Source organism: Drosophila pseudoobscura, chromosome X, assembly GCF_009870125.1.
Source record: "Drosophila pseudoobscura strain MV-25-SWS-2005 chromosome X, UCI_Dpse_MV25, whole genome shotgun sequence".
NCBI classification, from domain to species: Eukaryota; Metazoa; Arthropoda; class Insecta; order Diptera; family Drosophilidae; genus Drosophila; species Drosophila pseudoobscura.
In genome coordinates this window covers 43,464,102-43,592,134 of record NC_046683.1, presented here as the reverse complement: position 1 = coordinate 43,592,134, position 128,033 = coordinate 43,464,102, and the positions used below count along the sequence as shown (strand labels likewise).

At 45.4% G+C, this 128,033-nt stretch overlaps 15 protein-coding genes, 2 long non-coding RNA genes and 2 other non-coding genes across 37 annotated transcripts; 8 read left to right on the top strand and 11 right to left on the bottom strand.

Annotated features, from left to right (window-relative positions):
* Window positions 1–14,848: 14,848 nt before the first annotated feature.
* ome (dipeptidyl peptidase 4 omega) lies at window positions 14,849–82,957 on the top strand. 5 transcript variants are annotated; one of them, XM_001353168.4, is made up of 12 exons: window positions 48,476–48,646; window positions 72,758–72,871; window positions 75,674–76,384; window positions 79,325–79,579; window positions 79,642–80,418; window positions 80,477–80,930; window positions 81,014–81,234; window positions 81,300–81,469; window positions 81,529–81,689; window positions 81,756–81,961; window positions 82,027–82,191; window positions 82,699–82,957. In XM_001353168.4, exons 2-11 carry the CDS (start codon window positions 72,824–72,826, stop codon window positions 82,141–82,143), a joined length of 3,120 nt encoding a protein of 1,039 aa, XP_001353204.3. In that variant the 5' UTR covers window positions 48,476–48,646; window positions 72,758–72,823; the 3' UTR covers window positions 82,144–82,191; window positions 82,699–82,957. The 5 variants fall into 5 exon arrangements, with proteins under 5 accessions (XP_015042619.2, XP_001353204.3, XP_033238233.1 ...); XM_033382342.1 differs by having other exon boundaries at window positions 82,027–82,955; XM_015187133.2 differs by lacking the exons at window positions 48,476–48,646; window positions 72,758–72,871; window positions 75,674–76,384; window positions 82,699–82,957 and adding exons at window positions 14,849–15,261; window positions 21,678–22,248 and having other exon boundaries at window positions 82,027–82,365.
* On the bottom strand, window positions 15,775–15,846 carry TRNAM-CAU (transfer RNA methionine (anticodon CAU)). Its single transcript has one exon. It is a non-coding gene; the product is annotated as a tRNA-Met (tRNA).
* TRNAM-CAU (transfer RNA methionine (anticodon CAU)) lies at window positions 16,208–16,279 on the top strand. The gene has a single exon. It is a non-coding gene; the product is annotated as a tRNA-Met (tRNA).
* LOC4813339 (venom protease) lies at window positions 16,352–19,912 on the bottom strand. The gene is made up of 2 exons (XM_001353172.4): window positions 19,041–19,912; window positions 16,352–17,279 (listed from the first exon to the last, which is right to left on the bottom strand). The coding sequence occupies exons 1-2, from the start codon at window positions 19,388–19,390 to the stop codon at window positions 16,508–16,510; spliced, it is 1,122 nt and encodes a 373-aa protein (XP_001353208.3). The 5' UTR covers window positions 19,391–19,912; the 3' UTR covers window positions 16,352–16,507.
* On the top strand, window positions 28,604–29,995 carry Dnaaf6 (Dynein axonemal assembly factor 6). Its single transcript, XM_002134733.3, has 3 exons — window positions 28,604–28,849; window positions 28,914–29,164; window positions 29,235–29,995. Exons 1-3 carry the CDS (start codon window positions 28,720–28,722, stop codon window positions 29,496–29,498), a joined length of 645 nt encoding a protein of 214 aa, XP_002134769.1. The 5' UTR covers window positions 28,604–28,719; the 3' UTR covers window positions 29,499–29,995.
* gdrd (goddard) lies at window positions 34,876–35,533 on the top strand. The gene has a single exon (XM_002134732.3). The coding sequence runs from the start codon at window positions 34,970–34,972 to the stop codon at window positions 35,384–35,386; it is 417 nt and encodes a 138-aa protein (XP_002134768.2). The 5' UTR covers window positions 34,876–34,969; the 3' UTR covers window positions 35,387–35,533.
* LOC117184490 (uncharacterized) lies at window positions 36,430–37,424 on the top strand. Its single transcript, XR_004469879.1, has 2 exons — window positions 36,430–36,960; window positions 37,014–37,424. It is a non-coding gene; the product is annotated as an uncharacterized lncRNA (long non-coding RNA).
* Window positions 40,047–40,687, bottom strand: LOC4813112 (uncharacterized). The gene has a single exon (XM_001353170.4). It carries the CDS (start codon window positions 40,650–40,652, stop codon window positions 40,203–40,205), a length of 450 nt encoding a protein of 149 aa, XP_001353206.2. The 5' UTR covers window positions 40,653–40,687; the 3' UTR covers window positions 40,047–40,202.
* On the bottom strand, window positions 40,703–42,889 carry LOC6900372 (myosin-7). The gene is made up of 2 exons (XM_033382343.1): window positions 42,818–42,889; window positions 40,703–42,712 (listed from the first exon to the last, which is right to left on the bottom strand). The coding sequence occupies exons 1-2, from the start codon at window positions 42,854–42,856 to the stop codon at window positions 40,787–40,789; spliced, it is 1,965 nt and encodes a 654-aa protein (XP_033238234.1). The 5' UTR covers window positions 42,857–42,889; the 3' UTR covers window positions 40,703–40,786.
* On the top strand, window positions 47,094–47,773 carry LOC6900371 (uncharacterized). The gene has a single exon (XM_002134730.3). It carries the CDS (start codon window positions 47,217–47,219, stop codon window positions 47,655–47,657), a length of 441 nt encoding a protein of 146 aa, XP_002134766.1. The 5' UTR covers window positions 47,094–47,216; the 3' UTR covers window positions 47,658–47,773.
* LOC4813900 (thioredoxin-2) lies at window positions 65,755–66,341 on the top strand. The gene has a single exon (XM_001353169.4). It carries the CDS (start codon window positions 65,875–65,877, stop codon window positions 66,298–66,300), a length of 426 nt encoding a protein of 141 aa, XP_001353205.2. The 5' UTR covers window positions 65,755–65,874; the 3' UTR covers window positions 66,301–66,341.
* Window positions 69,415–70,414, bottom strand: LOC6900370 (uncharacterized). Its single transcript, XM_002134729.3, has 2 exons — window positions 70,046–70,414; window positions 69,415–69,973 (listed from the first exon to the last, which is right to left on the bottom strand). The coding sequence occupies exons 1-2, from the start codon at window positions 70,298–70,300 to the stop codon at window positions 69,584–69,586; spliced, it is 645 nt and encodes a 214-aa protein (XP_002134765.1). The 5' UTR covers window positions 70,301–70,414; the 3' UTR covers window positions 69,415–69,583.
* A 464-nt stretch (window positions 82,958–83,421) lies between the features above and the next one.
* LOC6900369 (protein roadkill) lies at window positions 83,422–85,290 on the bottom strand. Its single transcript, XM_033382344.1, has one exon. The coding sequence runs from the start codon at window positions 85,257–85,259 to the stop codon at window positions 84,360–84,362; it is 900 nt and encodes a 299-aa protein (XP_033238235.1). The 5' UTR covers window positions 85,260–85,290; the 3' UTR covers window positions 83,422–84,359.
* Window positions 85,148–92,874, bottom strand: Trl (Trithorax-like). Of its 4 annotated transcripts, XM_015187131.2 has the most exons (7): window positions 92,663–92,874; window positions 90,115–90,580; window positions 89,705–90,049; window positions 89,408–89,631; window positions 89,150–89,179; window positions 87,340–87,888; window positions 85,148–85,337 (listed from the first exon to the last, which is right to left on the bottom strand). In XM_015187131.2, the coding sequence occupies exons 1-7, from the start codon at window positions 92,852–92,854 to the stop codon at window positions 85,275–85,277; spliced, it is 1,869 nt and encodes a 622-aa protein (XP_015042617.2). In that variant the 5' UTR covers window positions 92,855–92,874; the 3' UTR covers window positions 85,148–85,274. The 4 variants fall into 4 exon arrangements, with proteins under 4 accessions (XP_015042617.2, XP_002134763.2, XP_015042616.2 ...); XM_002134727.3 differs by lacking the exon at window positions 89,150–89,179 and having other exon boundaries at window positions 87,340–87,884; window positions 89,494–89,631; XM_015187130.2 differs by lacking the exon at window positions 85,148–85,337 and having other exon boundaries at window positions 86,538–87,888.
* Window positions 92,875–92,898: 24 nt separating this feature from the next.
* Window positions 92,899–97,350, bottom strand: Tsen34 (tRNA splicing endonuclease subunit 34). Its single transcript, XM_015187129.2, has 6 exons — window positions 97,093–97,350; window positions 96,948–97,034; window positions 96,625–96,885; window positions 96,453–96,560; window positions 96,353–96,398; window positions 92,899–93,046 (listed from the first exon to the last, which is right to left on the bottom strand). The coding sequence occupies exons 1-6, from the start codon at window positions 97,139–97,141 to the stop codon at window positions 93,028–93,030; spliced, it is 570 nt and encodes a 189-aa protein (XP_015042615.2). The 5' UTR covers window positions 97,142–97,350; the 3' UTR covers window positions 92,899–93,027.
* A 1,398-nt stretch (window positions 97,351–98,748) lies between these two features.
* On the top strand, window positions 98,749–103,594 carry Mgat4a (alpha-1,3-mannosyl-glycoprotein 4-beta-N-acetylglucosaminyltransferase a). 3 transcript variants are annotated; one of them, XM_033382339.1, is made up of 4 exons: window positions 98,749–99,207; window positions 99,590–99,649; window positions 99,727–99,785; window positions 99,928–103,594. In XM_033382339.1, the coding sequence occupies exon 4, from the start codon at window positions 100,128–100,130 to the stop codon at window positions 101,886–101,888; it is 1,761 nt and encodes a 586-aa protein (XP_033238230.1). In that variant the 5' UTR covers window positions 98,749–99,207; window positions 99,590–99,649; window positions 99,727–99,785; window positions 99,928–100,127; the 3' UTR covers window positions 101,889–103,594. The 3 variants fall into 3 exon arrangements, with proteins under 3 accessions (XP_033238230.1, XP_015042613.2, XP_033238231.1); XM_015187127.2 differs by having other exon boundaries at window positions 99,587–99,649; XM_033382340.1 differs by having other exon boundaries at window positions 98,749–99,043; window positions 99,587–99,649; window positions 99,727–103,594.
* A 1,826-nt stretch (window positions 103,595–105,420) lies between these two features.
* Window positions 105,421–107,018, bottom strand: LOC26533190 (uncharacterized). 7 transcript variants are annotated; one of them, XR_004469877.1, is made up of 6 exons: window positions 106,799–107,018; window positions 106,159–106,215; window positions 105,981–106,084; window positions 105,834–105,914; window positions 105,562–105,688; window positions 105,421–105,499 (listed from the first exon to the last, which is right to left on the bottom strand). It is a non-coding gene; the product is annotated as an uncharacterized lncRNA (long non-coding RNA). The 7 variants fall into 7 exon arrangements; XR_004469875.1 differs by having other exon boundaries at window positions 106,163–106,215; window positions 106,799–107,016; XR_004469876.1 differs by having other exon boundaries at window positions 105,834–105,911; window positions 106,050–106,084; window positions 106,163–106,215; window positions 106,799–107,010.
* Window positions 107,019–108,069: 1,051 nt separating this feature from the next.
* On the bottom strand, window positions 108,070–115,141 carry mop (tyrosine-protein phosphatase non-receptor type protein myopic). 2 transcript variants are annotated; one of them, XR_004469870.1, is made up of 11 exons: window positions 114,928–115,141; window positions 113,862–114,611; window positions 110,797–113,805; window positions 110,174–110,731; window positions 109,539–110,114; window positions 109,342–109,470; window positions 109,105–109,286; window positions 108,859–109,046; window positions 108,667–108,786; window positions 108,413–108,604; window positions 108,070–108,355 (listed from the first exon to the last, which is right to left on the bottom strand). XR_004469870.1 is itself a non-coding variant. In XM_033382338.1 (10 exons), exons 1-10 carry the CDS (start codon window positions 115,009–115,011, stop codon window positions 108,492–108,494), a joined length of 5,709 nt encoding a protein of 1,902 aa, XP_033238229.1. In that variant the 5' UTR covers window positions 115,012–115,141; the 3' UTR covers window positions 108,075–108,491. The 2 variants fall into 2 exon arrangements, 1 of the variants encoding a protein (XP_033238229.1); XM_033382338.1 differs by having other exon boundaries at window positions 108,075–108,604.
* Window positions 115,142–116,069: 928 nt separating this feature from the next.
* On the bottom strand, window positions 116,070–124,120 carry bmm (brummer). 3 transcript variants are annotated; one of them, XR_004469871.1, is made up of 8 exons: window positions 123,677–124,120; window positions 117,958–118,640; window positions 117,716–117,882; window positions 117,550–117,658; window positions 117,392–117,480; window positions 117,055–117,323; window positions 116,807–116,949; window positions 116,519–116,655 (listed from the first exon to the last, which is right to left on the bottom strand). XR_004469871.1 is itself a non-coding variant. In XM_015187125.2 (7 exons), exons 1-7 carry the CDS (start codon window positions 123,834–123,836, stop codon window positions 116,474–116,476), a joined length of 1,659 nt encoding a protein of 552 aa, XP_015042611.1. In that variant the 5' UTR covers window positions 123,837–124,119; the 3' UTR covers window positions 116,070–116,473. The 3 variants fall into 3 exon arrangements, 2 of the variants coding, with proteins under 2 accessions (XP_015042611.1, XP_033238232.1); XM_015187125.2 differs by lacking the exon at window positions 116,807–116,949 and having other exon boundaries at window positions 116,070–116,655; window positions 123,677–124,119; XM_033382341.1 differs by lacking the exons at window positions 116,807–116,949; window positions 123,677–124,120 and adding an exon at window positions 118,742–118,823 and having other exon boundaries at window positions 116,070–116,655.
* Window positions 124,121–128,033: the final 3,913 nt, after the last annotated feature.

Sequence of the window (128,033 nt, the reverse complement as noted above, 5' to 3'; positions counted from 1 at the left end):
GGAGCACCGTACCGGTTATCAAAGTCAAGTCGCAGCCCTTGCCGCGGCTAACAGCGTACCGCCTTGTCTTCTTTTAGATTAACATGCTACATGGTAACTACATGTTAACAGTGGCGCTTTGGCATGTGAAATGCCGTATGTACTGTTAAGCGCAAAAACAGACGCACTTAACGGTCCACTAGATAGTCCGGTTGAACTGGGGATTTCCTGAATCTGTGCGCCAGTTTAAAAGTATAAAACGGTACGAATCTTGGAGTTTTTTAAAGATTATTTTTAATGGCTGCTACACATTTCTTGGTGAGGTTTGCATGTTTTTTGCAAGACTGTCCGAATATCAGGTGTTCTGATGTTGGGTTAATGTGGATTGTTTGGTCCAAAAGTGTCTTTGGTCGATTAATAGTGTGATATTTAAAGGTTACATTTTCCGCTTTTCGAGTGTTTTTATGTGTCAAATTGAGAAGAGTTTCTTGATTTAGTTACTGTGAAGATCTAAGTCTTCAGTCTCCGAAGGTTTTTCATGCTCCTCAATAAGTGCATCGTAAACCTTGTCCACCTTGAAGTTCTCCTTAAAGTCGAAGTCATCGTCATCTGTTTCATCTGTTTCATCAGCTTCATCAGCTTTCTTAGCTTCATCAGCTTCATCAGCTTCATCAGCTACATCAGCTTCATCAGCTTCATCAGCTTCATCAGCTTCATCAGCTTCATCAGCTTCATCAGCTTCATCAGCTTCATCAGCTTCATCAGCTTCATCAGCTTCATCAGCTTCATCAGCTTCATCAGCTTCATCAGCTTCATCAGCTTCATCAGCTTCATCAGCTTCATCAGCTTCATCAGCTTCATCAGCTTCATCAGCTTCATCAGCTTCATCAGCTTCATCAGCTTCATCAGCTTCATCAGCTTCATCAGCTTCATCAGCTTCATCAGCTTCATCAGCTTCATCAGCTTCATCAGCTTCATCAGCTTCATCAGCTTCATCAGCTTCATCAGCTTCATCAGCGTCATCAGCTTCATCAGCTTCATCTGCTTCAGCTTCTTCATCTTCTTCATCAGCTTCATCTTCTTCATATTCTTCATCTTCTTCGATTTCTTTTCTATCGAAAGTTTGGTTCAATTGTTGTAACGAAGTCCTCAAAGAAATGACGCGATTCAGGAGATTATCCAAGCGTTGACCCATTGATTCCATCCCCTGAAAGCTAGCATTGGGTTCGGCTGCACCTTTTTCCTCTACTTCCTGCCCGGCAGAGCTGGTGCATGGCTGCTTCTCACTCGATTCTGATGAAGACATTTTAATATTTTCGAAAAAATGTATTTGGATTTTCAGTTGATGTGTCTCGACTTTATCGGAACTTTATGTTTTTCTCAGGTTTTTGTAGTCAGCTAGTAAGAGAGCATAAAACTCCAAGCCACCCGAGACCGAGACCAAAAAGAATCTCGATATCAGACGAGGCTCTTTTGAAAAATAATCAAGTTGTCCCTATTGCGAACAGCTAAACCAAACACTATATAAAATATATGGTATAAATTACATAAAACATAAGCTCACATATGTACTGACTGAGTTCCGTACCGGTTATAAAAGTAATGTCGCAGCCCTTGCCGCGGCTAACAGCGTACCCGCTGGTTGTATATTACATCACATACTACATGGTGACACCATGTTGACAGTGGTACAGAGGCTCTGTGGCAGAATTAAGTAGTGTTAGGCGCGCAATCAGCGGCACTTAACAGTACCATAACATAGTTCGGTTCAACTCGGCTTAGTGGTTCCAGAAAACTAATGAACTAGAAGTTGTGAGGCGCGGGAAATTCAAACACTGCTTTGCTTATTTATCCTTCATTTTGATCACTATTTATGATTATTTTATAATGATAATTATTTCATTAGCTGAAACTTGCATTTTAAGCTCTTGGAGTTTCTATCTAATAGGTTAGGTTAGGTTAACCGGGACGGCCCTCAGCGGGGCCACGCATAGGCCAATCTGGCCCTTAGTTATCCGGATAGGGGGGGTGTATGAACCGTCGCGGGAGTGTTTATGTGGTTTTAAAGTCCCCGAGAATCGAGGTGTTTTTAGTCCTTTTGGTCCTTTTGGAGGCATCTTCCAGTGATGCCAGCACTGGGGCGCCCAGGTATCTCCTCCTTGCCCTTGAGAGAGCCGGACAGTAGCAGATGAGATGTTCCAGGGTTTCGATAGCCCCAGGTTCATCACATTTCCTACAACTGTCTCTGTTGCTGATGCCTAGCTTTGCTGCATGTGCAGCAGCCAGACAGTGACCTGTAAGTATTCCCACTAGCAATCTACAGTCCTTTCGTGGTAGGTGCAGTAGGTAGTGGCTAAGTTTCTCGTTGCGTTCCTTGCACATTATCTTCGAGGTTCTGCAGGTGGTGGTACTGCTCCACCTGCTATCAGTCTGTGTTCTAGCCTGCTTCTCTAGATCGCATTGCAGCGTTCTACGACGCCTTCCTTGGCTAGTACGTCCGCCGCTTCGTTTCCTTCGATGCCCTGGTGGCTGGGAACCCAATAGATCCGCACTGTCTTTGTCGTGCTTAGGATGTCTAATGCCTCCCTGCTCGCCAAGACACTTCTGGAACTGACCGCGGACGACTGCATGGATCTTATCGCCGCTTGGCTGTCGACCGCATCATGTGCTCGTTCGGTGAGGAGAGCGACCTCCGCTGCTTTCCCGATGGCAAAAACATCTGCCTGGAATATGCTGCATTGGTCCGGTAGCTTATACGACAGCCTTATCTCAGGGTCTGTACAGTATAGGCGCGCTCCTACTCCTGCGTCCATCTTGGAGCCGTCTGTGTATATATTGAGGTGCTCAGTTTGGTCCCCTCCAAATTTCCAGTCTTCAGGTCCCAAAGATGTGGTTGTTTTGACGTCAAGGCAGGTTTGGGGGGTCATGTAATCAGTTGATCTGGTCATGTCCCTGCCAATTGAACTGTGCCCGTATCCTTGTATCAATAGATTGACTGATGCTATAAGTCGTTGTGCTGCCTTTCCCGCAATCAGGCGAGCGTGAATGTCCAGGGGGTCGATTCCGAGTACAGTTTCGAGTGCTTTTGTTGGGGTTGACCTCAGCGCCACTGTAATACAGAGCAGAGCCTGTCGCTGAGTCTTTTCCAGAAGCTTATGGTATGTCTTCTTTTCAGTAGCCTGCCACCACACTAAGGCACCATACAGCAGAGTTGGTCGCACCACCGAGATGTAGATCCAGTGCATTAGAGCAGGTGACAGGCCCCATGTGCTGCTGAGCATCTTCTTGGATGCATAAAGCGCAATGGTAGCCTTCTTCACCCTTTCCACTACATTGGGCCTCCATGCCAGCTTGCTGTCCAGTACTGTGCCTAGGTATTTCACCTGTGATTTTGGAGTCAGCCTAGTTTGGTCAATTTTCGGGGGGGTCCATATCGGTACCTTGTACCTCTTGGTAAAGAGGATGAGGTCCGTCTTGTCCGCGTTGATACTGAGTCCTACCTCTTCCGCCCACTCACGTATCTCCCTGAGTGTACGTTCCATTATGGAGCTGAGAGTCGATGGACATACACCCGTAATAAGTGTGCTTATGTCGTCTGCATAAGCTGTTATTTTTGGGGCCTTCCTTTCAAATCTCTTAATGAGGTCGTCGACCACCAAATTCCACAGTAGTGGCGACAAGACTCCACATTGAGGTGTGCCTCTGTGTGCCCCCTTTACCATGGAAGCAGTGCCCCACTCCGATTGCACCCGTCTACAACTTAGGTTTGAATGAATGCAAGTGAATGAATGTGAGTACGAGTGCGAGTGCAAGTGAGTGCCTGTTCAATGTGATCGTTTAGCAAAAATTAACTATAAACTGTGTAGCCCCTAGACACCTAATCGATAAACACACACACCTACAATTATAATTTGTATTATATTTATGCATATATGTAGGAAACAGCACAGCAAAGCACCAAAAGTGTATTTATGTGTTACATTGAGAAAAGTTTCTTGATTTAGTTACTGTGAAGATCTAAATCTTCAGTCTCGTCCACCTTGTCCACCTTGAAGTTCTCCTTAAAGTCGAAGTCATCGTCATCTGCTTCATCTGCTTCATCAGCTTCATCAGCTTCATCAGCTTCATCAGCTTCATCAGCTTCATCACCTTCATCAGCTTCATCAGCTTCATCAGCTTCATCAGCTTCATCAGCTTCATCAGCTTCATCAGCTTCATCAGCTTCATCAGCTTCATCAGCTTCATCAGCTTCATCAGCTTCATCAGCTTCATCAGCTTCATCAGCTTCATCAGCTTCATCAGCTTCATCAGCTTCATCAGCTTCATCTGCTTCAGCTTCTTCATCTTCTTCATCAGCTTCATCTTCTTCATATTCTTCATCTTCTTCGATTTCTTTTCTATCGAAAGTTTGTTTCAATTGTTGTAACGAAGTCCTCAAAGAAATGACGCGATTCAGGAGATTATCCAAGCGTTGACCCATTGATTCCATCCCCTGAAAGCTAGCATTGGGTTCGGCTGCACCTTTTTCCTCTACTTCCTGCCCGGCAGAGCTGGTGCATGGCTGCTTCTCACTCGATTCTGATGAAGACATTTTAATATTTTCGAAAAAATGTATTTGGATTTTCAGTTGATGTGTCTCGACTTTATCGGAACTTTATGTTTTTCTCAGGTTTTTGTAGTCAGCTAGTAAGAGAGCATAAAACTCCAAGCCACCCGAGACCGAGACCAAAAAGAATCTCGATATCAGACGAGGCTCTTTTGAAAAATAATCAAGTTGTCCCTATTGCGAACAGCTAAACCAAACACTATATAAAATATATGGTATAAATTACATAAAACATAAGCTCACATATGTACTGACTGAGTTCCGTACCGGTTATAAAAGTAATGTCGCAGCCCTTGCCGCGGCTAACAGCGTACCCGCTGGTTGTATATTACATCACATACTACATGGTGACACCATGTTGACAGTGCACTGTACCACTGCAGTGGTACAAACCACTGCAGGTTTGGGGGGTCATGTAATCAGTTGATCTGGTCATGTCCCTGCCAATTGAACTTTGCCCGTATCCTTGTATCGATAGATTGCCTGATGCTATAAGGCGTTGTGCTGCCTTTCCCGCAATCAGGCGAGCGTGAATGTCCAGGAGGTCGATTCCGAGTACAGTTTCGAGTGCTTTTGTTGTGGTTGACCTCAGCGCCACTGTAATACAGAGCAGAGCCTGTCGCTGAGTCTTTTCCATAAGCTTATGGTATGTCTTCTTTTCAGTAGCCTGCCACCACACTAAGGCACCATACAGCAGAGCTGGTCGCACCACCGAGATGTAGATCCAGTGCATTAGAGCAGGTGACAGGCCCCATGTGCTGCTGAGCATCTTCTTGGATGCATAAAGCGCAATGGTAGCCTTCTTCACCCTTTCCACTACATTGGGCCTCCATGCCAGCTTGCTGTCCAGTACTGTGCCTAGGTATTTCACCTGTGATTTTGGAGTCAGCCTAGTTTGGTCAATTTTCGGGGGGGTCCATATCGGTACCTTGTACCTCTTGGTAAAGAGGATGAGGTCCGTCTTGTCCGCGTTGATACTGAGTCCTACCTCTTCCGCCCACTCACGTATCTCCCTGAGTGTACGTTCCATTATGGAGCTGAGAGTCGATGGACATACACCCGTAATAAGTGTGCTTATGTCGTCTGCATAAGCTGTTATTTTTGGGGCCTTCCTTTCAAATCTCTTAATGAGGTCGTCGACCACCAAATTCCACAGTAGTGGCGACAAGACTCCACATTGAGGTGTGCCTCTGTGTGCCCCCTTTACCATGGAAGCAGTGCCCCACTCCGATTGCACCCGTCTACAACTTAGGTTTGAATGAATGCAAGTGAATGAATGTGAGTACGAGTGCGAGTGCAAGTGAGTGCCTGTTCAATGTGATCGTTTAGCAAAAATTAACTATAAACTGTGTAGCCCCTAGAGACCTAATCGATAAACACACACACCTACAATTATAATTTGTATTATATTTATGCATATATGTAGGAAACAGCACAGCAAAGCACCAAAAGTGTATTTATGTGTTACATTGAGAAAAGTTTCTTGATTTAGTTACTGTGAAGATCTAAATCTTCAGTCTCGTCCACCTTGTCCACCTTGAAGTTCTCCTTAAAGTCGAAGTCATCGTCATCTGCTTCATCTGCTTCATCAGCTTCATCAGCTTCATCAGCTTCATCAGCTTCATCAGCTTCATTAGCTTCATCAGCTTCATCAGCTTCATCAGCTTCATCAGCTTCATCAGCTTCATCATCTTCATCAGCTTCATCAGCTTCATCAGCTTCATCAGCTTCATCAGCTTCATCAGCTTCATCAGCTTCATCAGCTTCATCAGCTTCATCAGCTTCATCTGCTTCAGCTTCTTCATCTTCTTCATCAGCTTCATCTTCTTCATATTCTTCATCTTCTTCGATTTCTTTTCTATCGAAAGTTTGTTTCAATTGTTGTAACGAAGTCCTCAAAGAAATGACGCGATTCAGGAGATTATCCAAGCGTTGACCCATTGATTCCATCCCCTGAAAGCTAGCATTGGGTTCGGCTGCACCTTTTTCCTCTACTTCCTGCCCGGCAGAGCTGGTGCATGGCTGCTTCTCACTCGATTCTGATGAAGACATTTTAATATTTTCGAAAAAATGTATTTGGATTTTCAGTTGATGTGTCTCGACTTTATCGGAACTTTATGTTTTTCTCAGGTTTTTGTAGTCAGCTAGTAAGAGAGCATAAAACTCCAAGCCACCCGAGACCGAGACCAAAAAGAATCTCGATATCAGACGAGGCTCTTTTGAAAAATAATCAAGTTGTCCCTATTGCGAACAGCTAAACCAAACACTATATAAAATATATGGTATAAATTACATAAAACATAAGCTCACATATGTACTGACTGAGTTCCGTACCGGTTATAAAAGTAATGTCGCAGCCCTTGCCGCGGCTAACAGCGTACCCGCTGGTTGTATATTACATCACATACTACATGGTGACACCATGTTGACAGTGCACTGTACCACTGCAGTGGTACAAACCACTGCAGGTTTGGGGGGTCATGTAATCAGTTGATCTGGTCATGTCCCTGCCAATTGAACTTTGCCCGTATCCTTGTATCGATAGATTGCCTGATGCTATAAGGCGTTGTGCTGCCTTTCCCGCAATCAGGCGAGCGTGAATGTCCAGGAGGTCGATTCCGAGTACAGTTTCGAGTGCTTTTGTTGTGGTTGACCTCAGCGCCACTGTAATACAGAGCAGAGCCTGTCGCTGAGTCTTTTCCATAAGCTTATGGTATGTCTTCTTTTCAGTAGCCTGCCACCACACTAAGGCACCATACAGCAGAGCTGGTCGCACCACCGAGATGTAGATCCAGTGCATTAGAGAAGGTGACAGGCCCCATGTGCTGCTGAGCATCTTCTTGGATGCATAAAGCGCAATGGTAGCCTTCTTCACCCTTTCCACTACATTGGGCCTCCATGCCAGCTTGCTGTCCAGTACTGTGCCTAGGTATTTCACCTGTGATTTTGGAGTCAGCCTAGTTTGGTCAATTTTCGGGGGGGTCCATATCGGTACCTTGTACCTCTTGGTAAAGAGGATGAGGTCCGTCTTGTCCGCGTTGATACTGAGTCCTACCTCTTCCGCCCACTCACGTATCTCCCTGAGTGTACGTTCCATTATGGAGCTGAGAGTCGATGGACATACACCCGTAATAAGTGTGCTTATGTCGTCTGCATAAGCTGTTATTTTTGGGGCCTTCCTTTCAAATCTCTTAATGAGGTCGTCGACCACCAAATTCCACAGTAGTGGCGACAAGACTCCACATTGAGGTGTGCCTCTGTGTGCCCCCTTTACCATGGAAGCAGTGCCCCACTCCGATTGCACCCGTCTACAACTTAGGTTTGAATGAATGCAAGTGAATGAATGTGAGTACGAGTGCGAGTGCAAGTGAGTGCCTGTTCAATGTGATCGTTTAGCAAAAATTAACTATAAACTGTGTAGCCCCTAGAGACCTAATCGATAAACACACACACCTACAATTATAATTTGTATTATATTTATGCATATATGTAGGAAACAGCACAGCAAAGCACCAAAAGTGTATTTATGTGTTACATTGAGAAAAGTTTCTTGATTTAGTTACTGTGAAGATCTAAATCTTCAGTCTCGTCCACCTTGTCCACCTTGAAGTTCTCCTTAAAGTCGAAGTCATCGTCATCTGCTTCATCTGCTTCATCAGCTTCATCAGCTTCATCAGCTTCATCAGCTTCATTAGCTTCATCAGCTTCATCAGCTTCATCAGCTTCATCAGCTTCATCAGCTTCATCATCTTCATCAGCTTCATCAGCTTCATCAGCTTCATCAGCTTCATCAGCTTCATCAGCTTCATCAGCTTCATCAGCTTCATCAGCTTCATCAGCTTCATCAGCTTCATCTGCTTCAGCTTCTTCATCTTCTTCATCAGCTTCATCTTCTTCATATTCTTCATCTTCTTCGATTTCTTTTCTATCGAAAGTTTGTTTCAATTGTTGTAACGAAGTCCTCAAAGAAATGACGCGATTCAGGAGATTATCCAAGCGTTGACCCATTGATTCCATCCCCTGAAAGCTAGCATTGGGTTCGGCTGCACCTTTTTCCTCTACTTCCTGCCCGGCAGAGCTGGTGCATGGCTGCTTCTCACTCGATTCTGATGAAGACATTTTAATATTTTCGAAAAAATGTATTTGGATTTTCAGTTGATGTGTCTCGACTTTATCGGAACTTTATGTTTTTCTCAGGTTTTTGTAGTCAGCTAGTAAGAGAGCATAAAACTCCAAGCCACCCGAGACCGAGACCAAAAAGAATCTCGATATCAGACGAGGCTCTTTTGAAAAATAATCAAGTTGTCCCTATTGCGAACAGCTAAACCAAACACTATATAAAATATATGGTATAAATTACATAAAACATAAGCTCACATATGTACTGACTGAGTTCCGTACCGGTTATAAAAGTAATGTCGCAGCCCTTGCCGCGGCTAACAGCGTACCCGCTGGTTGTATATTACATCACATACTACATGGTGACACCATGTTGACAGTGCACTGTACCACTGCAGTGGTACAAACCACTGCAGGTTTGGGGGGTCATGTAATCAGTTGATCTGGTCATGTCCCTGCCAATTGAACTGTGCCCGTATCCTTGTATCGAAAGATTGCCTGATGCTATAAGGCGTTGTGCTGCCTTTCCCGCAATCAGGCGAGCGTGAATGTCCAGGGGGTCGATTCCGAGTACAGTTTCGAGTGCTTTTGTTGGGGTTGACCTCAGCGCCACTGTAATACAGAGCAGAGCCTGTCGCTGAGTCTTTTCCATAAGCTTATGGTATGTCTTCTTTTCAGTAGCCTGCCACCACACTAAGGCACCATACAGCAGAGCTGGTCGCACCACCGAGATGTAGATCCAGTGCATTAGAGAAGGTGACAGGCCCCATGTGCTGCTGAGCATCTTCTTGGATGCATAAAGCGCAATGGTAGCCTTCTTCACCCTTTCCACTACATTGGGCCTCCATGCCAGCTTGCTGTCCAGTACTGTGCCTAGGTATTTCACCTGTGATTTTGGAGTCAGCCTAGTTTGGTCAATTTTCGGGGGGGTCCATATCGGTACCTTGTACCTCTTGGTAAAGAGGATGAGGTCCGTCTTGTCCGCGTTGATACTGAGTCCTACCTCTTCCGCCCACTCACGTATCTCCCTGAGTGTACGTTCCATTATGGAGCTGAGAGTCGATGGACATACACCCGTAATAAGTGTGCTTATGTCGTCTGCATAAGCTGTTATTTTTGGGGCCTTCCTTTCAAATCTCTTAATGAGGTCGTCGACCACCAAATTCCACAGTAGTGGCGACAAGACTCCACATTGAGGTGTGCCTCTGTGTGCCCCCTTTACCATGGAAGCAGTGCCCCACTCCGATTGCACCCGTCTACAACTTAGGTTTGAATGAATGCAAGTGAATGAATGTGAGTACGAGTGCGAGTGCAAGTGAGTGCCTGTTCAATGTGATCGTTTAGCAAAAATTAACTATAAACTGTGTAGCCCCTAGACACCTAATCGATAAACACACACACCTACAATTATAATTTGTATTATATTTATGCATATATGTAGGAAACAGCACAGCAAAGCACCAAAAGTGTATTTATGTGTTACATTGAGAAAAGTTTCTTGATTTAGTTACTGTGAAGATCTAAATCTTCAGTCTCGTCCACCTTGTCCACCTTGAAGTTCTCCTTAAAGTCGAAGTCATCGTCATCTGCTTCATCTGCTTCATCAGCTTCATCAGCTTCATCAGCTTCATCAGCTTCATCAGCTTCATCAGCTTCATCACCTTCATCAGCTTCATCAGCTTCATCAGCTTCATCAGCTTCATCAGCTTCATCAGCTTCATCAGCTTCATCAGCTTCATCAGCTTCATCAGCTTCATCAGCTTCATCAGCTTCATCAGCTTCATCAGCTTCATCAGCTTCATCAGCTTCATCAGCTTCATCAGCTTCATCAGCTTCATCTGCTTCAGCTTCTTCATCTTCTTCATCAGCTTCATCTTCTTCATATTCTTCATCTTCTTCGATTTCTTTTCTATCGAAAGTTTGTTTCAATTGTTGTAACGAAGTCCTCAAAGAAATGACGCGATTCAGGAGATTATCCAAGCGTTGACCCATTGATTCCATCCCCTGAAAGCTAGCATTGGGTTCGGCTGCACCTTTTTCCTCTACTTCCTGCCCGGCAGAGCTGGTGCATGGCTGCTTCTCACTCGATTCTGATGAAGACATTTTAATATTTTCGAAAAAATGTATTTGGATTTTCAGTTGATGTGTCTCGACTTTATCGGAACTTTATGTTTTTCTCAGGTTTTTGTAGTCAGCTAGTAAGAGAGCATAAAACTCCAAGCCACCCGAGACCGAGACCAAAAAGAATCTCGATATCAGACGAGGCTCTTTTGAAAAATAATCAAGTTGTCCCTATTGCGAACAGCTAAACCAAACACTATATAAAATATATGGTATAAATTACATAAAACATAAGCTCACATATGTACTGACTGAGTTCCGTACCGGTTATAAAAGTAATGTCGCAGCCCTTGCCGCGGCTAACAGCGTACCCGCTGGTTGTATATTACATCACATACTACATGGTGACACCATGTTGACAGTGCACTGTACCACTGCAGTGGTACAAACCACTGCAGGTTTGGGGGGTCATGTAATCAGTTGATCTGGTCATGTCCCTGCCAATTGAACTGTGCCCGTATCCTTGTATCGAAAGATTGCCTGATGCTATAAGGCGTTGTGCTGCCTTTCCCGCAATCAGGCGAGCGTGAATGTCCAGGGGGTCGATTCCGAGTACAGTTTCGAGTGCTTTTGTTGTGGTTGACCTCAGCGCCACTGTAATACAGAGCAGAGCCTGTCGCTGAGTCTTTTCCATAAGCTTATGGTATGTCTTCTTTTCAGTAGCCTGCCACCACACTAAGGCACCATACAGCAGAGCTGGTCGCACCACCGAGATGTAGATCCAGTGCATTAGAGCAGGTGACAGGCCCCATGTGCTGCTGAGCATCTTCTTGGATGCATAAAGCGCAATGGTAGCCTTCTTCACCCTTTCCACTACATTGGGCCTCCATGCCAGCTTGCTGTCCAGTACTGTGCCTAGGTATTTCACCTGTGATTTTGGAGTCAGCCTAGTTTGGTCAATTTTCGGGGGGGTCCATATCGGTACCTTGTACCTCTTGGTAAAGAGGATGAGGTCCGTCTTGTCCGCGTTGATACTGAGTCCTACCTCTTCCGCCCACTCACGTATCTCCCTGAGTGTACGTTCCATTATGGAGCTGAGAGTCGATGGACATACACCCGTAATAAGTGTGCTTATGTCGTCTGCATAAGCTGTTATTTTTGGGGCCTTCCTTTCAAATCTCTTAATGAGGTCGTCGACCACCAAATTCCACAGTAGTGGCGACAAGACTCCACATTGAGGTGTGCCTCTGTGTGCCCCCTTTACCATGGAAGCAGTGCCCCACTCCGATTGCACCCGTCTACAACTTAGGTTTGAATGAATGCAAGTGAATGAATGTGAGTACGAGTGCGAGTGCAAGTGAGTGCCTGTTCAATGTGATCGTTTAGCAAAAATTAACTATAAACTGTGTAGCCCCTAGACACCTAATCGATAAACACACACACCTACAATTATAATTTGTATTATATTTATGCATATATGTAGGAAACAGCACAGCAAAGCACCAAAAGTGTATTTATGTGTTACATTGAGAAAAGTTTCTTGATTTAGTTACTGTGAAGATCTAAATCTTCAGTCTCGTCCACCTTGTCCACCTTGAAGTTCTCCTTAAAGTCGAAGTCATCGTCATCTGCTTCATCTGCTTCATCAGCTTCATCAGCTTCATCAGCTTCATCAGCTTCATCAGCTTCATCAGCTTCATCAGCTTCATCAGCTTCATCAGCTTCATCAGCTTCATCAGCTTCATCACCTTCATCAGCTTCATCAGCTTCATCAGCTTCATCAGCTTCATCAGCTTCATTAGCTTCATCAGCTTCATCAGCTTCATCAGCTTCATCAGCTTCATCACCTTCATCAGCTTCATCAGCTTCATCAGCTTCATCAGCTTCATCTGCTTCAGCTTCTTCATCTTCTTCATCAGCTTCATCTTCTTCATATTCTTCATCTTCTTCGATTTCTTTTCTATCGAAAGTTTGTTTCAATTGTTGTAACGAAGTCCTCAAAGAAATGACGCGATTCAGGAGATTATCCAAGCGTTGACCCATTGATTCCATCCCCTGAAAGCTAGCATTGGGTTCGGCTGCACCTTTTTCCTCTACTTCCTGCCCGGCAGAGCTGGTGCATGGCTGCTTCTCACTCGATTCTGATGAAGACATTTTAATATTTTCGAAAAAATGTATTTGGATTTTCAGTTGATGTGTCTCGACTTTATCGGAACTTTATGTTTTTCTCAGGTTTTTGTAGTCAGCTAGTAAGAGAGCATAAAACTCCAAGCCACCCGAGACCGAGACCAAAAAGAATCTCGATATCAGACGAGGCTCTTTTGAAAAATAATCAAGTTGTCCCTATTGCGAACAGCTAAACCAAACACTATATAAAATATATGGTATAAATTACATAAAACATAAGCTCACATATGTACTGACTGAGTTCCGTACCGGTTATAAAAGTAATGTCGCAGCCCTTGCCGCGGCTAACAGCGTACCCGCTGGTTGTATATTACATCACATACTACATGGTGACACCATGTTGACAGTGGTACAGAGGCTCTGTGGCAGAATTAAGTAGTGTTAGGCGCGCAATCAGCGGCACTTAACAGTACCATAACATAGTTCGGTTCAACTTGGCTTAGTGGTTCCAGAAAACTAATGAACTAGAAGTTGTGAGGCGCGGGAAATTCAAACACTGCTTTGCTTATTTATCCTTCATTTTGATCACTATTTATGATTATTTTATAATGATAATTATTTCATTAGCTGAAACTTGCATTTTAAGCTCTTGGAGTTTCTATCTAATAAACGATAATGTAATGTTTTGTTACAGCCTTAGCCCTCAAGTATGGCGCACTTGCTTAAGAGGAGTCAGTGCCTTGTACCCCTTCCGCTTTTTCCGCACACATGGAATTGGATGCTCATCGAGGCCTAGGCCCAGCAATGCTAACACCCCCAGCACAGGAGCCTGCTCCTCGGCGTCGGAGTCAGCGTTAGCTAGGGTTTTTCCAGCCAGACAAGCTCCATTTACACTCAATGTTAATGTCGAAATAACATCCATATAGGAAGCATTCAATAAAGGCCGCACTGGCAGACAGAATTCGCAGTCCCAGACGGCTGGGTATCGTTCTCAGCAGCAGAAATATAAACGCGAAAATCGCCTCATCAGAATCAGGATTTCCTGAATCTGTGCGGCAGTTTAAATGTATAAAACGAAAAAATGATTTTTATTATTATTTATTTATTATCTTTACTGGCTGCTACACATTTCTTGGTGATGACGCATGTTCTTTATAATACGTTTTGTGCCCGACTGACATTAATTTTAAGGTGTTAGTGTTCCTAGTTTGGCCCAATAGTGTCTTTGTTCGACTAATAGTATAACATTTGGTGGTACTTTTGTGTGTTACATTGAGCAGATTTTCTCGATTTAGTTACTGTCAAGATCCAAATCTTCAGGCTTCGCAGTGGTTTCCTGCACTTCAAAAAGTGTATCGTTCTCAGATAACTGGTCCTCCTTAAAGTCCCAATCATCGTCATCTGCTTCATCTTCTCCGATATCATTGCTATCGAAAGTTTTGGTCAATTCTATACACGAATTCTCCAAAGTAATGACGCGATTCAGCAGATGATCCAAGCGTTGACCCATTGATTCCATCGCCTGAAAGCTAGCATTGGGTTTGGCTGCACCTTTTGCCTCTACTTCCTGCACGGCAGAGCTGGTGCATGGCTTCTTCTCACTGGATTTCAATGAAGACATCTTACTATTTTCGAAAATATTTATTTTGATTTTTGTTGATGTTTCTCAGACTTTCGTTGAACTGAATATGAGTGCGATAAATGTATATCTCGGACTGCTCGGATCTCCGATCTCTCGATCTCCCAAATAAAGATTCATTCACAGCAGCTAGTAAGAGAGCGTAAAACTCCACGCCACCCGAGGCCGATACCGAGACGCAGACGGAGACCGAAAAGAATCTCGATCTCTGACGACGCAGACCTCCATCGGCATCGGCATGCGTGCACGGTACGTTCATGTGTATTTCTTTGGGTGCGGGGAACTTGTATCTTTTTATCTCGTGGAGCTTTCAGTGAGCGAGCGAGCGGCGAACGGTAAACAACAGCTGGCGAGGCAGTAGCCGCGGGACCGCGACAAAACAGGGAACAAACAAGAGATTGAGAAGAAAATTTCGAAGCGTCAACCTGAACAACAGGCCCACGAAAATGTGTCTGTGAGATGCGCAAATTTCGATCCAGTGCAAAATTTCCATTTGAATAATTACGCAAGGCGCCGCCGACACGTGAGTGCAGGAAGACTGATGTCTTGAGATGAAAAGTGGGCAAAAGCGAAAGTGGAAATTGAAGTCAATGCTCATACAGAGTACAGATCTGCATATATCTCTGTGAATATTTTAATATTTAGCCAATCTCTTGAAGTGTGAGGCAGATACAGTATTCCACAGCTTCGTCTGAAACAACAGCAGTTCCAATTGCGATTCCAGTTCCCCGTAAGTTTCATTAGGCAATGTATTAAAATTTCATAAGCAAACAGTTGGGATCGGCTCCTCTCTTCTCTTCACTTCACTTCTCCATTCCTTTCCACTCCACTAGAGAAGTACGAGTATACATATGTACGTTTGACTTTTGCAGCCATCGCCGTCGCTTGAGAGCCGTTCATCTTTTATTTGGCCCCTTGTATTTACAGCTGTTTGATGGTAACCGGTTTGGTAGCCAGCTAGTCAGTGCTTCTAACGATATTTCCTTTTTGGGTATCAGGCCGCCGAAAGCTATACAAAAGCCAAATTAACCTGCCTGCAATTCGGTTTCGAGCTGCAACGAGTTGTTGAAGGTTGTCGTGGCACATTATCTGGGCTTCCAAACTGTGTTCTTTGCGCCTCGTTAGGCAACTGTAATTTAAAATAATGCTATGCACATTACCCATCTTGTAAAGAGTTTTTTCTGATAAAAGAAACAAGAAAAAGAGAAAAAAGAAACGCGACGGGCGATACTTACAACAACATTAGCAGAGCAAGGTTTCGATCCTCGGACCTCTGGGTTATGGGCCCAGCACGCTTCCACTGCGCCACTCTGCTTGTTGCCGTTGGGCTGCCAGAAACTAGTTACGGCTTCTGTGCTGCCGTCAGCAGAGCAGCCCGTTCCACCCCGCAATGCTAACACGAAACATACCCTCTTTTGCAGGAAATTGTTGACAGTGGAACTTAGTAAACCTTTTGTTTTTGTATTTAAGCAGATAAGATATGGGTTTTGTTAATTATCCATAAATAAATCAGATAGCATTGTTTTCCTCTCAAATAAAACGAAATAAAATGCGTAGAATAAATAAATCGTAGTCGAGTACTGTGGATAATAAATACTTTAGCCAAACGGAAAAAGAATTTTGCACTGCTTGCCAGCCGTAGGGTGTATAGCGCTTTAGACACAACGGTATCAACGAGCAGAGTGGCGCAGTGGAAGCGTGCTGGGCCCATAACCCAGAGGTCCGAGGATCGAAACCTTGCTCTGCTAACGTGTAATTTCGTTGTAGCGATTCTTTTTGTTCTCTTTTTCTCAATTTAAATAATTTTGAAAACATAAGTGTATGTTTTTTGGATATCTAACCTACTGCATTGTTTAACTTTATTCAGTTGTTTTAATATGAGAATGCAAAAAAAAATAGAAAAAAATATATGGACTACAAAACTAAGAGATAAACTAAAACTAGGGCGATGAATCGTTCACTGCCGTGACTAACAGTCAGTAATCCTCGTCGCAGAAGCAGCCATCCCGCGAGTTCTCCACAATCCAGTCGAGATACTTAGTCACTCGAGTGTAGACCCCCGGATAGTTGGGTCGCGCACATCCATTTCCCCAGGAGACGATACCGATCTGCTCGAACCGTTTGTCGTCCGGACGCAGCCGAACCAAGGGCCCGCCGGAGTCGCCCTGACAGCTGTCGCGTCCACCCACTCCCGGATAGCCGGAGCACATCATGTTCTTGGTGATCATCTTCTGGGTGTAGTTGGTTTGGGCCACGCACTCCTCGTTGTCCAGCACCGGGACCTCGACCTCCTGCAACAGGCACGAGGGCTTCCCGTCCTCCTTGAGGGTGCCCCAGCCGGTTGCGATAGCACGGGTGCCCACGAACAGCTCGTTGCGCTGCTCCACGCGTGGCAGGCAGATGGGGCGAATGAAGCTGGTGATGGGCACCCTGTCGTTCAGTCGGAGCAGGGCGATGTCGTTGTCGAAGTTGGAGAAGCTGAACTTCTGGCTGAAAGCGCGCAGTACGAAGCGCGTTTCGGGCCGCTCCTTGTCGTTGCAGCGGTCGTGCTCTCCGAAGGTCACCTTGATCATGAACCACATGAACCCCTTGACGCAGTGCGCCGCCGTCAGCACGTAGCGGTCGTTAATCAGTGTCCCGCCACAGTAGAACCTATTGAAGTAGCTCAGCCGAGCCATCCAGGGGTACTCGCTGACCCCAGCCGTGGTGCCTCCCACTATCCTGGACTCATCGTTCCGCTCGCCACATCTGCAAGGGAGGAAGGGAAAGATAACGATCAGATTGATTGGGTGTTGAAAACCAGTTCAAATGGGCGCTCGGCTCAGAGTTCAGAGTTCAGCAACCTCGCCATAAAGAAAGTGTCAAAGTCTTTATGACCGGCCATAAAACAAATGAGCGATTTTTGCAGATTTTATTGCTGTCATCTTTGGAAAGACGACGCGTTCCATTAAACAGGTTTTTAATTGCCGAAACCATGGACAAAAACAGAGAAAGAGAACTGCATTCAGAAAAAAACCGAAAACTCCACGCCAAGGAAGCGTAACAAGTTCGTTCTCGTCTTCTTAGTATGTATTTTTTGGCCACACAATCAATCGACAAGCCCCAAAGCCCCAAAACCCCAGTGTGTGTGTCTGCTTAATCGTGTCATTGCCCCAAAATGGTGGCCCCGGCAGGCGAGAGGCGTCCCGAAACAAAGAAGTAAAATGTGCGACGGCGACCCACTTAGGAGACGGCGCAGAAGAAGGCGAAGACGCGGCATTCCCCGTGCCTCCCTCGCAGACAATAATGTGACGCATTCGGATTGGATTGGGCTTACGCCTTATAAAGCCAGGCCTGTGCCTGGGCCTGGGCCTGTATAAATTACAAGTATTCATGTATCTGTGGGCAGTACAAACATTCGTTCTTAAAGCCCAAAACAGAGCCTGTTATCAAATCGTATGCAAATAAGTCTTGTTTATTCTTTTAAACGCAAAAACGAAGAAATATTACGAGTATATATATGAAATAAAACAGGTTTTATGCTTTTAACAGAACAGAACACAACAGAACAGAAGATTGAATGGTTAAGAATGGATTAACATTAAACTTATTGATTGTTATTAATGATTGAGGGGAAATTTTCAGAAATATATGAGTATAAGAGGCGTCACAGCCAAAGAGTTTTGATTCAACCGATTGCCCACTTTTCCCACAAGTAATCCTTGGGATTCCTTTTATCCAACCTCGTCAAACCGAGGCTGCATAGCCTTATTAGATTCTGTGGCCAATTGTTCAGCTATTTTTGGCTCAACAGCTTCTCCCTGAGGAGTACGTTTCCTGTCCATCTCGTGCCTTCCAATGACTTCTTAAGTACCCTGGGGTACTTCCTTATGCCAAAAGCCACAGCTGAATTCCCAATTGGCAATGCAATTTGTTTAATAGTCTCTGGAAGAATGCATTCCAAATACAATTCTTCAGTGAGAGAGACAGAGACTGACTTGGGGGTCAACAAAATTCTTGGCATTGAAAGCGGTTACCAGATAGGGGGAAGAACCTTTTGCTGTAAGTTTGTTGCGCACCGAGTAGGATATAGTGGAGTTAAGAGCGTGTACCTGTGGAATCTGTGTGGGTCTTGCTGACTAGAATATCTATTATAGTGCATGGTATTCTTTTATGAGTGAAGGTTTGGTTGAAAAAGTCTAGAATCAAGAGATTGTCTTTTGCTAAATATTGATTCCACGCAGACTAACAATATTTTAAAGCCTCAGTCATGTTCTGAGTATGTTCCAAGAGATGGGATTCAAGGAGAGATGGAGAGATTATCTCTTCCAAAGAATATCGACGCGATTGCGTGATCTCCTCCTCGCAGGCACTCAAATATATCAGTGACTTTAACTGTTTGTGCCATTTGTGTGCCGGGACAATGACAGCCCCAAAGTTGTTTGTCACTTGGCTGTTTGTGTTGTTGGTGCTGTTGCTGTTGGCTAACTGGAAGTTGTCATCATGACCATGACAGCTTTTGTGGCTCACCTGCAGGAACATGTCGGAGATGTTTGGTTCTGAGCTGCCGGCGAATTATTGCGATTGAAGGAACCAAGCCAATTCTTGATCGGATTTTGCCGGAATACAGGTTTACGGCCGCCACCGCCGGCTGCTGCACCCAATGAGGAAGCGTTGACTGCCGCTCCAGCTCCAGCACCAGCTCCTATTTTCAGTTTCTTGGGCTGGTGTTGAGCTGCTGCACCCAAGGCCTGATATTTGCCTGGTATGGAGGATAAAGATGATGTCGTTGTGGATGTGGATGTGGCTGTTGTTGAGGCCGGGCCAATGCAGGAAGCGATGGCCAGCATTAATGGCCAGTGACGTAAGTGGAGCATCATCTTCTACTCGTTCTGATTCTTCTTCAGCTGGTACTGGTACTGCCACTGCTGCTGCTGCTGCCGCTGGGTTATGCAATTTAATGCATGTAAGGCTAATGAGCCTCTGCTTGAAACAATCCTCTTCGCTCCTCTCTCACCCGGAAAGCGGGGTTCCGTTACGAATATATTTCGATTCTAGTTCTTCTTGTTTGATGGGACTTTTTGGAATTTCTTTCACACTCCACTTGATAATTATGTAAATCAAACACAGCTTATTCTGCTACAGCTACAGTTTCCGCTGCTGCGAGTTGTTCTCGACAATAATTGAACTATTTCCCACTCGCTTTGCACTTGATTCAAACTGTCAACAAATCTCGCCCTAATCCGAGATTCCTCGATCTACACATATGTACATATGTATGTTCGTTCTCTTTCTCACTGTTTCTCTGTCTCTGTCGCTGTCTTTGGCGGCGTTTGTTGCTTTTTGCTTATTTGTTAGCACCGCACACGCGAAAGTCTGCAAACCGACTGATTTGATACCAACGGCCGCGCCTGCTCCAGACCCCAAGGCCCCCGAAACAGCGCAGTCGACGCTGAAGCTGGCTCCGCCGCAAAGAAAGTTGCGCATGCGCACGGGATGCGTTGGCGCTGAGAAGCGAGCAGAGGAAACGCAGGCAGGCAGAAGAACCCACAGAGAGAGACAGTAGAGGCCGACACACAGATAGACAGAGAGAGGGAGACAGTTGGAGTTCGTTGCGTTCTCAATATGCTAATATGACAGTTTGGTTTGCAGTGTGTGCGTGTGTGTGTGTGTTCTTGATTCTTGTCGGTCCCGGTCCGTCTCTATCTCTGGGTCTGGGTCTGGGTCTGGGCCCTGTCGTCAACATCGTCTGTTTAACGTTTGTTTATTATGCACGAAGCGTCCATACACCGTAAACATTTCAACCGATAGCTGGATAGATTAATACATCTGAATGAGCGATAGCCAGTTTAAAATCATTAATACTATACATAATTATCCAACAAAAGGGAAGCAAACATACAAACACATTTAGAACCGAATCAATCATTTTTCCGAGTGTAGAGGCAGGCTATACAAATTTTCTAATGGCGCATAAACACTTACAAAGTGAAAATGGAAACAAGTATCCACTTCTCAGCCAAGACAAACATCCTTAAAGTTGGGCAAATACAGTTAATGCTCTCTGGGTTGGACAGCCGCTGGTCTATTACTCATTTGTGTCCACCCTAAGAACCTGGACTAAGAGATGTTTCAGTTGAGTCCATAACCGATATACCTATTGAGGAAGGGTGGCAAGGTTCACATATGGCTTACGATCTGGGTCTTGGATCGATTGGTACACTTCTTTCACCACACACACACACACAGCAGGGCGCCAACTGCGGTATTTCCTTCAACTTGTTCATCATTTCTTCCCTTTCATCTTTCCGACACCTTTTCACTTGTGCAGATGCAGCGAGGGAGAGGGGAAAATCCGACTGTTTCTTTTTATTTTTTCGCATTTTCATGTTCATTTGCCGCTGCATGAATTAACACAAAAAAAAAACAACAAATAAATAAAGGAAAACGGCTGGATAATTTACGAGTAACTTTTCGCATTTGTGCAGCGAGTGGGGCTTAATTTGAATTACTTTAAATGACTGTTGACCCAATTAAGTTAAATGGAAATTGGAAATTGGAAACTGCAAACTGGTTAAACGTGTCCCTCGTCAAATCATTTAAAAACATCATTATAATGTATCGAGTGCCTGCTGTCATACTATGAAATTTTTAATTGTCATTAAATTACATTAACTTCTGTCCGCAGCTTGGGCATAATGGATGATGATGCTCGCAAACAATTGAAACAAGAGCATTATTTATCTCCAGTAGAGTGGAAAGCCCATACTCAGATTTGTTCAGAATCGACATTTAAGTTATTCAAGCTATCTCAATACAAAAATGTTTATTGTAAGTTCATTGATTTGTAGGGACTCTTTAGCAAGCACTTAAAACATATTCTCCGAGTTTCACCACAATCCTCTTAATGGCACTTACTTCCTCATTCCCAGTTTTCTGTGGCATGTTCTTCACCTGTTGCAAGTGCAACTGAATCGCTGAATTTCCATATACGCCCAGGGCAAACATAATCATCGACGCTTTTCTTGTGGAAAACTCAACAATCCATGCCGAAAATCAGAGAAAAGAGATTTCAATAGGTTCCTTATTAATTGAAAGCATGCATGCAAATTTTCCCCTAACTGAATTTCTTTTTTACATACATACATATGTACTCGTATTTTGCAGCACTCGTAATTGTTAATTGGAGAGAAACGAAGTGAGACACCCCGGATCCGTGAGCAAAAGGTTAGAAACCCAAGAGAGCAGAAAGCGATTCCCTGACATGCGAGGCAATCATTGCATCACACGTTTCTAAGAAACGGAGATTGGAGCAGATTAGGAGGAGTAGCCAAGCAGGATGGATATGAGGGGGGCCAAGAAGTCGCCCGACGAGGCAGTGCCCAATCCCAGGCCCAAGCGGCGGAGCAGCTATGCCGGACGCACCGCCCCGGTGGCGGCCATCCATGGGCGTGGCAGCATAGGCAGCATAGGCAGCGTGAGTGCCGGGATCTACAAGGCATTCCGAGAACGCTTCCTGAGCAGCGACGATTCAGGGGACTACCGCAAGTTGAGGCAGCGCGATGCGGAGGCCGGCCAGCAGGGATTGGATCCATATCAGTCCAGTGGCAGCTCTGGCGAGGAGGGGGAGCCCAGCAGCAGTAGCAGCGTGGAGGATCTCTTTGCCAGCGAGACGGAGCGCCGCCAGTGGCGACTCAGGTCTGCGGGGCACCGTCGCAGAGGACCAGGCCGAAAAAAGGTAAGTGTCTCGACCAGTGTCTTCCCAGCTAAGCCTCTTGGCTGGCTGCTTTCCATTTTGATATCTGATTCAGCCAATTAGGGATTCTCCTCAGGTATATCGCTCGATTACAGTTACATACTTGTACATACATACATACCGTATGTATGTATAAGTAGTACGTACGTGCCTTCAGACGTAGAGAGGGAACCGAAATCGGTCGACTCTCGTTTGAAATGATACATAGTGTATTCCCTTTACAGTTTCGCTTTCGTTCACTGACTCTCTCAATTTGCATCTGATTTTATTCATTTCCATTACTCGATTTGATAATTGTCATAATCGGAGTGTGTGGTGTGGCCAGCGTGTAATGAGGTGTAATTTGGTAATGGGGTTAGTGGACGCCATGCTCTGTTTCAGGGGCATGGGATTTATTTTCGTTTTCTGCTGGCGGCGGGCTATTATAGTGATAGTTATACGAGTAGTGATAGTATCCATGAAGTGAATTTCGTTTCATTCATTTTAATGATTCCAGCTGGCTTGAAGCCGCCGCCTGCGGGTCCCACCCTTTCCATTGGGTTAATATTATTATTTTAATTATTATTTTATTATCTTTCTGTGTACCATTTTCATCGTTTGTTTTATATTTAATTTCAATGTTAAAACGTCACCCACTACAAATCTACATCTCATACGAGTGGGAACGTTGTGATGTATGATGTACATATGTAACTTATACAATATATTTTACCTATAATTATACGTAAACACCGGGATTGGTATCGGAGTCGATGACTGCCGAATGCTATCTCTTTCTTTCGGTATCGCTGTTCGCAGAAGGAACAATTGGATTTAATGGTTAATGCGGGGAGGGCAGGTCTCTCCGCCATCTCCCTGAATGGGAAGAGATGGGAAAAACAGAGAAAAGGATAGGAACCACGACCGGCGCGCCGGTTATGCTCTGATTTTATTTCTTGCACTTTTCTGATTAAAATTTAAGAATATTTTATCTGTTTCGATTTTCCTCGGCTGTTTTGTATTCCGCTACATCTTTCTCTCCCTCTCACTTCTCAACATACTCCAGTCGTTATATCTCGCTCCTCCCCTCCAGGGGGTGGCAAGAGGGATGCCAAAGATTTCCGGCCTTTATATTCCATGAGTCTGCACAGAAAATTTGATTGCTCTGGAACTTATGGTCTCTGAGAACTAGGCATCAAACAATTCAGACGCATGGACAGACGGACAGACAGACATGGTTATAAAAATTCGGATGTTGATGCTGATCAAGAATATTTATACTTTGTGGGGTTGGAAACGCTTCCTTCTGGCTGTTACATATGTACATTCACCACAAAACTAATGTATCCGCAAACTCCTTGAGTACCGGTATTATGAATTTATGGAATATTTCACTTCGCTGTAGTGTACTGTACTAATACTTGTAATTAATTTTCAAAGTTTGGTTTTAGGGAGGATTTGTTTGTGACTACCATCATGGCTCTTTTTGAGGGAATTCCAGAGCATTTAATTGCGAGTATTTCTTTTAATGTATTTTATTGATCACAGACGAAACATCAAGCCAAAAATATTTGTAGTTAATTTTATTTATTTTATATATTTATATATGTATATCCATTAACCAGCCAAAAATAATCAAAATACTCCCCTCTAACTCTTTTTAGCCACTGCCTTAGCCCGTTCCACTTTTCAAGTTCCTCTTTCAAGCCAGCTGTTTTCAAAAGCTCTCACTTTGTTTACAAACAAAAGCTTCGTTCGGCGTAAATACTCCATTTGGAATCTATTTTCTCTTTCCAATGTTTTTCTCTCTTATTCTTCGAGAGCGTCTCTACTCTTTTCTTTTCTCTTCTTTCTTCTCTCAAATAATCTGGTCGGCTGTTGGTGTTGTTGGTAGTGATACCCTTTTAGCATATTTCAAGCTATGTTAAAGCCACGTTCCGGTTGTTGAAAATCCTAAGATTATTACGATTTAAGAGCGGTTGCTAATGAATTCTAAATCGCACATAAACACCAAATCTTATGAGCGGGGAAAAATATAAATATATTTGCAAAAATCTGCGAAACGGAGCGGAATATTCTTAAGCGATTAATTTATTTTACAAGAAGATTAAGCTAGGTTTCTATCGAGTATTTACGCAATAAAGTACGCGTCGCGAACGTACCATACGTTCCATATGTTTGCTTTACTTTATCACCTCACATTTTCTCATAAATCACTTAATCTTTCCTTAACAAAAATTTAGTCGCTTTTTTACAGAGACTTTGGGGAAAAACTTTTATCATGAATCATCTTTTTTATAGGAGAAAATAGTTAACGAAGTTTACTATGTATAAATATAAAATAAGAAGAAAAAAAACGAACAAGATCTTTTACTTATTTGAATAGATTTTCAAATCAAAGTTCATTGAATGGTTAAATAACTTAAGTTTAATTAAATTTAAAAAATATTATCGGAACAAACGTATATGGAAATAAACCCATTAGCTTTTAGCTTTTATGTATATATTTCGTGTCATTGGACTTTTCCATGGAAATGCCATATTTAAAACTTAAAAAAAAAAATGTGAATACTAGATAGCAATAGTTGGAATGAGTAATAGCTGTAGGAAAAGTCTTGTGGGAAAAGCATGCAGTGAAAGCGAGAGATACTATTATATATGTGTCCAGTTGGCTTTCCAGTTGATCTGGGAGAAACGCTACGGCAGTCGATTTTTAAAATTTTCAGAGCCAATTGTGCTAGCTGGCTGTAAGTGTTGGAAAACATAATTTTGTGACTACTTTAGAGACGGCTACGAACACCTATTTTACGTGTTGTCTATCACGCTATCTTTCTCTTCGAAGCTAAGTTTGCAAATGTCTAATGTCATACAGCTATTACAGATTTCGAAGGCATATTTAATTAAAATATTTCAATTTCCGAAAGAAAAACAACTTTTTTTTGCAAAACAATTTGGGAATGAAATACTTTCGCTAGCAGAAATGTGTAAAACCTGTAGAAACCGGCTGCTAAGAAATTTAGCATTTCTTTGACAAATATTCCACGAGTTTTTTGTGAAAATCGTGACGAGAAATTTGTTCAGAGTCTACATTTCTGCCCACAAATGAGCTGTGTGCAAAATACAGCCGATGATACTGCGGAAATGTTGAAAAATTGTAGGTTCACCGACGAAGCGAAAAATAAAATAATAAAACAGCAGGATAGTATGTATTTGCTGTATCGTTAATCTTTTATATTCAGGTTTCGTTTAGCCTTGGCCCAATTTTTAGCTTATTTCTTCTCGGTTTCAGCCGATTTTGGCAATTCCGGCAGCACTGGTTGTTGGCTTGGTGTTGGGTGATTGTTGGCGGCTATTTCGTGGTACTTTAAAGTCCACTCCGCTGGAAGTTGCGCGCCTTTTTGGCTTGTGTTTTGTTGCTATTGCTTAGCAATTTCTTTTTTGTTCTTCTGTATAAACATTCGACACGGATAAAGACACTGAGCGAGGGAGAGAGAGTGAAAGCGGAGAAAGAAGAATTTAACGTTTATAGTTTTATTTTTATGCCGCTACTTTTTCTAGCTGCTTGCTCCTGTCCTGCTCCTGGTCCTGCTCGCTTGACTGCACATCCTGTTCATCGTGTTTTTTCCATTTCGGAATTGTGGCCGGGTGCCTCTACTTGTTTTTTCTGTTGTTCTGGCCAAATGGCTGCTGCTGTGTCTGCTCGGGGAATCATTTGACTTGGCGCATTCATTTCACACACACGCACACCGATACCATTCTTACACTACAAAAAACCAGAAGAAATACATATTTAGATCACATTTCAAGAATCACCTAACTTGAAACAAAATGTTACTCTTGCGGGATATTATAACTTCATTTAGGGAAGCCTCTCTGATCCCACAAGTTGTCTATTTACTTGTTCTACATATTTATATGTTCTGTATACTTAATGGGCAAATTTTGTCTCTCCGAAAGGGCCTCGGAAAAAGGACTATGCCAAATGCCAAAGTTATAATATATAAAGCATATTTTTCGAGTGTATAAAAGAGCAGATTGTTCACAGAAAAAAAAAAAAAAATGAATGTATAAATAAACAGCCGAAAAATTGTGCGCCAGTGTGTCACCAAAGAAAAATGCAATCAACAGACCCAGATCTTTGACGGTACCCCACCCCGTCGTAAGCCCCATAGCCAGTTCTAGCTTCAGTCCCAGCCCCAGCCCCAGCGTATGCTATGTATATTTTCCGCCTTCTATTCAAATCTATCTCGTGCTCGCTCCCCCTATTCCCGCCCAGCAGGAGAAATATCACGTAACTGCCCCGCCAGGTGCCCCTCCTCACACACACACACACACACACACACACACACACACACACACACACACACAGACACAGACACATGTGCCCGCTGGTGCTGCTTTCCATGATTTATGCACGCTACTTAATGCCTTCTTAATTACATTTTATGTAACAACCAAAAATAATAATATCTTGCTGAAAAACAGCAGACAAGAATTCAGAGGTGGAGAAGGACCCACACAAATCGCATTCCTCGGGCGGGGGGCGGAGGTGTACGGTGTAAGGGTGTAAGGGTGTAAGGGTGTGGGCAGCACGTCACGTCCCAGCTGCCAACAAAATGCGGAGACCGATTTCACTTTCACCCTACTAACTGCAGCTGCTGCTACTGCTGCTGTCGCCCAGCCCGCCCAGTGTTCTATCTTCTGAAACAAAAATCTATTTGGCAATGGCCTTGTGGGTGCGGGCAAATGGATGCTCTCGGAGAGGTCCCGCCAGCGGGTTAGCCGGGACAGACGGCCGTGTGTATTCAGTCAACACAAATTTCCCTTGCCTTTTTCCCTGCTCTGCAGTTCATTGAAATGTGTGCGACAACCAAAATACAATTACACCATGGATTCATGTTGATTGTCTGGATGCGTTGCGGCATCTGGGTATCTGGCTGCCCTGGGGGCCCTGGGGACTCTGCGGATGTGATGGCACTGGCGCGCATTCCACAGAAAAGATACCCTGTGCCGACAGTCGATAGTTGTTGGAATACTCGTAGAATGGCTGGAAGTTGTATGTGTGCGCGGAACAAGGTTAAAATTCAGTTACGTGATGTTTGCAATGCTGTTGAAGGGCAGCTTCGAAAAAGAGGGTTTTGTTTGGGTTCCTTTCAACAGCAGGAGGCTCTATGGGGGGCTCTATGCGGTAGAAGGCACAAAGGGCCGAACCTTTAGGCTCAAAACTTGTCCATACAGTAATCTTTGGAGGGGAATAAATGTGCTAAGAACACATCGAAAATTCGAAATCAAAGCACACCCAGTTGTAAATTGATATACATAGTTTGCTAGCAAAAAATGTAATATGCATGTACTCTCCATCATTGGTATTCAGCTCTGGTTCAGTAGGGAACCAAATACCTCTGGAATCGCTCAAATTTGGAGACAGGATAATGTCAGCTGCAAATGACAGACCCTTGGGCGGTGGTCAGGTCGAGTGTCGCTAAATAGCGCTGTCAAGTGCCAGCGGCTCTCCGTCCTTGAGCAGGGATGAGAATCCCTTTCGTTTTCGCTTTCACCGACAGCTCGTGTTAAACAAATTAAACACGTAGCTGGCTAGAGGACAACAACGCGAACTCTGAAAATCTGTGTTCTTTTTGTCCAATGTCGAATTCAGACCCCACTGCGCTATGGCTATGGCTTTGGCTGTGGCTATGGCTTTTGCTGTGGCTCTGGCTGTGGCTATTGTATCTGAGCCTTGTTGTTAACGGGGCCACGTTTTCATGTTGTTCACTGTTCGCCTCCCACTCCGGCAGACGGAAAGTCAAATTAGCGTTGACCCAGTAGGGGGCGCGTGAAAAATGCAAATTTCTGTTTGGCTGTTTATAGTCGTAATTTCTGCGGCCCCTGGCCGCCACAAGGTCAAACCTAGAACAATAATTACACAATTTATAATTCGCAAAACAATTGTTTCTGACAAGTGAAATATTTTGTTCGAGTGCAGTTGGCCCTCGGGCGAAAAGTTTCCCACTAAAATGGGAGCCCAAGTTTATAATTGAAATAGCCCCAGTGGTGCCATAGCTTCGGAAGCCGTTGAAGCCGGAACTGCGCCGGAGGGTAGGAAACTGGGAAACTGGGAAACTGGGAAACAGGTCCGACTCTACAATTTTCCCGTTGGCATAGTAACCTTTTCTATTTATCTCATCAAAATAAACAACGACTGAACCGAGTTGGCCGTGGAAATCCCTCTCCGTATTTTCATGTGTAGGATTTGGGGATCCAACCGATTTTCCTCAGTTGAAGTCGACAAGCCGAGCCGAAAACTTAAAAACAAAAACTGTATAAATATTTCGAGTTTTATTTTACAAGTGCGAAAAAATAAAGTGACAAGTGCTAAGAAAAAAAAAAAAAAAAAGAAAAAAAAAATTTAGAAAAAAAGAATTTGAAATACTTCAATACTTTCAATACTTTTACTCGCGTGCGGGTCTCACAGTAATGTCGGTCTTCGACAATCCCGACCAGCTGCGTCAGCTGCAGAACCTTCTGAATCCCCGGCAGACTCGTGCCGGCATCGACTGCAGCAGCAGCGAGGATGAGGAAGAGTCCTTGGTGGTCCACAAGCTAAGTGAGTAACCGCGGAAAGGGCCTATGAAAGAAGTGTTTATAACAGAGATCCCTTCATGGTCCAGCACCTGGCAGCATTGGTCCTCAGGCGCCAACGGCAGCAGGATCGTCCGCGCAGGCCAAGGCCAAGAAAAAGAAAAAGCCCAATCCATTGGCCACTCCCCTGGTGGAGGAGCAAAAGAAGCAGCCCGATACCCTCGAGGAGTGGCAAGAGCAGCAGGAACGTGAGGACACTGATATTCTGGAGACGAGAAGGTGTCCAGAATACACCATGACTTACAGCCAGGCCGTGGGCACTGAAGATGTCTTCCTGCAGGTTTGCCTACCTATCACTGTTCGCTGGCGAAAGGCCGCTTAGTAATCACTCGCACTCGCACGCATTTTAGATGGGCAATCGCACCGGCTCGTCCGCCAGCTGCGAAGACCTTATTCTGGACATTCATCTGCCCGATGAGGAGACGACAGTCGACAAGATCAAGCTGACTCTGCAGGAAACGGATCTGGATCTGGCCACCGCCCTCTATCGGCTCCACCTGCCTCTGCCCCATCCTGTGGACGTGGATCGATGCCAGGCCAAGTACAGCACGGAGCTTCGGAAGCTGCGCCTGACGCTTCGCTTGCGTCGGGAGCTCGATTATGTCAACTTTTAGACATAGAACACAGTACACACGATACACAACACAACACATGACACACGCTACATGTTACCCGCTACATGTTACCCGCTACATGTTACCCGCTACATGTTACCCGCTACATGTTACCCGCTACATGTTACCCGCTACATGTTACCCGCTACCCGCTATCCGCTACACGCTATCCGCTACACGCTACACGCTACACGATACACGCTACACGATATATGTACGTTGCTCGATTAACAACGACAGAAATTCCATTTCAATCAACATTTTCTACACTGCCACATGTTGTCTCTTTTCTGCCCCTTCTGCACCCCTCTGCTGTTGGTACACAACTTCGAATACAATCGCAGCACTCTATCACCCGGCAGCGACGATTCCTTTTCAAACGCGACCTTTGAATTAATTTAACCTTTCGCAACCCAACCAGATCGAACAAAATTTGATGTGCTCGTTGAGCAAACGTGAAAGCCAAAATTAAAATTGTGAAATAAAAATTACTAAAATGTGAGTACACCACTGCAGTGGTTTGTGTCTAGTGCAATTCATTGGTCTTGGAAAAATGTGCCGCAAGTGGATTTGTCGCATTTGCAATTCAATTGGCGGTACGTTTCGAAAATAGCGTATACGCCGCATGGGCCGCATGGGCCGCTGTCGCACTCGCTGTCGGGTCAAATGACGAATTACGCTCAAACGGGGCATGAAGTACGGGTATTCCTCGGCCTCTCCGGTGCCTCCGATCCTTTATGACGCTGTCAGAAATCACTTTGGCTAAATATTTGTCATACACAGGCAGCCAACGGCATACGAAAGTACATATACAAATACAAAAAAGTATGCAAAGAAAAGCGAAAAAGTTGAAAATGGAGATTTCATTTTACTACGGCAAAGACTTTGTCAGGCAGAGCAGTGGCTCGGGAGGTTGGGGCCCACAATTACTTCCCGCTGGGTCTGTGGCTGCGTCTTGCCTCATTTACTCTGACTGACGCTGGCAGATTTCAATTTGTGCGCTCCGGGCAAGCTGAGCCCACAATCTCCTAACGCCGGCCTCCCGCAACCTCCCGTCGCCCTCGGAGACATGATAAAGTGTCGACTAACCTCCCTTTTTTCAAACCAAACAAAACCAAACAAAAACCAAAAAAGTTCACACAAGAAAAATAAGAAAATTCACAAGTTTTCGGCCAATGGAAATGGAAGTGCGTGCATTGCCTGGCGAAATAGTTCGGACAGGGCCAGAGGACCGTGAACCTAGGACGGAGGACGGAGGACGGAGGACGTAGAGACGGGACCTTTGACCTTCGCTTCTTCATTCTTATTTTCCTAATGAAAGTTTGGCCCGGAACTATGATGATAAATCATCAGACAGGGCCTGGACTGCACTCCTGTCAACGTGGAACTTTCAATTCACTTTAAATGCCACAGCCATGGGGGCAGGTGGGGCCAGTGGGGGCAGTGGGGCAGGAGGTGGAAAAGGAAAGTGAATTATTACACAATTATTTATATTTCCTTTTCGAGCGCATCCAATTATTATTAGTAATGACAGCTCAAAATTGATGTCTCAAATTATATCCTTTGATTTAATTACTCTCAAAATCCCAAACAAAAATGAAAAGCAAACGGCACTGGAAAAGTTTGTGGCAAGTATTTTAAACGGTATTGAAATTTTACCAGCATTTCCCAAAGACGACCGACGCGTCGGTCTTGGGGTTTTCCTGGCGTTTTCTTGGGGTTTCCTTCCGTTCAATGAAATTCAACAGGGAAAACAAACAAATCAACGAACCACCAACAAATTTTCCATGTGTTGATGCTAAATTTCAACGAGCAAACAAAAGGAAAACTACCCCTCAAAAACAGAAAACTACACAAAACTAACAGAAGGGAAACGACAAAAAACACATTTTTTTGTCGGCTCATTTAAACAAACGCACGTTCCAGCATCATCATGATCATTCGGGCAGAGCCGCACCCTTCCTATCATCTGTCAGAAGGGGGTCCGGTCCGGTCCGGTCCATTCACGCAAATACAAATAGAACTTCAAATGCAAATAGAGAACACAGATTTCAAATGCAAATTGTGCTCACTATTCCGATGTGCTATGTGTGGAGAGCCGGAGCCGGCAGTCCGGGACGGAAAAATTGCCAAAAATGTTTAAATTGTAATAAAGTTTGTGTGCAGCACTTAAAGCCGCAGCATATTTATCCTTGAATGGAGGCATGTCCTTGGCTGTGCTTCTGCTTTTCAATAAATAATTGTTGCACTCGGCCACACTTGAAAAATGTAATAAGCAAAGGCCGCAATATCCTCAGTGGCAATCAGTTCCGCTGAGTATTGACGAGTGGTTAGCCAGGTGGAAACCTCTAGTGTGTCAGAAGCGGATGATTGGAATGCAAAGCCAAGGCACATCGTGGAACAGTCGGCGGTCGGTGGTCGGTGGTCGGCCCATGGTTTTTCCTTTAAATTTCCATTTTAACTCGGCCACACTTTCGGCCCTCCCTTCTTTGCTAATTGCCTTCAGATTATTGTTAACTCGGATTACAGCTTAAAGCCCGTTTGGCAACAAGTCACCAAACTGAAACCGAATCTTTCCTGGGACGTTCCTGTCCTGTCCTGTCCTGGCGTGTTGGTCACTGGAAACTTTTCTCTTTTTAACTTTTTGTTTCTTTTTTTGGTCCGTTGCTCGGTTCCACATAAATCCTGAGGTTTTTTTTTTAATGACCTGTAAAACCATTTCCATGTCGCCACAGTTAAGAGGAAAAATCTGAATAAATTTCGGAGAACAGGAATAATAAATACAACGTGCAATATTTTGGCCTAAGGGATTTTAAATTTGGGGTAAATCTGTGAGAAGAAGAGAGACAAGTGAGAAGAGAGCTAATTGAAAATAATCTGGCGATAATTTATTAAATATATTTACAGCCATTCTCTGCTCAATAGGCTGTAATGTAAGGATTGGTCGAGTCTGCGTGTTTTTTAAAGAGGCAGAAAATATTTGTAAGAAAAATACATCATTTCACTCCTTAAGTAACCATTCATACAGTGTGTATGTCTTTATGAGTATAGAGTTCACTCTTTAGAGAGATTTTGTTTCGTCATCCCATTATACACAAGCTGCATACACAGGGCATCGCAATTTTCTCACGCAGTTTCTTCGACATCCGCAATTTACCAATTTTCGTAGAGAATACTTTTCACAGCTCATTAGTACTAACAAATTAGAGGGAAAAACAGAGAAAAGAAGGAGGCAGAAGGCAGGCACAAAGCCGCAAGAAGGAAGAACGTGCAGGCGGCGAAGGCGGCTTACAAATATCACACATACGCCATGTACGCCATGTGGTGCGCTATGTTTTGCCGTCTCCTGTAATTGTAGCTACATCTGCAGCTGGAGAAGCTGCCGTGCCTTGTTGCTACATGGCGAAATAACAAAATCATTGTGGAATTTAATTAAGTTGCTTGGTCGGATTCGCAGTTGGTTTAGGGCAGCGCAGAACGACCCCATTAACACATTTTTCAAGTTTAATTCAACGTAATAACAAATTTTGCTAGAAGGAGCTAGCGGAAACAACCGGGAGAGTGGGCCGAGTGGACCGGGTGGGAGCTGGCACTCAAGCAGCCATATAAATTACAGACAGACATGAGCGGCATACGAGAGCCGTAAGGATACGAAAGTGTTGCCATTAAGTCGCACACGTGTTGGCCCACGCCCACGCCAGAGCAGGGGGCAGGCGGCAGGGTAGGGTCTATGGCCAGACCAGGCAGTGCAGAAGTGCCAGCGGCAGATGATGGCTCTTCTCTTTCGGCATACTTCCTCAAGTGGCTTCTATTTCCCCCCCAACCCCTAATTAAGACAAATGTAAAAACTACAACAAAAGCCAGCAAAGGCCACCGAAAGTTGATAAAAAGACATTTTCACTTTACTTCTCAGCGACCTGGATGTTGACACACGGCATTTACGAGTATGTTTGCTCCGACATTGTCACGTGTCTCGCCCAGAAGACAAAAAGTGAAAGAGCGCCAACAAAAACAAAGGAAAAGACGAGGGCGAAGGCGAAGGCGACGGCAATGGCAACGGCAACGGCAACGGTGAAGGCAAATGTCAAAGTCTAGCTAAAGTGAATGGCTTTTCCTTCGTTGGGAAGGGGCTGGGCTGGGCTGGGCGTGACCTTTTCACATTAATCTCAAGCATGATGGGATTTTAATGTAGGAAACACTCCTTATAACTATATGGTTATTTATTGTGATGGATCTGACAGATGTTGCAGGGACAAAACGAATGAGAAATGGTTGGACAGCATTCAATTAGATCATCAATTAGTTATGTGTCTGCGTGGAAGCCACATGTTGCAATGTGATTTGGGCAACAGATTAGCCAACAGCTTGTCCGTGGTCTGAATGGGAATTTAATGGCGAATTAAAGAGCGGCATGAACTGGTAATATCAGTGCCCAAGCTCGGAAAAGAATGAGAGGAATCTAGTTTCCATGAAGCCCACGATGGACCTTTTCTAGTTCGATTTCTGTTCATCTGTCATTGATAGTTGATAGAGTCACAGAGTACCTGAGTCCCATATCAAGGGGGATCTGTTCATACCTGGCCACAGCCATAAACATGCCTTTAAGCCCATTCATGGGATAGATATATGTGTACATAGAGACATGGCATTTATTTCCCTGAAGAGAGGCTCATTTGTAAGTGTTTTTATGCGTAAAGGAATTTATTATAAGAGGACTATGGACTGTGGAAAACCATTGCAAAATACTTAAGCAGATTTATTGGTTTATTGCGCTGGGGGAGAAGATCGGAGCGAACGGCGACAAAGGCCAGCCCAGAACGAGTATGAAGAAATGGCGGGCCAATATTTAGCACATGAAGGCGAAAGCAGACTGAAAGAGTAATGGCACCGAAGGAGGAAGCGGCAGTGCCAGTCCCCCCAGCGAGGCGAGAGAATGAATGCTGCATTTCCGTCTTTTGGGCTTTGTCTTCTTTTTTACGCTTTTTGGTTTTTCGTTTTTCGTTTGGGTTTCAGTGGGGTTCGAGCTGTGTGTGTGTCTGTGTGTGAACCTCGAGGACATCGTCATCAGCATCACTCTCATTGCAGTCGTTAAGTTATAGACTTTGATTTCGTTCCCTCCATTCAACTGTGGCGCAACTTTTATCCCCAACAGACCCCACCCTTCGCCAAGTCGTTTCCGAGATTTATTTGCCTGGCGCCCTGGCAACGACGACATCGACAAAGACGGCAACGAGGGCAGTCGACATCCATATCCTTTGGTCGTTTTTCTCTTAAATGGCTTTAATTGATTTCAGCTTTCATATCTCAGCTGGACACATTTTACACTTGATTTCGCTTCAAGGAGGCGACGACTGGATGGATAGCTCTCTGTGACATTTCCCCCTTTCGTTCCAATTCCAATTACTATTCCCATTTATAATTCTCAATTTCTGAATAACTAAGCTCAAATATATATATATTTTTTTTCTAAAATGTCCGATAAACCATCAGAGGAATCTCTGAGCAAGGTCCTTTTTAAAGACGTGCAATTCGAGGAGGGCTCCGACAGTGATGTCGACTTGGCCTTGGGAGCTCCAGGTACTCGAAAGCGTACTGAACAGGCCAGAGAGTTCGATCAGATTATGACTGGAATTCAGGAGCGAATGGCGCGGGTCATGAGTCGCGTGAGTTTGAGCTGTACTATGATTAATCAGCTACACCGGGACCTGAAGGCCAAGCTCCCCGGCAAGTTGGGGGATGAGGACGAGGCCAAGGAAGCGGGTGGTGACGGTGAATTCCAGAACACCGATTTCGACAATGTTGCCCTGGAGAAGATAACTGAAGGTCCTTTACCCCTTCAAATAACCGAGGAGATCCTTACAGAAGAGGGGGAAGACATGCAACTTTAATGCCAATTCAAAAATGCCCAAGAAAACCGGTCCACTTCTGAAACAATTTACGGATTGACTAAATAACAATACCTATCATAATACTACACACAAAATAAATGGTTTTCCCTTCTTTATTGCCATTAAAGTGGTAATTCTCAAACTAAAGCGGCGCCCAAAACAGAATATCATTCATATGAATGTGAACCCTTCCACAATAATCTGGGCCCCTTTGCCTGACATTCAAAATTTATTTGAGACTTTCTTTCCGCACACAACTCCCCAGCGAGACCTTCCTGCTCTGCTCAAGTTCTGGCTTTGTTCTTTCGGCAACAAATAAAGTTTTCATTGACCGCCCTTCAAAAATTGTACCCGAAGCACTTCCGAGCAGCTGCACTTGGTCAAGGGCTTTTTGTTTTCCCAAAAACTTTGCCGAACCTCAAATGAAAACCAGAGTCGGAAAATTTGAGACTGAGAATTTGCATTTTGGCCCACACAAAGACAGATTGCCTGGGGCCCGACAAATATGCTAAAAGCAATAAATATGAGAGAGAGAGCATTCTCCAAGTTTCTCAGCTTCTGGCCCGGCTATTGGCAGAATCTGTGACAGGGTCGAACCCGAACCCGAGTCCGGGCCAAAGCCAAAGCCAAAGCTGAAGATAATTCGCCATAAATTGTTGACACAGCAGCGTTAAATTATATGAAATATTTTTATTGTTAACTTGCGAAAATGTCAAAAGCATTTTGTCAGATGGCAAATCTCGACGGCAACAGCAACAAAAGGCAACAATTGCGCAGCGCGTTTATCACTTCAACTGCTGCAACTGTGGCACGTTGCAGCTGCTCCCCCCACGGGGAGCTTCCACTGCTGCTGCTCCTCGTTCTCTGACATTTTGTCATAGTCGGGGAATGCAACTGTTATGGGTATGGGTATGGGTCGTAGTCGTAGTCTCGGAGTCCTGTACTCCTTCACAGTCGTTCATTTTGCAACAACTTCAGCTTCACGCTTAAGTTAACTCTGCCTCAATGTTGTGTGTGTCTCTTCTGTGCGTGTGATAACCGACTTGGCGGAGGCCAACTCGCTCGGATGAGTCAGTGAGAGTGGTTCTGGGTTCTGGGAGTGCTCAGATGCTCAGAGCACTGCAAGGAAAGTGCTGCACTGTGCTCCGAGGCGAAGATAAATTGTAAGACTTTATGCTGACTTTTGGCGGAGAGGAACCCAAAAGACTGCCTACAAAAACAAGGCAGGGCAAGACTCCAGAAATCATTCAGTGACTGAACGAAAGAAGGCAAACGGAAAGATTGAAGATACTTATTGGTTACAATCAATCACTTGAACTGAACTGAAAGACACTGTTTTCCATATCTGGTCTGCCAGATGAGAGGTGAGAGAATCATTTAACGCCTCGTGGTATTGTTTAATCGCAGGAACCAATGAACTATGTGTAAAGATTCAAAGCCTTTCATCTAAGGCCGCGTTCATTCAGGCGACATCTAGCCTGGGTGTTTCTGATGATGGACCAAGTGGATCGCGTTGAAGTTCTGTCCCAAGCAACTGTCCCGACAACCCCAAAACCAAGGGCTAACCATAGTAAGTTCGTTCAGACTGTAAATCATGCTGAAAAAATCATCATGAACTCACGCACAGGTGAACAGCACTTGGAATATGTAGCCCACATTGAATAAAAGAGACAGAGCCAAAGCCAGTCCCATTCAATCCCCAAGTTCAATGTTACCTGTCACAGGCAGCGGACAAACTAATAACGATTCGATAATCGCTGCTGAGAAAGTGAGTGGGAAATGAGCATTCGTAGAAAATCAATCGCATTGAAAATGAAACCGAAATTGAAACTGAAACTGAAGCTAAACAGGGCTGCGGTTGATGGGCTTCGACAGAGAAGTGTCCTGTCATGCCATGGCTTTGAAGCTCCTCCTGATGATGATGATGACTAAGTCCAAATGGAGCTGTCCATCTACCAAGGACTCGAATTCTTTTCCTGAGTGAAAAACTCTTGGTTGTAATCTGTGGAAATTAGCATTTCAATCAAATCTTCTTTTATGTGTCTGACTTGTTTTATGCCTCAACGACAGCGACAAGGGCATCCCATCCTCCAAAACCTCCTGCCCATTCCTTTGCTCATTCCCATTCCCATCCCCATCCCCATTCTCAATCTCAATCTCATCAACCTCATCATTCCTATCACCATCATCATCATGGGTAGATGAAAATGTATCCGTTCAGTTTATGCATTTGACGAGCCTCGAAAAAGGAAAATTGTCGAAATTGATTGATTAAATATTTATTCATACGGAAGTGCTTAGCGTGTTTGCCTCTGCCCCTTTGGGGATTCCTACATATTTATGAGCTGTGCTGTGTGGTCTTTCCAAGGAACTTGTTCGGTTTTTTCTGGGTCTCTATTTTCGGTATTTACCCCCCGACTGTGCCATTAATTTAGTTAGCTTGGAATCTCTTTTGGGCCCGACTCAGCTGCACGGTTGAATGAGTAGTTGAGCTTCATAAACACACAAATAAAGTGCTGATCCAAACAGGTTCTATTAACCAATTTTAACATACTGATAAAATATTAAAGTAATTACCTATATTACCTATGTATATCTAGAAACTTAGAGCGATTGATCAGGGCACATCCCAAAATCTCTAAGCATTGAAAGCATTCCCACTGAAGGGTTTCTTGGGTGTGGATTTTGCCAGACACCCTCATCTGCTCATCTCTTCTTATCCTGCGGCGTTTCCTGGGGCTTCCCTCATTAATTCGGTTAGTTTTCGGCACTTAAAGTCAATCAACTGACCCGCAGGAAATCTTAATTAAACAAACTTGTTTGCGAAATCTCTCACAAATGCCCTCAGTAACGCACACAAAGGGGCCGAACCCACGGAGAAGTTTGCTGCGGTTTCCGTCGGTATTGAACCAATTCCGGATACACTTAGCCAGAGCATGAGGTTGAAAGCATACAGGATACAGGCTCACAGATACCCACAGACTCCCGTTCTGTGGGGTGGGGAGACGTGAACAACGGTTTGGTGATGTTTTGACTTTGATTTTTGGCTTTTGTTTTGACTCAAGCTTGGCCAGACCCCGACCCAGACCCAGACACATCTGGTCGAAAGGAAACTGTTGTTGTCTGTGAATAGGTCTCAACAACTAAGAGGTGTGGCTGCACCTCTTACACCACTTTCGGTTTGCTTTCGGGAACGGCAGAGTCAGAGCCAGAGCCAGCACTTTTCATTATTCCAAGTTGGTTTTGTTCTGTGCCCCGGCCTGGTCCGACTTGGTCCGACCTCTGTAGGCCATTAAAGAGCTAATAAATTTTCGTTCTCCTATCAATCGATGGCCGAGCAGAGACGTAGGCCCCATAAAGCGGATTTTAATGGCAATGTTAGCCGTGGCAGCCACATTGGGGCACCAGGAGGAGCGAACAACTACGGGTAGCATGCATCTAAGTAAAAACGGAAACTCAAGCAGGTCCTCCTATCATTTATGGGGGAAAGAAAGTGCCATGAAGTTTGCCATTTTATGGGCTTACAATGAGTGCAGAAAATGCATCAGAATGACGATCCGATTGAGGTGAATGAGCTCTGTTCAGCTTGAACAAGCTTAAAGAAAACTAAACTTCATTTTCATTCAATACGCAAGCTACCTGCTCTTCTGGCTTATGGCTTCTGGCTTCTGGCCGCCCTCCACTCCATCTGAAAGTCTTCTCTACTCTGTCCTCTGGGTACTCTGGACCCCATCATAATGAATGACCGCAGCACTCACTCAATGAACACCTTTTGAACCCAATTGAGGACCCCTGCTTGTGTGTCCTTATTCAATGGAACAGAGCTCACTGCCTGCCCGCATTTCTACCCCTTGGGGTAATAACGCAAAAAATAACAGAAAACAAGAATAATAATGAAAAAGAAAAGTTTCGTTTTCCCCTTGATATTACTTTAAATATGCAAAACTTCACTGTTTTATGTCCCTTCCCAGTCCCGCCGTCCCGCCGTCCAGCCGTCCAGCTGGCCAGCTCCCGGCTACTTGTTCCTCTAACGAAGTGCGGGGATTCCCCTTTCGAGGCAAGCTAGCAGGCAACACAAAAAATAATGTTCAACTTGGGCCCGCACAAATACCCTCGGCAGGGCAGAGGGAAAACGCAAAGTTGGAAAAGCGTTGGGAAAAACTTGCGTCTGTGTCTGGTCCCGGTCCTGGCCCTGGTCCTGGTCCTGGTCCAGGGCCACTTTTGCATTACATTATCTCAAGTTTTGCGCTGGCAATTTCTCATATTTTCCCATATTCTTTCGCCTGTCCCGAGTATTTGTATTTACCCATTGTCGTGCACATAAACATGCATCTGACTTGTTCCTGTTCTACGAGCATCATCGTCCGCCCGTCGTGGGGCCCAGCAAAGGACATGTAGTCGACATTCCGTCTGCCAAATACCCGTTAGTTAAGAACGAATCGCCAACGCGTGCGATCACTGCCAATGGGAACATCATTTACCCGCCTGGAATCCACGACAGAGAATGAAACAATGTTGGAAGCAGCTTGGATCATCGGTATGGGAAGGAAAGTGTGGTCCGTTGCACACATTTCGCGAATAACATATATACCCCTGTGCTCTAAGACTACCGGGTATGGAAACAGTGAAAAACTTTGCCTTATTTTCATGTCAAGCCAAATTAGTTTTGAAAGTTGCTCAACTTCTCTGTCTCGTCTTATGGTGACAGTAATTTTTAATAAAAGCTGCCAAATGTCGAGAAAATTTGCAATTTGTGCGTCCCGATCACCGGCAGCCAAAACTTTGATTGTTGCACCATTGTTCCGAAGGTTTCTTCTTAGATTCTCCAGGTAGTCGGCGGTTTCTCCTCTGGAATGCTATAGTCCCTATTCCGTTGACGATGGGCCAATCCGCTTATGTGTTTGGCGAGCGACACTGTGCCTTCCAGCTCGCGCTTGAGCTTAATGCATTTGGTGCGTATGTCGACGTAGGAGCTGCGCAGCTTCTGGCCGCTCCTGGCTTCCGCTGGAGTGTTCATCTGGTTCCCCTCCGAGTCCTGCAGCAACAAGGAACTGCTACTCAAGTCAGGGCAGCTGCTTGTCTCTAGAGTGGAGACTGAGCCCAGGCAGTCCACGGAAAGGCGACCCTCGACTGGATCACTATTTTTGCGGCTTAGGCGCTCAACGATATTCAGGCAGTCTCCGAGGTCGTCCTTCAACTTCTGGCACTCCTGCAGGCCAGCATCGAGACCCGTCTCCTCACATCGCAGTGCTTTTGATTTAAACATTTCGATTGAACATTTTTGACTGTAAAATCTGAGCACCAAGTCAAAGTAGCTAAATACTCAAAGTGGGGTTCAGTTTCGATTTCTAAAAGTATAAAAACACCGCCGGATTAGCTGTCAAAGTTTAATACGAACATTTAATTTGGCTGAACGAATGGGGTCACCACGTCGATCCCGCCCACCCAGGCCTCTACCCTCGTTGTGGCTCGCGTCGTACTCCGTGGCTGCTTCTCTGTGGTTGTTTCTTGGGGCTTGATCTCCCTCTCCAGATCCTCAATGCGATCAATGAGATCATCTATCGAGTCCATGGCCTTGCACTTGGTAAGGCAACTCTTCACCTGGATCTCCAGTTTTTTTTGCCTTTCCAACGCATCATCGAGGAGTTTCTCCAGGTCCTTAATGCGCTGGACTACCTTCAGCGTCTTATCAATATCCTTCCTCAGGTCTTCGACAGCTTCCTCCAAGCGAAGCAGCCGGCTGTTGAGATCTTCTGTCATGGCGAACCTATCCTTGATGGTTTTCGTTAGCACCGCAATGTGAGCCATCATATTATCCAGCTGAGTCTGAAGATTTTCGATATCTTTCGTGGAGTTGTCCAGATTCTGTTGGAGTCTGTCCAGATCCGTGAGCAGGTCATCATTGCCACTGCCATTGTCAGAGACTTTTTGGGATCCAAGCGCCTTTATCTTTTCCAGAGCTTCATCCACCCTTTTTTTGAGGTCCCCCGTTTGCTTTTCCAAATCGCTAATGTGATCGGTATATGTTTTATTTGTTTTTTTGACATTACTGCTTAGGTTATCCGCATCATTCCCGATACCATCGAGGAACTTACAGCAGTGCCTGGACCTGTCTACTTGTATCTGCAGGTCTTTCACCTGCTTTTCGAGATTGTTTCCCTTTTTTAGCCCATTTTTACTGCTATCGGCTGATTCTCCCGCTGGATTCTGTCCTTTAATAGCCTGCTGAAGCATAGTTTCTATGGTGGCTAGCAGTTTTCCAATCTCTTGACAAGATTTGATTTTCTCTTTAATGCCGGAAGACCCTTCCGAAGGACTCAGATCAGCAATCCTTTTGGAAAGATCCTCGACTAATTTCCTTAGGGCTTCAACTCTCGTTTCCAAGTCGGAAGTGCCAGCGTTTGATCCATTGCCGCAGTTCTCTTTGCACATGTCAATGGCGCTCGCTATATCCTTCAGTCTGTCGTCCATTTTCTTCTGGATGTCCTTCAGTCTGTCGTCCTGATCCTTTTGTCCTTCTGTGAGATCCTCTAGCTTTTTGTCAATCTCCTTGGCCTTGTCGATAGCTTCAGTCTTGTCCTTCTTCGCTTGGCCCTCTAAATCCTGGAGCTTCTCACCGAGTTCCGCGCAACATTTGTTGCTGACACCTTCTCCGCTCTTTCTTAATTTCTCCTCAATCTTTTCCATCTGCTCCCGTAAACCCGCCAGTTGCTCCTCCAGGTCTGCTTGCTTTTTCTTCAGCTCCTCCGCCGCCTTGCCTTGCTCTCCATTAGCTTTGTCCAGCTTCCTCCGAAGCTCCTCAAAGTTTTTCCCCAGATCCGCTTTCTGTTTCTTGAGGCCCTCAGCCAGCTGGTCACAACAGCTCTTTATGTCCTGGTTAATGAGCTTTCCCATCTGGCCCAGAATGTTGTCCAGGTCCTGGCCCAACTCCCCGACCAGCTTGAGGGGGTTTACCTTCACCTCCGTCGAGCTAGCTTGGTCTTTGGCCACGCTGTTCAAATAGTCCACGATCTTCTTCATCGTGGTCTTCTCGTAGAAGCAGCAGTGCTCCACCGGGGCCGTGTTGTTGAGGCCGACTAGCAGTTTGCCCAGACGCTGATTGAACCGCGTTACCTTCCCGTTCAGCACCACCTGGAGGTTGATCCATCTCGCTATCTGGTTGAAGTCATGGCACTCCTTGTCCACCGCACTTGTGATGTTTCCCGGCATGAGGCTGGAACTGTTGGCATAGTCATAGATTATTCCTCTATCATCGTTGTTGCGGTACTTGCCAGAGCTCGCCTCCGTAATTGCTGATAAGAGAAGCAGCAGCGACTTCAACGATATCTGTGCATGACATTGGCAGTTTTTAGTGAGGCTCTCGCTCTCTCTCTCTCTCTCTCCCTCTCCCCCTCCGTCAATGTAGACATCTGCCCGATTCATTGAACTCACCTTTGGTTTCATTTTTGTCACGTTTGTTGCGGTCCACATTGCTGTGCCACCGGTCGGCCAAGTTGTACTAACGGGCCCCCACCTACAGCAGAAAGGTCTGGGTTCTCTTGGAGTAGAGACCACCAATCGATTTGCATGGTGCGTTCATTAAAAGAAAGGGTAGGCTGAACAGTTCCAGCCCTAGCAAGAGAGAGTGTCTTTCCGCAGAACACATCCACAGAAAATTAAGATCTAAAAGGATATTTAAAATACCAGTTCCTACAACGAAAGTTCGTATGGTAGGACATTTTTAGAGAGCACTCGCAGAACACTTGAGCCTCCCCGATTCTACAGTCGCGGGCTTATCCTAAACAGCGAATACCCCTAGTAAATAGAAGGATGAATTATGCGGACAACCCAATGCAATTCCCAATGCCCAGAGCAGCATTTACTCGTTATCATCGCACAGGTTGTGGGCCCGGTGCCACTTGAAACAGATACCCAACAGGGAACCCCAAATTGCAACTCTAAACCGTCCCCAGCCCTATATCTCTTGTGCTTCCTTCTGGCATCCCGACTTTCGACTCCCCGAGGGCGGGGGCGGAGCGAGGCGAGGCGGACAACCTCAAATGGAAAACAATTTCAGCTACGCAAACATGGCGAGTAAGCTGGAAAAAAGAAAAGTATAAAAATTAAATTGCAAAGCGGGAAAGCCCCTGAAAAATGGGGAAAGCGAAACTGAAATCACAGCAAATGTTGGAAATAAAAGTGAAATATACTTTTGTGCTGCGCTCTGGGAAACAGACGAGTAGCGCAGCACAGCACAGCAAGGGAGGCAATCCGGAATAATTTTAGCTCAAGGTGTTTGCTCAGCCATCGAGGCAGGCGGAGAGATTAGTTTAATTAGTCAACGATTCGCGCAACGTGGCGTATGCGTCTTTCCGCAGACACGTGCCGTGCCACACACAAGTGAAGAGGCGGAAAGCAAAGCCTCCCAACCACCCAACCACCAAACCACCTAACCACCAAAAATGCAATCGAACTTTTCGTGTTTGACTTGCGATGGCTGCCAAGTGACACGCACACGGACACGGCCACGGACACGGCCACAGACACGGACACAGACACGGATATGGATGCCTCTGACACCCAAGAGGAAGTGTCCGTGAGACAGCGGCGAAAGACAGATGCAAATGATAGGTGTTGCGAGTGTGCCCTGGGGGAGCCAGGGGAAACTTTTGTAAGTAGTTGGCATAGTTGAGTCGAGCTCCAGCTTCCAGCTCTGCTAGCGAGTATTGCGACACGGCTGTAGAGCGACAGTTAATAGTAGGGATAATGAGTAAAGTTCAAGGCAATCTCCGCGATGCCAGGCAACTTTTTATTCCAACACAACTACACAACTTTAAGGCAAACATTTTTCAACATCTTCAATCACTTTATCCACTCATGGTCCCGAAAAATTAATAGAAAATGCTCGGTCGAGTGTAAAATTTTCATAAAAGATTGTTTGGCATTTCGTGCTTCTCTTTTATAGCTGGCATTTTTATATTGATTTGGGTCGAAAGCTATTTAGACTGTCAAATGACTTACGAGCATTCCATCAAGTTTCATTGGAGTGAAGTGAGGCGGAAAACTTTATATACTCCTTGGTTTTTATTGTATTATATTATTATTTTATCGCTGCGGAGGCCAACGAACAAGAAGAAGCATCTCCGATCCCAAGTTATTTGGAGGAAAACTGTTTTGTTGCCAGGGATAATCTAACCAAAGGATCGCGGTTTCTCCAAAGTTTTTGCATAACTCATAGCTTCCTCAGTTACGAAATATACATATTTAGAGGGCATTTAAACTGAGGCGAACCGAAGTTGGATTCCTTACTGGTTTTCCGTTTTGGCGGGCTTATTCGATTCGAACTCCTACACGTACCCACAGTATGCATGTAGCCGATATTATGCTATAAATTATTGACCTATCTGAACCTCTCTCTTTCGTGACATTTAGCCTTTAGTATTCGGTGTTCATCATCAATAATGCTGGAAGTGCTGAAATAGCTGAAAAAGGTTTGCTTGATTGAATTACAAAATAAAATAAAATAAAATATAATGAAAACCTAACCGAAACTTGTTGGACGAAATACAAAGCCAGACAGACAGACAGATAGACAGAGAAAGTCAGAGAGAGAGAGAGAGAGAGAGAGGGAGAGTCCTTTCCTTCATTGGTCGCAATAAATCACCTTTCAACCGCACATCAATTTCAAACTGGGCTGGCAGGACAGCTGGATGGCTGGAATAGAGAATGGTTAACTGCAATTCTGGAGCCAATTTCGGCCTGCTGTCAATTCCGTTCTACGTTTGGCTTAAAGAGAAAACGTGTACAGGCTATGGTATTTTGTCGGAATTGAACTACTACCCTTGGCAATGGCATTGGCAAGGTCCACAAGGGGCGGCTTAAATTTGTCAATTAAAAGCTTGGAGATGTCGGAAGGTGATTGCCATTCACATTTTCTGCAGACAAAATAAAAATGAATGAAAAGAAATGATAAGAACGAATATGAGCTGATAGTATGTGGAATTTTAAGCACAGCTCTCCTCACTGAATCGTTGAGCAGTTTAGTCTATCGAAACCAGAACGATTCGTGTCCTTTAAACGATTATAGTGTGTACTCATGTCATGCTTCCCAGCAAGGCGAAAATACTTTAGGCATTGCTGCATGATGTCAGCTTCCAGTTAAAGCCAAAGTGTACTACTTTGAAACAGTGTTTCCAAAAAGATGGTTTATCTGATATGTGTGTGCATGTATGCACATGAGTTCGACACCAGCTAGAAAATGTGGAGAGAACTGTGGAAAATTCGCAAAGCTTTTTCCTTTGCGATACCAGATTATGGGTCTGTGTGAGTGTCTGCAGTCATGCATAGGAATAAGCCGATAAAGCCCTGACAATTGTGTCATCGAGTAGCATTTTAGTTTCGGGATTCGACTTAATGCCTCTTGACTTCAATTTGCATAGTCGGCTTAGGAGCGCCGGTGGAAGAAATGATTGAATGGAAAATTGATAGAATTTCCCATTTACATCATGGCTGCTGGGGCAACTAACTAGATGGCAACCAAAATAATGATGATTTGAGCATATTGAAATTAAAGTGTGTGCTTTCTCGCTCTTTGGAGAGGCTTAAAGTAAATTATTTATTAACTGTTGCCACTCCACTTGATGACTTTTCGATGTGCCGAGCTCCCTTTTAAAGTTGATCCCTTTCTGGCGTTCAGTTAAGGCCAAATCTTAAGCTTCGCATTGTGACTCCTCTCAGCTTAGCTTCCTTCTGCCTTCTTAGACCAGCTGACAGGGCAGAAAAGGCAGTTCCCAACCCCACGACACCCTTATCATATTGACACTGACCTAGACCGCAAGGCGGCCGGGCAGTCGGGCCAGTATTATTTGCCTATTAATCTAATTAGAAACCATTAGGGAATATAATTTCGTCGCACCGATGTTCATATACTCTTGAACGTCTACTCTTAGACGATAAATAAAACATATCACCACGCAACATTCCAAGCATCTTTTCTGGCTACTTCTTGACCTATCATCAATCCCATGGCTAAATGATATAGTGACACCTCAGCTATAGAGCCGAGTATGCACACTGCTTTCATTATACTCTCTTCTTGGGCCCCCATCTTCAAGTCCCCCCTCTTGAGGGAAAATCAAGGACTTTGACCAATTAACAAAGGATTTTTTCCACCATTCTAGCACATTTAAAATTGAATGAAATAAAAGGGCTACGGATAAAGAGATTTAGGTAATGTGGCAAAGGAATCCCTTTGGTTCGGGCACCAAGCGAAATGATACTAAAGCTCTTAGTCTTCACTTTGCTTAAACGCCTATCCCGTACCAAAGGACACGCTGGTGCCCACAGGACGATCAATTATGAATGCACCACCAAGCAGAATCAGAATCAGAAGCAGAGGCAGTGGCGGAGGCGGAAGCTGAAGCCAACGATGCCATCATAAAAGTGTCCTTCCTCTGGTGTACTGTGGTGTACTGTGGTGTCCCTCGGCCTCTTGAGCAGCATTAAATAGGATAATGACGATTATGTTTATTGCGACATTGATTTTTCGCCTGCCGGCGGAGGAGGCGAGGTGTGGCCTGTGGGAAACTCTCATAATGTTTAATTGATAAGCCAACTAATCGGCTTACTCAGTTAATTATTATAATTGATGACAATCATCTAATTGAGCAACAAACACAGCAGGCTACAGTTTCTCCTTCGCCCTTCCCCTAGGCATCCAACATTTGAAACTATCAGTATAAGCCCCAGCTCGTACGGAATAACAAGTTAAAGTCCTACATTTAAATAAAAAAAAAAAAATATTATTTTTTGTGTGTATTCTGTGTTTTCTGTGAATTCACAAGTACGCAAGATGCCTATGAATATCAGCAACCGGTTCATGATGCTGGAATGTCTTCGGGAGAATGCGGCCAACAGACGTATCGAGGATCAGGCCCTGTTGGACCGCATCAGTGCTGCCCTAGTGAAATCCCGCGAGAGTCTCCGGAAAATACAGGATATGAACAATCAGCTGAAGGTGATAAATATTTCTGTTAAAAATGCCCTGGCCTCGATCCGTGACCCAGCGCCAGCCGATGTGGCGTATGTTGTCAAGGATATTTACAATATATTGGTGGACAATGTCGTTGCGTCTCTATCCAATCCAGTATTTGCATCAGTGGCTCAACGTCTGGAACCTGAAATGATCATCCCATTGGACTCTGCTCCAGCTCCAGAGGAAGTTGCCCATCCAGACTCGGACCCTCAGCCTGTTGCAGAGCCTTCTGCTTCTCCTGAGTTTTCTTCTGAATAGACGCTGCTACACCGTTGACGACAGACACGCTGACAATCCTATACACACCTACTATGTTTTCAAATTTGTGTTATTTTTTTCGTATTAATTTGTATTAAAATTTGGGTTTGAATGCAGCAATTAATAGAAAGGACTTTGGCCACTCCAGTTTTTATACTCGCTTCGCTCATGGCTCGAGCGACCAGCAAGTTTCCTTGACTTTCCCATTGTTAGCACAAACTAGTCCTTAGACGTTGAAAATCCTTAATTATATAATCGGTATATATTATACAAGAGCCGGAGACCGGACTACAAATCCCATACTTACGAGTATTTAGATCTATGCCCAGTTCTGCGCTGGTCTCTCCACTGTACAATTATTGTTTGTGTAGGAACTTTGACAGGCCACAGCTGGACGAGACGGCCAAGGCAGGAGCTGGAGCTTGAGCAGGAGCTGGAGGCTAAGACAAACCCATTTCGTAATCCGAGTCATGTGCACTTTCTGAACAATTTGTCGGCGATTTGCCGGCACGCACACACACGCACACCAGCACACCGATACCCATACGTACATATGTACATATGTATGCACATCGCCCATACGCAGAGTGTGACCCAAAGAGGAGCATGGTCGCGCACTCTTAACGAGGCTAAATGACCAGAAGAGCAACCTGTTGCGCGAGCCCACTCTCTCTGGGCCCTCGCTGTTCTGTTTTGCTATGCTCTTTCGCCGGCTTTCCACTCACGGCAGGTTTCGCTCTGAGCCGATTCCGCTCTGCTCCGCCAGCTCTGGCTGAACGCTCTGCTTCTGTCTCTGCCTCTGCCGTTCTCCAGCTGAGGCTGAATTCAGTTGCTGCTTGACTGTCGCCACGTGCGGTTCGCTTCGTTTCGTTTCGGTTCGCTTCGGTTTCGGTTCGGACTTCGAGAAAATCTCCTCCGCGGAAGTCAGTTTTCGTGTGGTTTGTGCCTCCGTGTGCCCTGTGCCGTGTGGCGTGTGGGAGTATCCATCTGTAAGTTCGACCTCGCGTGTCTCAACCAGCCTCAGATACTCAGATAATTGCATCGAGCGCTCTATTGGGCTCGATCTATTGGAATTTTGAGAGGAATTCCTCTGCAATTGCCGCCGAGCAATCATCCATCTGTCTATCCATCTGCCTGGGTGTCTGGGTGTCTGGTTCTGTTCCCCTATCTGTGTCTGTGTCTGTGTTTCCCTTCAGTTTCCATTCAAATTAACAAGTTCTGCAATTCCCATACCCATTCCGACTCTCTGACATCCACCGTAATCAAATTTCGCCTAGTTATAATTCCGATTCCGTTCTCAACCGGAAGACGTGCCCGCCGCCGTTTTGTCTGCGGAACGAAAATAGGAAAAGCCAACTAAAGAGCCAAAAACGAAATAAACTTTTCCAACGGCACTACCAAGCCGTAATATATATTTTTTGTTTTGTTGTAGCCGCATTTCTTGTTTATATAAAAACAACATCAGCAACAGAGAAACCAAAAAGCAAAATGCCAAAAAGCACGAATGCAAGCGAAGACATTTGCCGTCGAGTGTTATGAAGTGGTTACAAACTTGGCTTGTGCCTGTCTAAACAAAATACATAGTATATACTTATGCATATATGCACTATATAGACGTGCAGTATGTGTATGAAAGAGTTTTCCTTGGCTTCCTGCCGAAAAGACAAAATGATGCATTAAACTAATTGGAAAAGCTCTGCGGTTCTGCCAGCCAGAATCGAGAAGAGCCCGTAAGAAGTGATCAAAGGAATGTGTCAAGTGGAAGAGCATTACAGAGCCTGAAAGAAAATCAAATTAATATCAATAAAATACATATAGAAAAGGAAAATTGTACACTGATTAGAAAACAATATTTTCTTTAAATTAGTATTTTTTTTTTAATATGAGGAATATGTATGTTTATAAAAGATATTGGATATACATTTTTTTTTTTTTTTTAATGCAAAAAAAAAAGTGAAAATACAGCCAAACTTGAATATTCCTAGTAATTAATAAGAATACCAAAGTTTAGAAAATAAATATAATAAGTATATAGTAAATTTCATTCGCCACGCAGCTTGTTTTTCCATTTAACTCCCCTTCGAAATGCTGCATATTAATTCATCCATGCATTGCCCCAAGATTTTGCATATCCACACGAACTGCACAGAAAGCAGAATACTAAAAGCATTATTTAAATAATGATTGGCTTTCCCAGAAAAGAGCTTAGTGATGTTTTGGGCCAAAAGGTCAAAACCCAACAGCTTCAGAGCGAATTAGGGAGGGAGATAAGGCAACTGATAAGGTGCTATAATGGGGGAATTCCTCGGAAAGACCTGTGTGCGAGGAGGAGGAGGAGGATGGGAGACCTCAAAATTTTCACAAATAATTGAAAAATAGAACTCGTGATGCTTTCAGCGTACGAGTACGAGTATGAGTATGAGTGTGAGTATGAGTATTTCTGTGAGTGCGGGATTGCGAGCGAGCATTCAACCAGCTGTCCACGAAATCTAGGCCGTTTAAATTGCTCCACGCTCTCAGCATATACACACATTCACAATATTCAAACTATTTTTAGCAGTGTTCTATAGATACAAGCCACTCGGCGTATGAGTAATATTCCAAAAACTGATTGATGAAAGCCCAACATCGAATTTATGGCCACATTCAGTGAAGAAAACTCACCTTAGCAACCGCTTAGCGCCACTGTGCGGATTCCAGATTTGCTATCTCATTCGGCAAATAATCTACGCTAGCTTAAACAAAAAAATCCCATTAAAGAAAGAGTTCCCCTGCCAAAACAGAAATAAAAAGAGTAATCATGCAAAATTTTCCCGATTCAACAAAAAGCCAACTGCAAACACACAAGCTCGTACTATATGGACCTGGAGCTGTGATACATACATATATGGCGCTCCAGTCAGAGCTTATCAAAACAAAAGCCGACAAAATCTTGTATTTTTTGGTCTTAGTTTTATTTTTTGCATTCATTTGTTCTCTCGTTTGTTCTGGTTTTGGCCCGCAAAAAGTTCGTTTTAATGAAATTAAATTAAATTAAAGCGAGCTTTTAAAAGTTTTCAATCGAAACAAGTCTACAAAAACCTTTGGGCAAAATTGAATTGAGTCATGATATATTTATATTTATATTTATGTGTTGGCAATACAAAAAGAAAAAATGTAATGGGGCGTGGCTAATTAAAGCTAAAATGTCATTCGTTTTAACAATTTATTTCCAATTACATATACATATTTGGGAGGCATGCAAACTAAACACCGGTTCATCGGTGCATCGGCTCATCAAATTTAAATAAAATCAAATTAGTTTCGGCAAATTTCGATTGAAAAAAGGATTCCCAAACCGACTGCAATCTTGCACAATGAAATCTGAAATATGCAAATAATCTCAGTGGCCAGCCATTTAGCATTTCAGTGACAAGCTCGACAATAATAAAACATAAATGCAGAGTAAAAAACGGGGGGAAATTAATTGATTTAATTTAATGAAATGACCACAAACAACCAAAAACACTCGACAAAAGCAAAAGCGGACGGAAAATGTGAACGTAAAACTGTAAATGGAAAAATCATGAAAATAATTAAGCTGCCGCCAGCTAAAACAACAGCGGACAGGCCCAGGGCAGGACAGAAACTTAACAGCTTTATGCCGCAGCCGCAGCCGCTGCCCCTGCCGTTGCCCCTGCCGCTGCCTGTCCCGTTGCCTGTGCCGTTTCTGGTCCTCGTTCTGTAAGCTTAATTAACACTAGGATTGTGTCTGGGATGGGGATTCTCTGTGGGGTGGGGGTGGATGCTGGGTGGTGGGGGCAGATCAGCCTGGCGGCGCTTAATGTCAACAATAAGCTCGAGTGGGGCTGTTGCACTTTTCATTCCCTCCCAGGCCTCTCTTTGGGCCTTTCTCCTACTCGTACTCGTACTCGTCGTCGTTCTCGTTCTATGAATTTTGAGCATCGGATTTCCAGTGCAGATTCTGTGGCAACAAATCTCCAGCGATAGTCACGGAAATTGCTTAAATGTTGCAACGAAAATAACCGAATAGCGCGTTTAATTTATGCAAAAATTCAAAATTTGTTCGACTGGAGCTCTCTTGCTCCCCTGAAACTTGTTGTTTTTTGGTGGCTGCTGGCTCCAGCTCCAGCTCCGACTCTGACTGTCTCTGGGTGGCAGCTTCATTGCGCATTCAAGTGGCCCCGTTTGGCAAATGAAAATGAAAATAAAACCAGAACTTGGCCATCGCCATGCCCAATTGAGTTCGGTTGAGCTGACGGAGATTGGCCCCGTTTCCGTCTGCCCCAACTGCCCCGGCTGCCCCAACTGCCCCGACTGCCCCGGCTGATTTGACAAAAGTACTGCATTGGTTTTCTGATCCCTGCTTGACTGGCATAGTTTTCATTACCGTCGACCAAATTCCACAGCCTCATTTGAGGCGGGAAAATTGCGTATGCGTCGCGTGTTGCCAGTGCGATATAAAAAAACACGCCGCCTGAAATACAGGCCCCTATTAAAAGGCAAATAAACAAGGCAGGGACACATTGACACTACGATACACGCAAGTATCCGAGCGCGTAGAGGGTAAGGGGCCAAAAGGTCCGTCTTCTTGGGGTTCTTCACACGAAAACTCGTAGAAGGGAGGGCGTCTAAGGGGCAATGGAATACCCTAGATAGTGAAGAAGAAAGTGTCTCCTTTATGTGATTCGATGCACAGCATACACGATCTTATTCGGATACTCCAAGTTCTACAAAGGCCAGGCCAAAACAAGAGGGCGGTTCCAACATGATCCTTTGGCACAGCTGAAAGGGGTATCTGAGTGGTAATCAACCATCACATTCCGCTTGAAACGGGCTAATTAAAGGACCATTCCGAATGGTGAACACATTTTCGTTGACCGAAACCGAGTCCGAGTCCGGGTCCTGCTCTTTCCCTGGCTCCCTTCCCCCCGTCTTAGCTGAGTGATTAATTTTAATATTTATAATAAAATGCTGAAATGTTGGACACGCGAAAGGAGCAAAGCGCGAGGTGAGAAGCTGAAAAAATACTAAAACGGCCCACGCAAATGGCTTTACAAGCGTGTGCCGTGGCGTGGCGTGGCATGGCGTGACGAGGACGGAAGGATAAGGGTGGAAAATCTGCTGAAAACATGCTCACTTTTATATGGTTTATATGCTCCATGGATCCCATATGAACTGCATAATGAGTGGCATTGGGAGGGGGTGCGGCGGATGGGTGTGTCCAACAAGTATAATTAACATTGAAAGCCGAGCGAGTGCGTCAAATGAGAAATGTGCAAACAAGTGAGGCAACAGGAGGCGTATGGGTATTATGGGTATTATGGGTTTTATGGGTGTGGGTGTGGGTGTGGGTGTGGATGTACGCGTGGACGTGGACGTGTTAGCCCTCTAATACTTGAACACTCCTGCTCAATGGCCTTTCATGCAAACCTCACACATAGGCACACAAGCAAACACAAAGACCTTTTCATATTTAGATGAAAATGGCAAAGAGTCCTGTCCTTCTGTCCATCTGTCCTTCCGTCCTTCCGTCCCCCCGTCCTTCGTGTGAGCGAATAGCTTTCGAGGCTGATTAAAGTACAAATGTAATAGATTCGTTTTTGGTAAAAACCACCAGTAAATCAGTGTTGACGCCTTGACGCTTTGAAAATTGTAAATTTAAACCAAAAATTAAATCACACTCATTTCAAAGGGACTGGCCATGACGGTAGTAATTACATTGCACATTGCTGCAACTGTGGCAGTCCAATGAGGCATTTCCAATTGCGGCTTTGCGGCAAGGCCTGTGGTCGGTGGCATTGTTTATGGACCCTTTGCCAGAGAGTTTGCCGGATTGTGTCTAATACAAAGTTAATAACATTTACCTCATTGCGGTATTTTCGCTGGACAATTCAATTAAATTCGATTGGGCATCTACACGCTCATTTGACTAGATTGTTAATAACCAGAATATAATATATACATGGCCGTGGAACGCAGCAGATGAACATCGAATTTAATTATAAATATTGGCTCTGTTTGTCCTATCGATTGGGATGGAGCTTTGCCTTCTGTAATGAGTAACATGATCCGAAAGGACGAGCCTGTAGCCGAGCAATGCAGATGTCTGCCGCTCGATTTTAATAGGGAATGCAATTCAATACCAATTAAAACCCGACAGAGATCCATATGTGGGTAGGTACTTATTTTGCAAGTTATTTGAACTTATCATTTCGCACTCCAATCGTGGCAGTGCTCTGTCCAAACAGCCCAGTAAATCAAATAAAATCTACTTAACTCTCGAGTATTGGACGGCTAAGCCTCAGAGTAAATACCAGAAGAAATAGTAAAACTAAAAACAACATCTGAAGCGATAGCAGCCAAAAACTTTTTATTAAGCGTTTAGTGGCACATCCGACATCCATTGACTGACAGAGACAGACAATGAGACAGAGCCAGAGAGAGAGAGAGCGAGAGCGGGAGAGAGGGAGCCGGAGCATTCTCGTTGGGATTTCCTTTTTTGGATAGCTTGTACTGTGCGCGCAAGTGGCACTCCAATTAAAATGATTGTCTTAATGCTGGGCCCAGCGTCAGTGGCTATTACAGCCCGACGAGTTGATTCATTCAGTCTAGTTTTTGGAGAGTGCTCCATCCGGCAAGCCCCCCGCCAGCGCCCCCCATTGTCCACTCACTCATTCGCCCAGTCGGTCCGTCATTGCGCTCGGGGCAACAAAAACAATATCATCACTTAATGTGCTGAAAATAACGCACTTGCACGTACTTGTCTAATTTATTTGATTACCCCAACAATTTCTGCAAATTTTTATTTTCGCACTTCTTTTCTGCGAGTAACTGAAGTTTCAGAGAGAAAGAACAAAGGCTGCAGCCTTTGTCTAATTTAAAGTTTTCTGTCGGGGCGGGGAATGTCGCGGGGGGAACGCTCGTTCGCATTAGTCTAATCGGATTCTCGAGTTTATGGCTAAGAACGGGGCAATCTAATCGGTGAATTATGCCAGTATTACGGCATGCTCTGTTTTGGAAGGATGGCAGAAGTGTGCAGCTCATAATTCAGAAACTGGCGATAATGTAGTTATGGGCGACGTTTAGACTGAAAATATAACAAAGCTAAGAAAAGACTTTCCTGTTCGAATCCAGTGGGTAAACAAAATATTCTTTATTTTTAAATTTTAACGAATTTGAGATAATACCAGGCTTACGAATTAACCATATTTTTAGTGTCATCACTCTCTTAACTTTGCCATTAGGCATCACTGAAATGCACATTAACATTGTGCAGCACTTGTATGCCTCAACTTTTATCTACTGGCACACAATTAATTTACTACGTTTTTAGTGTCATTATTCTCTACATACCATTATTATTGCCATTATGCATCACCAGATGGCATAATATCAATGTGCAACACTGTTATGCCTATACTTTTATCTACTGGCATTCATTTGATTTGATTTTATTCATCTTCTTTCACGAAACAATTAGGTTTTTAGTATTATTATTCTCTACATTCCATTATTGTTGCTATTTTACAACACTAGATGGCACAATATCATTGTGCAACGCTGTAATGCCTCTACTTTTATCTACTACATTATCTACATATGATTTCTTTTAACTTTTTCACAAATCAACTATGTTTTTCGTGTGATCACTCCCTTAATGCAAAAAATCACTGTGCAACACTGTTATGCCTTTACTTCTATATACTGACATTCATTCCATTGGATTCCTTTCATTTTCTTTCACCAATGAACTATTTATTTAGTGTCACTATTCTCTACATTACATTATCATTGCCATTATGCAACACTAGATGGCACAATATAATTGTGCAACACTGTTATGGCTCTATCTCTCTCCACTGACACTCATTATGCAGCTCTTGTCTGCCAAAGTTGGCAGCTTCTCGTCAGGACTTGGAAACTAATTATCTCTTTCCTCCCTCACTGTTTACCAGCCCCCCCATCGACGGCCCTTATCGGCACTCTTTTTCCGCCCCTTACCAAAACACTTCTGGACTTTGAATTTGAATAATGCGGCTAATTTTGGCATGCAAAACGAATTAGCAAATGCAATGACCAAAGTTGGTCGGCAGTTTTTTGTTTATCAAATGTGTATAATTTCATCAGCAATCAGCAGCAAAAAGTACTCCACATCACACCGGCCATATAAATCACATGTCTGCCCGCTTAAGCAGTCATCGATAGCAGGAATACCAACTTGAGCCCGTCAACGATATGATTATCAGGGACCGTTTGCGGTTGCTAAAGGGGTGCTTGTGGCTGGATTATCTAATCAAGTACCCGCCATCCTATAAATTAGCAGACATCAGAATTAAGTGTGACTTTCATTCCGTGATGCACAAGTTTCAAAGGTTCTCCCCCGAGCCAAGGCCCAGGCCCAGACCCAGCCAAACTAGGAGTACCAGCGTAGACCGAGTTCAGCTAATTCCGGACAAATACTCGTAGATTCTGTATCTATTTGCAATTGAAATTTGCGTTGAAATTTTCATTAGGCACGCAAATTATGCCTAAGAGGAGGCCTTTGATGGTGCGGCTCCGAGTCCCAGCAAACAAAAGTATTTGCAACATGTTTGCGAATGCCCAAAAGACAAAAGCAAGGACCAAGACTCCGATATTATTTGCAGCTCTCCCACTACCGCCAGATGCCCATTCCAGGGGCTCCTCTTGCTCCAGCTCCATCTCCAGCTCCAGCTCGAATTGCAAATATTTGCTGTAGAAGGGAGCGGGCTCAAAATCAATATTTAAATTTTCGAGCAACTATTTTTGGAGGCTTTCTTGGTAAACACACATAGAGAGAGATTGGATGGGTCCTGCTTCTGCCTCACAGCGCCCATTATGGATATGTGTGTGTGTTGGTGTTTCTGTTTGTGTTTGCTTAGAACAAAAGGAACTTTGTGGCCAAAACCTTGTAACAGTTTATACATAGAGCAAAAGAGACGCTAAAAAACAATGGCAAAGAGAGGAAGACAGGAACGACTGTTGCTAATTTGTTGCTTCTTTCCCTCCATGGTTTGCTTTGATTTGGTTCTTTTCTCCATGTTTCCCCCTTTCCATAATAATTTATAGTGTTTTGGGTAGACCATGGCAATTTTTTTGTAATCAGCTGCAGGCCCCTCTCCCCTGATTAGCCGGAAAATCAAAGAACTTGAGGCAGACAGTTTCCCTTTGCCCCGTTTTTGAAGGTGTTTTCAATTAATCTTTCAATTTAATGTGATCAAAATTGTGCAACTTTATAATCCTAGCGCACAAGTTTATAATCATCCAAGTTGAAGTCAACTTTTGCCACTCGAACCCGGAAAAGTGTGCTAGAAAAATTTGTAGCCCATGCAAAACGAACTCAGTGAAATTTTCGATAAAGTTTTGTGAAGGACAAAAAAATGGATTCAAAAGTACGAAAGTTTGGAGCCCGCCATCAGGCCAATTGGGGGTCCCCGAGTCGGGGCTGCAGACTCATTTGATTAAAATTTGTGCGTGATCTTCGGTCAAGTTGCCTTGTTATTCATTCGCGTATTATCATAATAATCAACTCGTCAGTTCACTGGACCTTGTGTCTGGCCAGAAACTTTTACTTTTGCTTTTGTTTCATTGATAATTCGTTGACAGCCCTCGAGAAAGTTCCCTTATTCGGGGAAGTGGATGGAAAAGCCATAAATTGGCCCAGTGGCGGCTTGGCAAACATAATTAGTGTTACATCGGTCTATTATAAATCAAAATGATCCGCCCTGAATTGTGGGGGGGGGGATAAAAACCATTTATTACCGAATTAAGGCACAATAAAAATAGGGAATATACATATCACACTTTTAGGAATGTATTTGGCTCACACTTTTCATTTGAATTTTCAGCCAGATTTCACTGCTATTGTTCTTTAATTGCAGGCTTGATATCCTGCAATTTGCTTCCCCTCCACTGCCCTTTAATCTCCTGATCCTGCTTCTGCTCCTGGCCCCGCTCCCACTCAATCCCCCCAAACAGCTCCCGACAGACATCTAACCCGGGGTGGTGCTCATCCGGGCTTTTGTTTTCCATTCTGTTGATTCCCTATCTCAGCAGAGACACTGGCACATTTTCAGCTTTTTGTCTTGAATTATAATAATATTGTAAATATTGGATTTTATTGGGGGAGTTTCTGCTGACGGAGGCTTAAAGGTTTACCTGTATAGTAGGTTGTTTGCATTTCCTGTTTCCTTATCATTTTTATTGAGGCCATATTGGGCTTCTTTTCGGCCTTCGCTGGGGCTCAACGTGTCCGTTCTTAGGCTGCGGGCACGCAGAGTAAATTCTTTAACTGGTAGTTTGTCAGGGTCCTGTAAGTTTATTATTATTATTATTAAAACTATTTTTACTGCCAGTCCAGGGCGTGGGGGGGATTTATTTTGCCATTTCGTTCAGCTAAACTTGACCCAAAGTGTCCGTATTTTTATTACTCTCGGGTTGCTTATTAAATGCAATCTCCCTCCTTTGTGCGGGAGCGACATTAATATGCTCAAAATGTATGAGCGTCTGTGCATGTGGGCTGCAAGGACACTTTCGGTGCCTAGGTCCGCAGGCCTAGAGCCTTTTTGCCTTACATTAAATTAAATTTATATGCTTATTTATGAACTTGCAACAATAAAATATTTTTGCGACAAATAAAACTTGAGCCCAACGAGGTGGAAGACGAACGGAAAGAGACAGGGAGAGGGAGAGGCAGAAGGAGAAGGGGAAGCAGCGCTGCGCCAGCTGTGACGCAGAACTATGGAAAAAGAGCGAGAGACAAGTAGAAAGCGAGAGAAAAGAAACAAAAACTGGAGGAAAATAGAGTGAGAATGGAACATGAGGTGCGGCCATTTGTAGTTTGATGGGTTTTCTGAATGGCGACAGGAAGAAAGGACCTGCAGGCTGCAGAAGTGGGCAAAAGTAGGCAGAAGTAGGCGCATGGAGGAAAGTTGGGTCGAAAATAAATTGCTTCGTTGGCTTACCGTTACCTTGAGGGGTGGGGGCGAGATGAGTGGCAACCAACCCACTGTTGCCAGTGCCAGCATTTAAGGCCAGCCAACTGGCTCAGAATTGTATTATTAAGCACTGGCTAGAGGTTTTTACTCCCTTGATGCGTCATAATCCATTTTATGTGAGAGAAGCAAGTACTCATCCCAATGCATAGATTCCTTTAAGTGTTAAAGCACACCCTAAAAACTCTCTCGAATCTCAACCGATCGTCAAGTACACTTCAAGCCACTTCAGTATCGATTTCGTTCAATATACCCAGGATACGTTTTCAAAACTAATTACATTTCACACTTTAAGCCCTTCTTTCACCCATTTTCCAACCAACCAAACACACACACACACACACATACATATATATGTATATGTATGTATGTATAGCTCAGTGCCACAAATGCCGAAGTGAATCCTAATTGAGCCATTTAATTGTCATATAAATCTTAAATTGTATCGCCTAGAGGCAGTCTCGAGCCCACAGCCACCGCAGAGACAGCGGTGGTTACGTTCTCCAGATGAGAGAGGGGGAGCGAAGGGGAAGCAGTCATCTTTAATTTGACGCGACTGTACTTGAATCTGTACGATGCGAAGGGAGTGACTTCTTGTATATCGTAACCATTTACGATATTCAATAAACTTTTATTCCCAACTTCTGGATGGACATTTTAAAGTATTTTTCTGTATTTCTCTCTGGTTAGGGACACACTGGCTCTGGTAAAACAGTTAATTGAAGTACGTACTTGAGAGCAGTGCAGAATTGTGAAAGCGGGAGAATGAAGAGCGAGTGAGAGACAGATACGGATACGGAGAGAGTGAAAGCTTATAAACTCTCAGCCAGTAGTTGGCTTCCAATTTGTTCCACTAAGTCGTTTTTAGTGCAGCAGCAGCCCTCTGTTTTTCCGCTTTTCCCACCACACCTAAGCCGCAGCTCATGAGCGGACCATCGGGGCGGCGAACGTGGAGCTGTTTTCCACATTTAAAAAATATTTGTTTTGTTAGTTTTAGTTTTGCCCTACTAATTTCGAGAGCTGTAAATGGAATCCGTTTTTTCCGCTCTGCCCGACACCCGAAATGATGTGTTCCCTAAATAGAAGCTGACTTTCAGTTTCCGACCAACTCTGGCCATGATTCCATTCACTGGACCAAAAACTCCCAAGGAGTGTGCCTGTAATTGCTGCACGTTTTTGCATTAGCCCCATTTCAATGGGCCGCATATGAAACGTGTTCCAGCGCCTGGGGACCAAACTAGAATTTCCAAATTTCTTTGCAGCTTCTGTTTGATATGTTCGGTCTCGGTCCCCTTTACTCGGCTCCCTGCACCCAGCTCCCTCCCAGAGCTGGAGCTGCAATGGGCTGGCAAACATTTTAAGCTCTTGGCAGGCAAACAAGGAGCTCCTCTGCTTCATGGGAGGAGGTCTGGCTGGCAAACCAATTCCAATGCTCATTTGGGGGGCCGGGCTGTTGACATTTTAATAAAAATTATTCGTCGCATTGCAGTCGAGGAGGGAGGAGATTGGATTGCACGGATCCAAGGGAGAGTGAGCAGATAAATGGATCCAAAATGCATTCATTGCATCCCAATCATTGGGGCAACAGAGCCCAGCAGAGAGCTGGGGGAAATTTATTTGAAACGAGTGTCCCATGGGATCGTTTAGTTCTCTTCACCGCCATGTTAACCGAGTTTTTAATTGGTTTTTAATTTATTTACTAAAAATGATGCATGCCCTTAATTGGTATTTCTTTCCGAACTCTATACGAATTTATGACATAATTAAAATTCAACACTCTCAGCCATCGCCAACCCATATTTAACTGTGCAAATATTGACAGCCGCCGACAGGACGGGACAGAGAGTGAGAGAGAGAGAGAAAAGTCACACTCTGAAAATATTTTTACAAAAAATTGAACACAGAGACTCGTAAATTTTGCCCACAAACATCGGGCTCCCATAAAGTGCACATTTTTTCAATTTAATGGGGCCAACGAAGACCAAAAACGACATTGGCAAAACGGAAAATAATCCCAATGCAAATGGGGTAAAAAAGGAAAGAAAGAAAGAGCGAGAGGGCTAGAGGGCGAGAGAGAGAACAAGAAGATGCTGGCAGATAAATTGCATTATCGTTGATTTGCAAAGAATTTATTGCATATAAACAAATTGCTGACGCAACAAATCTATTGTTTGGATATTTCTCTCCCTGGGGAAAATTGCAAAGCGAACGGAATGAGAATCAAATAGCAATCAAATCGTTGAATATCCACAAAAGAAGGCATTTCGGACAAAATAATTCTTAATAGAGTGTGGGTGAACAGAGCATAAAAATGCCATGAAAAACCCAGGGAAAGGGTCACAAAGGCATGACTGAACATTGCCTGGGACGTGTCCACGAAGGGCGAGAGCACTCCGAATGCTCCGCTATGCTCGAGATCCTTCAACCACTTTCGATACATTTCGTAATGGTTTCATAACCACCAATGACTTTGAGTTCCAGCTATAAACTGAAATGAACTTTTACAACTGATAAGAAAAGCATGCGAGAAAGGCACATTGCAACTATAAAGATTGTAAGATTGATAGAGCCGGACGATAGCTCCCCGTCCCGTCAAGAACACAGCCCCTACTATGAACTAATCTAATTGATTCCATTATACAATACCATACCATAGGCTAGATTGTGTCGGTTGTTCGTTATGGGCGACGCCTCCAATTATACCAATAAACTCTGGCAATCCATTAGAAAACGTAGCCCCGAAAGCACTTCAGTCCTTAAATATTTCCGCACAGTTTGCTTTTGCTGTACTTGCACTTTCCGGGCCCCAAGCCTCTAACTAATTTTGCTCTCACTCGGGGAAAACCCATCCAAACATAAATTCTGTAGGGTCAGTTTTCGGTCGTACAAAAATTCTAAAAAAAAAACCAAACAAAAAATAATCAAAAAAAAAAAGGGGAAAGCGAAAAAAGTTGAAAAATTGTTTTGGTCTGGCTGGCAGAAGGAAATGTCGGAACGGAATTAAACGGGCTGGCAGACTCGAAGGGTTCTTAAGGGTTTTCGTTTTCGTTTCCTTAACCTTGGCGGGTAACTAATGGGTTAAGGCAACTTAGAAACAGATTCGGATCCAAGGAGCAGCAGTGGCAGCCACGGCAGCAGCCACGCAAGTCTCTCGTTAGGCGGCGGGAGAGACCAATTGACACTAAATTTAATTCCGCATGAAGTGTTATGCCATAGCCTGACATTTGAATTGGTAATTTCAGTGCCAGTGCCAGTGGTGGATGGCACCTCCCCAGCACCAGCACCAGCACCAGCGCCAGCACCATCCCATCTCCTCCCATCCCCGTTTGCCATATCCTCTGTTGCTTAGACCACACAACGGAAATTGCCTTTTTTGCGCGACTTCCGTTTTTGTGCGATTTCTGCACGCAGCATCAAGCGATACTTTAGTAAGTGACAGCTTGCCATGCTCCCATCCCAACCCATCCCATCCCAACCCATCATCCCGTTCCAGCTGGATCTGGCTGCTTCTCTGTAGGCTCCAGGATCCAGGCTACCGGCTCCTGGCTCCCGGCTCCAGTTCCAGTCCTACTTACCGCGACACTTGGCATGCCACGCATAAAGCTGTCAATGTCAATGTAACGTGTTAATTTCAAAGTGGTTTAGTTTGTTGACGCAGCTTGTTAGGCGTCCGCCTCCACTCCCTGCGGATGGCTCCCGTCTGCCGTCTGGGGCACAAAATGTTGGAGCACATGTGCTTATTATGCCACTCGCTCTTTTGCGTTAAGGGGGTTACTCAGAGGCTGCCTCCCTTATCCCTTTTTGCCGGCTGTCTGTGTTGTCTGATGCCTGCTGCAGATGATTTCTATCGTGGAATTTGATTGATTGAAACCTGGTTCACGTGGGGCACGCTACGGGGGCCAGCACGAAAGCGGCTGGGGGCAGAAAAAAGCAGCTGCTTGTGGCATTTAACTTAGTTGGAGCTGTTAAAGCCTGCGGTCCAAATATTTGCATTTTAAAGTGATTAATTATTTAGGAACTCCAGGCGGGAAAGAAACGATTTGTTATGTACAGTCACCGCAAAAGTTTATCGTCAGAGATGCGGTTCTACATATATGTATAAACTACATGTGTACACAAGTTGATGGCGTAGGAAATAGGCTTAAACGGATACAAGAGAAGCAGACTCAAAAGCCAACAAATACCGTTTAGGTTAATCGAAAGCTTTGAGGTATTAGAAAGTGAAATGGGCCAGGACAGGGAACTACACACACATTTCACCCCACGGCAACGGTACTCGCTTCCATAGGGTCGATAATAGATTGTGGATTCGTTGCAAAGCCCAAACATAATGGGACTTCAGGGTCCTGCCAAATCCACAAACCGAATGCAAATCCCATTCCCTACACTCGGAACAGAGCCACAACAGCCACGCCCACATTAGCAGCTTGTAAAAACTGTAAATGCTCCGAAGACCCGGCCTTGTTCGTAGTCCTGTTTATGCGCCAACGCCTCCTGGCAGTCCTGCCCAACCTCATTACAAGGCTCAGGCCCGCCAAATGCCAACTGTCATGTGGTTAAGGGTGAGGGTGCTGCTGGTGTGACTGGTGCCGTTAGGCACCATAAAAGCAGTCGGAAAATGGGGAAAATCTCCAGCTTTGGTTCCAGCGTCAACATTTTTGGCAGCAAATAAAATTTGCTTGTGTTTTTCGAGAGATTTTCGCACGTTGACAAGAGGCACGCGCGCCTGGAGATGGGGGAAGCAGCTCCATTGAACCTTATTGTACGTTCTCCCACCTCCACTCGCAGGCAAATGAGTGTGCAACGGAGGCCAGGCAGTGTCGGTGGCGGTGGCAGTAGGCAGTAGGCAGACTGTAGGGCTGTAGGTCTGTGGGAAGCAGCAGCACTGCGACGCACTCAAAATCTAAATGCATGAGACTTTCATTGTCGCCTGGAAGAGCTCATAAACTTGTTAAATGAAATTGCCGTTTGGTGTTGGTGATGGTGTTGGTGTTGGTGTTGCTGCTGGAGCTGTTGTTGTGGTTGTGCTTGTCTTTTGTGTTTGGATTGTTCATCATTTTGTCAGCCAACATCTGGCATTGACATGCTTAAACGTGTCTCCATAATGCTGTTCATGTTGTTCCTCCTCCGAATGGCCGACAAACAAAAGCCAATTACGTGTATGTGGCATGGCAGCCAGAAACATCTGCCAACCTGCAAAACAGAGCGCTGAAGAAAAGTTTTCTAACCCAACCGCACCCGCACTGAAGGGGCTGAAGGTGATAGAGCCTGGAACATGCCCGTTTATCTGGTCATGGCTTTGGCTTTGGCCGATGCCGATGCCAATGCAGCTGCACACTGAGGGCTGTGCAGCTATGCGGCAGGAATTTCTGGGATTTCTAAACAAATTTTGTGGTCTTTGGAGCGGAGAGGAAGACAGGAATAAGATTTACCACATGTAACCATCAACATGAAACTGTCTGAACTAAGACCAGAGTAAATCCATCACATACTCGCACATAACACACACGAAAACCATTCAAACATAATTTAGAATGCTGATCTCCTCAGCGACAAAAACTGCTAGCCAAATATGATTTGTGGCACGCGACCGAAGGCGACAAGAGCGACAATAATCTAGGGCCCATTGCATTGCAGACCCCATTTTGGAGCTGACCGCAAAAGGAATACTCGTACATATCTTTATTCCACATGCGGACCACATGGCGTATGCGCAATAAAAATAACTGAATAACTGACTAGCCTGAAAGGAGAGACAAAAGAGGACTGAGGGCTGAGGGCAGAGGGCCGGGGACTGAGGACTCGAACGGAGGACCGAGAGTGACTGAATGACTGAGTGAAAGTACACTTGAAGCAATTTGTCTTGCCAGATACGTGACTTATTCCACTCGCCTAGTAAGTACTTCAAGAGCAATATTTTCGCTAGATGGTTATTCCTATGGCTGTGACTGTTGCTGTTCCTATTCCCGCATTTTTATAGCATTCCATTCCTTGTTGGCTGGGTTGTGTGTCAAGGTGCGACGAGGTCAGCACTTTCGCTGCCAGAACAAAAAATCCCACTCACAAAGCGGATGTAAAACTGATTGCACAACGTGTCACTGCGATTCCCGTACTATTCCATTCCATTTGTTTCCGCCGCTTTTGGCCGCTAAGCGCTGCCGCACCGTACTCATTAGGTTATGCAAGATGAAAACATAGACAGATTCAACGACAGGGCGACATGAACAGTGGGATTGAGAGGACTATTAACGAGAATCTCAATGTCAAGAGCTAAGAGCCTTAACTCCCACCCACACACTCACACAGCCACACACACAAAACACAGTAAATTCAGCCAAAAGATACACTTGAAACGGGCTTAGAGCGACGCCAGCAGCGAGAGCAGAACAGAACAGAATACCACACAAGAATACACAAAAAATCGAGCAAAGCAAAAGAAAGGCTTTAAGCAAACACACTCACCAGATAGCAGACACCCGCATTGTGGCGAGCAAACACATGCCACAACATGCCACAAGGAGTCTTTTAGGGGCTGGGAGCCTTATACACACTCAAGATGTTGCGGTGCATTTGTCTTAATTTGTGACAAATGCATGACAGAGCAAACAAGCGGCCAACACCAAGAACAATGGTAGTAATAGCCCTTGCCAGCCGCATCATAGATGCCCTCACCTAGAACCCCTACTAATACTTTCTAAAAAAAAACAGCTCTTTTGTGGGGGAATTCATCATCATGAAAAATATACTTGAGTGCAGAATTGTCTGAATTTGAAACAAATGAACATGATGTGATATTGGATACTCTATTGAGGTTTCCCCACCAATTTGGTAACCTTTTCTCTATCCTTTGATAGATGGCAGAGTATACAAAATACACGTACCAGTACCAAGCTGTTTAGCAGAAAAGTTCAACCAAAGCCTGGTGGAAAGAAAATAAATCTAACCCGCAAAAGAGCAGAGTGTAAAGTGCTGGCCCGTGCAAAAAAGTGCATCAAGAGATGGAAAACCTCCCAGGCCCAAACCCAAGCCCAGGCTCCAGAAACAACAAAAAGATATAAGCATTGCACAGATAAATCCCGAGCTCACCCAGCTGGGAACTCATTGTCACAGAAACATACACAAAAGATCTCACAGAAAATTGTAAACTTTTGGACAAAAATCATTCCATTTTAGGCCTAAATTCAATTCAGAATATCAGATCCATGGCTAACGCTAACAAGAAGGTAATCGTGGTGGAGTCGAAGACCAATTTCGAAAACATTATCGGCGAGGCGGGCAACAAGCACGTCCTGGTGGAGTTCTTTGCCACCTGGTGCGGCCCCTGTGCCCTGATCGGGCCCCGGCTCGAGCAGATGGCCAACGAGTATGCTGGCCGCATGATCATCCTCAAGATCGACGTAGACGACCACGAGGAGCTGGCCGTCGAGTACGAGATCACCAGCATGCCCACCTTCCTGATCATCAAAAACAAGGTGACCCTAACCCAGTTTGTGGGCAGCAACGCGGAGAAGGTCGAGAGCAACGTCGTGAAGTTTGTCGGCAAGCCGGAAGGCGTTAAGACGGCCAGCCCCGAGGCTGCTGGGACCTCGCGGGCCGTGACCGAGACTACCAAGATGGATAAGAACTGAACACTTAATGCTTAATGCTCTAAATTAAATATTAGCCACCATTCCTTGAGCCTACTATTGGGGGTCTCAACGACTTTTGGGGTAGACTCAATTGCACATATACATATGTAGGCTTGAGACTAACCAAGTTTGATAATTGGTTAGAGATGCCACAGATGCAAATGGACCTGTGTATAAGGTTGGTGGTGGAATCAACTGAACAGTTGTAGTATTTTTGTCACCATTTTCAAACATACGAGTAGGTAGAACCAAAGAATCCCAACTAAGTTGAGTCCCACTGGGTGCTTTCCCTGAATATGCTTTCTAATTGAAGGACTCTCGTATCATCTGCCCACCTGCCACCTGCCATCTGCCATCTACCATCTGCCACCTTCTGCACGGAAAACAATGAACCCTTTTGTTTGCCCGAATTCAGTGTAAATCTGCGATCTATTTTATACCCAAGCAGCCATTGTCTCCATCCATTGTTGGTTCTGTAAGCCGGCCGGCCATACATGTGCGAGCACACACATATGTGGAACACTCGTCTCATCTGTTGTTCGCATTACGCGTATTTCAATTAGATTAATTAAGCAAAAGCCAAAGCCAAAGTTAAAGTCAAGCGGCTGGACGACCCTATGCTAGGGGAAGCGGCATCTGGCATCTGGCGGGCGGCACCAGCTTTGAGCGTGAATCGGCGATAAGTTGTGGAAGAGAGACAGCGAAAGAGAGGCTGGGACTGAGGCAGAGGCAGAGGCAGAGAGACGAAGACAGCTTATGTCCCTCGGGGCCTGACAGCTGTAAACTGACACTTTGTTTTACTTAACCTCCAGCTGAGTGATGCACCCAGAGGCGGGAGGCGGTGTTAGAAGAGGAGAGGGCCAATGCTCACTTGCCAGACACCCCCCCGCCCACAGAACTTTCATTCCTTTTAACATTCTTAAGGACCTTATTGAAAACTTATTTGTGTCTCTCGCTCTTTTTTCCCGTTCGCCTCGCATTGCTGCCTGCAGTTATACCCGATACTCAAAATGAGTATAGGGGTATATTAGATTGGTGGTGATGTGTGTAACGTCCAGAAGGAAGCGTCTCCGAACCCATAAAGTATATATATTCCTCATCAGCCATGTTGTGCCGTTTGAGCCATGTCTGTCGGTCCGTCTGTCCGTCCAGACTTCTGTTATACATACATACATACATATGTACATATGTATTTCACTGTTACAAGTGTATTTCAAAATACAACTTTTAAACTTTGAAGATACGAGAAAATTAAAAACCCATAATCTTGGAGAATGACTATATCTACCAGATTGCCGAATCCGGATCAGATCGCATCATTTTTACAGCCACAAGGAACAAATCAATTTGCAGTGGCTACGCAGCGCCCGACGACATGTTCAGACACGTTTTCTGTCTCTCTCGCACGCACTCTTTGTCGCTCAATGTAGCCGTACTGACTATGTGTGTATGCATCGGGTATAAATGTAGAGTTGCGGTCGCCGCAGCAGCCCACAACGCTCCCTCTCGTTTTTGTTTTTGTTTGTGTTTGTGTCTTTTTTTTCGTGCTTCTGCTTGTGTTTTCGTTTCACCGTAAAATCGAAAAGCTTCGCTGCATTTAATATAGCGAGGGAGAGAGAGAGCGAGAGAGCGAGAGTGGAGAGTGGAGAGCGGAGCATGGAGAGTGGAGAGCAGGGAGACAGCGTGATGCTTCCTTGACTTTCTTCAGCCAGAGACATTTGCATTTTTATTAAAATGAAAAATTGCAGCAGTTGCAGTTGACTGAAATGCTCTCCGGCTCTTCCTCCTGGAGCCAGAAGAGTGGCAGCAGGGTCTGGGCGGCGGCTCCGGATGCCAGAGGCCAAAGCAGTTCAATTCCATTTAAAGGTGGTTAAATTCCCTTGCCAGCGAAAAGCACTTCTGTCAATGATCTCCACATTATCGCAAACTTCGGCGGGGAATCCTTAAATTCAGATCCATCCCGGCATATGTGAATGCAGCGGTTAATCATACAGACAGATAGCCCGCAATGTCCCGCAAACTGCCATAAAAATCTTCAATTTTAAATAGCTGCTTCCTCAGAGACCCGCCTACCAACCTCAGAGATAAACAACGCAGAGCAAATCTCTATCCATATGCCACACTGGGCATATGGGAGGTGCCATTGTGTGGAGGACATGTGCGCGTGGCAGCTGGCGAGTGTGAGCTATAAATTTGGAACTCGACCAATACCGAGTCTGGTGGAAATTTATACATATTCTAAGCTCTGTCTTGCCCACGCCCCCTCCTCCGCACTGCATCTCTTTTGTTATGCAAGTTAATCCTTTTTATGGCTATTGTTCAGCGCATCAACACGCCCCCTTCAGGAGAGCAAACGCAGAAGCAGCCGCCCACACCCATGCCCACGCCCACGCCCACGCACATTTGCTACGTATGAAAGGAGGCAGGGACATGGACATGAGCGGGGTAAGGGTGAGCAGCAGCAGCTGTGGCACATGTCAGTGCATTTTTCAACGGCTCCAAGAGGCGACACTGCCAGCCAACATATTAGCTGCCACACATGCCACACTGTAGGGTATATGGTGGGTGGCGTAGAAAAGGTGGGAGGGGAATTGGGATTGGGATTGGGACTGGGATTGGACTCCAGCTTGGGTTGATGCATGTGCATCTACTGCTGATAGTCGGAGCTCAAATCTGGCGCATGTTGCGGGCGGCACCAAGTGTTGTGTGGCATGCCGCAAATTCATTATTTTTTCCCTCCACAGACTCCTCCTCCCCCCTTCCGTCGGGCTCTGCACTGTATAAACACTTCCACACATATAAAGTGCTGCTAAGAGTGTGGGAAACCAAGGAGAAGAAGGCGCCACTGGATAAGGGAACTTTAAGTCTTTCAACTTCCAACAAGTGGCAAGTGCCAGTGCCGAGCAGCGGCAGGATCGAACAGAGCACAGAACTTTCAAGGCAGCCGTCCACTTGGGTCCATAAAGGTCCCGCCAACCACCTGGGCCACGAAAATCGTTTAAGTGAGGTTACGTGTCACAGAATAGGGGGACAGGTTGTCATCCAATAAGGTTATGTGACCATAATAGTGCACATCCTTCTGTTCTTAAACATATACATAAGCATAAGCATAAATCGTACAAAAGCAAAACATTTGCCCAACAAAAAACTCTATTTTTTTGCAAATTCCTTAAACATATTCGCACCATCAAAGCTTAAAGCAACATAATTTCAGTCATACGATCCAAGTTTGGCGTGTTAGGACTACGTTGGGTGTTAGGGTACGTCTTCTCCTCAATCCGCCTCAGGCGAGCCATTCGTCAAGGTCCTGATGGCCTTCATCTTCATCATTCGGATCGCTGCTGCACTGGCTGCAGTCGCTCACGCTGTTGCCGCGTGTCGGGACACGAGCCAGCACCGTTTCAGGAATGCGGTTCCACTCGTTCTCATCGTCCTCTGAAGAGGCGGCGCTACTGGCTCGAATGTCCGGAAAACCCAGAAAAACCTGATTATCCCAAGCCAACCGGTTCTCCCGATGCTCCCGATGCTCCCGAGTCGCCTGGATATGTCTCCGTATAATGAGCCGACGTCGTTCAGAATGGTTCCAAGTATAGTTCCTCCTCAGGTCGGACATGTTCCGTCTCATGGCCAAGGGGAAGCGAGCATGGCGCGATAGCGACGAAGACGAGCGTGTCTGCAAGTTTGACAGAGAGGTCGAGCGGCTCAAAGGGGCCAGTAGGCGTGGCCGAGATGGCCGCACACTCACATTTTCCGACACCGATGGCTCCGAACTGGTCCAGCCCCTTTCTGCCCCGGTGCTGACGGCCCGTTCATTGAAGTTCAGCAACACAGAGCTGGTCATCGAGCTCGATCCGCCGCTGACAGCCACGGAACTAGAAGACGGCGACGGCGAGACTGCCACGGATGCTGAATTGGTGTCACTGGGATTCAGCATGGGCTCGAGTTCCATCGGTGCGCGTGCGGCCTCCTCTGAGGTGTACTCTGTGTTGTTTTCGGACATAATTGCTTGAGAAGAATTAATTAATGTTGCTGCAGTGTTCTGAATTTGACCGAATTTCAATATGGAGTTTTATTTGGCTTGTCATATAGACATCGACAAAATGTGAAGACAGAGTTATCGATACGAGGGTGATCGATAGGTGTAAAATATTCATATACGTAAAGCCAGTGTGGCAGTGTTATCCGTTCTAATTCCAAAAGCCCATTTGGCAAATTTCAAAATGGGTTGCAGGCACTCGGCCCTTAAAGAATTAAAGATTTTGCTGTCTTTCTTGATCGCATTTCCATTTATTTTCAATCCTTTTCGTATCTATCGACCACAATTAGCTGCCAGTGCTGCCCATACCCGGCCTTGCCATCTTTTACCACAAAAGAAATTCAAATGAAGTGAGGGGGTCTCAGAACTCTCTCCTTGTTGCCCTGACTGACTGCCTGCCCTGCGGTCTTTCAAGTTAAGTGGATTGTACAAAATTGATGAAACCTTTTCCGAGAGCACCCTCGCTGTATCCCTGTCCCTTGCTCTTCGATGGCCTGCTGCTTGCCCATCAGCTGCCTGTCGGCTGCCACTTGCAATTTCTTGTTCTCGCACTTGACAAATGCACAAATGAAAAATCAAACAGTCTGCCAGCGAGCACATTGGAGATGCTGGATTAGCAGACACCCAGGCATCCGGACCGGGCACATGCCGCCCAGTACCAGTCCCAGTCCCAGTCCCTGTCCCACTCCCACATCAGAGGCAGGGCGATTTGTCAGTTGAGGGCGGCTTATACTCAAATTGTTGTAATTCCTCATTCCGAGCCAACAAATTACTTTCCGCTTTTAAAGTCATTAATACTTAATGCATCTAGGCAGCACCACAGCTGGGACCAGCACGCTGCGACATCAAATTCCTGGCGAACCGCAAGTTAATGAACTTAAATGGTTCATTTTTGGGTAAACATACAGTTTACCCAGTTGCCTAATGGACAGAGACTCGGATTTATTCGGGTCTCATAAAACAAACATGTGGCAGTGCGTTTTCTCTTGCTGTAGTCTGCCAAAGGGAGCTCTTTCTTTGGGGTCAAGCCAATACTTTTAAGGCGATTGCAGATGTTGCAAAAAGCGGAGAGTCCTAAGCGCAAGCTTTTAACTTATTTGTCCAATCAAACACAGTCTGATCAAATCTCTTAGCCAGATAATCGAAACACAATCACATCTTTGCCTGTTTGAACTCTTTCGGCGGCTTCGAGAGTACTGAAAGAGGTTGTACCTCCCTTCTCTCTGCTCTGTCCTCTCTTCTTTGACAATTTAGACCATTTATCACAATTGTTCTTTCTGTACTTGGGTTCCACTCCCCTTGGGGCAGGTCCTCTTTCGCTGGTATCTCTCGTATCGTTCCAGTTCGCTTTGCCCCCACTCACCTACGCCGGCTGTCTCTTTATAGCCTGCTACGCAATTCAATTTATTTGGTATTTCTTATTTCTTATTTATTTTACTTTTTCCTTTTTTCGGTTCTTGGGTTCCCAGGCTCCCAGGTTCCCGGGTTCCCGGCTTCCCGGGCTCTCGGGCGGTTCTCATCGCTTTGTTGTTTGTTGCCGGTTGGCACTGACAATTGAAAACCGCAGCCAAGCAGCCGGGAGGACAAGCAACCAGGCAGCCAGGCAGGCAACCGAACAAACAAATAAGCAAACAAACATTTCCGAGTATAAACGTGGCCATTCCCATTCCCATTCCCGTTCCCAGCGCCGTACAACGGGGCGTATGAGTTACGAGTTATGTGCAATGCGACGGGAAACAAACGAAGCGAAGCGAAGCGAGGCGCACTCTGGCTGTCTGTGGCTGTGTGTCCCTTAAAATATCCTACTACTATCTCCGCCTCGTGGCTCCGTCTTCATTTCAGCCCCAATTGGATTTTCTGGCTTTGTTTATTTGCTCGTTTAAATTGTTTAATTTGCATTATGTGACAGGCGGGGGCGCGGGCGTGGGCATGGGCGTTACTTTTTTATTCTTATAAATGCTGGGCTGGGCTGGGCTTGGCACTCGGGATGCCAATTCGGATCAAAGGAATGTAAAATATATTTGAATAAATGTAATTAAAAAACAGCTACAAAGGTTCGGTTGTGCTGTGCACAAAGAGTCATAAAAGAGCAAACATTTGATTGCCTAAAAAACCAAAATAACATCGCCGAAAAGTGATTCCAGCAAATCCATGCTGCAGTTAGAATACACAAAATACATCATATACATATAAATAAATATCACTTTTGAAACAGATGGCATTTTTTGAAAGTATGTGCGAAGTGGAAATACAATTTTGTGCTTTTGGGCAATAAATCAAGACAGACTGGTATAATGTCAGGGCAAATGCGGAAGCGGAAAAATGTCAAATGGGAATTTCAGAACGGGAAACTGCAAAAAACGTTATAAAATAATTGATTTTTAAATGCATCTACAACAATGGTCTTTTGTCCCAATACAGCTGCGAGCATAAAACACTCTTGATGCAAATAAAACGCACAAATTCAAGTAATTAAAATCCAATAAAATGTCCGGCAATGATGTTTCGGTGACTGAGACAGCACAAAGCGATCAGGTAAGAAACCCTCAAACCCCAAAACCGTCTAGCAACCATTTGAATCCCCAACCTGCCTAAAGGAATGAATAAATCCTTCCTTCCTCTGTCGCTGTTTTTCGCCAAAAAAAAACCAACTGCATGCCAACAAAAACTACAAATAAATAACACTATTCCTAGTAGTTGTGATACGTATCCTTTGATCCCACGCAATTTAAGTACCAAAGTTTATTTACATGTTCGCCGTTTGATTGCCGGCATGATGCATAGTAATGCACGAGCCGAGTATTTTCTATGATTTGCGCAGACAGATTTTCGGTTGAGTTTTGATCCCCGCATATTTACGAAAACAATTGTTTGCGTTGCATATTTTATGGTTGCACTTTCGCGTGCCGATGACAGAAGGGATGCCGATGAAGGGACGGCTGCCTGCCATGTTTGCATATTCATTTTGCCCACAAAGGTTTCTATTCTGTATGTATGTATGTATGTATGATTTTTTTTGTTGGCATAAATTATGCGCTACGCCTATTTAAGTCCATTTTGGAGCGTTTGGTTATTCACGTGGCACTTAAAAATATTTATGCATCTGGTTGTTTTGTTGAACTTTTATTGCCTACTTTTTCGCCACACGTAAACACCCATGCACACGCACACACACACAGACAGACACATATACTATATCCTAAATACATATACCATATATATGTATGCATGTGCAGATCTGTTTCTGAAATATAATTTATTATTATGGTTACGCATTTGAATTTTTGTGTTTTCGCTCAAATGAAATGTTATTTCTAGGCCAGACCCAAAGGGCAAAATGTTGCCAAGTTTTAGGTGCCAAAATGGTGGAAAGGAGATATGTAGGTGCAAGCCGAACAACTTTTACAGAACAATTATTGAGTCAGCATTAAGCTGTATCTGTGTATTTGTGGGTGCATCTAAACACACACACATATATAGCATATTTCTGGGACGGATACCTGGGACTCTTCTCCTTTTCCGATTTACTACTTATGTATATTTATGGTATAACGGAATGGCACCCCAGAAATTATACGAGTACTTCTTCAGTACTGTGGCTGCCAAAAATTAAGCGATTGCTCTCTATTTTTGGCGCACTGATCAAGCTCTAATCAAATAGGGCCTCAAAAGCGGCAGTCAGCTCATGGCAAATTGTTTGGTATTTGCATATCATTTGTATACCCAGACCCCAGATACCAGAGCCCAGACCTCTTCCTCTCGTAAAAGAGAACTAAAAGACTGCTCATTACGCCAGACGACCTCAGAGGAAGGAGCACGGAAAAGGGGCAATGCCAATGTGTGGATAGTGGGGCTGGCGCTGGGGCTGAGATAGAGACAGAGACAGAGACTGAGTGCAAGAGACTGGAGAATGGAGAAGAAGCTGCTGGCTCGACCAAACCGTGACACAGTTAAAGGGCGAGAGTGCACAAATTTTGCTGGTGCCCTGCCAACTGGGCTAACGATTTTGTGTCCCCTTTGTCTGTGCGAGCACGACTATATATGGCCTATCTGTGCGGCTCTGTGTGGCTCTGTGTGGCTCTGTGCGGCTGCTGTGTGTGAGTCGGTCGACATTTGGTCGTTATTTGATCATCATTAGCGATACGAATCGGGTAAGGTCGGTCCGTGAGTCCGTGGGTCCGTAGGTCCGTACGTAAGTATTGTATGGCCGTGCTGTATGTGGGCGCCTCTTCATTGCTTCATTGCCCTTTTATACTGCTTCAGCCCCAGCCCCAACCACTCTTCATGCCTCCTGCCCTCTCTGGGCAACCAATGATGTCCGGGTCCGCTTTGCTTGGCTGCATCGAAAGTTGCAACAAAAGTTTCCTTCCCTCGCTGGCCCGTTCCCCTTTGTGTGTTGTGCTTGACTTGGCTGGCTCTTTGATTAAACCCAAAATCCGCCGGGAGTGCTGGTGGGGGTGGCACCGGGCACCGAGCACCGGGCACGGGGCACGGGGGCCAGTACAGAGTGTTGCATAGTCAGAGTGTAATTAAATAATTGCGGTGAGCACCGCTCGCCGACCATATCGGGCTAATGTATTTGGTGCAAAATCTCACTTGGGATTTTTGTTCTCTTATTTTGGCCTTAGCTAGTTTCGGCCCGCCGTAGTTTTTGGCTTCTTTTCAGTTTGATTTCGTTATTTACTTTATAAGGCTTTTCGGGGCGCAAATTTCATTTCATTTCATAACTTTGTTGGTTCAGTGTTCCAAGAATTTGCCGTCTGTTTAAGTGGGACTCTAATGTACGACGAGTAGTAGTTGGGTCTCGTGATTGCGACTTTCGTGGGCTCAACATTAATTTGGGTATTACATTTGAGCCCCCCAAGAGTCAACTTTTATGATTGGGGAAACTGTTGGAATCTCTTAAGAGCTCCATTAAGTTTGAAGTATACTTTTGTGTTTCGTTGCAAACTATTTAGTTCAATTTTTAAATTACTTACATGCTTCTATATATTCTTAAAGCCAGTTTACTCGACTAGTTTTAATTTTTGCATGCCCTCAATAATACTTGACCACTAGTGACACTTCTGTACCGCCAATAGGCCTAATCTGAATCTCTTTCAACAGAGCTGGTTGGAATATGATTTACCTCCCACTCCTTTTGCCTTGTTCCTTTTGTGTTCTGTTGTTTTCAGTCGTGTTCCGTCTTGTAGTTAATGCCTGCCCCTTTTGTTGTTTCTTCAATTCCACTTACTTTGAACCAAAACAAAAACAAAAAACACACGTACCGGAGCATCCTGGGATGGTGCTATCCACAAGCCAATTTTATATGTGTGTTCCCTTTCTCCTACGGAAAAGTATCACCTGCCACCCACTGCCAATGCGGCTGCACATCATCAATATTATCGCTACCAAAAGCAGCAGCAGCAGCAACCACAGCAACAAAGCTGCATGCGACAGCAACAGAGACAATTGCAGTGGGAGCAGCAGCAGCAACAGCAACAGCTTCAACACCAACTGGCAAACAGCTCCAGCGAGTTTGACGAGTTCCATTGGCCCAGCAAGCAGCCGCAGCAGGGAGGCAGCGCCGGCGGAGGGGGCAAAATCTATATAACACCTGCAGACATTCCGCCGCCGCCCCATCCGCCCCATCAAGGCGGCAACAGTCACCACAATGGCAACAAGAGCCGGCAGCACCATGCCCATCCCCATCCCCATCCCCACCAGCATGCCCACACCCACCAGCATGGACCATTGACAACGCCGCCACACCGAACCCCGCCGCACCGCTGCAAATGTGAGCATCCGAGCATCGAGCTGATGGGCTACGAGGAGGCCGTCATAGCCAGTGCCACCGCCACCAACACCGCGGCTAACGTCACCATGCACCGCCACCAGCATCCGCCCTACTACTACAAGGCGGGCACCGGCGCCGGCACCGGCACCGGCGTAGGCACCCGGCGACCCAGTGGCAAGCTCCACGAGTCGATGCTGGGCGGCGGCAGTAGTCTGGACGACGACGACTTGGCCAGCGCCGGCAGCTTCGGAGATGGCATGTCGCGGTTTAAGGTAAGCCCGGACACGAACACACCTGGTGGGCCCTGGCTGCTGTTCAATTAAATTGCCTTGTCAATAACTGTGGCCAGATTGTCCGCAATGGCCGTCCAAGATAACACACAAGACAAATGCGGCCGATACAAGTACGAGAAGGGGAGAATATGAGCCTAACCGCTAATTTGTCAATAGGGGCTGGGGCTCAACAAGTGGCAGGCTCGACTGTAGGCACCGTGCCCCATCTTCTCCACTCCATTGTCCCGCCCTGATGGTGACTCCATCAGACCCATGCTAATTATTCCCACCCCCCCGGGAGCGCGACTTGTTTATGTACCTAATTTGTCCAACACGTTAAAGTGTGTTCTCATTTAGTAGGGAAAAAAATAAATAAACCAGTCAGAAGGGAGAGCCGGAGAGCCTCAGGCAAATAAAAATTAATTAATTTTTTTGGGACAGTTTAATGAAAAAACAAACGACAAATGGCCACACACCAAGCCCCTGGAAAACCTTGGGCGGAGGAAGCCAAGGCCGGACAACAAGTCATACAGTTTTTTGCGGAGTCGCACAGGATATCTGTCGAGAGCCCCAAATAGTTGACAAGCCCCTCACGTCACGGCCATTATGTCCGAGCGGCAAAGCAAAAAAGGGGAAACAGGGAAAGCGAGAAGCTTAACAAGTAACAAGTACACAAGTCCACAACATGTGGGACAAAAAGAGAAGGAATTTTCGAAGCGAGAAAAACTTCAACTAATTGCCGGAAGTCCAGAAAACGATTCCGGCAGCGTTCCGGAAAACGTTTCCATGGCAAACTCTTTGCTCTCGCAAACCTTTCAGTTTCATATTTATTAAATGAATCGCAAATTGGTCGGGGGATAGCCGGAGGGGGCCTCGCACAGGTGCCCAGAGGTAAGCTTACTAATTGCGCCATATTGTGCAACGCATTGAATGGTACTCGTAAATCCCAAAACAATCAAGCGAACTCGAAAAAATATGCCAAAGTACTCGCATGAATAGAAGAATGGACATTGAAATGATGGGACTCGGCCAGGCGTTCTCTCGACGGATAAATTGATTTTAGCGGGTACGGGCACCCGCCCGGGTACGGAAACACGAAATGGGAAAGTTGACATACTCTTCCACGGACCGAGGCAATGAAGAGCTTTCCATTGGAATTAATACAAACTACATAGCCAGTATTTCTATATCATAAATCCAGTAGGTTATACACATGTACTAAGGGCTCCTCACACTCGTACGAGGCGCCAGAGCCTGCCATCGGAAAAGAGTAGCACGAGCTAAGGATTGGTAAATCGGAAAACAATTTCCATTTTGAATGTATCGCCCTGGCCTCAGTTGCCATCAACGGAAACCCTAAAGGAACCATAAATCGTATGTACATGTGTATGTACATAAGCTCGTATAAAATGCTGCAAAGTTGTAAGTTACGTGTCTTCCACATTGCCAGTTGCGCCTCCATGGGGCTATATATTATAGACTGTCTGCCAGCAGAGATTGGGTGGAGCACGGGGCTACGTACGTGGTCAATGGGGACTTTTCATACACGTGTCGCTGGGTTTTAGGTGCCAGGTTTTGGCAGGATTGCGTTGCTACTGTAAACCCCCGATAAAGTACGAGCATTAGCAAGTACATATACATATACTTTGTATGTTAATGTGCGAATGTCAAGAGCTGCACTGAAGCTGGAGCTGGAGCTCGTTGCAACTGGTTTTTCTAGAATGGTGCCCTCTATAGACTTAGCTGAAGCTGGCTAAATGGCAATAGACTAGACTGTTGGCCATTGCACAGAGTATTGCGAATAAGAGACATGGAATTTATTTATACAAAAATACTCGATCTTCAAAATATCACCTTGAACAGGCCAACAGCCAAATCCTATTAAATAATCAACCAAAACGGTCACGCTCGGAATGAAAAATTCCATTTAATGACAGACTTCAGCACCTACTCGTACTTTCAATTAAATACAAAGTTCAGAAAAAAACAAAAGCACTATCATTTCTTTGTGTCTTTGGGGCGCGGACAGTTGAAATTTGTCGCTCGCGCAATTGAAAATTATGTAAAAGAAACTACAGACTTGGCAATACCCAGAGACCAGTCAAAGCTTATTGGATACGTAAAAAACCATTTCTGACTTTATTTGCTTACGTCATGCGACCAGTCCGCAGTCCCCCAGTACCCAGTCACCAGTCCCCTGTCCCCTGTCCACTGTCCACACCTCTCTTACTATACAATGTCCAGAGCATAAACCAGTTGGCGGCGACGGAGACGGCGACCCAGTCTGGAGTTGGTTAACAACAAGACTACTTTCATTTTCGCTCTCTGTTTTCTGTTTTCTGAATTTTGCTTTCGTGGCTCATTTGTTACTGCTGCTGCCTTTTCTCTCCCTGTGTGCACTTTGCTGGGTTTTCGGCGCCGCTTTGAGTGGAACTCGGAGATGCGAAAGAAAAAGTCATTGCGCATGCGCAACCATACTTTCCATTAAAGCGCACACAGACACTCTCCTACACCTACTGTACATTCGCTTAGACGTGCCCAGGGTCTCTGATTAGCCCGAAAGATTGTATCCAAATTGGCCAAGTGCGCGTTTCCGACCAGCTTGCACCGTTTTGGTTAGCTGAGAAGTCGGCTGGCTTGTTATGGACGTCCCAATGGGAATGGAGGAAACGAAACACACTCTAAATGAAAGCCGATTTCCCTGCATAGACTCGACGTAGGGGTCAACCAACTCCGCACCTAATGGATCGTTCCAATGTGGAATGGGTACGGGTATTCATAAAAACGTTTTTCCCCACCTTTGGATAATCTTTCCTGTGCAACTTGGGAAGTTGGATTCGAACTCAAGGGATATCTTTATCTGATCTTTATTTTAAGACAAAGATTCCACAATTTCGTGATACTAATCCTTCCCTGTTCCTCCCCGCCCATCAAAAAAAGAACCTCATGCATTCCAAGGAAAAAAAGCGACGAGTCCGGATCATTCTCAGCATTGTGACGGCTGTCATATTCGTTGCTCTGCTGGCCACCGCCCTCGTGTTTATCCTTAAGGCGGACGACGACAATGGCAGCAGCTCGGACAACTCTGGCAGCAATGGAATAGACCTGGAGGATGTGCTAAGCGGTCAATTATACGCCAAACGCTTCAACGGCAGCTGGAGCAATGACAACAGTGTGCTCTACAAGGATAATGCGGTAAGTGGGAATAACAAGGATAGCGATTCGACAACACCTACATGGGTTACTCCACCTCGCAGTCCATCATGGAGTACGATGTCAAGACGGGAGTTCGCACGGCGCTGCTCCACAATGCGGCGCACTATGTGCTGTACGAGAAGTCCGCGGACGGGGAACTTCTGCTGCTGGCCAAGAACTACAAGAAGAACTTCCGGTACAGCTTCCTGGCCGAGTACGATATCTACAACTTCAGCACGAACCTGATCAAGCCGCTGACCATTCAGAACCAACAGCTCTATCTGAGCATGGTCCAGTGGGCGCCGGTGGGCAATGCCCTCATCATCAACTACGACCGCAATCTGTACTACAAGAAGAGCGCCCTGGAGCCGGAGATAGTCATCACCAGCGACGAGCAGGCCGGCATCCTTAACGGCATTCCGGACTGGGTCTACGAGGAGGAGGTCTTCAGCTCCAATGTGGCCACCTGGTTCAATCCCTCGGGCACTCAGCTGGCCTTCATTAAGTTCGATGACTCGTCGACGCATCTGATCAACTTCCCCTACTACGGCGATGCTGGGGACCTCCGCTACCAGTATCCCCTGCACCAGGTGATTGCCTATCCCAAGGCGGGCTCCTCGAATCCCCGTGTCGAGCTAGTCATGGTCGATCTCCAGCGTGCGGTGTCCGGTGGGGATTTCATCACCACCATGCCCGTCCCGCCTGCTCTCAACACGGAAACGGATTACATTGTCACCGTCGTCAGCTGGGTGGACGATGCACACGTCCTCTCCATCTGGATGAATCGCATTCAGAATGCCGCCTATGTGGTAACCTTCGATGGACTTAATCGGAAAGTGGTAAGTGCCTCCCAGGGCCGGTTCTGGTCCCCCAACTGTAGCATATTGTCCCTCGTAGATCTACAGCACGGAATCAAAAACTGGCTGGGTAGATCTTTACACGGCTCCCTTCCGGAACCGCAATGGATCCCGACTGGCCGTCGTCCTGCCCCACAACAACTACAAGCATCTGCAGCTGCTCAGCTCCAGTGTCAGCAGCGCGGAGCAGCAGCAGCTGGAGCCGCTGACCGAGGGAAAGTACGTGGTGGACAGCATCCTCCACTGGGACGCCACCAACGATGTGATCTTCTACACGGCCAACACGGAGGAGCACCCAGAGCAGCTGCATCTGTATGCCATCAGGGCCCAGGCCAAGCAGAACGCCAAGTGCTTGACCTGCAAGCTCATCAAATCGGGTGATGTGGAACAGACCTACTTCTCGGCGACGTTCAATGACAATAACCATATGGTGATCACCTCGCTGGGACCTGGCATTCCCACCACCCACCTCTACGAATGGAAATATGTGGACTGTTAGTATAGATTGTGTTCTCCCGTTCCCCCAATGGAATAGGATACACATCCCCTAACATTTTCGATTGTTCTGTACCTACAGCTCAGGTTGTCGTCACGAATGTGCTCGACTGGGAGACAAATGAGGCACTGCGGGCCAAGCTGAAGGGCGTGGCCCTGCCCACGCACAAGATTCTGACGGTGAACATTGACGGGGGCTTCCAGGCCAAGGTTCTCCTCCAGCTGCCACCCAATTTGGATACCAGCGGCAACACCAAATACCCCATGTTAGTGGATGTCTATGGGGGACCCGACTCGTATTCCGTAAGTTCAAATGACTGCAGCCACAGCCACTACTCGTAAGTTACTCTATGAATTGTGCTGCTTAGGTAACCAACAAATGGATGCTGGACTGGGGCACATATCTAACCTCGAACCAGTCGGTGATCTATGCCAAGATTGATGGGCGTGGCTCGGGACTGCGCGGCGAGAGTCTGCTGCACGCCATCTACCTGCAGTTGGGCACTGTAGAGATCAGTGATCAGATCACGGTTACTCAGTAAGTTTTCTCGCAAATAACCCACTCATCTCTGGCTCACACGTCCCCCCAATCTGCAGGAACCTCACCGAACTTTACAAATACATTGATCGCGACCATATCGGCATTTGGGGATGGTCATATGGTGGCTATGCCGCCGCCATGGCTTTGGCCAACGATGGTGATGAAGTGTTCAAGTGTGCGGCTTCCATAGCTCCGGTCACAGACTGGGCTTACTACGGTGGGTGAACTCTTGGCCTCCATCCATTAGGGACCCCGTCTAAAAGAAACCCCTCTTCTTTGGCAGATTCCATTTATACGGAGCGTTATATGGCCCTGCCCAATACAAATGAGGTCGGCTATGCCAACTCCAGGCTGAGCACACGGGCCCAGAAGTTGAGGGGCAAGAAATATCTGCTGGTCCATGGCACACTCGACGACAATGTGCACTACCAGCAGGCCATGATCCTGGCCAAGAACCTGGAGCGTCACGATATACTCTTCAAGCAGATTGTAAGTGGTCCACTCTACACGTAGCTACTCGAATCTCGATTATTGACTATGTGTATCCCTTGCAGAGCTATGCTGACGAGGATCACGGTCTGTCTAATGTGCGCCCGCATTTGTATCATTCATTGGACCGCTTCTTTGGCGAGTGCTTCGCCAGCAGTCGCCTGATGAAAAGTGCTAAATAAACAACGCAAAAATGCCAATATGCGAAAATGCAATAATATAAAATAAAGGTAATATACGTATGCTCGTAATAGATGAGAAGTTATAGGTATTTATATCAAATCCTGATTAGCTATGCCCACAACAGAGAGGAACATTTTCCAATGCTAGCAAATGATAAACTAAGCCACAAATTGGTACTTAAAAAGTTATTAGATTTCTGCTTGAATTCAAACAAAGTAAAACAGAACAACATTAAACAAAATAAATAATCCATAGTGTTCAGTATGTTGAAAAAAGGAAAACTTAATGCAGGTCCAAAAATGTTATAGGATAACTTGGTACAATAATAATGATATTTCCAAATTGAATTTTAAGAAGTTTTAAACCCTATGGACACCAGATCCATGCTACATTTACTTATAAATGTAGTGAGTATAATAGTATAGAGCGAAATGCATTTTTTTTTTTTTTGTCTAGCTAGTGCCTGATTATAATGCTTAAAACATAAATATTTAATGTAGATATTGCAATTAAAATTATAAAAATTTAAACGTGTATTCAACGAAACTTTTCAGGCGCTCCATTTAATGCTTACCGATTCTAAGTAGGTCAAAGTTCGCTTGATGAAACTATTGCTGCAAATTGAAAGCCAGAAATAGAAAGTAGTTTGTAACATTTTATAGTTTTTTAATTTGCTACTTGTATAAAAACAATGTTAAAGAACTTGTACATATTTAAATAAATAGTTGTTTAATGGCTTTTTTTTAGAAAAAAACATATTGTGTATAGGCAACAGTTAAAAAGGCAAGCAAACAATAAACATAAATAAATATATTTAAATGCATTTTTAATGTGGCTCTGCTTGGAATACGGCTGTCCCCAAGGTCAACCAAGGGCTGCTCTCAAGAAATAATAAACTGATACAACTAAGTGTTAGGGGCTCCGAATTTGGGAATATTTGTGAATCATTAAATAAATAACCAACAAAGGAAGAACCCTCTTATAACTATAGTATTTAGTCCTCTTATCTAGAGCATTGATGATCGAAATCCGGGGCGGGGGATAATTTAAAAGTGAGTCACAAAATGTAAGCATTCGAACTCTAGCAAGAACCGGAACCAGAAGATGGCCTCCTGATGCTGGACCTTGCAGAACCTTGAAAAGAGCAGAAGGACACACGAAGCTGGGAGCCGATTCAAACTTTTCTTTGCTTCATTACAACTTCGAGTACACTCCCAAAGCTTTAATTACCTTTTACTGTCCACAGAGTTGCAGAAAATAACAGAAATTCAATGAGATTTTACTTTCAGTAGAACGGTTCGCTTTATTTCCTTAGCCCCAAAAACCGGGTTACATCAATATTTTTGCCTGTGGATAAGACGCGCATGTGTCGGTCTATTCCATTTGTAATCCTAAGGGCTCTTTTCTGCCTTAACAGTTTCAAAAAATCGCATTACAATTTTTGGGAAATGGTTCGGTTTTTCGGTTTTTTGGATTTTCGGTTTTTCTCTAGATTGAAGTTGATATTCGTATATTACAATTGATTACGTTTCTATACGTTCTGCTGTTTGATCTGCAACTGAACCATAAATAATGCACATTAAACGGTTAATTATAATGTGCAGATAGCTGGATCGAAAGTCGTAAACTAATTCTATAAATATCGGTATTCGTATGGTACAAAAATAATCTGTCAATTTTATCAACTATTTAATTGAATTTTTCCATTTCCATTTCGTTCTGTAAATTTTAATTTAATATTTTCAATTGAAAATTCTTTCCTACTTGCCACAGAATATACATATATCTAATATATATATGTACAAGTCTAAAAATGGTATTCATTATATTCTATGTTCTATATTGGATCATAATCATTATAATTAGATATATTTGATATAATACGTGTATGTACAGTATATGAATTGGACTTTCCCAAAATGTGTAGGTTTAAGTAGGTTTCTCTAGCGAGAAAAAATGTGAATCTTAACAAAATAATAAATGTCCGAGTACTTGGTAAGTCTTATAACAGAATAACCTTCTTTTATTGCTGGATTTTTTTCAAAAATTACCGAATTAAAGCTATAAACAGCGTTAAAACCGATTGCATCTCTCGCCAACACATTTTGGGAGTGGCTTCCAATAGCTAAAACTTATCTAATATTACTTAAATCTCTATTAGCGGTATATACTCGTAGTAGTATAATCTATATATGTATTTATTTTGGGATTTCTTTTACTGGAGATAAACCTCTTGGACAACTTCATGTTGCTGCTGTTGCTGCGGATCGTGGAGATCCTCCTGCAATTGCATCTGATGGTGATGCTGCTCTTCGATTACCCCGCCATCGTACTCGATCAACTGATCAGCCTCCGTCTGCTGATTATGATCGATATTCATCTGCTCCTGCTCCAGCTGATGATGATCCACCAGCTGATCCTCCTGATGGTAGTGGATGTGATGCGGATGATGAGTGAAAACGAGAGGTGGCGGCGTCGTTGGCGTTGCTATGTGCTGGATCGGCTCGTGCATGGCTGTTGTGCTGGTCGATGTCGATGCTGTGGCGGTGGTCGTTGTCTGGTGGTAAGCTGATTGTTGGTTCCGTACAATATGACCAGCGGCGGTGACACTGGTGACGCTGGCGCGCTGATTGGTTCGCGTCAACGTAACCGTCACCTCAGAGCCCAAACCGGCAAACGAGACAGCTGGCGTGGATGTGGATGTTCCAGAAGCAGTCGAGGAAGATGCAGTTGCTCCTCCCCCAGCTGCTGCTGCCGCCGCTGCTCCTGCCGTGGCTCTGGCCTGGAGGATTTTACGAGTGGGCAATTGGGACGTGCTGTGGTTGGAGCCAGCCGATGTGGATGCTGCTCCCGATCCCGTCTGGGATCCCGACTGGGGCACGTAGTTGATGAGCAGAACACGCTCGCCGCTGGTTGTCTGCGCTGCATGGCCGCGCAGTATGCGACGCTGAAGTGTTCCTGCGCCAGATGATGCTGTTGCTGCTGTCGATGTTGCTGCTGCTGTCGATGGTGTGTTGCATCTGCTGTTGCTGCTCACTGTTGTTGCCGTAGCTGCCGTCGCACTACTGTGCGCCGGCTGCCCACTCCCCCCGCCTCCTCCAGGGCCGCTGGTCATATCGTTGGATCATCATTACGTATTGTTACCTCCTTTCAAAATGAAAACCTTCTTGACCAAAATGTTCTTATTGTTGCCCTGTTGATGATTGTTTCATTGATGGTTGATGTTGTTGATGTTGATGATGGATTGATTGATGGCATGAACACAGTTTTTATACAAATAGATTTCGATATTGATTCGATTTTGATTTTGATTTGGTTAGATGGTGAGTTATTAACGAGGCAGCGAGAAAGAGAGAAGAAGACAAGATAAAACGATTCGTTAATGATCTGGTTATGTGTTGTGTTATGAGGAGGTGTTGCGTGGGGTGGGGTGGGGTGTTGTGGGGTGGGGTTTTGTCCTTGTGGTGTTGGTGCCTTTTGGTCCTTTGGTCCATTTAGTCACCATTCGTTTGGTATGACTACAGATCCAGTTCAATCAGTAGTTCCTTGTGTCAAACTTAAAAAACAATTAGCGTGCAAGTTAATTTTCTACTCATGCCCAATGTTACAAATGAACCAAAAAAGAAAGTGTTGAAAGTATAAAGTATATAGATTCGCCATCACCAAAACAAATACTCGAACATAAAAAAATACTTTTTGAAAATTTTGTGTTTGTTTAAACAGTTTTTGGTTTATTTTCTGGTTTTTTTTTTTCTTGTTTAAATAAAATTAAATTTTATTTAAGTATTTAAAAAGACTAAAAATAGGTTTACAAATTCCAGATAGATGGAACATTCTCGTGGCGCTCAAATTTACACAATTAAATCATAATTTCAGGAGGCACTCCATCTATCTGAACGAGCTCTGGGGAGTTCAAGGATCAAGGGTTCTAAGGTTCAAAAAAAATGTTCAACTATTAAAGTTAGGAAATATATGAATGTATACTACATATATAAAAAAAATTTGTTGGGTTTAAGCAAAGACTATACAATACCAAGACGTTGCATGAGGAGCAAATGCTTTTTCAATTTTCGTTTGACGCTTCATGGTACGGGCGCGCGGGGCTAGTACTTCAATTCTCTTTTACGCTACCTTCGCCTCCGAAATGCTACTCGGCTTCGTCAATGCCTCGGTCACCGTCGAGTCGGTGTGTCTCGAGAGAAATAATACAAGCGTGGTCGCTGATGTCTTTGGCGCGGCAAAGTGGGGACTCAGCCGAAATAGTTAAAAAAAATTTATGAGTGCTTTAGATAAATTTAATGTACGCATCTAATAGAGAATTTTCCAATCGAATTTTCAAGATAGTTTTAGTTTAATAGCTTTTTGGTCGCTCATGCAACATCTTGGTATTGTATAGTCTTTGGTTTAAGATTACAATTAGAGCGCATAGTTCTTAACCAGGGAAACGTCAAAGCCAAGGCCTTTTGATTGGTTGATTGGTTGATTGACACAGACACGATTGGGCCACCGAATGGAGCGAGCTCTTACACAAGCACATTCCCTCTTGAAACGATTATTTAAAAATCTTTAAGCTATCTATGTAAATAAAGTACGAATATTTAACTAAATTGGTTTAAACTTTAAAGCCAAGGTGCTGCTACTCAGGACAGGCAGAGCTACCGCTATCGCTAGCCCTGGCGCTGGCGCTGAGCAGGAGAACCTTATGAAAGAGACACACTACGCAATATTGCAAGTTTTCAGGGGGTTTCAGAGTCTGACTAGCGTACCTCTAGCATTGGGACGTGGATCAAACTACGAGTATCCAGAATTAAAATAGCAATATGCAGATAACCATATCCGATAACCATAGCGCACTTAAACATAAATCTAGCAACGAAACTAAATAGGTATGTGTAGGTAGAGCGAAATCAACAATTAAGGTCATTGAATTGTACAACAAAATGGTAATAGCTAGAGGCTCGTGGTGTACGGCAAGAGCGGGGACAGACCCGCCCCTGGCCGTCCATCGAGAGCCAGTTTTGACTTTCCCTTCGTTTAGAAATGAGCTACGCAAGCAGTTTATATACGAGTAGAACAGATTATAATAATAGATTCTACGTTTCGGTCTTGTCCGATCAGAGCGTCTGTTGGGGTTGTGTTTGCTGTTGTGGTGGCTGCTGCTGTGGCTGCTGTTGTTGGAAATCAGTCATATTCACCTGATTCAAGTTGCCTATGATCTGATGCCCCTGCAGGGTCTGCACCTGGGCAATCGACATCGGCGCCCCACTCTCGCTGCCGTCCGCCGCCTGGGCCACCAGCTGCTGCTGACCGGCCGCCTGTTGCTGCACTGCCGCCGCCTGGGCACTCGTCGTGGCCGTTGTTATATTGCCGGACGAGTCTATGATCTGATGATGCTGCAGCTGTTGTTGCACCTGAACCTGCTGCTGCTGCTGTTGCTGTTGCTGCTGCTGCACTTGTCCTCCCGACGAGGTGGTGGTCACTGTCATTGTCGGTTGCTGCTGCTGCTGTTGTTGTTGTTGCTGCTGTTGCTGTTGTTGTTGTTGCTGCTGCTGCTGCTGTTGTTGCTGGGCATCGGGATCTTTCTTCACCTGCACACCTTGCAGCGTGTGCAGGGACTGCACCGTCTGTACCTGGGGGACTCCTCCTGCACTCGAGCTCAGCGCTGCACTCCCACCCGAACCAGAGCCCGATCCCGAACCCGAACCGGAGGTGCCGCTGCCCGACTTTTTGCCACTGGATGCTGAAAGGAAGGCAGGAGGAATAGCAGATGAGAAGATTGGCTTTGCTTTGTGGCTGGAGCTACTGAAAGGCGAATAGTAAAGATTAGGCTATAGATATGGCGGACGACACTACGGGCTGTCACTGTCTCTGTCTCTCTCTTACTCTCTCTCTCTCTCACCTGAGACTACAACAACGCGGCCTTCAAAAGCTACAAGTAGGGGAAAGATGTACGAGTACGAGTACGAGTATGTGTGTGTAGATGTAGATGTAAGTGTGGGTGCAGATGTGGATGAGTGTGACATTAGGGATGTTAGGAATGTTGGATCAGATAGATCGTGAAACGACTAAACTAAGGTTAAGTGTAAAAAATAGGTTAGTAAAAAGATGCAGAGATTTAAATGCGAAATGGAAACATTTAGTTTAGAAACTTTTACAAGGGTAAACCAAAAACAGAACAAAACACATTCAAAAAAATATGAAAACACATCGAACACTGAATGGACAATTCTTCAAACTCATTCAAGGTTTATCGGGTTAGGAAAAGAATAGTTAGGAATCGTGGAAAACAGTATTTTCTTGCACAAAGAACAAAAGCCAATGGAAAAAAACGTAGCATTGCACACAAAAAATGAAGTCCGTGCCACAGGCAGTGATTAATTTTGTTTGTTATATAAAAAAATATATAATATTTTATTAAACAATTGGTTATATAATAGTTAAAAAAAGCAGCTTAAACTGATTTCGATCTGCGATTGTAATTGTACAGCTATTCTTTACAACAAATATATTTGCGACACTAATTACAATTATTTAAGTAAATTAAATCGAGTATTTTTTGAAATTATACTCTCTTCGCTTCTCTTTATCTCTTTCTATTCAAATATGCAAGAAAATACTGCATACTACTAGTGATTTTCGATTAAGGAATGGAATTTTGAAAAGCTTGGAAAAAAAAACTTACGCAGTAAAAGAGGGCAAAAAAAATATACGGGATATGAAGACAAATCGATCAGATCACGGGGATTTTTGCTTTTGGTGTTATTTACAAAACGTTTCTGTATGCGTGTACGACTGTACATGTGGATGAGTGTGCGGTGTGTATGTGTGTGGGTAGGTGGAATGATGAAAGGCGCGACAGGCTGTAGGCAGGAGCCAGGAATCTGGATTCTGATGCTGATGCTGCTACTGCTACTGCTACTGCTGCTGCTGCTGCTGCTGCTGTTGCGGCATGAACACCTGATCGCCCACAATGTGTATGACGTTCTGCATGCCCTGCTGCGCCTGCTGCTGCGCACCGCCAGCCCCACTGCCACCCTCGTGCTTGATATTGACGCCCATTATGTGTGTCTGGCCTCCACCCGCCATTGCTGACGTGGACATGTGCTGCTGCGCTGTTTGATGGTGCTGTTGCTGCAGTTGTTGCTGCTGCTGCTGCTGTTGCTGTTGCTGTTGCGGGGGAAGCACACTCTGCGCCAGGATGGTGGCCGATCCGGCGACTGACGCATTCGATATCACTCTCGTCGGCGTCAGGCCCGCTTCTGCTTCTCCTTCTCCCACAGTAGTGTCGCCCTCTGTTGTGGTGTTCAGCTCGGCGCTGGTGTATAGTGTCGAATCATTACCGGACTTACTTTTCTTCTCCTTCTTCACCCCAGGCTTGGCGAAGTGCCGCAGCTCGAGATGGCGCCGCAGGTTCCGCGACTGACGTATGACAGCATAGCAAATGGGGCACGTAGCAGGTTGTTCCGATTGAGAGCGAGAGCGAGGTTCTGTAAACGGAAACGACCAATATGGCTTTAGACTAAGGACTTTAGTCCCTTCCTGACGGATGCTGCGACTTACTTTCTGTCCCGGGCGGGTGTTTGGTCCGCTTGGTCTTTGGCGTGGATGTTGTACCGCTCGAATTGCCTCCGGACGTGCCAGTGGTGCCTGTTGCCGTCGTGATTTCGCCTGTGGCCGCGTTGGCCGACGTTACCGGTATCATGTTGTTCGGATCCATGGTCACAATCGTTTCCACCTTTTGCCCTTCGCTTTTTATGATAGGCGTCGACGTGAGCATCTGGCCCTCGGATCCGTTCTCGCCAAGAACTTGCTGCTGTTGCACCACTCCACCGCCGCCGTGGGATGAGGTCGGTGTGCCTATAATCGTATCCATTCCTTCAACTTTGCTGATTTTCGGAGCCGTGGCTGGAGTGTGGAAAGATTTGATGATGAAATCTCTGAGACTGGGGCTTTGCCTTGATTACACTTACGTGACATTTTCTTGACCCTGGGTTTCCGTTTTCGTGCCGGTAGGAAGGCCTGAATTACCGCCTGGTCGTGCTTTGCCGCATCCGTGGTCACAATCGTTTGCTGTTGTCCCGCTGCATTGGTCTGGGTGGTCGCCTGCAGAATCTGTCCCTGGTGGTGAATGTCCTCGACAACCTGGGCATGCACCGTCTGCTGGGGGGCCGTGGCAATGGTCGCTATCAACTGGTCCTGGTCGTGGTGCTGGGGTATCATGTGCTGGAGCTGGATCGAGTGCGTGGTGTAGTCGTCCTTGGTGACGGTTTGAGGCGCCAGTCCCTGGATATTCAGGCACTGGGCAGCCTGAAGCAGGGAGGGCAGCTGGGCATGGTCGACGCTCACTTCGCCACGGTAGACGAACTCAAGTAGTGCCTCCAAGTCGTTCGCATTGACGCCGGCCAGCATTACCACAGGGTGTTTGCATGGTGTGTTCTATGAAATATAAAAGATATCAGGGAAAGCAAATGAAAATCGCATTCGTCATAAATGTGAAGAATAAACTGGTTTCAAAGGAGCGGCAAAAGCAAATGAAAATCTTAATAAATCAGTGCCAACAAAACGATGGCGTTTGAAGGGGGGTTTGAGCGCGTCAAGTGCGTGGAGCAAGACAAATGCCGAGACGAGACCCAACCGAAACAAAAACAGACAACGACGGAGATAGAATCCCAACGTGCTCGTACTCTCACAGAAACTCAAAAAGAGACGGGCACTCTCTACTCACTCACACATAAGAAAGCCAATGCCAACCGGCTTTTACTTTTCCCGCTCTGCACATTCTGCAGCAGGATTGGAGGAGGTAGGACGAGGAGATGCTGACGAAAGAAAACAGAGCTCAAAAGAGCGCACTCCTCTCCCTCTCCCTCAACCCCTCCGTCTCCGTCTCGCGCTCAACACGTTTAATTAGCAAACGCTGCTCGCTGCTGCAAAGTCGAGCCTTACACACAGAGCAAAACCAATGCCATCTCTTTAAATGTCATTTACTGCTCTGCTCTGTTCTGGTCCCTCTCCCTCTCCCGCTCCCGCTCCCACTCCATGATGCGCTCTTTGAACTCTACACTCCCTTCTGCTGCTGCTCTTGTGGCTTGTGGTGCCTTGTGTGCCTCTCCTCTCCCTGCTACGTTACGTTACCCACCACCGTTCCATTCATTCCACATGCTCATCGATTTTTCTCAGTTGCATTTCGCTGCGAGGGAGCGGGAGCAACAAAGAGAAACCTCCATGTGTTCTGGCCGCGTGTGTGAGTGTAACGAGATCAGTACGCCGCACATCTCGCTGGCGACCGACGGATTTTGGACTCTTGCAGAGTTCACAGCAACAATAAGAGCAGCATTTTGACATTTCCCCGCCGTCGACTCTGAGCGCCGTTTTTAAAAATTACGCTCTGTTTACTTTTTTCACTGATGCCGGCGTCAGGTGTTTGGCCGCCAGTGCTCTGTTTTGGTCATCCGTATGATAAGAGAGGGTTTCTAGCCATGCGAAACAATGGTCTCAAAGAATCTGATTCGACTGAATAGCGGGAAAAGCCCCCCCAACGTAAATACATATGTACATATGTATGTATTCTAATGATTTTAGGACATGTAAATGTAATTTTCGATAAAAACTACAGCGGACTGAGGAAAATTCATACAATCATTCCATGTATACAAAATTTGAAAAAAACATGGCCTCACTGTTGAACAATCCCCCCATCGACAGGTTCAACTGTACATTCAGCCAGCAACAGCAGAAAAGAGGTCGCGCTCGTGTGCACCCAACAACAGCAAAAGCTAAAGCTCCAACAACTATACCAACACTCTGGCAGCCGTCGCCTCGTTGCTTCGATGCTTTTGGCGCTCTCGTTTGCGCTCGCTCTAACACATTCGAACAGAAAGTTGGCGCAGCAGCTTTTTCTGCTTTGACGGACTGGTTCTCTCGCTCTCTCACACTCTCTATCGCTCTGCCTCTCACTGTCCTCTCGCTCTCTCACTCTCTCAAATGTAGTAACTTTATGAAAATAAGAAATACAAAAAAAAAAAAAACAGAAAAGTTGATAAGAAGCAGGGGAGAAATAAGAACTGAGAGGGGGCCAGAAGGTGGGGAGAAATGAGAACTGTTAAGGGGCCAGAACGAGGCCTGTGTGGGGCATTGGCAACGTCAGCGACGGCGACGGCGCAGAGTGCGCAACTCATTCAACTCAATTGACAGTGGAAAACTTGTACCAAAATCTCTGAACAGAAAGTATGAGACGGAGAATTGTATTTTTGGAGCAGAGAAGAGCAGAGCAGGGAAGAGCGAATGCTCTGCCATCTGTAAGTGTGTGCATGTGTGCGTGTGAGTAAGTTTCTCTGAATGCTTTTGTGGGAGCCGCGCTCCAAACATTAACCTATTTTTGCGATGGGTTTCTCTGTTTACAAACTGTACGCGAGTCAAAATCTCAGACTGGCCACGTTTGTGGTTATGTCGCCCCGACTCCACACAACTCTCTCTCTCTCTCTCTCTCTCTAGCTCTCTCCACACTCTACTCTCGCTTACCTTTAGCAAATCCAGGAGGAACGGCGAGGCGGCACAGAGCACTATTTTGTGGGCCGGAAAACTGCGTCCCCCGGCGGCCAGAGTGCAATCGACAAGGTCGCCATGGCAGCGCAACAATTGTATGGCCGATACCAGGCTCGTGCCGTAATCGCCCCAGGTGAGCGAGTACAGCGAATTCATTGGCAACGACATCAGGGCTGTCGTGTCCAAGTCCAACAATTGTTGTTCCTCTCCAGCGTTGTGGTTGTATTCACTGCTGTTTGTCTCCAACACGACGGCTGTTCACTCAGCGATGGGAGGAAAAGTGGGGGCGAAGAAAAAGTGTTTCGTTCAGGATTCGCGAATCCTGAAATCCCTATCCCTCCTCACGGCGCTTTCACGAAACTGAAAAAAATGTAAAGAGTAACCAGATGTTAGTGTAACTTTTAGACACAGCTCGTGTGCTCTCGCTCTCTCGCGAGAGTTGGAGCCCCCGTGAGAGCGAGACAACTCATGTGTGAGCGCTCCCAAGAATTTGTTTTTGGGCACCCCCCCCCCAAACCTACCAACCGACCGCCCGACCGACCCGACCGCCATAAAGCATGACTTTTTCGACGTGGGGAGAAAAATTGTTTCAAAATTTGTTGCTGGGAAAAATCACACAAAAATAGCGCGCCAACACACGAAAATACTCATTGAAAACGGCACAGACACTCGCGCAGGCACACACACGCACACATATATACGTTTTATCCACAATTGTACAGTCGAGCCCTGAGCCACGCATTTCGTTTTTTCTCGCCATCTACTCTCCGTTTTAAATGTTTTATAACAAACCTAGTGTCTCTTGGTGCTTGGCGTTATTTCTGTTAATTTTTTCCCGCTCCCGGAGCGCACACTTTTTTGCTGAAATTATCTTCTCACCGGAGCGCAAAGAAAATCTGCCCGTCTGCAGTTGGTGCTTTCCCCTCTCGTTCACTTCTCACTTCTCCTGACTCTTGATTTTCTATTTCTTTCTGTTTGTTTCACTGTCCACTCGCCAACTGAAAAACTCGCACTGTGAGCTCTGCTGAGCAAATCGCTTCGATCGAATTACGTTTTCTGCTCTGTTGCTGCCAGCGCGGCGACTTTCTGTCTCTATACGGGGGAGAAAATATTTTCTGGTCATGCGCTCAATACATGCACACGCTTCGCTTCGTTGTGCTGGTGGTGGTGGTTCCCACGGTAGAAAAGTTCGTGAGGTGTATCCGACCTGGCGAGCGGCCTCCATTGCTTTCATCGTTTTGGTGATATTGCTTGTGCTGTTGCAAGGCAGAGAGGGTGGAAAACAACTTAGGCCAGCTGATGAGCAAAATGGCCGAACCTTGCATAGTCATACCATGGCATGTATCTGTGTGAGCGCTCGCTGGCAACGCTCTTGAAGTACAGTTGTGAAACGGCATTGCCAGATGCGAGCGGACTTAAGTGAAACGTTCACTAAAGAAGAGTATTTTTAGGCAGGGAGCGGACCAAGATAGTAAACAAAACTATAAAAGGTGGTAAATATTAAATAATGGAAATACTGTTTCCCTTCTACACACATTAAGAAGACGTGGAAACAGCTGTGCAGCGACAATTTTTCAGATACAAATATGTGCATATGTATGCATGAATCTGATGCCCCACCACATCAGATTCAGAAGAAATGATAAAAATGGTAAAAATATGAACTTTTCGTTTCAAGATTTAAAAAATGAAATTTAAAATATTTTGAACGGGAGTAGACAATTTAAGTTAGATTTCGAATTGGAATCCACCTCTTTAAAGTCGGATGCATGCTAGAAAGCGAAATATCAACAGATCCTGTAAACAATAATAACAACTACCCGAGAGAAAAGCCGGCTCGGCTCGCTCTTACGCCCTCTGAATTCTCTTTTTCTCCTTCCCAATCACCTGTTACTTTTGACATATCTCAGAGATAGCTCTGACCCTATTTTTATATGCAGATCAAGTCCCGCTTAAGAGCAGAGACCGCGTTCCGTTGTTTTGGTTTTCAACGGCAGGCGGACAGGCAGGCAAGCAGGCAGGGGAGACACAATGAGAGGAGAGGAGAGTCGAGTAGAGTAACATCCAGTACCAGGGAGAGTTCTATCCATTCTTTCCACCTCTCAGAGACCAGAGTTTTGTTTGTCTCTGAGTGCGCTGAGAAGCAGTAGAATAAGTGAGCACCCACCCGAAAAACGCAGCGGCAGCAACGGCGCGAATTCAAGATTACAATTTTCTCTGTTTTGATGCTGTTTGTGGCGGGACCATGAGAAAATGAGAAACGCACCCTGGGCAAAATGCCCATATTCTGGGCATGTAGTTTAAATAAAATGATTTTCTAGTTATAGACCCCTAATCAGGAGAAATATGGATCACATTTTATTTGGGCGTCATTCACTGTTATTAGCGCAAAACGGGGCCTCTACTAACCGACTTAAAGCCAAAGAATGTTTATTTTGACCACTGTGTGCTGTTTGTAATGCCTTAACCGTTCCAATCAGCATTTAAAGTGAGCGTATTTTACAGCTGGCAATGCTGGCAGAGAGGGAGAGCATGGCGAAGAGTGTGGCATGAGTTGGTGCTTTGTTTTTAGAGGAGAGCATGGCATGGAAGGGAAGTAGAATGAGCGTGTGCAGAGGACAGTGGGCCACATTTCATTTGAAGCTGCCTAAAAGTTCCCATTCTCCTCTGGGCTTGCTGAAATTTGTTTATTGTTGGTACCAGTTGCACAGAATGGAATAAATGCTCCTATTACAATGCACCTGCATGAAATGAAGAGCTCAAAAAAATGCATAATGTAATTCAAAGTACCAGAGTGACACTCGACCCACTGTGAAAATGCTCGACAGAAATTCGAACGGCACGACTTTGGCTGGCCTTCCCCGCCACGCCACGCCCGGTCAGACCGCTTATCGATGTTGTTTCTATTTAAAACAAAACCAAAAAACATGAAGAATTCAGCACAAATTTGTTGAAAACAAATGCCTATCGCATATTGCGGTGGCTCCGCCTGACTGTGTTCGTGGGGGCCTGCATAAGTATTAGTAGGAGGGGTCGCAAAATTCAACTCATTTTGCAGGCCAACGCATGTATCACTAATTAATTGAACAATACTTTAGTCTTTGCCTCCTTTCCCACTGGAGCTCCGAACGGAATGGAACCCATCGCATCACATTGCATACCGTAAATGAATTTAACACATGTGCTCAGCAACAAACTCTTAAACCAGAGGCACTAGACACGGCTGTGCTCCTGCTCTCCTCTGCTCTGAGCAAGACAGCGAAACGCAGAGAGGAAAGGTTAGAGAGGCAGAGGCAGAGGGAGAGAGTGAGAGTAAGAGTAAGAGGAGAGGAGAGAGGTTATCTGTTTCTATCCAGTTTGCCTCAATATTTTGGGTTTACCCGCCACTCACTCTACCTGCTTGGATTGGACCAGGCCACTGTTTGATAGGTGATTCCTTCACCTCTCTTCTCATAGGCAAACACGCAGCTCTTGTTCACAATCACCGAGAGACGGACTTTAGCAATCAAGTCCAAGGGTCTTATCGGTGAGGTATTTTGTACAATCACGATGTGCGAGGCATGGTAGATAAGGGGATCTCCGGGATAGACTAGAAAATCTGCGCCGAATGCCTCGCCGGAAGTCACGAACTTTCCCCGCAGCCAGAGGTCCCGAAATATTCGGTACCTGATGCAACTGGTGTCCACAATTGGTCCTGGAATAATTTCCGCAGCTGTGGGAAAAGAGGTAGTAGTTAAAGGGCCTTAAATCTTCGAATAAAACCTACTGTGCTTGCTTAGGTGTTGGCAGGGAACTTCCATTAGCGCATTCTGTAGGTCAAACTTGAAGTTGTCCGCCACTTCCTTGAGCACATCCTCTCCGTCTAAGGCAGCAGCTGGAAGGAAGAATACAGAAGGTTCAGTACAGATACATTTATTTTATAATTCATATTTCACTACCTTCCGTAGACAGACCCTGCTTCAACAACTTGTTGCGTTTTCCAAGCAGAATCTTGTCCATATAACGCTCGGTCTCTCGTAGTTTCTCCCCCTTCAGGGCATCTGCCTGGCCCTCCAAACGCTCTTTAAGGTCGGCTTTATATTCCGCCAGTTCTTTGGGCGTAGGAGATGTACTAAATGTTTTTGATTTATTGACCAGCAGAGCTATGCCCTCGTCCAGGATCAATTGTGTCTCGAATTTCGTGAGCTCTACGGGAAGAGCTATAAAGAAGAAGGTTTTTTGAAATTCAATTGTTTGTATGGAAACACAAAGCAATACCCACTGGACTGATTGGGGCTCCAGCCTTTGGTGTTCGCCGTGCCGACGAGAGCACCCATTAGCCGATGTTTGGTTCGCAGCTCCATGTAATCTAGCAAGTGCGGGATGTAAGTGGGTTTCCATGTTGTGTAAACTGTTTTTCTGCTTACCATCCACACTAAATGCATAGCCAGTTCCATTTAATAGAGTTAAATACATTTTTTTCACGCTATTGTCTTGTTATTGCCGCCTATGATAAAATATACCATCTGACCGGCAGAAATATACCGGCTCATTTTCAAAATATACCGTAAATATACCGATGGAAAAACGCGCTTAGCCGCCTTGACCCCCCTCTATTTAAAAAGGTGATCGGCTGTAGTTTATCCGCGGAAAATAATTCTGTGTTTAAACTCTTCTTGTAGGTCCACCCTTTCTCTTTACCTTAAAACAGAAAACACCACGATATCGTTATCCTGAACTGCGCTAAAATTATTCAAGTTTCATCATTCTAATTTAAAACCCACTGGTTGACAATGGGCTAAGCTAGTGGTTCTCAATCATCAATCAGAAATCATATCCCTCTATTTTTATATGCGGTTTTATATCACTAGCTTCATAGGACTTTTATCACATTTTCATCAAATTTGTATACCCGGTACTCGAAGAGCATAGCGGTATTTTAGATTTTTGGTTTAAAGCATGTATATAAAGTATATATATTCTTGATCTTGATATTTTTCTTGTTCGACGTCTAGCGCCTAGTTTGAAGAAACTATCAAAATACGAGGAAGCCGAAAGCCGAAAGAGAATCATATAGAACTATCATATCTACCAGATTGACGAATCCGGATCAGATCGGATCATTATTATAGCCAGAGTGAAGAACATATTTTCCGTGGGTAGGCAACCCCCTTCCAAGCGCTTACTCATTCTCTCTCACTCTTCTTCGTGCGAGGGAAGCGAGATAGCAACAGTTGTTTTATTTCGACTGCCTGTTGGAATTCCTTCCCACAAAGATCGAAAATCTGTGGCGTTCACAATTTTGAAAATACGAATCCGAAACTAAAAACACAGAATAATAGAGAATGACCATATCTACTAGATTTTCGAAAATGGATCATTATTACAGTCAGGAGGAACAAATGTAACTGCAGTGGCTTTGCTACGACAGTGCAGAACGTCAATCGTTTGCTATCTATTTTTACTCCTTGTCTCTCTTAAAGCCGAGAGAGCGAGTTAAAAATGTGGATAGTCTTCATTACAGCGGACGACACCACCTTATAGTAAATTCGCCTTGGGCTGGCTGGCTGAGCCTGGTCTCATGGCGGGCGGAATGCCAGAGCCGAAGACCTGGTATCCGATCCAGCAAATTCCTTTGGAACATATTCGTTGTATGAACTTACACATCTTTTTACCGCATATTCTATAATTAATTTTACACCCGGTACTCATTTAAGTAACTTATGTTGAGATAAAAAACATGTTGATTGCTTATTTGTGTCCGTCTGAGAATACATTCTTGGTTGCAAAATTTGAATTTGTAAGCGATTTTGTTTGTAAACAAACACAAAACAGTGTGACCTTAGTGCTTGTACGCCTGGTCTCACTTTTTCCCTATCGAATTTTTTGACACTTTTAGATGGTGCAAATTTTCGTCGAGCGGAGTACTATGCTTTTAGGTCACACCTTGCCTCTTTTTATAGCTTTTTAAAGTATTTGTTGAGAATTAATGCTAATGATAATGCCTAAAATGCTAATTTTTGAATAATTTCTAGTATTTTTCAGTATTTTTTAAGACGCGTTATAGACACACCCTCCTGTCCAATGCACCATTATAGAAATAGTGTAGAATATCAACACAATCACGGATGGCAGCGCTGCCGACGTCGCTGCTCCACTCGTTTTTTCCACTCACTTGTTCCACTTTTTGTTCCGCGAGCAGCTGCTCGGACCCGCCTGTTGTTTTTTGTGCTCTCGGGGGCGTTATTAACCGAAATTCCCCGCCGTGTTAATAACGCAATATGAAACAATCGTGCGTGTGGCAACCAATTGTAACATTTACATAATAGCCAGCCAATGCGATCCGAAAGCGATGCAAAACCAAACCTGAGCGAAAACGTATGGCGAAAAAACGACGGCAGAGCAACATATATGTAGTGGGGAAGGGTCAGAGAGGCCAAAGAGGAGAGGGGACTACACCCATCGTACAAAAAGAGCAAAACTACGTTCAATCTGTTCCTATTTAATGTTTACTCGTTTGGCCGTTTGTTCAGCAATTAAATGTGAGTGTTGTGCGCGATGTGCGGCCTGTGCAGGAGGGGGTGGGGTGTGCGTGCTTGGGTATTTGGTTTATTTCCCCAAAATGCCGAAACGAGTGCGAACTTGATGATCGGATCGGGGCAATGCTAATGTTCACACCTTGCCCCAAAAGGTGGGAGAACGAGCCGGGGGAGACTGCCCGATACCCTTCCTGAAATAGACGAAAACCACTCCCACCTGCATTCATTCACACTCTGCCCTGTTTGAAAATACCCTCCCCATGTGACCCCTCCAATCGAGTCTAGACCAATTGATACCCTACATATGTACATGCATATCTGTACGAGTAGGAGACTGAACCGGCAAAAACAAGCTATAAACCGCCCTCCTTCTTATTTTCAGCAGTCCCACCGATCGAATCCCGGCGACAAGGACAACGCCTTTGCACTCTGGGCTCTTGGCCATGTAAGTCGATTGTCATCGTCTTGAGTACGTATTATATAACAAAATATTATTATTTCCTTCTCCCTGCTCCCGGCCAGGCCATGTGGCGAGAATTGCGACAGCTGCCGCCACCTCCATCGTTAATCCAGCGGCTGGGGTAAGGCAGAAGCAGCGAAACAGAAACGGCAACAGAAACAGCAACAGAAAGCTGTTAAACGTTGCGACCTTCGCCAACAACCCACAACCCAGACTCCTCCCCCAACCAAAGCCCAACCCATCTAATGCCGTTTTTGTTGCAGTGCCTGCATTAGTCATCGGAGGAACGAGGAGGATGACAGCCGCCCCAAGGGAAAAGCGCCACAACGAACCCCAAGCGGAAGCAGAGCAGCCATCAAGCAAACAGTTGGCTAATTAATATAATAGTCAGAGCCAGAGGCAAAGGCAACGGCAAAGGCAGAGGCAGAGGCAGTGAAAGAACGTATCGTATCCACTGGACAAAATGTTCAAGATTAGGCAGAGGAATTGTATGCTGATTGTGACGGCCCTCGTGCTGGCGCCCTGCATTGTGATACTGATGGTGATGGCACCAGAACTATCCACCGAACAGTCGCTGACGCAGCGCCTGGCCGAGTGCCATATGCGGCTGCAGTACCTGGAGTCCATGTACAGAGCCAGACAGGAAGACGTGGCCCTGCTCTCGCAGTACTTGGGCCAGCTGCAGGCGGGAAACGGGAGCGCGGCGAGTCCCAGTCCCCCGCCGCCACTGCCAGTGGCCAATCTGCTTGACGGACTCAGTCCCGAGGCGAGACAGCTGCTGAGGAATGCCTCGCACGCAGCGAAAGGTGGGGGATGGAATGGCACGATGGCCAGGGGCCAGAATATACGACTGCCCAACGCCTACCACTTTCTGCCCCATCTCCTGGACGATGCGGGCTCCCTACGTCCAGCCTACCTTCAGAGCAAGGGCCGCACCGATATCAGCATCGTTCTGGGGGTCCCCACCGTGCACCGGGAGAAGCAGTCCTATCTTCTGGGGACTCTGCACAATCTGATAGAGAACATGAACGAGGAGGAGCAGAACGAGACCCTCATCATTGTGTACATCGGCGAGACGGACATCGAGGCGGTGCAGCTAATAGCCCGGCAGATCGAGACCAGCTTCGAGCAGCATGTGGAAAGCGGACTTATCGATATCATTGCGCCGGCGCCCAGCTATTATCCCAACTTTGAGCGGCTGCGCATCACGCTGAACGATCCGCTGGAGCGGGTGAAGTGGCGAAGCAAACAGAACCTGGACTTTGCCTACCTGATGGCCTATGCCCATTCGAAGGGCACCTTCTATGTGCAGCTGGAGGATGACATCCTGACCAAGCGCCAGTTTATAACCACAATGAAAAAGTTTGCCTTGATCAAGAGCGCGCTGACCAAGCCGGATCAGCCGGCCTGGTTTGTCCTGGACTTCTGCCAGCTCGGCTTCATTGGCAAGATGTTCAAGAGCGCCGAGCTGCCCTACCTGATCACCTACTTCCAGATGTTCTACAACGATAAGCCCGTCGACTGGCTGCTCACATACTTCATCGAGTCGAAGGTCTGTCGCACGGACAAGGACCAGAAGCACTGCAACCAGGAGAAGGCCAAGTACTGGCAGCACTTCCGCAAGTCTTTGTTCCAGCATATCGGCACCAGTTCCTCTTTGAAAGGAAAGGTCCAGAAGCTGAAGGACAAGCAGTTTGGCAGCAAGGTGCCGCAGTACTATGCTCACACCCACAACCCCCCGGCGCTGGTCAAGTCCAACATTGCGCCGTACAAGAACTATCTGCTGAAGCGCGCCTATCGCGGAGAGTCCTACTTCTGGGGTCTGCTGCCGCAGCCTGGTGACCTGGTGCAGTTTGTCTTTGAGCAGCCTACGCTCCTGCGACGATACCTCTTCCGCAGCGGCAACTCCGAGCATCCCTCGGACCGGTTCTACAACACCACCGTGGAGCTGCTGCCGGCGGACACCCTTAGCGAGAACTCGTCCGTGTGGAGCAACTACAACACCACCACCGACGGTTACTTGGTAGTGGGCTCCTTTGACCACTTGGGCGTTGCCGAGGGCCTGCTGGACCCAAAAATAGGGGCCATCAAGGAGCTGCGTCTGCATGTCCACTCCGACAGCGAGAACTGGGCCCTGCTCAGTGAAATTGAGCTGCAGGAGCTGACCGCTGACGGCAAGTCGGAGGCGAATCTGGCCAAGCCGCGCTTCGTGGCGGGCAGCTGATTGCTGCATCGCCACAGGCAGCGTCAGGACGTGGAGGACTAACTACTCCTGTTCCTGCTCATGCCCCTAGTCCTGTGTCTATATCTGTATATCTGTGTGTATATTTTTCGAATGATACTTTTACCCTCGATTATCTATCTCAATGTGTAAATAATCTCCAAGCATGTAACGCTCTCTCTCTCTCTAAACTGTAAGCAGTCAATGGATGGGCTGGCTCATGGCATGGTCTCTCCAGATAACTCCAGCATCCCCAGAACCAATTTGTGAGTGTACCACGAATGTCCCGAGCTGGCAGCCCTACCCCGTCCGCACCAACAGCAGTCTCTCATTGTATTCCTGCATTGTGCATCCAAATGGATTCTGTACGCTTCAAGTTCCCCTTCCAAATGTTCATACTCGTTCATACTCATAACTGAAGCGGATCCGTTCCGTTTACCCCCCAATTCCTAATTTATGCGAATATTATCCTATGGTTTATTCTGTTTTAGTTGTAAGTGTTAACTTGATTTTATTGGCAGATGAAAAAGAGACCATTCCATTTTGCTTTTTTTCCATTTGCTGAATCACATGATTGATTTAATGGCTGGCATCGATCAAAGTGTTTATTTATTGTTATATAACTTATGTTTATGTTTCCCCTTTTTCCCCACATCTCTTGCTTTCAAGAACTTCTCTAGGCACGCCTCATTCAGCTGTAGACCGCCATAGCCACATAAATATACGAGTATGTATGCATAGACCTAATAACAACAACAAAAATTAAACGATTTTCTAGCATTGTTGCTTTTTTACTGTGATTTGTTAATAATTTTTGCATAAAAATGAACAAAACTTAAAAACTAAATTATACATACATAAATACAATACATATAAATATATACATATATACATACATATACACACATTATTATATATTTAACGAACGCTGATTAGTAATTGTAAAAGCGAAAATTCCAAAAATGATTAAGAAACGAAAACTTATACAATCGAAATTGGTTTGATCGAATTGGAAATGCCAAATTTTTTTGATAGAATATGAAAATGAAAAGAAATAACAAGAATGATAAATATTTCAACTTAGTTCCTGTTGAGTAACGAGTAAAGAGTAACGAGTAACGCGTAACGAGAATTGTAATATATAGCGGCAAAGATACCTATGTTAAACACTTTGTTCGGGCGCCTCAGGCCCTGGAATTGTCTATTTTCGAAATATAAATACAAACATAACAAACTTTCCCCAAACTAATTTTGAACGCTGCTATATATGATATAACAAATAATTTAGACTGCTTTCGATAATGTGAACAAATTAAATTGCTTGATATTGTATACACGATATACACATGTACGAGTATATATTATATATATTTTTATATATGACAACAATCAGCAACAATAATTTACAGCACTTGCGCTCCTCATATTCTCGAACAATTCGTTTTGCCAAATCTCAATTAGCAAGCTACAATAATAGTTGATAGTGGAAGTGCAAGCAAGTGGATGTTGATCAATTTCGAATTATACATTAGCTGGCATTGTACGAATAGTGTGCCCCCCTCCCCCCCCCCCCCCCCCCCCCCCCCCCACACACACACACACAGCCGTTGAAAACAACTCAAAACCTAATCGACAAACAAACGAACAACAAAATATGCGTGTAATATGTGTATAAGCTTAATAAATAATACAAGTATTTCAGAAAGGAAGTAAGCTCAGTTTTATTACGGGTGTAGAGGGGCGGCAAGGGTACAGCCACAGGAGCATCTTTCAGCTACCTCCCATAGCTTTCACACTGAAACAGTGTCTGTATCTTCAGTAATTACTGATCGCCGACAGCCCACAGACATCTAGAGGAGCTGAAAGGACTCTGGATTCTGGACTCCCGCAACAAGTAAAAAACTTATCCAGCTGACACTGAACCAAATATCCACTGGCCTCATATTATGCTGGGGCTTGTAACTTGTTAAAAACAACGAAATATAAGTGAATCCCAAACTGTAAGGAATTGGTGTAGAAGAGTTCTTTTAATATGGTTTTAAGATCAGGGCCATTTAAAATGTATGGGTGGTAAGGAGGAGAAAAGGTGGACACTGAAAGCGACAATTGAAAGTCATTTGGCATCCGATAGGAATCATGTTTCTTTTTAGAATTGGGCTCTCAAGCTGTTACCATCGACCGCATCGAACGCTTTGTGAGAGTATTTTTAAGCGATTTTGTTACCGAACGGACAGTTCCAATCAGTTAAAGAGAGAGGGGATTAAGGATTAAATTTTTCGAATTTATGCCAGAATATCGGCCGTCTGGCCCAAGGGGATATTCCATATTGTTTTGCGGTGCCCAGGCTGTGTGACTCAGAGACTCGTTTCTCGGATTATTAGCTTTGCCAGTGGAGCAGCTAGACGAAGCACAGCTGATTCTACAATTACAAAGATCGAGAGAAAGGGTATGGAGATAAAAGTTACATCATTCCATGCCTTTGCGAGGAGCACATTATTCTGAAAGAGATAAAGTCTCCGAATGTCGTTTAATGTTAGAAAAATTGTCAAAATTCTTTTTTCTCTGGTAAAAATTCGAATTTAAAGGCATTGTCAGCCACTAAGAAGTGCAAGACCAGGGCATGAGAGATCAGCGATAGTGGTTTATGCAGGCACGTAGGGTAGAGCGAGAGAGAGCACTTAAATTTGTGAGAGCCGAGCCAAAGAAGAGAGAAGATAGTGAAGCTGCGATCTCGTCTGAAGGAGTAAGCGACAGAAAGCAACGCTTACCCACGACGATCGTTGCACGATCGTGCCTATCTTTGTCACGTCTAAGCTTTCAGCTCTCCAGGTGTCCAAGCGACGCGATCACAAAGTCGTCCAACAGTCAGTCAAAATAAAAGAACTGTTGCTGTCTCGCTTCCCTCTCACGAGGAAGAGTGAGAGAGAATGAGTCGGCGCTTGGAAGGGGTTCCGTAGACACGGCAAATATTTACTTAACTCTGGCTATAATAATGATCCGCTCTGATCCAGATTCGGATGATAATTCTCTATGATTCCCAGCTTTCGGCATTCTCGTATCTCTGTGAGGCGGAGGGGACATAAACAAATTTTGAAAGAATCTTGATTCAGTGTGATATCACAGACAGACTCCGTCATTGCAAAAATTAGGTTGCTATAGCTCGAATAGTTTCTGAGAACCAGGCGTCAAACAGACAGGCATGGCTTGTCTCGGTTGTTGATGCTGATCGAGAATATGGCGTTGGAAAGGATCGCTCCCACGTTCACCACAAAACTCTTCGCCTGCAGTACGGGCCTTCGATGACTCATCTGCTGACACGTCGATGACAGCGTCACTACCCCCGATGACATAAGCGATGACACACCATACGCTGCATTATCATGGCGATGTCTTAAGGCATGGTCGATGACATTTTCATCTGGCAATGCGGAAAAATCATGCATTTAATAAGCTATGATTTTAGAAAAAAAGGTACATATACATATGTATAGATCAGTGATGAATTACGCGAAAAAGTAGTACATTAATATGTTTAGTTTTTCAATCTGTTAAATTCAAGAAAATTTAATATTCATCTGGGTTTTTTGATCTTTCATTCTTCAACTTTACCGCCGCTGAAATAATATGGATAAATTAATTAATTATTATGTTTTCTTTAAGGTATTGTTAGACCTACATTTCTTGAAACTTCTTCCGAGGCTTCATCCAAATAATACGCCAACATCAGCCTCTCGTGCAGCACTTTTCTTAGGCAGTTGGACATAGATGGTCTCGTCCCCACTAGGTTCCGTAATTTTTTTTATCTAATAACAGAAAATAATGAAGAAAATGCTACCACTCAAGTAATCTGTGAGCTCCGTAGTTATAATCCGTGGAATTGCTCCAACTCCACCGTCGATTCTATCAGGAAACAAATTTGGCTGTCTGCTGCCTCTGGATCTTTTTTACCTTGCAATATAATAAGGGTCACCGCCTCCGCCACAGCTTCCGTTAGAACGTCAATTTTTGATTTTAGTTCGACAATTTCTTCTGAAATAAAAAAAAAGAAATATTATTAGTATACATGGACTTTAAACTTTCAAATCGATAAATTACTTTTAAATGCAGCAATTATACGTTGCTCTGCTCTAATATAGTGCGTAAAGTAATTAAAAATACATGTACATTACGCGATATTGGCTGTTCCTTTGGCATAGGTTCTGTAAAAACAACGTTAATTAGGGCTAAGTACTTATGTATTTTAATGTATTGATCACGTAAATGATATACATACTTACGCTCTGCATCCAAGATAAAGCGCTTCATTTTTTGCGTGGGTGTATTTTCCATACTGAAAATGTAAATAAAAAACGTAAAAAAATATGTAAAAAAATAAAATATGCTAAATATTTTCACTGTCCACATTTAGATGTCCGCTACTGTATGTATGTACAATTACACCACAGCTATTTTCCTTTACATATGTATGTATATTTTACTAAGCTACTACTAATTTGGTTCAATTGTATGAAAAGAATTTGCAAAACAGTTGTTTCGCCAAAAAAAAAAAACAATGTGCAATGTAGATCAGCGGTGGGCTGTTAATTTACACCAACAGCAAAAACAAAACGCATGCCTCGCATACGAGGGCTACTTTTTGTTGCTTTCGTTTTGTTCTTTGTTTTGCAGCAATTAATTTCGTGCCCACCGCAGATTATAGCAATTTAATTCGCTTACTCGGATTTACATTCTATTTCTTTATTCTTCTTTTATTCCCGAGCATACGAGAAGAATAAAGACACACAATGTGAATGCAGCGAAACATTAATGTAATGTGAACACTGTATTTTCACAAATTTAACATTTTATACAATTGATATTTGCATTGTTTACTGGACACACAACACAAATTTTTATTTAAACACTGCACTTACCTGATAATAATAGATAATTTATAGATTTTTCAATAAATCACAGCGCTAATTGTTGCTTACTCTCTTGCGCCCACGCAAAGCGAAAAAAGCAACAAAGTTCTGCCGACGCAGGCGCCAAAGAGACGGAAAGAAAAAAAACGAAGTTCCCTTCTACTGCGCAGTGCGCACGGTCGGCGCGCGCGGAAAAGAAAGAAGCAAAGAGAAAACAAAGGGTTTGATTTGGCTAGCGTAATCGCTTAGATGGCATGTTGAAAAGATTGAAAGATAAAACTATTAAAATCAACTACCTCGCGGGAGTTCCTTGAGCTGGATGCCCAAGGAGATGGCTTATCTCCTCCGAGAAGGCAGTCTTCTGCGCCTGCCTCCTGAGGCCGGAGCCGGCGTGGGAGGCGCGGCAGCACTACGTCTGCCAACTGATGTCCAACAGGCATTTCAGCCTTCTCCCAGCCACCCTGCTGCGCTTTCTCGTCACTCAGTGGGAGAGCCAGATGATCGCTGAGGTTTTCAAGTCGGCCCACTTCCAAGACTGGCTGGCCCTTGTGCCTGTGACTGTTTCTGGCACTCACTTATTTTGCGGCCTCCCCCCTTTCGCTCTTTGGGAACTTATGGGTCTGATGAAGTCTCTGCTGGCTTCGCTTAAGAGGCCTTCCTGCCCCATGTACATACATATGTATATTGGACCAGGGTCCTGAAGACTTCGCGTTGATTGATTGATGACACATGCCTGGACCAAAGCCTCGACTTGGTTCGATGTGCTCCGGCCAATGCCAATGCGGCATCAGCAGCTTTGTGCCCTGGGCGTGCGAGCTTGTCTGTCATTTTGTGTGTTGGCTGCTTTCGGACTACAAGTAAATATGAATTTGGCTCTGACTGGCACTTCCACCGCACATCCAGTGTGCAGACATTTCCGGCTGGTGACGGTTCGATGGTGATTCCCCTGTATCCTAGGCAAAGCCTAGCCCGAAGCGCCTTTACGCCAGTCCAAGTGTACAACTCTGTAACACCCGATGGCTGACGGCCCGGGAAGTATTAGAAAACCAATCCTTTTTGGAATCGGCTCTACAACGTCCGACAAAGCCATACAGCAATGCCTTCAGTTTTAGCTATGGGTCGTATCGCGTGATCTTCTAGTTCCATTTCGTCTCGCTGAAAACATAATTTCCCGAAGCTGTTGGCCATACATTCTTAGTGCAAAACGGAACCCAGGAAGCGGCCAAGTCCGATGGGCGAAGCTACGCCCAAATACATATTTTATTTATGCATTTGTTTGATTTGATTTGATTTCGAATACGTTTTATTGATTGACAATATCATTGATAGTATAATATGTATATATATATAGATAGTGGTTTGAAACGCTTGACAATATTCAATAAACATCACGATCGCCTCACCATTCGTTTTGGTTCGAAGCAGACATTCCATGTAACAGTAATAGGGACAAAAATACAATACAAATTTCAAAATGGTTTCGATATTCCTCAAATACTTTGCTCTTTCCTCGAATTGTTTGCAACAATGTCGGAATACTATATGTATGCTCCATGCTCCTCGTAGCTGTGGGTGAGAGCGTATGCATAGTTAAATAGTTGTATAAATACTCGATTTGATTACAGTATGGGGTTAGGGGGGGTTATTTGTAGGCATATTACGCCGTGCAGCTGCTCAATTGGTTCGGTTCTGGTTCAGTCATTTATTTAAGTTTCCAGAGTGCATCCAATTCGTTTAGAGGGTCCTTGGTCTCCTGCTGTTCCTTGGCGTTGACCTGCGGTGCCATTTTCATTTGATATGAGGTCATGATGCCACCTGTAGGATACAAGCAATTAGATTTCTGGTTGATGTCGGTTGGAATGTCGGCGGGTACTTACGCTGGTTGAGCACGTTGTGGGCATTGCAGAGCACGATTTGCATGGCCTGCTCCAAGATGGCCGAGTCCCGCAGCGAATTCTGGCGCTGCGCACAAATGCGGGACCAAACATCAACCACATCTGGTGGGGAGAAGGCACATTAATCAACAATCTACAGCTAATTATTTCCCCCCCCCCCGAACTCAAACTCACTTATCAGAGTGGGTTGCTTGCTCTGAGTGGCTATCAGGGCGCAGACGCCAATGACCACCATCTCGGAGCGCTCTGAGCCCGTCAAACAGCTCATGATCAGGGGCGAACTGGGTGCACTGGCTGCCTGGCAGCGCTGCCGATGTGTGTCCAACGAGTTCTCGGCTATGCCCAACAGTTGGGCGCAGGACCTAGATTAATAAATACTGATAAGTCCCTCTCAGAGGAGGAGTAGTGCCAAGTACTTACCCCTTGGTCCACTGCTTCAGCTGCAGCAGCGACAGCTCCAGGACAGGATCAGCCCCATGCATGGACAGCCTCAGCTGAAACTCGGAGCAGTGGCTGAGCTGCTGCAGCTTCACACAGGTCACCGTGTAGTCGTCGTAGTGAGTGGGCTGATCCAAAGCCTGCGGCCAAAACGGATCGAAGAGCTGCAGGACAGAGCAGAGTTAGTGAAGGACATACATGGTGGTGGACAAGTCCCACCTCGTTTGTGGTATGCAGGCAGACCACCGTGCGCGACTTCTCCGACCAGATCATGGACCAGAAATCGTTGATCGTATTGGCCTGGGGCGTCTGAGCAATGATGAAGTTGGGACATCTGGCGCTCAAGTTCTGGCAGGGAAATTAAGTGGATCGATCTTAGTGGAAAGGGAAATGGAATACTGACAACAGCAACACACCTTCATGTAGGCCGCATTGATGTAGTCATCTGTCTGCTTGTCCAGCTTCACGCGCGCATGGTCGAAGGGCAGACAGTCCAGAGAGCGATTCTTTTCTGGGAACAGCTTGGCAATGGTCGTTGATCGCTTGCCACTGGCACTCTCCTTGTCCAGCATCTGCTGCAGCTCGTGCCACTTGGCCCCCAGCTGGGTCTTGCCGTTGAGCATCTTAACGTGCAGATTCTCCAGCAGCTTCTCGTAGCTCTCCACCTCTTTCTGGAAATATTTGGTGGTCTTCTCGTCGGTGAACCTTTCGGATTGGAATGCAAAGTTATTGGGATGTCCATTGGCGGCAGGCCTGGGCTTGGGCTGCTTCTCGCTGCTGACGGAATGTGTGAGCGAGACCGAGTCCCAATCAAAGTTATCAAGCGAACTCAGATCCGAGCAGTTTGAGAGATTGTCCAGGCTGGTTGTCCTTGCCGGCGGAGCTACTGGAGATGAGTCTGCTGCTGGGGCCGGGGCCGGGGCTGTGGCTGTTGCTGCTACTGAAACTGTAGGAGGTGATGTCTCAGGGGATGTCTCAGGGGGAGCAACAGGCTGAAACAGATTACATGGATAGTCACTCGTTTCTAAGGGATTCCGTCTCATACGCATACCTCCTTGGTGCTCTCCGTTTTGATGGGTGCCGACACCTGGCTGCCTGGCGGAGTTCCACCAGCCACCAGCTGAGGCTGCAGCAGGGGCTGCGGCAACATCGGAGGCGGCACAGCAACAGAGCAATCTATATCCAGGTCGCTCAACAGGTCAACATTGCTGGGAGCAACAGGAACAGCAACAGCAGCAGCAGAAGTAGCAGCAGCAGCAGCAGCAGCATCCTTGGCCGCGGCCGAAGAGGCATAGGGCGCACTGCTAGTGGTCGTCTGAGTGTTGGCAATGCTGGTGGCTCCGCTCTGCATGTAAATGGAACCCGATGGACGCGGCGTAGGCTTCGGGGTGGGCTGCTGCTGCTGCTGTGGCTGCTGTTGCTGCGATTCAGGGACTCCTCCGATGTGCTCGCTCATGGAATGATGGCCGTAGGGTGGCGTGTAGTAATTGGATGTGTCTGCTCCTCCTCCCGGCTGCTGAGGAGCTGCTTCATTGGCAGCTGTGGCTCTGTCTGGGCCTGTGGCTGTGCCTGTGCCTGCTCCCGCCTTGGTGTGCGAAACAATGGGCGACTGAGGAGGGAAATCGTGAATATAAATTTATGTGGAAGGGGCTCTACTGCGACGACTGTACTCACATCGAATCCTGTGGCTGGATTACTGCGATTGGCACTCTCCGAGTCCGTAGTCCCAACCACGGCTGCCTGCTGCTTTCCACTCTGGCTGAACTGATAGTTCAGGGAGCCCTGCGGCTTGGAGATGTTCTCCTGCTGGTAGCCACTGCTGTACTCGTATGCGCCTGTCTGCGGATTGTAGCTGTAGCCAGGATGGTTGGAGTAGCTGATGTACGTGGGAGCGGGAGTTGCAGCGGGAGCGGGAGCTGGAGTGGGAGCTGGAGTGGGAGCTTGAGCTGGACTGGAGGCTACCGGAGGATTGGAAGCGGTGGCAGCAGCTGGAGCCGGAGCAGCAGCAGCACCATTCGCGGGATATACTGTCGCTTGGAGATCACCGTATTGCTGGGGGTACTGCTGGGATGCTGGCACCGAAGGAGCCGGAGAGGATTGGTGTCCCGCCGTGGATTGGGGGGATGCCTGGACAGCCTGCGATGGATACAGCGAGGGTTGTTGAGGCCCATAGCCCATGGCTGGCTGCTGCTGCGCAAGATATCCGGAGGGTTGCTGAGAATATACCATCGACTGCTGCGGTGTCTGCGACTGGGACTGGGACTGGGGATATCCCGGTGGCTGCGGCTGCTGCTGCTGGGGCGTCTGGGCATGAGGATAACCAGTGGTTGGTTGCGGTGCCTGGGATTGGTGATATCCTGGGGGCTGCTGCTGCTGGGGCGTCTGGGAATGAGGATAGCCTGCGGTAGGCTGATGCTGGAGCGTCTGGGACTGCGACTGCGACTGCGACTGGGCATATCCAGCAAGCTGTTGCTGGGGCGTCTGTGATGTGGGATATCCCGTGGACTGATGAGGTGAAGCATAATTCATGGCCTGCTGAGGCTGCTGAGCAGAAGGATATCCCGCCGAGGGCTGGTGATAGGCCTCTGACGATTGAGGCGGATACATCGAGGCAGGGTGTGGGTAGCCTCCTCCTCCCGTTTGATAGCCCGCCGAAGGAGCGGGATTGACCACGTACGGGGCCTGCAGCGAAGCTGGTATCTCGCCAGGATTCGAGCTCGATGATGTGGCCACATACAGGGGCTGCTGGTAGTTGAATCCCTGCGCGTTGGACGCTGCTGGAGCTGCGTAGGGCAGCGGAGGCTGCAGGGGCACTGCACCATTCGGATTGTAGTTGTAGTTGTAGGTCGATCCCGACACCGATCCCACCTGACTGCCGTCCTGCGACTGCTGCAAATTGAGCTGCCCCATGGCCCCGTGGAGGGTCTGTGAGTTGGGCGAAGGCTGCGCCTTGTAGGCTGGCGGAGCGATGTTCTGCTGCTGCTGCTGGTACATGGGATTCGTGTAGCCCGCCGCACTGGGATCGTAGTACTGCTGCTGCTGCAGGCTGTACGGCGGCGGGGGCTCGTTCGGCGGAGCCGTCGCATAGGCAGAGCACGCCGCCTGCGTGGGATTCTCCGAGCCCACAGGCACTGGACGCACTGTGTGGACATACGAGGAAGCTGCTGCTGCTGCTGCGGGAGTAGCAATTGTGGCATCCGGAGTGAGCACCATGCCGGAGGCAATGCTGGCCGCGGTGGCTCCCTTCGCCTTGAGGTAGTCCCGTAGCTTTGGTGTCCCCACTCCTACTCCTACTCCTCCTCCTGCTCCCCCTCCACCATTGACCGCTGGCGGCACTTCGGCTGCGGGTTTACTGGGCGTGACGGCGGCCCTGACGCTCTGCATTCTCTGCTGCCGCTCCTCCGACTGCACGTCGCGGGCGGACTTGAAGCGGCTGAGCAGCTTTTGGATATTGCCCGCCAGCTTCTTGTAGAACTCCAGCCCCTTGGCGGACTTGGCCAGCAGATCCTCGTACACATCGTAGGAGGCTGCCAGCGAGCTGTAGAAGTGCTCCCGCTTCTGCTTGACGTCCTGGAGGGTCTTCAGCACGGGCGCGGCCTTGGCGTAGTTCTCCGTGAGCGCCTGAAGAATGTTCTGCTGGGCCAGCAGGTTCTGGTCCAGCAGCTGGGTGATCCTTTCGTGCTTGGCCATCTCCGCGACGAACAGGGCCTGCAGCCCTTCCTGCCGCCCTCCCCCGTGCGCAATGACCTTGCCCGTGATGTCGTCCTCGTTTATTGCTATGCGGAGGTCCGCATGGAACTGGGCGCGCTGGGCCTTCATCTCGTTGACCTTGTTGAGGACCAGCTTCACGTCCTTGAAGATCTCCGCGGTGTTCAGCTCGGAGCTGAGCTTGGGCATCAGCTGCTGGATCTCCTGGAGGGGACGGGCCAGGATCTTCAGGTTGTTCACGTGCAGGCTCATGGCCTTCCGCAGGGTGTTGTTGGACTCCCCGGCCCGGGCATGGGCCTCGCTGTACTTCTGAAACTCCCGCGTCAGCTCGGTGATGTGGGCATTGGGCGTGCGCTGGACACCGCTGGCCGCCTGGAACTCCCTCTCCGCCCTGGCCTCCTCCTCGAGCATGTGCGTCAGCTCGCCGAGATTCGTCTCCACGTCGGTGGTGATCTCGGCCAGCTGCGACATGGCCTCGATCAGGTCGCTGATCGCCGTCTTGTTCGCGTGCAAGGCGGCGCAGCGGTCCACGATCCCCTGGGGTAGCTTGTTGGCCTGCTCCTCGTTGATGTTCAGGTTGTCGAGGGTGAGGGAGCTCATGTAGCTCTCCAGCTGGGCGTCCTTCTCCTCCAGCAGGGCCCCGTACTTGCGCAGCAACTTGGCCTTCTCCTCGCTGTACATGGAACTGGCCTCGTGCGCCTTCATGGGCACCAGTCGGGCAAAGATGTCCGCCCCGGCGTACTCCTCATCGGTCACCTGGAAGCCAATGCCATTCACCAGGTTGGCCCCCTGCACAGCGGCAATGGTGGACAGCTCTGGCACGGCCTCGTGGTAGATGAACTCGTTCTCGTTTTTGGCATTCTTGCGCTTCGCCTCTACCACGTCTGCGGTGAAGCTGAGGGACTCATTGATCTCCGTTTGATCGGGCAGCCCCTTGGACTCTTTGCGGGCCTCCTCCAGCTTATCCCAGCTGGCCTGGAATGGAATTTATGGGTTATACAGTCAGTCTAGAGGGAGCTCTAGGTACCCACCTGGTAGAGCGTTACGCGCTCGCCCATTTGGCGCTTCTCCTCCGCGTTCTGGCCCTGGTACAGGTAGAGGATGCAGTTCAGATAGTTGATCTTGAAGCGCACGTATTTCTTCCACAGCTTGTAGACAGAGGCGTTGATGACCTGGGCCACAGGACCATCGTCGCCTCCGGTGAGTAGAGCTGCCAGTGCGGCACCGTAGTAGACAACAATCTGGGCCGTCACCTTGGCCACAATGTGCGGCTTGCGGTTGTCGATCAGCGACTTCTCCAGAATGCACTCCTGCGCCTGGGCGAGGCACACCTGCTGCTGGTAGACGAGCAGCTCGGTGGTCATGAAGTCGCCGCCGTTGTTCACATTCGCATAGCGTTCCCGCAGCTCATTATAGGCCCAGGCCGCGGCCTGGAAGTCAGTGCACGCCATTTTCATGCCATCGACATCGCCGCGCATCGCCGAGGCCCCCGATTGGGTGTGGGAGGCAGCGATGTTGAAGAGTACGGCTGCCCGCTCGTAACGTATATCGGTGACCTCGTGCACGGTATTGTGGTGGAGGTCCTTCCAGGTGAAGGTGAAGATCCCCTTGTCGGCCAGCTGGGGGAAGCGATTCTGCAGGGCGTGAAGCTGGCAGTAGTAGCGCTTCATCACGGGTGCTCCATCATTGGTGGTGCGCATGGCCTGATTCCGCAGCGTTTCCAGGGCATGCACCTCCTTCGAATATGCCTCGGGATCCTCATGATAGAACTCGGCTATATACTGTGGGGGGGAATAAGACGGGCAGATCAATTATTTGCTTATGACTCGGCTCACGGGTTTGTTTTCCCTCTGCCCACACATCTGGGAGGGCTAATCAGACGATGACTCAGCTCAGAGCGCACATAACAAAGGCAGGCCAATGCACAGGCCGAGTTGCAGAGGGGCAGTGTAGCGGAGGGGATGTCTGCCGACTTTTTACCAGCTGCAGCGCAGTTATTTCGCTTCTCGAAAGATACTTGCAATTTTTAGGGGAGTCTATTGTTGCTATTGTTGCTGCTCTCTCTCCATTTTCGGCTCTCTTTTCTTGGGTCATTACCTTCTTCAGAGGCGCAAAGGAGGTGCCCTCCGGGCTGGATTTTAGGGCAAACCATAGCATATGCAGGCGTGGCACAGCTTCCATGGTGAGTCCGCCTCTCTGCCTTTTCACTCAGTGTATAATTACAATTAATTGTTTGCTTTGCAAGTAAAATTTAAACAAAAACAACAGGAGTAGATTCTGTCCAGTGTGACCGCGGATTTATTGATGTATATGTTATCCGGTCCAAGCCTCAGAAATATACCGAAACAATTTCCCGTATTTCAAAATATACCGTAAATGTACTGACGAATAATTGAAGTCCCATCATACATATTCCTCGTTTTTGATATTCCGTCGAATATTACTAGCTAGATAGAATCCTCAGCCTTGCCCACATCATTTTATCCAATTAATGAATCAATTTTCTACTTGACTGGTTTTTTTAACTGCTCCTTTTTATTAGATTGTGTCTAGAAAAAATGTTTTAGCGAAAAAGGTCAAACAAATAAAACGTAAGTGAGTAATCGTTCCTATTGCTCAATTTTGATATTCCGTTGAATAATGCTGGCTTACTAAGGCTCTTAGCTCAGCCCACATAATTGTAGTCTATTGATGAATAAATTTTCTATATGATTAGCTAGTTTTTAGTCCTTGCTTTTATTGAATTGTGTTTAAAACAAGGGCTAGGAAAAAAAGGTCCACAAAAATAAGTAAGTATGGAATGTCAGGTAACTTCTCCCTTCATTGCTGCAGGGAAATTGTACAGACGAAAAATCCCTGCACGAAGGGAGGATATCCTACCACAAAATAGAGAGAAACTTCCAAAAAACATTGAGCAAGTCCTACCCAACTTGAGCGCCAAATAGAAATAGCTTGAAGGTGAATGAGCGACAAGGATATTTAAATGCAATCCCTTGAAATAAATTATGCAGGGAAGTACGATTTGAGAGAGGCAAAATTTAAAAAACCTGCACGTGGAAGTTTCTGTACCCTTTGATCAAAAGTATACATATGTACGTTTAAAAATTGATTACACGAAAAAGCAGTGTAGCCGTCCGTTGATATGTATCGAACTTTAAGAATAGTATCGTTTCCCGAAAGTTATCGGTCGTGCAATCGTTATTGGAATTTAAATTTTTTTAATTGAAAATTGTATTTTGTTTCTTCGCGATTTATTTTATTGTATTTTATTTTATTTTATAGTTTATCAACTTAGATCTAAGACAATTGGGCATGGGTATTACAAGTCGTGTGAGGAGAGCGAGTTCCGCCTCCATTTCTAATAACAAGAAGGCAATTACTTTCTAATTGCCGCTTACAGGCTGACGGGATGTGCGGGGAGAGGGGATACAATGGCAGCATACGCGCTATGTTAAGTTAGGTACATACGTTGGTCGTACTAAAACTAGGATTACATTCTAATGGAAACTAAGGCTACAAAGGCCTTTCGCTTTGCTACGAGCCGCTTTGGAGATGTTTCGTTACAGTTCATATGACGAGACTAAAGTTACGTTCGCTGCTAGCTGCTGGCTGATGGCTGCTGGCTTATGGCTCATCTCATCTCTCATTCAATTTCTATGTACATGTCGTTGTTTTGCGTAGAGGCACTAAAACTTTGATCCGCCTCGGGATCACTGAGGACACTAGCGTCTGACTCGGCCTCAAAGTCCAGTCGGGGAAGAAATTGTGGCGCGTTCGTTGGTTTCGGTACATCCACGTTTGGCGTCTGAGCATCGATGAAAAAGTCTGCGAAGAATACAAATTAGTTAACATCAATTTTGAAGACATCATACTATATTCGTTGTGTGTTTTGTTGTGGGAATGAATGAATGAATTTTTTACGGGGAGACAATCAACATGTGTGGTGTGGACGTTCAATTTGGATCATATCATTTACCTGCCAATGGTATACGATTTGGACTTTAAGAAGGCTAAATATACATATATGAGGTGCATGAAAAGTACGATGAATAGTGTGCTTGGATGGAGTGCTTTAAAAGGCTACGTCGTGCAGTTCGGGAGTCGTGGGCATGATTTGTACTGTAAGAAAGTTTTTGTTTTCGTTCAATTTACAAATAATGATGAATCCCGTCTAGTGGATGATACGATGCGTCGTACTATGGTGAGGCTGTTTGGGCTACCAACCTGACTCGACGCCATTCCACTCGCTGACGACCGTGTTGTGGCTGTGCTGGTGGGGATTCGGATGGTCCTCGACGGAGCCCTCGTAGATCTGCAGGTCGGTGGCCAGTTCATCGTGCTCCGTCATATCATCGAAGTCGAAGATCTCGGTCACCTTCACCTTGTTCGTGTTGTTGTCGGTGTAGTAGTAGGCGTAGAGAGCATCGTTGTGCGTGGTCATCTTGAGAACGTGCTCAAAGTTGTCGACATCGTCCTCCAGGGGAGTGGCACCGCTAAAATTCGTTCATTTCGTTCGTGAGCAACTGTTCTTCTGAAGGCTTTTCGCTCTAAATCTCCTTACCACTCATCCACCAGAATGGAGACTCTGGGTCCATATAACCGGTTCGAGTGCAGCAGTCCAGTGGCATCAAAGTGCGGCTGATCGTACAGCTGCAAGATCATGCGGTCAAACGATTGTTACTTTGTATTCCTCCAGTGAAATGGTTCAAATCTACTCACCGTGAATTTATTGAGCAGGCGTATTTGCATGGCGTTGTTCAATTGATTGATCAGCTCCTCCACCATTTGTCGCGCTTGCTTGGTGAGTTTGGGTGTCAGGGTCGTTATTCTGGGGAAAGTTCGAGAGTTAGATTCGATTCGACAGTGTGTGCTGGGGCGAACCTACTTGGATATGGTGGCCAGGAAAAAGTCCATGGGCACTGTGGCTGGCAGCGAGAGCAGCTTGATGCCGCGATGCTTGAAGATCCAGTTGGCCAGGCCCTTGTTCGCCTGCTCGATGTAGTCCTGTATCACATCCAGAACTGTTTGTGGCATGTTTGAGCTCAAAGCGTCCTGCAAATAGTCAAAGGCATGGTCTGTAAGATGAGCTCTGCTTACAGCGAGAGAAAAAGGTGTAGAGCCTCGTACCTTTCTATGCTTTTTGCACTCCCTGCACTCTGGGTCGAACTCCTGCGGCTGGGCCACTGTCTCGGAGACGACAAACGTGGACTGTACCGCCACGCAGCGGCGGCAGTTGATTAGATTGTTGCGATGCAGGAATTGTAGGGCATCATCGAAGCCCTGCTGGCAGAACTTGCTGAGAAACTCGGGCCGCGGCGGGAACAGAATCCGTACAAATCGATTGATGTTCTGCCTGGAGATCTCGATGCTGGTGTTGGCCCAGTTCAGGTGGAACAGCTGGGAGCTCTGGTCCCGCGGACAGATGTCGCTCTCCCCGCAGAACGGACTGACCGTGATGGTGTTCTCGTCCAGAATGGGCAGATTGTCGGAGAAGGCGCCGTCCATGTAGCGAACGCCACGGAACCGTGGCGGCAGAATCCCCGAGAAGCCCGGTATGAAGCACGCACAGAGCAGCGCCTGCAGCACCTCCTCGCGCGACTCAAACTCGGAGATGATCACATTCTTGCCATCGTAGACGCGGGTCAGGGAGATGTGCAGCCGTCCGTTGACGCGCTTGTGGGCGTCGTCGGGCAGATGCTTCTGCAGCCCCTCCAGCAGGCAGGTCTGTATGTTGAAGGAGGGACTGAAGGGACCCAGTGAATAGCGACGCGCCTCGTTCACCACCCGAAAGAAGTCCGATGTCATGCTGCCTGCAAAGAGAGGAGGTGTGAAGGAGGACGCTTTCGATTAGTAGTTGTCGTATTTTGATAGTTTCCGCTAATCAGGCTTGTATAATAGATTTTGTTTGTGCCTTTGTTTTTGGCGAGGCTATCAGCAGATCTGCCGTGTCTGATGATGCTCTGGGGTTTGTGCGTCATTGTGTCATCCAAAGGGTCACATAGTGTTCCTGGCTTTGGCACTGCCATTGGTTCTCTACTCGGTTATGATAGGAAATGACGCGCAAGCCTTGAGTGCCTTGAGTGGTTTGGAAGTGTTTGTTTTTATTCGACCCCCAAGGCACGCAATTAATTAACGCGCCCGCTGATAAGCCACGCAACTATGGAGCCCCCGACCACCATATGGTTTATACGCATACACACACATGTAGTGTGGAATCGCAGATACAGTGCGTTGCCTAAATGTATGTAACTATTCCCTTCTCCATCGGATAATAGGTACGAAAATCCAGCAAACTCCACAGGATTTATGCCAATAATATGCGAATATTAAAAGTGCCATCGAATTATGAAACGCACTGTATGTGTGGTACATTAGTTTCGCGTGTGGCCTGTGGCATGTGCCAATGCTGATAAGAAAACTGCTTCCCATGGCCCAGCATTTTCCAAATATTTCGATTAGATTCGAACGGAGAGGCAGAGGCCTACATCGAATGATAAGGCCACCAAACACACACAGAGAGAGAGAGTCGTGCACATCTAAAGATCTGCCTTCCATGTATTTAATGTATTCCAGAAATTGACGCAAAGCGAATTAAAATCAGGCCATCAGACAAGACAAAACGCTAGTCTGGTCTGTTGTCTGGGCTTTGGGGTTTTGGGTTTGGGGTCTGCCCGATGGCCCCCTCGTGTCATGTGCATTGGTACTAAGATAAGGGGGAAAAACTAACCATAGTTAGTAACTGATTATATGATGATTTAATGCATCTTATCGACGATTATGAAAGCACCTAGTATCTACAATATGTTTGACATTGAACTATCAATTGAAGTTTGGAATCGTGCCGAAGAGCTGGCTCGTGCCCACAAGTGTGGGGTCCCATTCCCTCCCCTCGCCCCCGTTGCCACCTACATATCAAATTTGTTTTCGTGATATTCTGCTTTCCGTTCTGTCAACAACAATAAACTAGGGAGGTGCATACATACATACATATTTCTATGCAAATAAACAACGCTATCGGATTATCGGATTACGTGCAGCCTTTAATTGTTGTTGTTATTGTTTTGCAGGGGACAAATAATTAATTAAGGGATAAATTTATATGAGAAGAATCAGAAGATCATTTTCAGATTCATTTCTCTCATTGCCCGTCGGGCAAACGTAACCGCAAGTCAAGTGCACAACTGGCGGTTGCACATAACGGGAAACCGAACAGCCACAAAACGACAAACGTGGAGACAAAGAGAAACGAAACAGAGAGCTGCTGCTGCAACAAAAATACATACATATGTACATATATATGTATGTATATGCATGTGTACAATTTCTTGGGGGCTCGACTCGAATGGAATGGATAAACAAACAAGTTTTCATCACATGGCACGGGTGCGTGTGCGAGCAGACAAGATACATATGTACATGTGAACGACATACAACACAAACGCATGCATTTGTTGCTGCTTTCCATGGAACGCCGAAGGCAACAAACTTTCAACAAAAGAGAGGTGCCAGAGGGCAGCGGCGCCGGGAGCGGGAGCGGAAGCGGCACACACCCCCGTTTCGCTGGCAAGAAGCCACGCCATGCTCCGACTCGACTCTCCATCTCCTCTTCCGCTCGCACTTGTGAGGGCAAAAAAAAAACGCCTCATCACGTGATATTGTGGTTGTATTGGGAAAGAACTTCTGCTTCTTCCGCCTCTACGCAATGCGTGCGTGTGTGTGTGTGTGTACGCACAGTGGGAACAACAGTTTTATGGATATAGAGAGACAAGAACTGTTCGTTCAATGAAGCTTAAAAAGCTTCCCACCGAAAGGTGGGCATACTTATTGTTTGGACTGTACAAGTTTTCTGTTCTCATGTATATGTATGTAGGTCACGTTGCAATGCCAGGAGAGGGCAGGCCAGGCCATGCCCGTTCTGCACTTGGCAACGGATTTTGGGATGCATTTTGGGAAATGCTACGACTTTCTTTTGCTGTTTTTCAGGGTGGTTTCAAAGCGAGAGGGGGAGAGGGACAGAGAGCTGTGCCACAGCTGCCCTTCAGCTGGATTTACGCGAATGAGAAGCAGCTTGTGTGTAACGCTATCTACACGCTCTGCCGATTAGTTTTTTGTGCCGCAAAAGAAACTGTGTCAATCAACAATGATGTTATAATGCTCAAACCCCATTTACATTGCCGATTGATTGTGTCCGAGATCGCTGAAAGATACGCCGCTCATAGAGGACCCCACCACAAAGCAGTCGGCTGATAAGCGGCCATATGCATATTATAAAAGCCAGCTGCAAATTAACTGTAAATACACACATATGTACATGCATGCGTATGTACATGTGCATTTGTAATTATTTGCTTTGTGCTCTAATCGGTTGGACATAGGGAACTAAGCCCCAAAGCAATTGACGTCAAGTGCGGTGCAGGGATATGTATTTATATTGTTGTATTATTATAAGTGCCAGTATGTACATAGATAATGATCAATCTAAGCCAAACAAAGAGCTCATTGTGCGACTTAAATTAACACACAATCTGCACTTGACTCATATTGCAATATGTAACAAAAATCGAATCACCCAATGTGCATATATGTATGTATGTACGTATATCTGATACACCCTAAACTTGGACTTTGGGCGACGGCAATCAGAGGACACGGCATGGCACGGGCACGGCACACAATAAACATGACTCCCACCACATGATAAGGTACCGGTAAAGGTAATTTCTGCCGATAAGCAATGAATACACATACAGATTCGTACGAATGTGTGCGCGTGTGTGTGTGTGTCCGATGATGAATTGCAGTTAAGATTTCTAAAATTTTTGATTGCAGGAGAGTAACACGACGCTTGAAGGTCGGCCATTGGCTTGTATTAACTAAAAATAAATACATATACATATTTGCATTTAGAAATTCCGCCGCAGAAGGTCTGACTTTGCTCTTGAACTCCATGGAAAATCAATCAAAACAAGGCAATTTACACCCACTGATAACATCTCGGGGAACAGGCCCTTGGCAGCGTCATTGCAGTGTAACTAAATATGTATTGTATTTACAATGCGAAGAATATTGAAAACAAAAATCAGATGATCTCTAAACAAGGGCCACACGAATACACGAATGAATGCCGGACTCGTTCGAGTGGTTCGCGAACAGGAAACCACGGCTGATAAAAATGGTTATAAAAGCGCGATCATGAATGGAAATGCGAATGGTTTCAACTTGAAAGGCTCTTATCAGCCAAGTACAGTTCGTTTCATAAGGTAAAATCTGATTTGTGGCGCAGTTTTCTCTGGTCATCGCTTCCTAAATGTGGGCCCGGGGCTGGGGCAAGGTACATTTCGGATAATAAAAACTTTCACATATCCCATCTGCTGGCGGAACAAATCATCTCTTTGTTTTGCGGCTACGCTACTGTACTTAGAACCGACGCCAAGCCGGAGGTTACCCAACTAAAAGCAATTAAAAGTCCACACTAGATGCAGCACTTGGGTGAATCAGAGATCAAAATGCAGTCGACCAAATTTAATTGCCGCAATTAAAGTGGTTACTGAAATTACGGTTCCCACTGTCTTGTGTGTGTGCAGGTGTGTGTGTGTCTAACGAATTGCTTTACCTGTTACAAATGCACAGGCATCTGACGGACGAACTTTCTGGCATAAGCGAGAGATTCGGAGAGACAGCAAGAGGGTTCCAGCAGCAAGCTGCAACAATGGCAGGCAGGCAGGCAGGTAGGAGAAGGAGAAGGAGGAAACAGCAGTGAGAGTGCAATGAGAGGAGAGCCAAATATGCAAAAGGGAATAATATAATACAGAGTGATGCACTCCCCCTCTGCGTCGTTGGAAGCAAAGTCAATGGAAATTGAGCATAGCAGAGACATCCATCGGCAGCGGTAGCGGCAGCGGCAGTGGCAGCGACAGCTGGGGGTGATGATCATCATCGAACGACCCAAGTCGATTGATTATTTTAACGATCGAACGCTGCTGACGTTATTCCCTGCCGATTGTAGATGGCGACCGCGTGCCACTGCTCCATTGGTCAAATGATAAGGCCGTAAGGCAACTGTGCATACTCGTAGTCGAATCGTATGTACGTACATATTACACAAAAACCATGAGTAATACTCTGCCACATTTGTTTTGATCTCCCCTTAGTTTGTGTCCCCTTTTGATTGACATGTTTATACCCATTCTACAAGCGGAGCGTTACACACCCACACGCACACAAGCACATTTAAATATACAAAATACAAAAAGCAAGACTTATACATATCCCATCCCACAGCTATTTATATACACACATCGACTTTTACAATAACAAAACCTATTTTCATCACATTCCGAAATATGTAAGTTCCGTTGAACGCGCCTCCCAAGCTAAACAAAACAACCAGCTTGCTCGACCTTCAGCATCTCGATAAAAGTATATGTATACATGAGCATACACACACAGAATGCGTACGAATGTAAATGCGATGTGTATGCGTGTGTTTGTGTTTGTGTAGCCCGCCCATTTATTTGTTTCTGCTGTTGGTCGCTGCTCTACAAAAGTACGTTGTCCCGGCCTATCGAATATGTTTTCGTGTGGATTTCAGCTGCGTCGTAGTTTTCATAGCAGAGACGAGCCCCCTTCGACAATTTGGAACACTCTCACACAACAGACAACCCGTAGGTTCTCGAACTAAGTTCGTTGCGACCCACAAACCATAAACAGGCCATCAACTAATTTTATATTCACGCAATAACAAGTCGCTGAACCGGAGTCAGCTGTTCTATGTACTTAGGCATATATGCATGTATGTACATTCATAGGTTCAAACTGCAAAAAAAAAAAATAGCACAAAACTCACCCAATGGCAAATCACAGAGCAGGCAGCATGCTGCCAGGGAACCGGCCGAAGCTCCACCAATTTTCTCTAGCAATAGGTGTGGAGCATATTTCTTAAAGCAAACGGCGACTCCGACGTGGTAGATGCCCAAGAATCCGCAACCCGCAAATGATAGATTCATGCTTTGAATACTATTTAAGTATGTATGTATGTGTTTCGACTGAGAACGGGTTGACGTTGTTTCTATTTATTGTCCGTTTGTTCGTTCTTGTCTCTCGCACTTTTCAACGAATTGTTTGTTGTCTTTTTTACAATATTCGTGCTCAGCTCTTTTGCGATAAAAATTTCCGCAAATTTCCGAATGTGCAACAGAGCTCTCGTTGTGGTATCACTTTCAATAATAAAATAATTTCTGCGCCGCACTTCCGACGTCGTCTTCCCGAACCGTTATTTGTAAATAAACAGTGTGCAGTGTGACCGCGGATCTATCGTTAAAATATACTGCCCGACCCTCAGAAATACCAAAATATACCGTCTCATTTTAAAAATACACCGTAAATATACTGACGAATTCCAGTTCTACTATACGTTTTCCTCTTTTTTGATATTCCTTCGAATATTATTAGTAATATAGAACATTTATCAATGCAGACATAATTTTATCCAATTAATGGACCAATTTTCTAAATAACTGGATTATTTTAAATACTTGCTTTTTAGCAAAAATGGTAAAAAACAAACAACCAAAGAGGATAGTCGTTCAAATTTTTCAATTTTGATATTCCGTTAAATATTACTAGCTAGATGGAGTAATTAGCCATGCCCGCATAGTTTTATAAGATTGATGAATTAATTTTCTACTTAACTGGCTTATTTTAAATACTCGCTTTGTTTGGATCTTGTCTAAAAAAAGGTTTTAGCGAAATAGGTATAAGAGGAAAAGATTTAAGTGAAATTGGTCAAACAAAAAAACGAAAGAGGATAGTCGTTCATATTGTTCAATATAGAGATTCCGTTGAATAATTCTGGATAACTGAAATCGTTATTTCTGCCCATATTATTTTAGGTAATTGATGAATCAATTTTCTACAAGATTAGCTACTTTTTAGTACTTGCTTTTATTGTATTTTGATTAAAACAAGGTTTAAGCAAAATAGTTCAACAAAAAAAACAGTCGCAATGTTGCTGTTATTTGAAGACATGCTGCTTGTAAGCCGTAGTATACGCTTTTGTATACCCTATTTTGTTAATTTAATATGAAGATAAAACGTAATCTAAAAAGACCTTTTCTCAAATTAATATGTTTTAGACATATTCATGCATATGTTTAGTTTCTTGTAAATATATCCCGATCCCGATACATATTCTTGGTCTTTGTAAGAAGACAATAAGCTAAAAATATCGTTGTGATAGTTTTAAAACAGAGATTGACTAGTTTCTGCATTAATTACAGCATGGGATGACAAACATTTCCGCAATTCTATAATAATTGTTGCCGCAACATTGTACATGGAATGAAACTAAGAATGGCCAATGAAAATCGTACAAAATGCATTGCAAAACTTGATGCTGCTGCATTGTTTTGAAGAACATTTTTGGCATGATGGCAGGAAACGGCCGAGACAGAATGTCCGGATATGACGTGTTAATATTCCCCAATTATTGCGGCATGTTCACCCTTAGGGAATAATATAGAATAATAATAATAATATAAAATAATTTCAATGTATGGATTGGGAATCATTGCTGCCTACCGGTTATTACCGATTCAAATAAATACCAAAATAAACGGCCTAATTTTTTAAATATACCGAAAATGTACCAATAATTAAATTAATTTCCTTTAATAAAAGAGTAACAAAGCCGTGTTTTCCTTTTTGAGAACGTTCTTTCATTTGTTGATTTTACAAAATCAACAAAATTTTTCATCGACCAAAAGGGCCATATATTTTACTCGGGACAGAATGTGACCAGATGTGCATGCTATATATTTAGACAAGCTATATTTCACATATGGACGGACATACATGCTTAACGGTTACACTGTTTAGTGTTGGCTTACAAATAAAATCTGTTAAAGATTCAAATTTTGTATACAACAGCTTGTTTAAATGTCTTTTTGGTGACGATAATGCTCGGAGAAATCACTAGAATATTGTATAAATCCGTTTTTGCGGAACAGAAATGCAATTAACATGTTTTTATCCCCTTATGAATTAATAAAATGGAAGCCTGGTATAAAGTTAAACAATTTTAATATCCATATAATTATCTTTCGAATGCCCTAATGAGATTAAATGAGTCTTCACTATTGCATTTTTCTAGCCGACCTCGATCAAACATAGACATCCGCGAGATTAAGGAAACAACAACTTTAAATGGCCAATTCGGCCGAGATAGGGTTTATTTTTTCTGTTAGTATTTTTTTGTATTTGTACTTGTATTCGTCGGCAGAATCTAGGCTATTAATTAATATTTAAAAAAAAAAAGAATAAATAAGAAAATATAACATGAATATAATATGATAGTGAAACGTAGTCATGAGTGAATAGAAAACGGTAGTTGGGTGGGACCCTGCTAGGGATAACGAAACCAACTATCCCCGCTGACGAAAGTGCCAACGAGGACAAGTCTGTCCTATAAATTAGTTTTGTTTTTTTTTGTATGTTTTTTTTTGTTTTTTTCAATAAATCCTAGCCGTCGTAGCCGCTGAGAGGAGTAGAAGTGAGGAAAATGGACATGGTAGTTATGTATCGGAGGTAGAAGGAAAGGAAGTGTGTGTCCCGAGTTGTGGTCCAGGTATTAGTAGGTGGTAATACCAGGTATTACCAGGTGGTAGTAGCCTCGTTGTCCGACTCGTGGAGCTCGCTGTCCGGATCTGAAAAGAGGAAGAGGTGCCGGAGGATCTGTCGAGTCGGGGTCCGGGCTATGTCCAGAGGCATTAACGTCGTTGTCCGATTCTGGGGGATTTAGTTATTTAGTGTTGTATTTAATTAGGCGATTAATTGTAGATGTAGGTGTTTATTTATTTGATTGAATCTATTTAGATTTATCAATTTATTGATTTAAATTAACCGATTTATGTATTTCAATTTATTTATTTGGTTATCTAAACATTGAATTAATTATTCGCTTATTTATTTATTGCACTATTTATTTGTTTTCTCGTTACGATTGAAGGTATTGAGGATTAATTAGCCAGGAACTAGGTGTTTAGTGGAGTAGGGTAGTCAGATAATAAACAATCCAATTTATCACCAAGATAGTTAAGTAAATAGGGAATAGACGAAGGAAAGGAGTACGTTAGGAAAATTGGTTGATGAGTGACCCGGAGATTTTTAAAGGGTCGGGAAAGACAAGGCGTAGCCCAGAGGCACAGCGCAGGTACCAGCCGTACAACATGCCGACGACTCGGTCCCAGGACGGTAAAGCCGGCAGTAGGCCGGGAGGGTTCGCAAGTGGCGGAAAACGTACATGCGGTGTTGTACCAGGAGGACCCAGAGGCCGGAGCGGTAGGAGGTCAACAGCGAACCCGTAAGGACCTGGTGTTACCGTCCGAGTTAAGCTCAGCCGTGAACGCAGCGTTAGCCCAAGCACAGGAGAACTACCGAGCGTCGCTCGGGCAGCAAATGGAAGCGCTGAGATCGTCAATGCAAGCGGACATGCTAGAGTTCATGCGAGAGATCAACGCTGCGGTGGGTTTGTTAAAAGCGGAGCCAACGGCGAGTGATGCGAAGGGAAGGAATCGGGGATCAAATGCAACCAGTCTGGGAGGAGGTCAACAGGAAGCACCCGCGAACCAGCAAGCACATCCAACGCACTTGTTCGTGGACAACCGAACATTGGAGGCCGATCAGAGGACCCAAGCCGATCAGAGACCCGTGGAGGAGTGGCTGTTCAACGGGACGGGCGCAGGAGCAAACCCTAACAGGAATCGACCGAGTTTCGGAGAGGCTAGGCAGGAGCAAGTGCAGATACGAAGATGGGGACTTAGCTTCGATGGCGATCCAAAGGGGATGCCCGTGGCGGAATTCATATTCCGGGTGGAGCATCTTCAGACGTCGTATCAGGTACCGTGGGCGGAGGTGTTGAAAGCCTATCACACATTGGTCAGTGGCCACGCAAGGGACTGGTACTGGATGCACGTTCGGACGGTAGGAATGCCGGACTGGCCGAATCTGAGATATGGTCTCCAGCAGCAGTTTCAAGTGCGTCGGACAGAGTTCAAGCGAGAGCAAGAGCTCAGGGAACGCCGACAACGCCACGGGGAGTCGGTGGACCAGTACATCCAGAAGATGTTGGTGTTGAGGTCGAGATTGCTGAATCCGTTCTCGGATTATGATCTAATAAAGAACATAAAGATCAAAATTAGGGATGC

Bases quoted from the DNA above. Each gene is read 5' to 3' on its own strand.
- Trl (XM_015187130.2), bottom strand. From the start codon at position 92,854: ATGTCGTTGCCAATGAATTCGCTGTACTCGCTCACCTGGGGCGATTAC. The intron at 89,632-89,704 runs GTAAGTCGCAGC...TTCCGTTTACAG, and splicing joins ACACCCGCCCGGGACAGAAA to AACCTCGCTCTCGCTCTCAA. The intron at 87,889-89,149 runs CAGGCGCAGCAG...CCTGCCTTCCTT, and splicing joins GGGCTGGCGGTGCGCAGCAG to TCAGCATCCAGTGGCAAAAA.
- gdrd (XM_002134732.3), top strand. From the start codon at position 34,970: ATGTCCGATAAACCATCAGAGGAATCTCTGAGCAAGGTCCTTTTTAAA.
- bmm (XM_015187125.2), bottom strand. From the start codon at position 123,836: ATGAATCTATCATTTGCGGGTTGCGGATTCTTGGGCATCTACCACGTC. The intron at 117,883-117,957 runs GTACGAGGCTCT...GACTATTTGCAG, and splicing joins AGTGCAAAAAGCATAGAAAG to GACGCTTTGAGCTCAAACAT. The intron at 117,324-117,391 runs GTAAGGAGATTT...AACGAATTTTAG, and splicing joins TCCATTCTGGTGGATGAGTG to CGGTGCCACTCCCCTGGAGG.
- Tsen34 (XM_015187129.2), bottom strand. From the start codon at position 97,141: ATGTATTTAACTCTATTAAATGGAACTGGCTATGCATTTAGTGTGGAT. The intron at 97,035-97,092 runs GTAAGCAGAAAA...CGCACTTGCTAG, and splicing joins CTATGCATTTAGTGTGGATG to ATTACATGGAGCTGCGAACC. The intron at 96,561-96,624 runs GTAGTGAAATAT...TCTTCCTTCCAG, and splicing joins GCAGGGTCTGTCTACGGAAG to CTGCTGCCTTAGACGGAGAG.
- mop (XM_033382338.1), bottom strand. From the start codon at position 115,011: ATGGAAGCTGTGCCACGCCTGCATATGCTATGGTTTGCCCTAAAATCC. The intron at 109,287-109,341 runs GTGGGACTTGTC...TCTGTCCTGCAG, and splicing joins GCCTGCATACCACAAACGAG to CTCTTCGATCCGTTTTGGCC. The intron at 109,047-109,104 runs GTAAGTACTTGG...TTATTAATCTAG, and splicing joins CTGAAGCAGTGGACCAAGGG to GTCCTGCGCCCAACTGTTGG.
- Dnaaf6 (XM_002134733.3), top strand. From the start codon at position 28,720: ATGTCGGTCTTCGACAATCCCGACCAGCTGCGTCAGCTGCAGAACCTT. The intron at 28,850-28,913 runs GTGAGTAACCGC...TTCATGGTCCAG, and splicing joins CTTGGTGGTCCACAAGCTAA to CACCTGGCAGCATTGGTCCT. The intron at 29,165-29,234 runs GTTTGCCTACCT...CACGCATTTTAG, and splicing joins CTGAAGATGTCTTCCTGCAG to ATGGGCAATCGCACCGGCTC.
- ome (XM_001353168.4), top strand. From the start codon at position 72,824: ATGTCCGGCAATGATGTTTCGGTGACTGAGACAGCACAAAGCGATCAG. The intron at 80,419-80,476 runs GTAAGTGCCTCC...TGTCCCTCGTAG, and splicing joins ATGGACTTAATCGGAAAGTG to ATCTACAGCACGGAATCAAA. The intron at 81,962-82,026 runs GTAAGTGGTCCA...TATCCCTTGCAG, and splicing joins ATATACTCTTCAAGCAGATT to AGCTATGCTGACGAGGATCA.
- LOC4813900 (XM_001353169.4), top strand. From the start codon at position 65,875: ATGGCTAACGCTAACAAGAAGGTAATCGTGGTGGAGTCGAAGACCAAT.
- LOC6900369 (XM_033382344.1), bottom strand. From the start codon at position 85,259: ATGACCAGCGGCCCTGGAGGAGGCGGGGGGAGTGGGCAGCCGGCGCAC.
- Mgat4a (XM_033382340.1), top strand. From the start codon at position 100,128: ATGTTCAAGATTAGGCAGAGGAATTGTATGCTGATTGTGACGGCCCTC.
- LOC6900372 (XM_033382343.1), bottom strand. From the start codon at position 42,856: ATGTGGACCGCAACAAACGTGACAAAAATGAAACCAAAG. The intron at 42,713-42,817 runs GTGAGTTCAATG...TGTCATGCACAG, and splicing joins TGACAAAAATGAAACCAAAG to ATATCGTTGAAGTCGCTGCT.
- LOC4813112 (XM_001353170.4), bottom strand. From the start codon at position 40,652: ATGTTTAAATCAAAAGCACTGCGATGTGAGGAGACGGGTCTCGATGCT.
- LOC6900370 (XM_002134729.3), bottom strand. From the start codon at position 70,300: ATGTCCGAAAACAACACAGAGTACACCTCAGAGGAGGCCGCACGCGCA. The intron at 69,974-70,045 runs GTGAGTGTGCGG...TCAAACTTGCAG, and splicing joins AGCCATCGGTGTCGGAAAAT to ACACGCTCGTCTTCGTCGCT.
- LOC4813339 (XM_001353172.4), bottom strand. From the start codon at position 19,390: ATGATGCTCCACTTACGTCACTGGCCATTAATGCTGGCCATCGCTTCC. The intron at 17,280-19,040 runs GTGAGCCACAAA...CCTCCCTTGCAG, and splicing joins TCTCCGACATGTTCCTGCAG to ATGTGGCGAGCGGAACGATG.
- LOC6900371 (XM_002134730.3), top strand. From the start codon at position 47,217: ATGCCTATGAATATCAGCAACCGGTTCATGATGCTGGAATGTCTTCGG.